General features: G+C 42.0%; 2 protein-coding genes and 1 non-coding gene across 14 annotated transcripts; 1 reads left to right on the top strand and 2 right to left on the bottom strand.

Moving 5' to 3' along the window:
- Positions 1-16004: 16004 nt before the first annotated feature.
- Positions 16005-39234, bottom strand: SDC1 (syndecan 1). Its single transcript, XM_033124929.1, has 6 exons — positions 39218-39234; positions 38349-38645; positions 20474-20555; positions 19027-19505; positions 18254-18389; positions 16005-18116 (listed from the first exon to the last, which is right to left on the bottom strand). The coding sequence occupies exons 2-6, from the start codon at positions 38412-38414 to the stop codon at positions 17947-17949; spliced, it is 933 nt and encodes a 310-aa protein (XP_032980820.1). The 5' UTR covers positions 38415-38645; positions 39218-39234; the 3' UTR covers positions 16005-17946.
- A 14995-nt stretch (positions 39235-54229) lies between these two features.
- On the bottom strand, positions 54230-142949 carry PUM2 (pumilio RNA binding family member 2). 12 transcript variants are annotated; one of them, XM_033124245.1, is made up of 21 exons: positions 142875-142947; positions 120998-121066; positions 113807-113915; positions 109903-110090; positions 109176-109345; positions 105757-106027; positions 105422-105515; positions 101340-101465; positions 97424-97566; positions 95699-95828; positions 88682-88825; positions 88303-88593; positions 83858-84094; positions 67314-67581; positions 65429-65558; positions 63748-63876; positions 61184-61321; positions 60425-60550; positions 60039-60160; positions 59300-59492; positions 54230-57218 (listed from the first exon to the last, which is right to left on the bottom strand). In XM_033124245.1, exons 2-21 carry the CDS (start codon positions 121046-121048, stop codon positions 57087-57089), a joined length of 3192 nt encoding a protein of 1063 aa, XP_032980136.1. In that variant the 5' UTR covers positions 121049-121066; positions 142875-142947; the 3' UTR covers positions 54230-57086. The 12 variants fall into 12 exon arrangements, with proteins under 12 accessions (XP_032980136.1, XP_032980141.1, XP_032980140.1 ...); XM_033124250.1 differs by lacking the exons at positions 83858-84094; positions 142875-142947 and adding exons at positions 119968-120092; positions 142558-142803; XM_033124241.1 differs by having other exon boundaries at positions 54275-57218; positions 63742-63876; positions 88303-88614; positions 142875-142949.
- Positions 78892-78965, top strand: TRNAI-AAU (transfer RNA isoleucine (anticodon AAU)). The gene has a single exon. It is a non-coding gene; the product is annotated as a tRNA-Ile (tRNA).
- Positions 142950-144179: the final 1230 nt, after the last annotated feature.

Below are 144179 nucleotides of genomic sequence, written 5' to 3'. Positions count from 1 at the left end.
AGCCTGGGGAAGGTGGGGGGCTGTGCCCACCTCTACGAACCCTGTGGGTTCTCCTGTTGGTCCCCACTTGACTGCGCCTGGCTTGAGTTGTCCCCCGCGTGGGGAATCTTACTCGTCATTGGCTGACCAGCCATCCTTTGGGGCCAAACAGGGAGACATGAGGTGCAAACACAAAGGTGAGGCAAGGTCCCTGAAAGGATCCCTCTCACAGACTCTCCTTTCTTTGGGGGCAGGTACAAGGAAACAGACGGGTAGGCTGCTGCGGGGCAACTGGGGGGGGGGAGGGGTAATTATTTATGCAATTGTTTTGGTTATTCTCAAGATTTTATGCAGGACCTTGCTCAGATACAAGTTTTGGAAAAATCTATCAGGGGACCATGTGGAGAATGCGCCAGCCTCTGAGCGAACAGCTTCCATCCTTCCATTGGCTGCCTGATCCGCCTTCTACACTGCTCCTGTTGTCCTGGCCCTGGGAAGACCAATCTGTGTGGACAGCAGCAATGGGTTCCTCCACCCTCCCACTGCTAGATGGACTCAGCCCATGGGGAGCCCCAGCAGGAAGTGGGGATAGAGAGGAGAGCGGAGTTCAAGGCATTAACTCCTCTCCCTCCCGGCAGGGTGACCCCAAGCTGGCTGTATCCCTTAGGGAAAGCCAACAGCACAGCCGGCTCCCCTCACTAGTTCTAGGGGTCTTTCTACCTCTTGTCCGCATTTTCGCAAACTCTTCTCGACTTACCCTAACTTCAGTGCACCTGGCTGATTGATTAAAGAGCGTGAGACTGGAGAGAGACGTACGTTAGGAGACCATTGCTGTTATCTTCATGAAGGAAGATGGAGCAGTGAATCAGGACAGTGAGAGGGAAGGAAGAGCTGAAAGAAACTGAGACATAGTTAGAAGCTAACACATGGAATGAAGAAGAGCACGAGGGAGGAAGCTCTGGGATGCATTACATCTCTGGCTTGGGTACCTGGAGGATGCAGCTTCTGAAAGAGGATATCCAGGGGCAGAGGCACATATTTGAATGGAAGTAATGAGTTGAGGTGGTGCCTGTAAGACATCCAGGTGGCTAATGCACAGGGGTACCCCAGCCTTCACACAGCCCTGATTTCTACCTGACCTTTAGCTATGACCCACCTACTTCTCCCAGAGGAGCCGTGATGTCAGGTACGGCCTGGGAGCTTTGGAGAACAGTCAATGTATCCATGGTGGCTGGTCTTTTCCTTCCCCTTCAGATGCAGGAGGAAGGATCTCAGATGCATGAACTTGGCCAAGAAGAGTGGTGGGGGTATGATAGGGCTCCCAGGTGAGGTCTGGAAAGACCCCGTCCCCAGAGGGGCCATGGGTTAGATAAAGCAGAGCAGCCAGCGATGATTGACAATGACCACAGATGGTTTGGCCCATCAGTCAGGCAAGCTGGACACGATGAGGTACCTCCATTTGGGAGTCATTTGGTTTAAATCTTCCTTTTAACCACCCATCTCTTGTGGCTTGCAGGAGGCAGGAGGTCAGATCCAGGCTTTCCTCCAGAATGGGTCCTGGTATTGGGGCAAAACCACATGCTGGGGGCAGGGGAGGAATAACCCCTTCAGATCTCTCGAGGACTCCATCTCTTTCATAACTGGACTGCCTTCTGATTATTACATTGTCCTTCCAAAACAAACACTTGATGGAATATTTCTCAATTGAGTCACTGTTCAGTTTGCCTTCTCCCAGGAAATCAAACACTCTGGTTTTACCTCTTCACTATTCTGACCACAGTCTTGTTTTACCCTCCCCTGGGACTGGCATTCGGCTTCTCTGCTCTCTCTCACCCATGGACCACCAGGAAGTTAAAGTCTTACCTTATATCCACTGCCGTTGAGGGGGCGACCGTTTGCACAACGCTGTTCTCCATTTGCCCACGATGAATTACCACATCTCCTTCTCCTGAGAGGCTGGCCTGCCTTCAAGCCCCCCGCCCCCACCTCTAGCTCCAGTCCACAGGTCTGGCATTCATTAATGTCTAGTCAAGGCTTGATGCAGCCACATTGCTTCACAAGCAGCCTAGCAGGCAGACAGCTAATGCTTTGGGCAACCCAGGTCTGACCAACTGGTTGGTCAAATCAGATGGTCACGCAGCTGACGGGAGCAGTTTGGTGATCTTCAGTTCATATAAGGAAGGGTGACACAAGCGTCCCTATAGTGTGTGGACTTACTCAGCCATTCTCACAGAACCCACTGAGGCCCCCAACAAGCCCTGAGTAGAGGCCCAGGACAGTTTCACACACAGGAGCCTTTAGGGCCTGGGGTTCAGTGTTGGATCCATGTTCCTAAGTGCCCTGAGGAGGGGGGAAGGGGCACCAGAACTGCCTTCCCATGGGAAGATCCGCTTTCTGTTGGGATTCCCCTGTTTTCTTCCTGAGCCTCCAGGCCACCAAGCTGCCTCTTTGACAGCTACTCAAAAGAGCAATGGGCTTAGGGGATACTGGACTTTGGTGCCCCAACGCAGTCACAGCCCAAAAGCAGCTGTGCTTCAGAAAGTATGACTCCCAGGGCTCATTCTGACTGTGCACGAGACACTTTCAAAGGTCAGGAGCCCCAAGGGTCATTTGAACAGGAAGGCCTCAGGTCACATCAAATGTTCCAGTTCACAAACCCTCCATTTAACCCCTTTTCAGGAAGTCATCAGTCTCGCTGGCAGGCTGGGGGAGGAGCATGGTATTGTAACTGTCCCAAGTCTGTGGCGCCCCGCTGTCTCTCTGGTCAGTGCACCTGGCTAAAGCACCAGCTCCCCGCACTGGGCTCCAGGGGCTGGCTGGACATCCACAGCGGCCCCCACAGCAGCACAGCACAGGGAGAAGAGCCCCTGGGCATGGGTACTACCTACCCTAAAATCACCAGAGGCTGGAGGGAAAAGTAAGGAGGGGCTGCCTGGCAACAGAGACCCTAAGACGCTGGTGTGAGAGCCAGGAGGGCCCCTGTGTTCAGGATGGCCTCACCCCCTTCTCTCTCTGTGCCCACCTGTCTCTCTCTCCCTCTGGGTCCTCTGTCCTCCTGCTGTGTCCCCAGGCAGTGGCCTGGACCTGAAGATCCCACCAGGCAGAAAAAATTCTTTGTCCAATAGATGGAGAACTCCTCAGTCTAGTCCAGCCTTCTCCCCACTGCTCACACCCCACCCCGCTCCCACTTGGGCTTGAAGAGAATCTGTGTGTCAGTGTGAGGGTGGGGAGTAAGAGACCAAGCTGAGTCCACTCAGCCTCAGCCCTCCGCTGGAAGGCTCCAAGAAACTCCTGGAAGTTTCTAGAGTCACAGACAGATCCTCTTGCACTCCAGGATCCAGTTCAGTGACCACCTCCACCTGGAAGCCCACCCTGTGAGTGCTGACAGGCTTAGAATCAGAGAGCAGCTGCTGAGAACATAATTAGGAAGAGCAGAAGCCAGAACCGCACATGGGATGAAAGGAGGGAGAGGGAGGAGAAGCCACAAAGTCATCCTGGGGCCCCTGCTCCCCAGGAGTCTGCTGCCTTTGGTGTGTGGCCCCAGCCCCTAAGGACCCCTCCTCCAGGTGGCCTCCCATGGCACTCAGGGAGCTGTGGGAAGAGGCAGCAGTGAAGGAAAGACTCTCCTGGACAGAAGAAAGGGACCATCCAGAAGGCTAAAGAGAAGCTGACCCCTAGCGCCCAAATTGGAGCCGCTGGGTGGATGGGGGCACACTAAGTGCTGTGTGAGCTCCCTGCCTCAGGGCACGCGCAGAGGGGACTCACCCTCACAGGAGGTCTTCCTCAAGCAGGGAGGGAGTCCTGAGAATCAGGGGTGAGGGAATGGCCCCTGACTCAATAGAGCCTGTGTCATCACAGACCCCCGAGGCCATTGTGCCCGTGGGGGGTGGCCTGTTCCGGCCACTGCGTGGGCTGCTGCAGGAGAAGTGCTTCTGGAGAGCCAGCCCCCACCTCAGCACGGCCCAGAGAGGCCGGGGTCCAGCCTGCCCCCACCCCAGCCCAGGTTCTGCCTGCCACCAACTCCCTTCCCCCTCAGGACCTTCGTTCCCTAGTTTCCAATGCTTTTGTGTATCTCTAGACTTCTCCCATGGGGAAATTCTACCCATCCTTCCAGGCCTGTGCGAGAGCCCCTCCCTGACACACACAGCCCTCAGCAGGCGTCTCCTTCCTTCCCTTGCTCCTGCAGAGCTTAGAGTCCAGCTGAGTGCCAAGTGCCAGAGATCTGATGTGTGTCTTCCCAGTGGGATTGTGGGGGCTCTAAGTGCAGGGTACCTATTCCAGAGGGAGCCGGGCTGGACTTCCTCTAGGTGCTCAGTGGGGACTCAGTGATTCCTCAGCTCCAGCCCTTCTGCTCCCCCGTCTCTCTCCACTAGCAGGCCTGGGAAACTGCACCCCATGCCACCTCCAAGAGCCACTGGAATCCCTACTGTGGGCTCAGCCCTGCCCTAGGCTTCACAGGCAGCAGCCCAGCTTCTTCGAGGCAACACAAACCTGGGGCCTGGTCTTAGCAACTGACCCTCCCAGGGACCTCTCACTAACTTGGCAGTCACTGGCCACTGTTCCTGTCCTTTCGAGGAACTAACTGCTGTTCTGTGAGTCAGTAACAGGACAAAGGAGAAGGCGGCCTCATGTGACAGCTATAGTCATAGAGGGAGGTACATCCGCTTCTGCTTCTCCAGGGGGGCATTCTCCTCTCGTGGAAAGGAGGTCCCAGTCACGACACGGGCTCGATGTACCTGCAGTCTAACCAAATGTGTTTCTAGACAACCCGCCTGAGCAGCAGGAAGAACAGTAGGCTGGAAACAAGGAGACCCAGTGAGTCTTGGTCCCCCCTCTGACTGGCAAATCTCTCTCCTTCTCTGAACTTCAATTTCGAGAGTGTGGCCTCAAGAACCCTAAGAATCCTCAGTTTTATGACGTCCAGAAATCCATGTATGTGGAGAAGTACTGAGGGGACAACCATGTCCTGAAGGATCCCTTCAGCCGCGTGTCCCCGTCAGCCTGGCTGCCCCACTGGCAAAGGGACCCTGCAGTCCTTCGAGGAAGCTTTGAAACCAGGCAGTTCTGGGCTCCAGTCCCAGCTCTGCCGCTCACTTGCACATTATATAACTTTCGGGCCTTGTTTTACTGACAAGGTGATCTGAGGCCCAGGAGAGAAGGAATAGGCAGAAGACGCAGGGCAGTCCCTGGGCTTGTTGGCTCACAGCTCTGTGTTCCCCCCACCTTCTTTCCCCAGAGGACCCTAAAGGGGTGGTGGTCAGGAGACAGCCAGGGTGCTGGGAGGGTGTTCAACTTTCAAGGCCTGAGATGAAGGTGACCATCTGTCATCGCCCACCTGGCAAGGCCTGCGCCTCCACGCAGGAGTGCCTGTGGCTACGCTGGTGACTCGCATGTTTGGTGGTGGGGTGGGGGCTGGGTGGGGCCACATGGCACCAGAGGGAAGCCCTGAGGGATTGCTGGACCGCCTCCTGGGTGGCGGCTGAGGCCTCTGGTCCTGTGCCTTTCATCTCCAGATGCCTGGGCCTCCCTCCCCACATGGTGCCCAGAAGGAGTGTGGGGATTTTCCTTCTGGAAAGGGCTGGCCTGTAGCAGAACTGTCAGCAGGAGGTGGGTGGTTAGAATCGGGTTCAGAGTGGGTTACACCTCCCACAACCCTTGAAGTGTGTGAGGATTTCTGCGTTCACCGCATTCCTCCCCACCCTCCAAGTCCCTCCCATCCTTTTCAGGAGCTGTTTGTTAACAGGGCTGGGGTGGCCCATGGGTGGGGGAAGGGCGGGGGGGTCATGGAAACCATAGTTGTGTGTCTACAAACGGGGCCCTCAGCCTCTGGCCGCTGGAGGGCATGCTCAGGGCCAAAGTGTGTGTCTGTGCACACTGGTCAGGGCATGAGGGCTGCACCTGCCTGAAGGAACTGTCCTCCCTTCTAACTACAATCGAGGCCGGGTCTACTTACCACACCATGTGCCCACAGGGCTGAATCTGCCCAGAGGCGGTTTCTAATGAGCATAGACATGCTCTTGTGTCCCGGATGCCCCATGGCTGTGCTGGGGTCACCCGTCCCTGGGCAGAATTTGGGTGGGGAGAAGGGTTCAGAAGGTGCACAACACGTGAAAACTCAGCTCACAAAGGAGCAGCCTCCCAGTGCCAGGACATCTGCTTTCCAATGTCTGACCCACCGTGTTGGCGACCGCTGGCATTTGCAGCCAGGATCCTGAGCGGTCTACCAGTCAGCACAGGGCCTGGGAGACTCATGGCTGCTTCTGCACCAGCCATGAACCATCTTGAGAAGCTCAAGAGAAATGCTGCCTGGTTGGAAGTGTCATCTGACCCTGTCTTGTCAGTGCCTCCCTCAAGAGAAGGACAGGTGTAGGCCCTGGAGCCCCCCCGCCCCCCCCCCATGGCCACCCAGATCCCCAGACACTAAAACCCACGGTCAGTTCTGACTAGAAGGCCAGACTGCATCAGGCCAAGCCCTGGTGGCCTCTGGGATCAGCCAAGTCTCTCCTTTGAAGTTTCAGACACTCTGTCCCCATGTATCCTGGGGTGGGGGAGGGGGTCACAGGAGAAGGGGACTCAGCGTTCCTTCCTTCACTCTCACCAATCCACTGCCCCGCACCACACACACACACACACACACACACACACACACAGGATTACGGAACATGGGAGACGGAGGACCTAGCCTGGTTGTACCTCTGACACATTGTAACCTTGACCAAAAGCTTCCATAGATTAAGTACTCACACAATCAGTGCTTTGGTTCAGTGTCACCAGGGACCCATGTTCAGTGACCCCATTGCTGTGTCTTTGCCCTCCTCCTTCAGCGCTCATTCTCCTCACCCAGGCCCAGGGAGCTGAGGGAAACACTTGGACAAGCTGACGAACAAGCACATGAACGGATAGAGTGCAAGGTCCTTCCTTCTCCACCATCACTTCCAGTCCCCTGATCCCCCCATTCTCCAGCTCACAGCCTGGCTGGAGCAGAGCCCAGGTGTTTTTCATTAAGGTTTTTATTGCGATTCTCAGGCTCTGGCTGAGGAAGGCTGCTGGAGCTACCTAATCCTCCACCCCACCCCCAGGCTGAGCCAGCATAGCCGTCAGGTGACGGAGGAGCCTGTCCTCTCCCACCACCAGCCCTTCTCAGGCAGCCTTTCACCCTAGCCAGGACGTCACCCAAGAGCCAGCTTCAGGCTCCGAGCCCATTCCTTCCCACCCATCATCCACACGGCAACAGCCAGAGCATCCTTCTGACAAACAAAGCCCATTATTCCATGCCCGTCTTTAAAATCCACCAAAGGCTGCCTGTATAATTCTTGTTCTTGTTTCCTTGAACAACTGGCTGTGATTTGTCATGCTTGCCAATTCCCATGGTGTAACTATTCCCACCGTGGCCAGTTTCAAACTACCAGCATGAGGTCACGGAACTCAGGGTACAATCGGCTCTCACAGCCCGGAGGAGAGGCTCCAGCTCACAAAGGCTTATTCCCCTCACCCTTGACCTAGGGTACAAAGCCCTGCTTTACTTGCCCAGGTTGTCACTCCAGCCTCATCTCTCACTGCTTTCCCACTCCCCAGCATAGACACTGCAACTGGATGGCAGCTGCGGGTCCCTGAGTACCCTGGCACTTGCCAAAAACGTCCCTCTCCTGTCGTGCATGGCCAGCTCCTTTGATAATACCTGATTCAGATGGCTCCTCCTCCAGGCCCTTCCTCTAACTCCCCAAGATGGGTTAGTGCCCTTCGTCTCTATCCCTAGTACTGCCTTGGACATCTATGTTATTTAATAATGTGTGTCTGTCCTTACCACAAAACTGTGGGCTGTGCAGAGGCAAGGGCTGTGTTCTGGGGTCTCTGGGTCCTGGCCCCTGGCCCAGCAGAGGCCCCAGTGATTGTGTTGAGGGAGGGAGACGTACAGAGTCACGTGCTCAGGGCCCAGGGCTCCAGGAGAAGAGCTACCCCAAGGGCTCCTCTCCCTCGTGGAGCCTTCCCCGGCAGAGCCCAGTGCCACGTTCTTGGCCAGCCTTCTAGGAGAGCTGCAGGACAAGAACTGGAGGCCCTGTCCATACTCACCTCCCTACTGGAAGAGGGGACAGCTCTGAGATCCTGAATCTGTGCTGTACAGGTGTCACCTCAGCCTGCCCTCTAACACAGAGGGGCACAGCGCTGGCCGGGGCTGGGGCAGAAGTGAGCTCCACCCTCTCCCAGTTGTTTGTATCCTCATGACCATGGTTTCCTGCAGGGCAGGTTATCATTATTGACTTTGGCGCCAGCACCCAGGTATTTCGGGGAAGCCACCCTTTCCCATGCCTGGGAATAGCTTCAGGGCTTGCTAGAGTTGTGCTGGCCTGGGAGAGCCTCCCCTGCCTCCTGTCCAGGTGGTCCTTTGTGACCAGAACAGGTGAGACAGGAAGCAGCAGTGGTCCAGGGGAGTGCCATGGGCTTCTGGGTGACAAAGACCTGGCTTTGCATGTCAGCATGGCCACTCAATAGCTGTATGAAGTAATGGCTTAGGCCTCTGTTTCCATATCTGTAAAATGGGGTGGTAATACCTGCCTCTCAGGGCTTTTGTGAACATAAGAGTAGCAGCCAATATTTATGGATTGCTTGCAAAGTGCCCACAACAATATGCAGGCTTTATGATGCAGTTTACTCACAATATCTTATGTAGTCCCCCCTCAGCCTTATGAGATAAGAGCTGTTAGCCCCATTTCACAGATGAGAACACTGAGGTTCTGAGGAGTCTACAGGCACACAGCAAGTAAAGTGGGGTCTAACTCCAAAGCTCCTGCTCCTGTCACTATGCAACTCTGTCCCTAAATCAGAGGGTAGGTGTATGTAGGGCCTGGCACATGCTAGGCAGGTAGCAGATGGTGGCTATTATTAGTAATTACCCCAAATCCTGCTGTTCAACAAGTATCGAGAGATGGAATTTTTAAAAATTTCTTTCAAAGTCCCATTCATTTTGACCTTAGCATAAATCTGAATATTAACGAATTCCACTTGGTGGATATTCCCAAAGCAGCACCTGTGTGCCATATCCTCCATTCTGCACAGAGAAGGAGTGGGACCCAGAAGCCTGGGGACCCTGGTTCCTCCTCAGCTGTGTCCTCAGCCCGCCCCTCCCCCATACCTCTCAACATGCGTGCTGAGGCCCAGTGCACCCCTATTTCCCTTTTAGGAGACTCTGGATCACTTCAGCCTAATGCTGACTGATGTGGGTCAATCGGCAACTATGTGATGAAATACTGGAATTTCTGAGACGTTTTAATGGTTTATGGGACCATAATATTTGCAGTGGGGGCCTGGGAACCATCCTTGACACCTCCCTCCTCCTCGGCACCCTTCCCCCCCCCCCATGCCCCACACAGTCAAGGGAGGAGGGGCACAAACTACCAGGCAGGTGGCATGAGGAGGGGCTCAGGCCCAACCATGTGGCTTATCAATATGAATCCCGTGTCACAACTTTTGGGGACGGCAGTGGGCAATGGTTTTTTCACTAACCCAAAAGTGCCCTAGACTATTACGCAAAAAATCAACCCACTGGCTGGTCCTGTCTGTCTTCCTTCCTGAATGTCTTCTCTGGCTCCCTTCCCCAAGGCCAAGGCCACTGCTTGCCCGGGCCATACACCCTCTCACCAAGACCCCTACTATTCCTCTCACACTGCAGCCACAGGCTTGTGTTGGAGACCAAAGCCACTCCCTGAAAATCATTAGCACACAAGGAACCCACGCCAATCCACGAGCAAAAGGCAAAAGGCCCATTAGGAAACTATGCAAAACAGCTCCCCTCTGAAAAAAGAAATACAAATGGCACAAACACGAAAAGCTTCCTCATCTTCACCTCACTGACAAATAAATAAATATCAAAACAACCAGGTGATGCCATCTCCATCCCCCACCATCATGGAGAAAAAGAAAACAGAACCATTTGGTGATAATGTGTGGTGCCAGGTGAGGGGTGGGCTCTGGGACTTCTGCACGCAGTGTGCCTGTGGTGACAGGGGTGGCAAATTGCTGGAACTTTTAGAGGGTGGTCGTAAAGAACATCCCCTTGCTGCCGAGCCCACTGTGAGCAAGGTGTCCCCGTGCTGACTCAGTCGCTGTGTCTGCCTCAGATGACGCTGTGTGATGGCTGTGTACTACCTTTACTGCACCATGTTTACCATAGCAAAAGCCCGGGCGGGAAGAACCCGGTCAGCGACCTTTACCTGGAAGACCAAACGCTCCACAGACATTAAGAAGACTGAGGTAGGACTGACGACACGTGCTGAAATGAAACTGGAAAGGGAGCTGCCATCCCTTTGGTGTAGTTCTTTAAAACCATAGACTTATCCTCACCAGGCTGTGCATGGAAAAAATTCCTGGACCCACACAACGAAGGCCTGTTAAATGGAACTGCCTTTGGCGAGAGAGGCAGGTGGGGAGGAGGAGGCTTTCTTTCACTTTTCATTGTGACTTTTCTGTTCTGCTTGTATTTCTCATCATAAGCAGAGTATTGTAAGTTTTAAAATGTCATCAGGAACTATCTGGGTGGTGGGAGTTGAGGCCAATTTCGTTTTCTTCTTTATACTTTGCTATATCACAAACAATCAAAATCAATGCTTTAAATGTCGCAAAACAAACAGAAACTTGCGCTGCCCGGGGGGTAAAGTCCATGTTCCTGAACTTGCACTGAGAGGTACTGTGACGCCAGCGGCTGGTTCCCCTCCGGTGTCCTGACCCCTGGGTCCCCACCACAGCTGACCCCACCCACCTTCCACCCTCCAAAGCCCCACGCGCTCTCTTGCCTCTGGGCCTTCGCTGTTCCATGCTGTCCCGTTTACCTGGGATACTCTGTCTGCCCGCTCCAAACACCCCTTAACTACCTCACTCATCCTTCAGCCTGATGCCAGGTGCCAGCGCAGTCCTTCCCCCAGTGGCTATCCTGTCCTGCCCAGCTGGCGCCCTGGCCAATGCTCCTATGCCATTAATGGCCTTTCCAGGGGTCATGCTTGAAGGTAAGGAAAGGGCCTGTTCACCGACAGCGTCCAGGACCCAGTGCTGCGCCTGGCACAGTCAGCTCCAGAAATGTCTGCTGACTGAACTGACAGATGACTCCTGAACTGAAGGAACCAACAGCCGGCACCCCAGGCTCACCCCCAAAGCAGGCCTGTGTGGGGTGGGGTTCCTGGGCCTGGCCCCAGACGGCGGGCCCCGGGCCTGTGGAGGCAATCTGGAGGGGCAGACAAAGCAACGCGGCCGCACCGCCCGCTCGGCTCCAAGGTGGCTTTCATTTCCTCTTCTGCGGGTGCCAAGGCCCTGAACAAATATTTTCCTGGAGTGGAGGAGAGGCTTAGCTCCCCGCCTGAAGTGCTGGAAACACCCCTTGGTCTGGCAGGTTCCAGGAACCAGAGGAAGAGCGGGGTCTGTCTGCAGCTGGGGGAGGAGGGATCATTAGGGCTGCCCCGGGCAGTGCCCACCCTCTTGGCCGGCTGGGGAGGGGGCCTGCTCCCTGGCCTGCCAGGCCTGGGAAGCAGCCGGCTTGCTCCACACAGCACACAGCGTGCAAGGCTTTTTGCCCTGGGCCCCTCTGCCCATAAATTAGAATCCTCTGGGATCCTGAAGAAAACATAGGCCATGTGGGCCTCCGTCATTTTTGCTGAAAAAGCTACAGTGGGGTTTAAAGGGACTAATTAGAATCTCAGAAGCCCTTTTATGGGCCCCCCCCTTAACTTTCTTATTGCGGAATATCGTACAGAGTACCCTCACCGTAAGTATATAACTTGATTTATTTACATATACATACATCCTTGTAATCACTACGTAACATCAAACCAGAGAACATCCCAGGGAACTTTTCAGAGGAGATTCTTTTGTATCCCTACCTCGTCAATACCACAGACCCAGCAGAGGTGCCCCTGGCTTCTATTACCGGTTCGTTTTCCCTGTTCCTGAGCTTTATGTTTGAAGTATGGGTCTTTTGTGTCTGGCTTCTTGCATTTAATGTAGTGCCTGTGAGTTTCATCTGTGCTGTATGCTTAGCAGTAGTTGGTCCTTTTTTTAATTGCCAAGTAGTATTCCATTGTATGAATGTACCACAATTTATCCATTCTCCTGTTGATGGACATTTGGGTTGTTTCCACATTTGGGCTGCGACACATGAAGGTGCCGTGAACATCCTCACGCACACCTTCCAGCGGACGCATGCTGTCATTCTGCCTGGGCAGGCAGATGTCCAGCTTCAGTAGATACGGCCACGTGAATGTCCAAAGTGTCCACATCAATCGGCATGCTTTCTAAGCACACAAGAGAACTCCTGTTGCACCTCCAACAATTGTCCTTCCCTAACGTCAGCCTCTCTGGTGGGGGTGTGGTGGTCTTGCACCGTTTATAAGCTTCTAAAGACTGCTTAACTTTCAGAGCAGGCAGCAACAATGAGCGTCCCAGATGCAGAGACTCCCATCTTTGCAGCGAGCCCGTGCCCCATGCTGGGTCGTAGCAAAGCGGCCACTCTCAGAAAGCACCCAAGGGTAGCAGGAAGCCAGTGTGGAAACAGACACCTGCGACGACATGGCGAGAGGGGCCAAGGAGTGACCCAGAAGTTACCAGGGCACAGAGGACTCAGTGACTCTCCCTAGAGAAGCTTTGAGCCCCCCTCCAAGCTGAGCAGGCGTGGGGCACAGCACTGCTGAGCACCTGACTTGGGGACACATCACACTCACACCCACACACCCTGAGTAGGTGCAAAGCTGGCGTGGTCCAAGGATAGGCACTGGACCGGGGTGCAGTGGTGCTGGGGAGCAGGAGGGAGAAAGCCAGGCAGGGCTAGCCGAGTCCCAAGCCCCTGCAGGCTCCCAGGCCAGGGCCCTTCCCCAGCTCCTGCTCATGCAGCTCCAGGAACCCAGAGATCACCTCTGCCCGCCTTTCTCTTCTGCCAGGCTCGAATTGGGGGCTGGGGGCCAGGATGAGGTTGACTGGAGAGAGGTAGGCAGGGCCTGTCCTCAGTGCCAGCACAGCCCTGCGCCCCTCTCTGCCGAGCAGTCCCCTGCAGACCCATTCAAAAGAAGCCTTCTCTCCCACATGCTGCTGTGGGCCCCCTACCGTCAGGGCCAAACCTGAGAAGACACATGAGACAGCCCTCCTCGAGGCCCAGCTCTGGGACTACTTGTCCTTCAGGCTCCACCCTTGACCGCCAGCTCAGAGGGAAGCCTCTCCACAGCACCTTATCCCTCAGGCTCCACTTGAGAAGTGTACCTGTGGGAGGGCAAGGTGCTGCCCAGTGAGGCGGGACATGCCTCACAGGTCCTGCCAGTTCTACCTCTTAGCAAGTCCTCAAAGCCAGTCGCTCTTCTCCATCCCTCACCATGCCAGCCACTTTACTGTCTTGGGCCTCCATTCCCCATTCCAGCTTACAGCCTGAGGCTCCAGGCTCTCCAGGGGCCCTCAGAGGTTACAAACAGAGAAACCAGACACTCTCATCACATTCCAGCCTCATCTTTTTCCACACCTGTTTTCAGTTCACATCCATCATGAAGCCTCGAGTCCCTCTTTTCGCCAAAGCTGTGCCTTCTGCCTGGAATGTCTTCCCCCCCTTGTCTGAGAGGCCGATTTGAATCTGTCCTTCAAGACCCAATGCAAGCACCATCCCTGGACACCTCCCTGACCCAGATGAGAAGCTGGGTGAGGTGCCCTTGTCCCCCCAGTAACCCACACTAAGTACTGTCATTGAAACCGCACTCACCTGTCCTTCTTCCCCGGACTGCAACCTCCCTGAGAGTGGGGCTGTGCATTGTCGCGCTGGATGTGAAAACAGCCGCTATCTGGAACAAAGCCCCAGAGGCAAGCAAGGCAGAAAGTGCAATTTAAAACAAAAGCTGGCTGCAAATTAAGAAGGCAACACAATCAAAGATGGCTCATTTGTTTAGAAAATAATTTGAATGAAGACTTAGTGGAACATTTAGTGAGTTCCCCATCCCCATACAACTTACGACACACAGAGGCCACCTGGGCATGATCCAAATGTGAGGGGAAAATGATATCATCATGCTCAATTGCTCCAGCCCAGGCATGGGGCGGAGGGAGTCTTGGAAAAGCAGAAAAGAGGGGAAGAGAAGGGATCAAGGTCATGGGAAGTGGGACAGCAAGCTGAGAACTGAAGAGAGATGGGCAGAGACATCCCTTGAGGCCAGGGTACCTGAGGGACTTGAAGATGTTTAAACTCCTTCACATTTCAGCTTCTTCACTGTTAGTCCCAAACACGCAGGAAAGCCTGTTTTATGGCACCACCCATTCTGGCGTGCCCTGGGGCAGCAGAGCAAGAGGAGAAAGTGGTGGGGCCAGGGGTGCAGTTTAACCTATTGGAATATGACAGGAGCAGGGGACCCAGAAGGCTGGGGTCTCAGAAATTTGCAGGAAAAGGGGACATTCTCCCCAGTCCTAGTGTCACTTTCAGTGTGTGCCCGGCCCACTGTGGGCTCAGGGGCCAGGCTGCCCACGTCCAAATCCCAGCCGCACTACTCACTGGCAGGCTATCTTGAGCAAGATACTTCCTCTCTATCTCGCAGGCTTTGTCTGTAAAGTGAGGTCATTAAAGGCCATGCTGTCTCATCCTGGTTGTCAGTAGTGGATGAAATAATCCAGGTGTCCTGTCTAGCAGTTTCTGGCCCATAGTGGGCTAAGTATTAATACCCATGTAGCCGTTTCTGCAACTGTGCAGCCCAGGGACTTGCAGGAAACAGGCATGTGGTGCATTCAGTGTTTGTTGAATGAATGATCGATCTGAGGATTTTGTCTCGGACTCCAAACGCTTTAAGTACAATGTGTCAGGGAAAGCAGCATTCTCCATTCTGCAAAGCCACTTGGGGCCACAGTCACTACCCCACCAGCAGGTGCAGCACTCAGGGAGGAATGGTGCCTCCCTCTCTGTGCCCCCAGGACCCACCTGGGGTATGGCTTCAGGGGCTGGCCTACACCCAAAGCCAGACTGTGGGTCAGGTACTAAGGGCCCCAAGTGGGGAGACCTGCCATGGAGAACCAGCTGAGGTGGGGGCACGGGGGGTCCGCAGCTTGTACAAGACTCTAAGGGGAACGCTGCTAGATGCCCTGGAAATACTGGGGTTCCTCTGGTGCACTGCCCTTTTTATTTTTTTTAAAGATTTTATTGGGGAAGAGGAACAGGACTTTATTGGGGAACAGTGTGTACTTCCAGGACTTTTTTTCCAAGTCAAGCTGTTGTCCTTTACAATCTTAGTTGTGGAGGGTGCCGTTCAGCTTCAAGTTGTTGTTCTTTCAGTCTTAGTTGTGGAGGGCGCAGCTCAGCTCCAGGTCTGGTTGCCGTGGCTAGTTGCAGGGGGTGCAGCCCACCATCCCTTGCAGGAGTCGAACCGGCAACTTTGTGATTGAGAGGACATGCTCCAACCAACTGAGCCATCTGGGAGCTCAGCGGCAGCTCAGCTCAAGGTGCCGTGTTCAATCTTAGTTGCAGGGGGCGCTGCCCACCATCCCTTGCAGGACTCCAGGAATCGAACTGGCAACCTTGTGGTTGAGAGCCCACTGGCCCATGTGGGAATCGAACCGGCAGCCTTCGGAGTTAGGAGCACGGAGCTCTAACTGCCTGAGCCACCGGGCCGGCCCCTGCACTGCCCTTTTTAAACCCCCCAAATTTCCACTGCAGTTTTTCGCTAATGTGCAGACTTTTTTAGACCTTTGGCACTTGAGACTGTTTGCTGGTGAGTTTTCAGAAGTCTCACAACAATGATCACTCAGAAGAGCTAGCAAACTTGAGTCAGTAGGAAGCCTCGTCCTTGAGGAAGGGAATGACCTAGGAGAATGAGGAGAGTCTGGGCAGGAGAGAGCGAAACAGAGAGCCCTGGGAGGAGGGGCAGTGAGGGCTGACACAGGGCTAGCGGGAGGTGGACACAGCCTCCCCGACAGCAGAGGGACCCGTGCTCTTCCGCTATTCTTCCCCAAGCCACTGCCCCGCCCAGGCTGTGACAGGGAAGGATATCACCAGGCCAAGAAGACACTCAACCACCACCACCACAGCCTAGAATGACAAGTACCGTTTATTAGCATTACACGAACGGGCCCAGCCACAGGCTCGGCGCCACCGAGGACCAGCAGAGATGAGCACGGTCACAGACCCCGCCCCACCCCCGAGTCATGTCCAGTCGTACACTCTGGGCAGGAAGTCCCAGTGTTGAACACAGGGCACAGGTTCCCTTTGTTAGGCGGTGCGTCTCTCTGCGTCACAGATGTCCCCCCCTTCTTGGAGCAGCCAACGCAGCAGCTGGAACGTTGTCAACTTAAATAAGCAAGTACAGGAGTTCCGAGAAGCCCGGGCTGGGGGCCTCTGGTCCTAGCAAAGGTGTGAGAGGAGGCCTGTCCAAGGTGTCTGAGAGGCAGGCCTTGGCCCCCTGCCTCAGTGGGGCCAGTGGCCTCGGGGCTGTCACAGTTCCTTTAACCATTTAGGAGACGGTGCTTTGAGCTTGGCAACACAGAAATTTACATCAGGCCTTACATAACCTGAGCTGAACCTACCGACCTCCAGAAGAATTTCAGCAAAGACAAAAAACAAACAAAGCAGAGGGACTCTAGCCCCAGAATCCCTCCCCACGGGAAAGACGAAGGCACAGAGCTTTTAGTTTCCCAATATTGGTGTTTGGAGAAAAGGCTGGTCACATCCACATGACCAGCACAGAGAGAAGCAAAGGCAGCAGAGTTCACATGACTACTTTATATTAAAGTTTATTACATTTGGAAAATCTACTGTACAGGGAAAAACCCATTGGATTAAGTAGTGTTTTGCCAAAAGCAAAAGACTATCACTCTTTGGAACATTCCTGATTCCAGCCCAGGGCGGGGCCACAGGAGCTAATCAAAGGTGAACCTGGTCCTTCGTGGAACAACTCAGTGCCAGGTATGCCCAGGACCCCTCTCGTCACCTTCCAGGAGAAAGTGTCCCCCGAGATGGTGTCAAAGGACGGGCTCGGTCTGTGGGCCGTTCTTTGGGCCACTGCCACCTCTCTCACCCCAGTCCTCTCTGTCCCCAGCCTGAGGTGCCAGGATGCAATTCTCACAAGGTCTCCTCAACATCACAGCAGCCCAGGCCATGGCCGTGGCCCCAAGTTCATGGACACAGGCATGACTGCTCAAAAGAAGTGACCGCCCACGGCAGCCAGGATCAGCCAGCCCACCAACGGGGCCACACCACGGACATACCATACCCTGTTGCACACGTGAGTGACAAACTCAAGAGACAACACATAAGCTAAGCCTCTGGTGGCTTCCAGATTTGGTTCTCCTAGTTAAAAAACAAAACAAAACAAAAACAAAAGTCTTCTTAACCCTGATACTGTCTCCTGACCGTAGATTACGGAAGCCAAGACGGGGGTAACCAAGTCAACTTACTTAACTTACCTCAAAAGTAATAATGTCTACGGGGCTATGAACAAAGAAACTAAAGGAAACATGTGCAAAAACAAGTTGATATCTAAATGAGACCTCCCCACAAAACAAAGTGAATTCGGATGGAGCCCAGAACTCCTCTCCCTGCCACTGAGCAGTAAGCACCCCGAAGACCGTCGGTCTCTACCAGTAAGTGCTCGAGAGGTGTCAGCCCTCAGCCCATGCGTCTCCAGCCACAGGGCCGTCCAGGTCCAACACAGTGGGGTCCCTTTTCTCTCCAGAGCTGGGCCGGGGAGGGGCTGTTCCAGGTTGAAGAAACTGAGTCAGAACGGTGAGATGCCAGGTGCTGGCTGTGATGAAAAGTCAGATGTAGAAAGCACTCGGGCCCCAGTCTCCAGGCAGAAGTCAGAGAAGCAGAGGAGAGCCCCCAGTGTGCCCCAGAAGTCCGCGGGGAGTGGGGTGGAGAGGCTGGGAGCGCTGGGGAGGTGGCATGGTGGCAGGGGAGGCAGGGCCGGCAGTTCTTCACGGAAGAGGCAAGTGGGGGCCTAGCAAATGGCAAGGGGAGGGGAAGGACTGCTCCCGTCAGGCGTAGAACTCTTCCTGTTTGCTAGGCTTCTGGTAGGCCCCACCATTGGCTTGTTTGGGCTCCTCCAAGGAGTAGCTGCCCTCATCCTTCTTCTTCATCCGGTATAGCATGAAGCCCACCAGGCACACGGCAAAGATGAGCCCCACGAGGCCTCCAGCAATGACCCCTGGGTGGGTGGACAGAGGCTGGCTCAGCTTGGCTATTCCTGGGGCTGAGCGGCCCCAGAAGTAGCCTTGGCTGTGGTCAGCCCCACACCACAGCTAAAGACAGACCCCCTCCCCACCCACCCGAGAGAAAACTCACCTCCCAGCACTTCCTTCCTCTCCAGGAGACCCTGGGAGGCCCCAGTCGCCCCGCGATCCACCGGGGGCTCATTCCGCTGGTCACGTTCCACAGCAGCCTCAGCTGTGCTCTCCGTGGACACATCAAAGGTAAAATCCTACGGGAGGGCGGGACCCATCAGACTGGACGGCACTGTCAGCAGCAGCATCCAGCTCCATGTCCAAACCTGGAAGTAGCTCAGGCCTCCCCGGTCACAGCTGCCACCGGCTCAGACACAGCCCAGCAGGCCTCTGGACCCCAAAGCCCGGCCCCTCTAGCCCCATCACACAGACCCTGGCTGGACTGTGGCAGAGATATCATGTCAAGTGATATAAAGCACATGTTTTTATGTGAAAATAAAGAGGCTCATGTTCGTGGAAAGTGAAATTACCACGCCACTGTAAGATAGACTACGGCTTGGTAGAACTTAGACACTTGCAGCAGGGACCTGCCCAAGTCTGGGAAGCCCTCTTTTTGGTGATCTTAAAGGACTCTTTTGTTCTGGTCTCGTATTTAGGTCGTCCCACCCTGGACTCGGTCCTGGAGGTGGGGAATGTGGGGCCTCAGGCCCCTGTCCCATCTGCACAGTGAGGGAAATGATGTGCTCACAGGACACAGGGTGCTGAGCGTGTCAGGTGACCAACCCGTGCCCCCACCCCAAGGCTCTGTGCTCGACCAGGCACCAGGGGCCACCTCACCCACAGGCCACCCAACGTCCCAGGAAACGCAGAGGACTACAGCGGGCAGACACTCACCTCCTCCCCAGAACCCTCTCCTGCTGGGAACTGGATGGCCGCTCCGTCCTCGGCAGCCTTCACAGTGGCAGAAGGACCTCTGTCCTCCACGCTGGGAATGCGAGGGTCAAGGTGGCCAGGCCTTGTGGGAGCTGAGGTCTCATGGCGGTCCGGCTGCATGGCCCTGTGGGAATGAGACGTGGCAGGTGCCTGGGCAGTGCTGGCTCTTGCTGTTGATGCCCGGTGGGTGGTGGGGTGTGGCGAGGTCTCAGGGGGCGGGTGGGTGGTATCCTTCTCCTGGGTGGTGAAGTCGTGCTCCTCCTTTGACAGGAACACCGCCTCTCCCTCCGCAGGCCCCTCTCCAGCCGGCGGGATGGAGGTGGAGACAGCGACGCTGTCAGTGCCGGTGGCCTCCAGAGCTGTGGGCACGACTGTCAGGAGCCCCAGGTCCTTCCAGGTGGAGAGGGTGGGCCGTGACAAGGTGATATCTTGCAGAGCACCTGCAAGGCCAGAAGCAGAGCTTGTTGGGGTGGGGGAGACCTCAGAACATCTAGACCAGCCAAGCTCAGGCTGTGAGGATGGCTTGGGTGAGGACCTATGGCTCCGGTTCCCAGGCCAGCATAGCAAACTCGTCCTCCCATGAGAAGCTCTGTCCCCCAGGTAGAGCCAGCTGAGGCTAAACTTGACTTTGGAAAATGGACAAGGAGAGTTGCCTTTGTATGGAGATAGCCCGGTCTCTGGAGCCATGAGATACCAAAGCCATGTGGGAAGAAACCTTTCCTGTACCTGCTGAAGCCTGCTCCATGGGTGGGGGCATCCTTGGGGACCTGAATGCCTTATCCCCAGTGCACAAACCTCTTGGGCTCCCTCCCGGCTACACCTGCTCTCTCCCCAGAAAGGTCCAGGCCCCCAAGAACAGAGGCTCATGTCCTACCTCCCAGCTCCTGGGCCCCTGCCTTTCCTCCTTCCCCCATGGATGGCCTCAGCCCTCTTCTGAGGTCCAGCTCAAAAGCCCCTCCTCTGGGAGGCCTCCTGACCACATCTAGCTAGGGACTTCGCTCCCCTGGGGAAAGGGAAAATGGGGAAGATAAGGGAACATTTGTAAAGATATACACCCCACCAGGCTCTGTGCTACCGTGTACAGTTCCTAACAATCTTATGAAGTCAAGATATTATTTCCATTTTACAGATGAGGAAACAGGCTTGGAGAAGTCAAATAAGCTTCCAAAGGTTGCCCAGTGAGTGAAGAGAGTAGTAAGTAGTCCACGGTCTGTAGCAGGTGGCCTGTGGAGCCTCCTGGAACCCACAGCAGTCATTCCCCACCCACACATGCTTTCTTCTCCTTGCAGGGCACATGCCATCCTCTTCCCCAGCATCGCTCTTTGGGCTCAGCCAGGGAGCTGCCTGACCGCCGGCCCCAGCCAACAGCCTGATGCCATGTCGGGGTGGGGCCCTCATCCCAGCTCACCTGCACCTGAGCCAGAGAAGTTGTCAGAGTCATCCCCAGAGCTATCCTGATCTTCGGGTGGCACATTTGTGGCAACAGTTTCCTGGGAGAAGATCAGAAAATGGTATGAGTGGAGGCTTGGTCAGGATCCTGCTATTCCAGGGTCCCCATCCTATACAGCTGAGTAAATGTCCCCCTGCCCCCCGCCTCCCCCCACACACAGCACAGGAAGGAAGCCGTCGTGGGTGGCTCAGGATGCTCAGCTCTGGGCAATCCTTTGGTCCTCTACACACCTCTTAATGCTATGATGACAAAGCCCTGTGTCCTTGACACAGAGATCCTGCCCGAGACACTGATACTGGCAACACAGGCGATGGCTCCCATGAGACCCCATCAGCCCACCTTACACTGAGAATCAGGTCTTGGGGCTACTGGCCAGGGAGCTTCGGGGTCCAAGACTGGGGCTTTCCAGAGCCCCCACGAACAATGCCACAGAGCCCTGGCTCCAGAAAGGCAGCCTCCAGGAATGCTGGGCACCAGGGGACCAAGGGACCTGTGGGGGGGGGGGCAGGGATGGGCACGGGCTGCGTCTCATCCACAGGAAGCACTGGGTCCAGGCCCACTTGGGGAAGGAAGGACGGGCATGCTCATCAGGCTGGGGACAGATGACACTCATCTAAAGGGAGCCTTGCACTAAGGAGGCGCTGACAAACGGGCCATGGGCCCAGAACAGGCCCCGTGTGCAAACAGCCACCCCGGGAATGCTGCCTGCCTGGCCCAGAGGCTTCAGGTACCACAGTGCCTGGGGCAGCGGCTGCATTGGCAAGACCAGGGAGTGGGGCCAGGAGGCAAGATACACCACACATAGCTGACTGGGCCTGCGCAGAAACACTGGCTCCAGGACAGCAGGTGGGGAAGAGAGGATCCAGCAGCCAGGTGGCAGGAAGAGGAGCTATGAGTATCCTGTTCAGCAACAAGACTTTGACCCAAACAGCCCTGTAATACAGTCTAACTTGAGAGGGCCTCAAGGTCACAGGCCAGAACAAAAAAAATGAGTAGAGAAGTAGGATAGCATAGTTCAGAGCTCACAGTCTTTAGCGATCCCCTAACCTCTGCCACTTACTAGTTGAATGGCCCTGGGTCATCACTAACCCTCCTGTGGCCTCAGTCTCCCCATCTGTGAAATGGGGCAATAGTATTATCTACATTCCAGGATTGTAAAAATACAATGAGTTCATACACATGAAGAACCTAACAGAGTCTGGCCCACAGTAAGCACCCCACCGACAGTGGGGGCTGCTAGAACTCAGGGAACAAGAGATGCTCAGCATGGAGAGGAGGATTCTGGGCCTGTCTGGGAGGAGGTACGATGGAGGTGGGTAGGGTTTCAGAAGAAGAGGGGGCAGGAGGTTCGCAGGAGATTCTGTGCACACTTGTCAGAAGGCAGGTCCCACCCGAGGCTGGGCTTCAGGGAACGGGGCTTCCTCAGCCCACGAAGACCCACCAGGTCCTGGCCACGGGCCACAGGCCACAGGCCACAGGGTCTCACTCTTGAGTGGAGCAGAACAGGGAGAGACAAGCCCTCTGGCCTCCAGAGGCTGCCTGGGGCAGAGCTGGACCAGGTTGGGGCTTTGCATCCGGGGCCTAGGTGAGAGGTAAGCTTCAGACACGTGTAGAAACTGAGAGGCTAGAAATACTACTGAGCTTCCTCTGAAAGGACAAAACTCAAACTGTACCTTCCCCCAACCCCTCCCCTCAAAATCCAGTAAAAGGGTTTGGGCCCCAGAAGGGCCTATCTGAGCCATCACGGCCCATCTACAAGGAACAGTCAGAGACCCTGACCTCCACCTGCACCTGCACCTGAGCCCACATCCTGTCTCTGCCATCCCCAGTGGTGCTTCAAATAGCTGTCCTGCCACCACAGAACTTAGAAGCGGGCTCCAGCCTCCCCAAGCCCATCCCCCCCGTTCAGTAACAAAGACTACTGCCTCCAGGCAGGTACAGAGTGGGCACTCCCCCCCCCAAATACTCCTACCCAGGCCCACGGCAGACTGCTCCCAACTGGGCAGCTTAGGGGAACAAGCATTCACGGGACCCCCCCACTCACCCACACTTACCAAGATCCTGCTTCACCTTTGTCTAAGGCCTCTGCCCACCCTCACTGTCCCGAGGAGTCCCTGGGGCTGAGCATGGGTCCCGACACACCAACTCCCTCCCTTTTAGAGAAAGCTGGTCATGGAGCAGAGGTCAGCGCTCCAGCCAGACCAGCCTCCACAGCACTGTACAGAGTGCCGAGTCTTCCCACAGCAGAAGCCAGAGCCACCAGTCCAGGCCCTAGGTCACAGATGAGGAAACTGAGGCCTGCACACAACTCAAGGCACTGGGGGTCCTGCCAAGCTTGGAGGCACCGCCCGAGATGCCAGATGCTGCAGAGAATGCCAGGGAGGCCCAGCCTCTCACCTACAGAGAAGCCCCAACAGGTTAGCAGTTTCCCAAGGGCAGGGCCTCTCTCGTGACTAGATAAGACTTTAGATCTGCCCAGTCCCTAAAAACAATTTGTTTCCTCAACTCTGCTCAGCTTATCCCTCCATGGATCTTGTGTACACAACAAGGTCTTAAGCAAACACTTTCTCCACTGAAACCAGCTCCCTGGCCTCCGGGCAGCCTCTCCCCTCTCAGGACTAGGTCTCCACTGAGGGGGATGGACTACAGTGACCTCCCCAACCCCTCCCTCCACCTCAACCTCCTGTGATGGCCTCAGCTCCCAGGGGAGGAAATTAGCAGAAACTGCTGAGTTTGAACTTGGATCACCAGCTGCCAGCTGACTCAGGTGTGGGGTGAGACATCCGGTTTCACCTAGCAGTCCTGTTGCTAAGAGTCTGTGGCCACATGTGAGGCTCTCCTCAGCGTTGCCTCTGACCCTGGTCCTTCCAAGAGGCCACTTGGCTGCGGCCGGGGCTTCTCTGGGACAGGGTGGCCCAGCTCGGAACCCCCCGCAAGCTGTGTGGGATAGGAAGGACAGGCAAGCCAGCCCACACCTTTCATGGGGCCCTTTAACCTCCCCAGTCACAGGAACGTCAGCTTTTCATACAACACATCAAAACCCGTGTGGTGAGTAAGGTCCCAACTTCCACATGTTCCGTCTGCTCAAAGTAAGGGCCAATTTGCTCCTTCCCCGCCCACAGTACAGACCCTTGAAAGCCCACTGGCCTAACAGGACAAAGCCAGGTTTGGCACCGGTAGGGGTTGGAGGTCATGGGGCAGACGCATGGGGGCTGGGGGCCAGGGAGTGTGACAGGAAGAGTCAGCCCATCTGTGTCTCAGCCACACTGGGCGCTTGGCCACACCCGGGGGCGCTGCGTGGGAAGGAAGAGAGAAGCCCTGGCATCAGGGCTGTAAGAGGATAGAGGGTATGCAAGGAGCGAGGCCTTCTCTGACACTGGAAACACTTCTCATTCCTACAGCTCACCTGCAGGGAAAGCAGGCAGGGTTGAGATTAGCATCTCCCACAGTTAAGGATCAAGGGCAGACAGGATAAGGGACTTGCCCAAGGCCACTGGGCAGCGGCAGTAAATGTCTGCAGACTTCCAGGCAGCACTTCTCACCTGCCATCTTGCTCCCCCTCCCCAGCCCCACGGACCACCTTCCCTTGCTGGCCCATCTGTTTTAAGGGAAACTTGCCTCAAGTTCCTCAACAAGTCCTAGGAAGCATTCCTGTCCTTGCCCCAGAGGCAGAGGGGCCCAGGTGCCTGCTAGCCCACGCTCAAGAGCCGGAGAGGGGATGACAAGGGGCACCAGGTCAGGGCTAGCAGGGGCTGAGTCTTCATCATGCAGCTGCCAGCCACACCCAAGAGCAGGTGGGGAGTCTGTGGGTAAGAAGGGCTGGCAGAGAAGCTTCAAGAAGGCAGCCTCAAGGCGAGTCCCGCCAGCTCTCACCCTACACTGGCCACGACGAGAGCCACCCCCTCGGGAACCTCCATCCGAGTAGAGCTTGGCCTGTCTGGCTGTGGGGCCCTGAGCTGTTTCAGCATCCCTCTAGAACATCTTGGGCATGAAGGCTCCTTGGCAGGGTCACAAAGCAGGACACCAAGTGGGCATCTCCGAGAGGTTCCAGGAAGGAGCTTCTAACTCCGGGCTGACCTCTCCCCCTCCCCCCACCACCCTACCAGCCACAGCTACCAGGTCCGAAGACCTGTGGTTTCCAACCAACATACTGAATCACTAACATGTCACCTGCTGCTCGACTCAAGTGAGGGATAAAACACAGATCCTTTAAAATGCATTACTGAGTTCATAGGACCATGTTGATTGAAAAAAATCTACACATGCTAAAAATATAATACTGTGTAAGGAGGTCACAGACTTTGATATTTAACAGGGTTCTCAACTGCAAAACTTGGGAGACCATCATCCAGGGGATTTGGGGAGTAAAGCAGGTAAGAAAAGGTCTGATCCTGGTGAGCTCCCAGGGCCGACAGCCAGGAACCCCACTTCAGGAGGATTCCAGAAGGGGGAGATGCTGAGGGTCACCCTACAGGGGACACTAAGGCTGGCCTTGAAGTCCCCAGGCAGGCTGAAGAAGACCCCACTGAGCCCTGAGTCACAAACACTGGCAGTGCTGGGGGCCTCAGTGGCGTGGCAGCCTTTGCAGCATCCAGTGGGAAAGAGGGTTTAGGTATCTGTTGGTCATAACTGTCCTCACCGTGAAGCTGGGGGAGCTTCTGAACTTCCAGAAGCACTGATCCCCTATTCCCAGCAGTGCAAGAAGCAGGAAACAAAGAAAAGCAAAATGCATCCGTCCTGCCTGCCTGGGGCCGAGCTCCTCCTCCAGGCAGCTGTCTTCCCCTTGGTTGGCCTGATGCAGTGACCTGGCTAAAACCGACAGGGGAGAGCGGGAGAGCTGCTGACTCTCTCTCTGGGGTGGGCCCTACTAGAAGCTGAGACAGGGCTGGGCCAGGGAGGGGAGCAGATTCCTCGGTGCCCACTTACAGGACCAGCTGCCTGTCCAGGGCTAGCAGGGGAAGAGAATGTTGCAAAACACGAAGCCCCACTCCTGAGGCCCACCAAATGCCCAGGTGCCCTGAGCCACTGCAGTCTGTGACTCTGCCTTCCCTCATCTGGGGGATCATCTGGACCCCCACCTTTAGCCCTGGTGAACATGGCCTAAGTACAGACCGCAAGGTCCAAGCAGGTCAAACCCAAAGTATCTTGGAGCAAGGGTCTCAGGAAAAGACCAGAGCGAGGGATGTCAGCGTGGAAAGAGCCCTGATCAGGTCGCTGCCCCAAGGTGAGGGCCAGCTCTATGCTGCCTTGCTCAGTGACCTGGGCAGCTCTCTGTCTCTCTCTGGACCTGTTTTCCACTTTGACTGGAAAACCCGAAACTCCCTCAGGGCTCTGACAGGTTAGGTGGAGATCTGGGAGCAGTGACCCCAATTCCTTATCGGTGAGGCCAGGGTGCTGTGGGGTGGTCAGGTGGCAGTGGACAGCCACGGCAGGGGAGGTGGGAGGGGCAGGGCCTCAGTAAACTGGGCTCCCTCCTGTCCCCTCACCCCCAGATATCATGGCGGCGGCAGATAAATCACTTCCTCTCTCAAGGCTTCCTTCCTAACTTGAGAGCTGCCCGAGCTTAGGCCCCTGAGGAGGCACAGATGTCCAGCTGTGGCTTCCAGACCCTGAAAGCTCCCCCTCTGCCAGCACTCCCAGGAGGGGGGCAGCACCAAGCCCCGGGGCAGCTTCAGCATTTCCGGCCTGACAGGCACAGTAATTTATCAGCTCAGTGTCTCTCTCTGAGAATCAAGTCGAGCTGGGACCTGCAGAGGGGCTGATGCCCCGGACTCAGCGTGGGAGGGGCCTGGGGACCGGGCAGGTAGGCCGAGAAGGGGCTTCTTCTGCCTTCCCCCTGAGAATGTGCATCCCTAAGGACACCAAGGAGGCCCCAACCCCCATCAGCACTTCTGCTAAGAGGGGCCTTCTGAGGGACATCCTGGGCACCTACTCCTCTACCTCAGCTGTCCCCACACTGCCCCATGTTGCCTGCTTGGGGTACCCCAAGAGGCTAGGGTTGTGTTGAGAGGAGAGGCTGGCAGCCAGTGCTAGCCCCGATAACCAAACCAGGTCAGAGCTGCCACCGGCACCCCCACAGCCACCCCTCCACAGAGCGGGCGCTGCCTCTAGCTCGCGAGCCAGGACTTGTCTCAGAGCAGGCCCAGCTGAGGGCTGGGTGTGGGGCAGGAGCTGGAAGACCAGTTCCTCTGCTTTTCCCCACCTGCCAGAACCTGGGCCGGGCTGGACAGGATTCCACTCAGTGTTGAGCAAGGCCTCCCAGCCGGGCCCAGCCAGCCTCTGTACCGGTGCTTCCCTGGAAGCCAGACAAGGAGTAGCTATTGGGAAAAATTGGTTGTAGCCTGGGCGCTCTGTTCCCAACTTACTGGGTGACCTTGGAAAAGACCTTGTCTCCAGTTGCCCATTGTATAACAGGGGCTTGGCCAAGTGGTGCCAAAGGGGCTCCTAGTTTCGTCTGTGGCTGGGGAGTCAAAGCCCACCCTCGAGGGGCAGCAAGATGTAGCGGCCACAGCAGGCTGCCACCTGAGGGGTGCCATGCCACAAACATGGTAATCAGCAGTGGGAGGGAATACTTGATCACAGTGACTTGGTGTCATTGCTCTCAGCTTCCCAAGTGGGCTATGGCCTCGGCAGGATGCTGGAGATACCCCCCATGAAGGTGACCCTGGGGATGGCAACCTACAGGAGCAGAGGGAGCAGCCAAAGCCTCCAGAGCTTTGTCCCTCCGCAGCCCTGGCTGTCCTAACAAGACAGCTAGGACCAGCAGCTCTGGGGAGGATCCCCCAGACAGCCCCTCATGAGGGTCCCTGGAACTGTTGCTCCCCAGCTGATTAATCCCCAGACTCCACCAGGCTTGGGGGCCTGACACCTCTAGCTTATGGGCTTACAGAGACACCCTCCCCCAGCTCTGGCTAAATAAAGCATTCTTAAGTTTCATGGAGGCAGAAACTTGTAGCTTTTGACAAACCTGCAGCCAGCCGGGGCTCCAGCTGTGTGCATATGGAGGGAGGGGCTGCACTGTATCACCCAGATCTCTCCTCTCAGTGCCCCTGCAGATACAGGAGTAACCCTTTAAAATGAAAACACCTTTGGGAAGACTAAGGAGTGCTAGTCACTCACAGTAGGCGTAAATCAGCTCTATATGGGGGAGGGGTGAATTCTGGAACTGGAGGACTAGGGGCGAGTAGGAGCTATGAAAGATGGGAAAGAATTGCAAAAGGATTCTGGAAGATGCCAAAAGCAAAAAAAAAAAAAAAAAATTTAAGTAACTTTTATTTATTTTTTTAAGTGTGTTTTTCCAGGCCCCATCAGCTCCAAGTCAAGTAGTTGTTTCAATCTAGTTGTGGAGGGCGCAGCTCACAATGGCCCATGTGGGGATCGAACCGGCAACCTTGTTGTTAAGAGCACCACCACCACGCTCTAACCAACTGAGCTAAACAGCTGCCCAAAAGCAAAATTTTTAACCTGTATCAGAATATGGTTGCCAGCCAACCCCATGCCCAAGAAAGAGACTAAGTTCCCTTCGCTCTAGCTTTGAGCCACAGATACACATGGCTTCTCCTCTCCCACATCCAGATGAATACTGGGCTAGTCTGGGAACCTGCTCTAAGATCAGGTACAATTCAGACCAAGTGAGCACTGAGGCTGCTGGAAGCTCAGACAGAGAGAAACACAGAAAGGGCAGAGTGTCCTTAAAGGGGTCTCACGGGGGTCCCAAGGCAGAATGGAGCTGGTGCTTTCTGGCCTGAGTAACAGAAACCAGAATTTTCTGTGAAGGCTGGGTCTGAACAAACTAGGCTTGCTCCCCAGATTACTGGTGGGACCCCAGCCCAAACGGAAGCAAAGCAGCACGAGCCCCTTCACTGTTAGCCTGTCCTTGTCCGGAGGCCTCTGGATGGCTGGAAGGTTCACATGGTCTCAAAGGCCCAGCTGAGCTTCCAGGACCTTGGCAGCATCTGCGCACAGCAGGTGTTAAGGCAGAGAAAGGAGGACCAGGTGTTGAGGCGGTTGAAAGGGGGACTATGGATGCAGTCCCAGTCTTAGGAGCTCAGAGCTACCTCAAAAAGGTTAAGTAGCCATAACACCTTGCCCACAGCTCAGAAACAGTCACGGGTGGAAGGAAGAACCTAAGGATCTAACCTGGGCTGGGGTTTACTTGAAAAACAGAAATACCTGAATTAGGCCTTAAGAGAAAACAGTAATCACAGCTAATATTTATTGAGTACTACGTGCCAGGTACTAGTCTACGCACTTAACTTGAATTAATTAACCTAATCTTTACAATAACCTTAGATTCTAGTGCCATAGCCATCTCACAGATGAGGAAATTGCGGCAAAGGGCACAAGTACTTTGTCCCAGGGTACACAGCCACTGAAATGCTAGAGAGATGGCTTGAGACCAGGCAGTCTTCCTCTAGAAGGCATGCTGTTAAGTATCGTGTTGCTGTAAAGACTGCAGTAAAGACCACCGGGGCTCAATCTCTTACCCTCAGGAAGAAAACTGGGAAAAGTGCAGAAAGGAGGACCCTAGGGGTGGGGCAAACCCAGTCTGCATTTTCAGAAAACACAGGCCAACATCCCCCACAGCCAAAGGTGCTGCTCAGCTGGCCTGAGCCCCCACCCAGGTGCCCTGGTGTCTGGGTTCACCGGGCCTCTTCCCACTGCCTGCCAGCCCAGCCCACACCTCCTTGGATCAGGAGCCAACCCCTAGCAGAGGTCAGATGGAGGCGAGCAAAGTCTGCCTGCCAGAGGAGGCTCATATTTCTGAGAAGGGGCAAAAGCCATGTTTGCAGACCCTGTTACATCAGCACTCTGGGGTAAAACCAGCTGGCCATTCACACAGAGGGACTACATGGCCAGGCCAGGTCAGACTGCACCCCTTCCCCAAGTCACAGCCACCAGGGGCTCTCCCCAGGGACTCCCCAAGCAAGTTCCCCTAGACTTGCTCCTCTGAGCCCAGGGAAGGAAGGAACTCCAAATCATGCCACATGTTATTTCACTGGATCTTTTTAAAAGCCTCTGAGGCAGGACATGAAAACCCACAACTTACAGATGAGGAAACTGGGACTTAGAGGCAAGTGAAAAAATGTGCCCGATTACAAAGGGAGGAAGTGATGGACCCTGGTAATGATCTTGAGTCAGCCGGACTCCATGTCCTATGCTCTTCCCAGCCCCCTACACAGCACCTCTCTCTGCTCCAGACCCAAGTGGGACTAACCAAGGCAGGCTAACTAACTAGCCTGCTCTGGGTCCTACCTCACCTGCCCAGCCCCAAGGCTTCAGGACCCCAGACTGGGCCCCAGTACTACCTCAAATGTCGGCAGACGCTAGATGGGGGTCTAGCAGAATGGTCTTGTTCCACAGGGGGTCAGAGAGAACGGGGGTGAGGTCAGGGGCTCTGCTCCTCGCACAATTCCCAGAGCCCAGGATGCCTCAGCCACTGCTTCAGACTCACCATGGAGACCTGGGGGCTGGCTTCCTGGCTTGAGCCCGCCGCAGGAAAACTGTGCACCTATGCTCATCACCCCTCCCACTCCCACCCAGACGGCCTGTGGGCGGTGGGAAGGGGAGGCATGAGCAGAGCCTAAAGATCTCGCTCAGCCCAAGTGGGCCCATTCTCCTGGCCGGGACCTCAGGTCTTGCTGCCCAGACCCTCACCACACCGCATTCTGGAAGAGATTTTGTCACCACGGACAGCAGTACCTCACCCCAGGGGTTCTCTCTGGGAGAAGCTGGAACGATGTCACAGGCTCCTGAAACACCCTGAAGCCTGGGGCCCTGCGAGCCCAAACCTGACTACATATCCATGCAGGACACTCCCTGGAGACAGGACACCAAGGCCCCAGATAGTCTCCTGGGCAGCGAGATGCTGAGAACCAGTGCCGCCTCTGTGTCCCTACCACGGAACTGACACAGTCAAGGCCCTAACCAGGTCAGCAAGGCCCTGACATCAGTGGTCACCATGGTGCTACTGGCAGTGCCACTCCTCAAGTCCTCTTGCGGCCTCCTGGTGCCCAGCACATGCTAAGTGCCAGGGGTGGACGAGCTCACCTTGGCTCTCCAGAAGTTCTCTCCCACTTCCCCATGTGCCTCCACCCGGGCCAGGCTCCAGAATCCTCAGCCTGCTAAGGGCCCCAAGGGCACCCAGCAAGAGCCAACGTGGCCACAGGAAGTACCAGGAGCCCCAAGTGGGAAAGAGAATGAATTCAGCATCACTGTGGTGGTACAGTATCAACACCTTTAGAGATCAACAGTACCCAAAAGTGGTCCCAGAACAGGACTGGAGCCTCTGTTGCTGCTGCTGCCCCTATTGGGGGGACCCCGCCCCCCACCTTCCCTAAGGCTTCCCATAGCCAGAAAATGCTCTGCCTTACAACCCGAGCTCCTGATTTGAAACTGCTATATTGTGGGACTGTGAGACAAACCCTTTCTCAGGCTGAAGGATCGTCAGTCCCCGCTGCCCCTCTGGTCTCTCTGCACAGACCACCCCTCCTGTTTGGTTCCAGTAATGGTCACCCTGTCTTATATGCACCCCTGGACCAGGCACGGACCCCTCTCCATCTACACAGGGCTGTGCACATAGCGGGTGCCAAGGCTCTGGGCTTTAGATCTGGTCAAGTCAGGTCTGGTTCACAGTCCCCGTGCTTGAGGCAGAGCTCTCCTGGGGCAGCAGGAGCAGAGGCAGGCCATGCCCAGACACCCACCAGTCCTGTGACACAGCCACAAGACTTCACCAGCCCCAGCTGCATGGTCTCACCTCGGCCCCTCAGCACCCTCTCCTCGTTTCAGATGGGCTCACTGAGGTCAAAAGAGGCCCATACACAAAGTCACTCAGCACTCAAGAGGAGGGCCAGGGCTGGAGGCCAGGCCCCCAAGCCCTAGCCGGCCTCACTGTGCTCCCCCCACACATTGGGCTCACGGTCAGGGCTGGCTGGATGAATCCCAGCGGAGGACCTGGCACCATGAGTCAGCTGATGAGCGGAGCGATAAACACGTTCGCCTTCCCCACTGCCCCAACCTGCCCGACGTGGCTCCCATTCCTGCTGATGAGCGGATCTGAGGCAAGTGGCCAGGATGCCTGGCTGTGTGCAGAGAATACCGCCTGGCCCACAACCCCAGCCAGACCTTGCCTAGGGGCCTCTGTCCACCTCTAGTTCCCACACCGAACTCCAAGTCCACCTCCAAGCAGCCTGCCCTGACTTCCACCCCCATAGATGACCCCTCCAGTAGCTGGTGCTACTTCAAGTCCCCAAAAGAATAATGATGGAGGACCACCAGCCCCCCTCCCGCCAAGTCCCCCAGGGCCACCTTCACCCTTCCCAGGACAACATCTCTCTAAAACCACATGGCTTCAGAGCTGAAGAAGGGAAAGGAGGCCCTTTGAGCAGATGGGGAACTGAGGTGCAGGGGGCAATGGCCTGCCCAAGCCACATAGTCGGGGGCCAAACTGGGACTCGGGTGTCCTGGCTGCTCTTTCCTGTAGGAGTAACTTCCACAGACTTCTAAAGCCAGGGACGGAGGAGTGTCAGGGCTACATTTAAAAAGGGAAAAGTCCACCAGAAAGAGAGGGAGGGAAAGAGAGATAAAGACAGCTTCCCGGTTTCTGCAGAGGAAGTTGTAGATAGGTGGTGACCAGGTTTCCCAAAAAACTCAGACTGAAGCCTAATGAGCAGAGAAAGCCCAATGGGGAAATCGAGTTGGGACATCCAGGCAAAGACCAGCCACAGCTGCAACCCATGCTTCTGGCCAGGGCCACCACCCCACACCTGCGTGTTCTCTCTCTCCCTCCGTCTGCCTCTCTCTCTGAAGAGTTCTTCCCAGGGCTAAAGGGCAGAGGAGGAGCAGCCTCCACATATAATTAGGCAGCCCACAGAGCCATAAATGCCAGGAGGAGAGAGACCCTCAAGGGGCTCCAGAGGCAGAAGGGGGGATGCATCTGGAAGCCTCTGTGCTTGAGCCAACAGGAAACATGACTGAGTCCAGCAGCAGGTCCAGCCACCAGACTTCCCTCTCCCGACCTGAGGGTCCCAAGCCCCAAGACTGCTTACTACACTCTCTTTCCCCCATAAGCCTGCCTCCAACACTTTTGGTCCCCACTAGACCCACAGGCTTCCAAAACCTGCACAGACTGACAAGGCAGCAGGACACTTTCCAGAGGAAGTTTAGGCTACACCATGCCACCCCCACTCTGGCTCCCATAGCACCAAGCCCAGGGGAGCTAATTCGGTGTCCCTGCCTGGGGCTTGGAAATGCATGGGACCTTCTAGTGCTGACTCCCCTCTCAATGCCAGCTTCCTGGGGCTAGACAGAAACAGTAACATCACACAGATAAACCCAGTCCTTCCCAGGGCTGTGCAGGGGCTTCCCTTATCCGGCGGAGTTGGAAGGTGCAGTTGCTGAAGTGACCCTGAGCGCAGGGTCTTGCGTCTCTGGCCTCACCTCTATAGCCTGCGTCCCAAACAAGCCGCCTGTGTGAAGGGACAGACACATGCCTGCTCTCCCTCGGCACTGTTGGGGCGCTCACTGAGTACTTGTGGCCCACTCAGAGACAGGTTCCAGAATGCACACTCCTATCCAAAGCCCAGCCTCTGCTGGAACAGCTGAAAGGGAAATGACACCGTGCTGAATGTGTTCCAGGGTGCAGGGTCCTGGCGCCAAAAGCCCTCTTTCCACAGACTCCCTTAATCCCATTCCTTCTCTCTAGACATACTTAGGCAGGCCCTGGGGGTGGGGGTGGCTTTCAACCCAAGACTCCAAAATTGGTTGTTGAAAAGAAGGAGAAAATAAGGAAATAGTTTGTTCTGTAAAACTACCAGGGTTGTGGACTAGAATTCATTTAATGACCAATTTCTCATGTGGCTGCTCCCGCAGCAGAACCTGGCATTGGAGGGGGCCAGAAGGTGGAAACCAGCACAGGAGCCAGAAGTCCTGGGTCTGGTAACCTGACTTGTACTCCCAGGCTTAAGAAAAGGATCGACTAATTCTGCACGTTTCCCCAGCGCCCATGAAGAGAGTTCAGGCTGGCTGCTGCCCTGGGGGTAAGAGTAAGGGTACCATTCAAACCTGGGGACAGTGTGCCCCTGTCAGGCCTCGCCCACCTGCACCAATGCACTCTGCTCGTGAGCCCACTGGTTCCTGACGGAGACTTCCTGGGAGGAGCTCTCGCCTGTCCATAAGGTGATCCCGACCCACGCCCAGGATGTTGCCTGAATCCTGGGTTTACCTAAAGGCACTGTTCAGGCCAGCTCAGCCCACCCCAACACCCACTGATTCAAAACACGCATGCCCATGGTTCTTCGGGATGGAACAGCAAATACCCAGGAGGGCCCTGCAGGCCTCAGCCAGCTCCATATGCTGGACTTCATGGGGTCAAGGGGAGACTTGACAGTCCATCAATTTATTCATGCCATGCACACCTGTGTGTGTACATGTACACACCCACGCACACACACATGCTGGTTCTGCCCCTTGGAGGGGCTCAGCTCTACAGGCTTCGTGCACAAATGGGGGCAATGATATAGATCGTAAAGTTTTGGGGTAAAGATTAAATAAGAATGTAGGAACAGTACCAAGCACTCAATGGTAGGCACTCAATTAAAGGTGCCTCTAATTCTATCAACAGCTAACTTTCCTTTGGCACTTTCATTACCAAACACTTTCACGCATTCATTATGCAATGAATATGCAAATGACAGACTGGAGACAGGGAGAACAGGTACGTTATCTGCTTTACACAGGACATCAAGACTTGGAAGTGAAGGAACTCGCCCAAGATAACGTAAATTAGTGGCAGAGTTGAGACTTGGTCCTGGGGCTGTACTTACCCTAAAGCTATTTCTGACCTGCCAAACAGTATGGGTGCACTAAGACAGGGCACCACAATCCAAATAAACATGGTGAACAGATGGAGACGGTACCCAAGCTAAGTATGAGCCCCTGGCCAATCAAGATTTACAGAGAGTTAGCCTGGCTGGGTCCAGGCTACCTGTGACTGGCAAGTCACTTACACCTCAAGCCAGGTAGAGGAACACAGGGTCATCAGGTGCTTCTACCCAGAGGTCATTCACATCTGTTCACGGAGGGAGCCCGCAAGCACTTCCCTCGACAGCCTCTTTGTTATTCTGGGTACTAGCAGGGACACCGCAGAGGTCCCAGCTGAGGTCTGTAAAGGCACAAGATCCACCTATCACAGATCGTGGTGGCCATCACCACAGGCAAGACCCTTACTCAGAGCTGAAAACTCTTGCCTTAGAAATAATTCTAACACATCTGCTTCGTTTCTTAGGACTGCTGGAGAAAAGTGCCAATTAACTGAATCGAAAAGCTGCTGGCTACACTTCGGCACACCCATGGAACTGCTGGCCGCTATCACACATGGATGGAAGAGGAAAAAGAACAAACCAGAATTCAAAATGTGGTAACCTGGGAGCACCGGGCACAGGGTCAAAGTGCTCTTTGGAGCTCAATAAACCCAGGAGACATATCGCAACCTAATGGGGTGACAGTGAGGACCCTGGCATCCAGAGAGTCAATTATGCTTAGTATTCTTCTGTTAATAAAGGAAGGGAAATAAGTATTTCACAGAGCCCTGCCCAAAATAAGGATATTTTGAGGGTAATATGGATTCTTAGCTCCCTGAAAAAAACCTGTATACTTCATTCCTAAGGGATTTCCGAATCCCAAATTCTGCTGCAGTAGAAGATTCTTCTATAAAATACTCCCAAATTAAAGCTTTTTCACTAATTCTTTCCAGGTCCCTCTCCCCTCTCATCCCTCTCCCCACTAATCTGGGTTAATGAGGTTTTATTGGAACCCACCATGAGCCACAGGTAGAGACTTAAACTGGCTCCACCCTCCCAGTGGAGCCGAAGCCAGGAGTGACATCACCTCTGGAAGGCTCCAGCTGAGGCAGAGGCAGTTAGCGCTGCCCCCGCCCCCACCCACTCAGTCAGGCCATCGGGAAATGTCTCTACTAGCCCCCATAATTAAGGCAAAAAGAGATTTTATGCCTTTCAAGAAAGAGAAGAGGAAAACAGCAAATAACTATCCCAGAACAAACCATTTTTCTTGTATGGCAGAAACAAAAGACCACAGGAAACACACACACACACACACACACACACAGAAACCTTTTTAGACAAACCTGTTCTCTTCTCTCTCGGGAGTGGTTCTGAGCAGCCTTCCCTGGCCCATTGAAAGTCAGGTGTTCAGGGGTCACGCCCCATCTCACCAGTCCCCAGGGATGGTTCTGACCCGCTTCCCACTGGGGCCGGAGAACCCGCGGAGAGCCAGATCTCCGCAAGCGGTGCACAGCCTCTCATTTTAGGCAAATCCCACTGCCTCGCTTCTTTTAGGAAGCTTTGTAGAGAGCTCTGGGAAGATATTTTATGCCATTTTATGCCCTCGCTTTTAACCAAACCTGGACATCCACTGCAAGAGGGAGAGGGCAGGGCTGGGAAAGAGAAAGGGAAAAAAAAAAAAAAAACACCTAAACTTTATAAAAGAAAAATGAAAACCTAGGCTCCAAGGCAGAGTATTACCCCAAAGCTTAGTGCTTTCAGGCTCAGCTCAACCCACCCCGTCCAGGAAGCCCTCCCACAACCTCAGCTCTAAGGAGCCTCCCTTCTTCCCTCCTTTCCCCCTTGAGACTCAACTGCCTCCTGCGCCCTGTGTCTTCATAATGTGTCAAAGTTTCTAGGTGAGGAAAAAAATGCCTCATACTGCAGCATCTGCCCCTTCCCAGCACACGGGAAACTCTGGGAAACGTCCACAGAGAATCTCAAATCCCATCAGCCTCCCCATGTTAACTGTTGCTCTGGGATTGGAGCTCAGAGGCATGCCAGCCTCCCCAAGGCAGGCAAACAAACCACCACCACCACTCCTCCGATTCGGGCTGGAAATAGGTGGAGCACTGCACCTCAGCATCCCTGCTGAGGCCCCATCTTGGGTCTGGAGAGAGTGGAGCAGCCAGGTAAGGCCAGGTGGGCAAGAGAAGTAAGCCAAGCACCTCCACTCTCTTCTCCAGAGTATTAAATATGATTCAAGGCACAAGCTAAGTTCTACAGAAGCCACAACCCTAAAGAGCAAAGGAGAAGACAGACGCCAACTTCTTAGACCTGAAAGCTAGGACTGCACTGGAGACCCAGCTCAGAAATCCTATCTGTCCCTACGACTCCCCAGATATGGCATCCCCCCACAACACACACACACACACACGCACACGCACGCACACGCACTCATCAGCAATTCAAGAGGCACCAGGGACCCTCTACTGGACATCCAAATGCTTTCAAGAACAGTCACCTGGGAAGCACCTCACCTGGGGTCAGACCCTGTAAAATACCCAACGCTCTCAATAACTGGGAGCTACTATTATTCTAGAGGGACACGCTTATAGAGGGTCAGAGTGGCTGAGCGACTTGTCCAGATGCCACATTACAAGTAGAGGTTCTACCCCCGGCCAGTGCTCCTTCTCTGCCCACGTGCCTCCCTGTGCCAGAGCCCGGGAAGTCGAGCGGTCCAGATGTGGTGGCGAGAAACCGCCACTTCCGGAAGGGGAAGAGCCCCTCGCTCCGAACCTCCCCTCTGCATCCCAGGGGATGGCCGACCCCGCCGGCGGAGAGGACCTCGGGACTCTAGCACCGGGTGTGGGGGCTGGAGGGTGGCCGTGGACACCCAGCGGCCAGCGCTGACACCTGGCGGCGGCACAGGTCCCAGCCCATGCCAGGGCCGGCACTGCGGGGCGGTTCCCAGGAATAGGTTACAGGGGCCGAGAACAAAGCGCCCCCATTGGGGAAGGCGGGCTAGCGAACCGCGGCCGGGGCGGGAGATCACTTTCTGGGGACCCTCGGGATGTTTTTTGTCGGCCAGGTCCCTCTATAGAAGAGACCCACCCCTCGCCAAAGGTGTTTGCTGGTGTCGTACCCAAAGGCTTCCCCCAGCCTCCGGCTCCATCCACATTTGTCCCTCTTTCTCCCAGCTCCACTGGGCGGGCCAAGCGACCCGCCTTCCCTCCGCGCGGCTTCAGCACAAAGCCGGGCCGGGGGAGGGGAATGGCCATTCCAGGTCCACTTGCGTGGAAGCCGCCCGCCCACCCGGCCATCCCCAGGACCGACACGCGCCCCTCCGCTGGCAGGACAACTTCAGCCCAGAAGTTGGGTTCCTGCGGCTCTCTAGCGTTCTGGGGCCAACTTCCCAGAACCTCCCGCTGCCAGCTCGGCCCGGCTCCCCTCCGACAGCCAACGGAAAGCCCGAGGGCCCCACCTCCGCCCGCCGGCCCCGTGTCCCCGCGCAGCTCCGGCCCCCGCTCCTTGGCAAATGCGCTCGCCCGCTCCCGCGCCGGCTCCGCTGCGCCCAAACTTGCCTTCGCCGAAGGGGCCGGGCGCCGGGGCACCGCGGGTCTGGTTTAAATTAGGGTCTATAGGCGGGGTGTTGTGGCCGCGGTCACTGCATCCTCCAGGGTCACGGGCGGGGAGCCCGGCCGCCGCGGTGCCCGGGGTGACGAGGTGGGAGCCAACGATCCCGGGAGCCGCCGCAGGCTAGCGGGCTCCGACGCAAGTGGAGCCGTTTTACATAATTGAACGCCGGACCCCGGCACAGGCTCCGCTCCGCCGGGCGCCCCAGCCCCCAGCCCGAAGCTGCTGGACCCGCGCTGCGCCCATCGACGGCAGAGGCATTGGGAAGGGGGCCTGGGTTTCGGGGTTCACTGTCGCCGGGCTAGCGCGGGAAGAAAAGTCCCCGGTTCCCCTCCCCCTCCACGTGCCGCCGCCGGCTTCAACTGGCCTGCAAGCCCCGGCTTCCCGCCGCCTCCCAGCCCAGCCCCAGCTGCACTCACCGGGAAGGCCGGCTGAAGGCGCAGCGCCAGCGCGCAGAGCCAGAGCCAGAACGCCGCGCGCCTCATGCTGCCTAGACCGGCGGTGGGGGCGCGGCGGGCTGCGCGGGTCTGGGCTGCGCGGACTGCGCGGGGCTCCGGGCCGGCTCCGGCGGGTGCGCTGCGCTTGGCTCCCTCCGGCGATGCCCAGCGCGCGGCTGTCCTGGGCAAGGGCTGTGGGGTCCGCCGGCTGCAGTCAGTTCTCTACTGCTGGATCCTCCCGGCTAAGCTCCCGCCTGCACCTCTCCCGCCGAGCTCCGCCTTATAATAAACCCACAAGCTCTTAGCCGTTGCAAAAACTAGCCCCCCACCCCCAGCTCGCCAGGTCTCGGGGCCAGCCCCAGTCCCCACCCCCCAGGACCCCGCCCCCTGAGCTACCCAGCCCGGCCCCTTGGATGGCCCCACCCCCGGCGCTCCGGCACCGCCCCCGCACTGCCGTGGCAGAGCTTTGCTGGTCTCCCGAGCCTTGGGCGGTTTAGGCAGTGATTCCTGGCGTTTCAGCTCCGCTGCTCCCGGGTGTGCGGTGGGGCGGGGGGTGACAGGGGCGCACTGCCCTCCGCCCTGCCCCAAAGCATTGAAGCGCGGTCCCGGAGTGGGGCGGGAAGGGAGGTGGTTGGTCCTCCACTGTGGGCTCCAGTCTGCAGCGCCCTCTGGGCGTGGACACCAAGCGCCCTCCAGGTGAGTTGGACTTCCAGATCCCCCACGGGAATACTTTCGGCGGCTGTACGGGTCCCGAGGTGATGGATCCTTAAACCGATGGATCCCTCCCCCCGCCTCCGGATGGGAATCTCTGCGCCCCACCTCCCTAACACAGGTTCCCACATGGCGCTCACGTTATGCCGGCACTCCACGAAGTGCTGGAAACCCCGGGCCTTACTTTAAACAGCTGGACACGCTCAGGAGAGGCTGTAAAAAAAGGAGTTTTCAGCGTCTTTCTGTGGAAGACAATGCCCTCTCTCTTCATCCTCTGAGCTAAAAGGAAAAATAAACGGCTTTGTTCCCAGGTGACCTCTTCTGGCCCTCAGATTTAAGAAGCACCCCTTAAGTTCCTGCTCCTTCATGATTCCATGAGAGACCCTGGACCTCAGTGTTTGCAGCACCAGTCAGGCATCATGCAAAAGGCTATGGAAGACCTGCGGGGGTAGAGCAAACAGCCTTGAAAGAAGAGGGGGAAAACCACCTGGCCCTACCTGCAATGAAGTAGGCAAGAGAGATGGTGCCAAACGACCTTCGGACCTAGAGACCAAAGATGGCGTCTTCCCCACCCATCCTCCAGAGGCAGAGAAGGACCCACCTCCGATGGCCTGAACTGGGAACCAAGGTCTCCTGAGGCTTCTTGACCTCTCTCAGACAGTCTCCAGTGTTTCTCTTTAAACGAATTAAGCATTCCTGGGTCCTGAGTTATGCAGGCAGGGGCAATTGGCTGTGGGCCCCTCCCCCACCCACCCCGTAGTCTCCTGTGTCCCCATGTCAAGCCACACTCCTCCATCAGGGCACTAAAGTGATGCCCCACAAACAGCCCTCAACTCTGGTTTTGCCCCTACTGAATACCTATTTGACCCAGGCAGCTCTCCCTTTTTGGGTCTCCGTTTTTCCTGATCTATGGGCGATGATAGATCCTTATCAGGGTTCTTGGGGCTTGATGTGGGGTCCCTGAGTGCCTTGGTTTATCAGATCGTCCAACAACATGGTAGTAGTAGACAGGGCCGCTCCGGACCTCAGGGAGTTCTGGCCGGTTAAAAAGTTCTGTGGTAAAAGGCCATGAGTGTGTGTCCCAGGGGCTGGCTCCACTGTCTGAAGTTCCTTTCAACCCTATATGGAGGAAAAATAGGTCAGTTTGGAATCTTGTCTTTTTCTACTGCACAAAACAAAATTGAAGTCAAAGAGGGTTTGATGGAGTCTTTTCATATGATAAAAATCAGTGCAGTGTTTCTTTCAGACTGAGTAAATGTGCCCCAGCTCAATGTGTATTTCTTTGGGCAGATTAGGAAGAGGAGGGGCCCAAAGGAGGACACTACACAGAGAAGGGAAGTAGAGCATCAGGGCTTGCCTTCACCCAGCTGACCTCTGGCTGCTTGCTTTTGCTCCCAGCCCAAATTCTGCAAGAAAGTCTCTTCCTCCTAGAAGCTTTCTTGGGGTTCCACTCTGCAGATCCTTACAGCCCCTTGGAATGGCACCAGGACATCAGCCCATATGCACTAATATGGCCAGTCCTGTCTGCATACATCACTTTCTTCCTTGGGACCCCCAGACTTTTAGATCTAACAAGTAAAGGGTTAATGTCTGGCTGAGCAGGGACCTCTAGACTCCCAACTGGGGCTCTAAGTCAGGGCCACTGTCCTGATTTATACGCCTAACACAGGTTATTTAATATTTTCAGTATTATCCCTGGTGAATCACTAACTGCCTTGAACGTTGCTTCCTTTTCCCAGAAGGCAGGGCCAGTGTCTCCTTCCCTCATTTTTCTTATTCTTCCTATGGACACACAGGGCTTCATTCCAGGAAAAATGCATGCCGTTGCCACTGGGGTGGCACCTGGAGGAGAGCAGGTGGAAGAGGCCAGCAGCCGTGTAGGCGGGGACCTTGGGCACAGGGTGCCCCTTTGATATTTAGGCACCTAAACTCCACAGGCATTCTCTAGGCTAGTCAACATCTATCAAAACTTAAAATACACTTATCCTTGAACTCAGGGATTCTGCTTCAGTGAATGTACTCTTCAAAAGTCTTTTCACCGGTGTCCAAAGAGGCATGGTTAAATGATAGTCAATGAAGTAAAAGTGAAATAAATGTGAGTATTCCAGTATGGTGGAATACTATGCAACACTTTTTTTAAATGAAGTAGATGGTTCAGTCCTGACATGCAATGTTTTTCAAAACACATTAGGTTAAAAAAAAAAAAAAGGCAGCAAGTTAAAGAGTGATCTACATATAGTATGGCCAAAAATTTCTTAAAACAAAAAATGTGTGTGATGTATATAGACTCTGTATGTACGTCATTAAAAAAAGCTCTAGAAGAGGAAAATAGGATGGGGAGGGACAATGAAGGAGAACTTTTAACTTTACTCTGTGTTCTTCAGTGTTAATAATGAGAATATATAACTTGCTTAATTTTTTACATTGGCAGTTCTTTTCTGAATCAGTAAAGATGCTTTTAACCTTAATTAATAGCTTCCCTTCAAACAGCTTAAATAATAGGACAATTATTGCATGTACCTGTCCCTGCATTACCCACCGTACCACCAAAACCTCCACTACACTGGAAGCCCCTCCCACTTTCCAGCTCTGCCATCCCCTGTGTGGCTCCACCCTCAGGTTGACGGCACTTGCCAGCATTGCTGCCTGCCATCACAGCTAACAGCCGTGTCCAAAACCAAGGCCACTTCTCCTAGTGTCTTAGGAGTAAGGAAATAGTTTCCTGAAGGACCCCCCTACACACACACACACACACACACACACACACACTTCTTTTCCCATCTCACTGATCTGAAGTGGGTCCTATGCCTTCATAAAGCCATCACTGGCCAGGGCATCTTGAGTACCAGTGTGGGTGTAGATTAAACTTCTAGGCGCTTCGATGTGAGGGAGCCACTGCTACACCCACTAAATATTTTGACTTCTTACGGAGTATCAGAGGCATATAAGGGCATTCTACTTCAAGATGATACAAAACACAACTTGTTCCCCCAACTTCTTCCCATCATGAAGCACTTTAAAAGATAGTTAATTGTTTTACGGTGAACCATTTCAAACACATGATAAAGAATACTGTTCCTCAAAAAATTAAAAATAGAATTACCATATGACCTAGCAGTTCCACTTCTGGATATATACCCAAAGGAACTGAAAACAGGGACTGGAACAGATATGTGTGCATCCATGTTCACAGCAGGATTCACAATAGGCAGAAGGTGGAAGCAACCAAGTGTCCATTGACAGATGAATGGATGACCAAAATGTGGTGTGTACATACCATGGGACATCATTCAGCCCTAAAAAGGAAGGAAATCCTGTCACGGGACAACACTGATAAACCTTGAAGATTTTACGCTAAGTGAAATAAACCCAATCACAAAAGGACAAATACTGTATGATTCCACTTATGTGAGGTCAGAGGAGTCAAACTCACAGAGACAGAAAGTAGAATGGTAGTTGCCAGGGACTGGAAGGAGGCATTAATGGATATGAATAGGGAGTTTTAGTTTGGGAAAATGAAAAAGTTCTGGATCTGGATGGTGGTGATAGTTGCACAATAATGGAAATGTACTTAATGGCACTGAACTACACGCTTAAATGGTTAAAATGGTAAATTTTATGCATAATTTACCCCCCAAACTGCAAAAAAACCCTCAGTTGCAATCCTAAAAAAAAGAAGATGTAATAAACACCTGTGCGACTACCACCTAGTTTATCAAAAGTTAACATGATGTCTCTTTTCTTTTTCTTCATTTTTAATGAAATATTACAGATTCAATTTTCTTTTCAATTTATGTTTTGAGATTCATCCATATTGATACATGTGGCTCTGGGTCATTTAACTTAATTGCTGTATTATAATTCAATGCATGCATAACCCACAGTTTATTAATCCCTGGACATTTGGTTGTTTCCAGTTTTTCAATATTACCCATAGTGCTGCTGTCAATTTTTGTACCTTTGTCCTTGAGTGCATGTGAGACTTTGTCTAGAAGTGGATAGAGCTCGTGGGTTATAGTATAAATATCTGTAGCTTTCTTAAGCATTGCTTTAAGCAATTTCTCTAAACAAATTGCTTTCCAAAGGACTTAACAGCAATTTACACTTGCAGTGGCTGTCGTGAGAGTTCCCATTTTTCTACAACCTCTATGTGACTTGGCATTTATTGGGCCTTTTATATTTTGCAAATCTGATGCAGGTAAAATGATATCTCACTGTCATTTGATTTTGAGTGTCCCTCCCATTATGAAACTTTTGCTGAAGCCTTTTGCAGCTGACTGCCTGGGCAGGCACTACTGGTTGCTTCCCAAATCTTTTCCCCTCCCCTTTTGCAGTAAAACAACTCCTAAATTTTGGCTGGGCTCGTGGCCACTTGAAATATAGATTACCTTTCCTCACAACTTTTCCAGTGTTGTGTAGCCACATGGTCAGGGTTTTGCCAATGGGCAGAGTTGAGCTGCAGAAGTGGTGTCTGTAACTTCAGGGAAGTGTCGTGCCCTTCTCCTTCCCTTTTTCTCTTCCCTCCTGGAGGAATACAGATGGAATGGCTGCAGCTGGAGCAGTCATCTTGGACCATGAAGTGAACTTGGGAACAGGCCATGCATAGCTGAGGACCAGGTTAGAAGGAATGTGGGTTCCTGGCTGTCATGCAGGGAGGGACTCATGCGGGATCTCTGGTCCCGCTCCCCACATAAGAACTCAGGATATGGTGAGGCCAAACAGGAACACCCACGGAGCCATAGATAGGGGAGTCACACCACCATACTCTCGCTCTGGCGGCTGGTTTGGAGACACAGGAAGCAGGAGCCACACTATCCGCAACCCGCTGTCCACTTCTCTCTGCCAACCAACCCCACTTGCTAGCTGCAATCTGCCATGCTAACTGCAATCCGTGCTTGCTAGCTCAGCAACCATCTTCTTGCTAGCCCCCATTTTCTGCTAACATAGACACAGCAGTTATATTAGTGGCCAATGGCTCACTGGTTACAGCTGACGGCCAACTAGCCACAGCTGATGGCCGTCCAGTCACAGTTGATGGCCATTTACTACCCGAGCCAGCACCTTTCCACGTGAGGCCAAGAGCCTGGAAACTGCACTCCTGGCTCTGTCCCCACACTGTCCCATGAAGCACCACAGCAGTCCAGACTGTGCACCCACATGTGCCTGATGGAGAAAGACTTCTATTTTGCTTCAGACACCGTTATCCTAGATTTTCTACCCCATGCCACCAAATCTATTTCTAACGATACACTGATCAATTCAGTCTTCTGCACATGACCAAGACAGAGCCAGGAGGACAGTTTTGCCTGGGGAGGAGGGAGAGAAGAATGTCTCTGAAGATGTCTCCAATAAGTACCTGCAGGAGGTGACCCAGCCAGTTTCCCAGTCCTGGACTGTGTGTTAAATTCTGGATTTGACTCAAGGGACCTAACAACCTCTGTGCCAAAAAACCAAGAAGGATCTTGTTTGAGACAGAAGGTGTTTCCAGATTCTGAAGCCCATGCCAGCGGTCTGTTCCTCTCATTTTCCTCGGGATGGCTCTTGTGGGGTGCAGGTAGGCAGCATGGCTCCAACCTCCATGGGGCTCCACAGGGAGCCTCTGCCCGCCTGCTGTGGGGCTGTGTTTGCATCCACTGTGAGACAGAACTAAGGTTCTAGGAAGTTTCTTTGTTTCTTTCAAGCAACTAATGTTTGTTCTCATAGATGTTGAGAACTATAACTACCAGTGTTCTGTTTTCACTTTTGTGCTCAGGAAGCTCTGAAACCACCGGAGATGGGGTTATGGCAAGTGTATTGGACTTTACATCCTGCTCTCAGTTCCCAGTCTCACACCTTGCCTCACCCCTGCACTCTGTCTATTTCTCAAGTACAGTTTCCCTCGTCTTCTTAGTTGCCTCTAATATTTACTAGAATGTCAGCAAGGGAGAGAGAATAAATGCATCCTTTGTAAATATGATTTACACATCCAAATCAGAGCATTTACTTCCCAAAGTGGTCCCCTTGGGAGACTGTGCTTATCACCTGATGCTGCCCATCACCCTAGGATAGCTTTTTTTTTTTTTTTTTTTTTGGAGGGTGGTTGAGTATAGTTCCGTCCTTTGATACTGTGTCCAGAGCTGCTGTGCTGCCCCACTCCGGGACACAATGCTCCCAGTGCCTTCCAGGTAAATTGTCCTTGGAATTGTGCTCTAGGAACTCACATCCGGTAGCACCCAGCCTGAATGGTGCCCCTGGAATTGGGCAATGCAGCAGTGTGACAGCTGCGGGGGGAACCTACCAGGACCAGCCCCTGCCTGGATGCTGGAGATACAAAAGGGAAAACATAAGGTTCTCATGTTCAAGGAGGTCACACTCTTTGGGGAGAAACAGATATAAACAATCACTATAAAACAAAGAAGTGTGTGCCACACCAGCCTGTTTACCTGCAGCTGGAGGAAACAACTAAGTTGGAATACACAGAAAAGATTCCAAAGATGAGAGCGGGGCTGGGGGCCTGGGGAGAAGCCATTAGAACCTTCTTTAGATGAAGAACAAGGGTTTTGGCAGTGTATTCATTTCCTGTGGCTCCTGTAACAAATTACTACAAATTTGGTGGTTTAAAATAACACAGATTTATTTTCTTACTGCTCCAAAGGCCAGAAGTCCCAAATCCATTTCACTGGGCAGAAATCAAGGTATCGGCAGGCCTGCTCACTCCGGACGCTCTGAGGAGAATCTGTTCCTCAACCTCTTCCAACTTCTGGTGGCTGCCAGCATTTCCTGGCTTGTGGCCACGTCACACTAGTTTTCAGATCGCTTTGTGCTCCATCTTCACCTTGCCCTCTCTTCCATGTAATAAAATGCCTCCCTCTTGGAATCTTATAGGGGATGGCACTTACGGCCCCCCTGGCGAACCCAGGATGATCTCCCCATCTAAAAACACTTCACTAAATCACATCTGCAGAGCTGCAAACACCCCTCTCTCCCGATGTTTTGCCATGGAAGGTTAACAGTCACATGTCCCAAGGATGTGGACTTGGCTCTTTAGGGGGCCATTATTCAGCCAACCCCAGGCTGGTAGAGCAGAGAGGCCAGTCTAAGGGGGGAACCCAGCAGAGAAGCAGCAAAGAGCTTCAGAAGGTTCAGAAACTGGAAGGAGTCTGCAGTGGCCCGGATGGGCCAGAGCACGGGCCCTCGGGCGAGAGCTGGGTCACATGAAGACAGCAGTGTGGCTTTGTGTGCCACTGACAGGCCAGGGCAAGAGAAGCCACTGACCTTTCAGAGCAGAGGCGGGACTCGATCAGGTTTGCACGTTAGAAAGATCCTCTCTGCCGCTGCAGGGAGGGAGGCTGCAGGTGGGTACATAGGGCAAGCCTATAGAGAGAGAGGACCACGCCGGCCTTGAGGGGGTGGCAGTGGAGATGAGGAGATGAGGAAGGGGCAGGACTGGAAAATGTGGAGGAGGTAAAATGCAGTAAGGCTCGGAGATGGATGAGGGAGAGGAACTGTGTGACTTTGAAAATCAGTGGTAGTATCTTTCCATCTGGTTTATGTTAATAGCTAGCGTCAGGGGGGCCAGATGTGCGGTGGCCACTGGGGCTGCGGCAGCACTTTGCACAAGTCATGCAGGGAACTCCCCCTGTGGTTCCTGACTCAGGTCTGGGTCACCTCTGAGCAGCCTTTGGTAGAGGCTTGGACAGGAAGCTCTCTTGAAGGCAGGTGTGCCCATGCCAGCCACACCCTACCTGGTGTAATCAGGTCGATTCACGCTGAGCCACTTCCTAGGGTGAGGCTGCTTTTTCCTGACCAGCCAGTCCCCACGACCCGCGGGCTGAGAAGCCCAGGGCTCGGTCTGACTCAGCCCGTGTCGGAGAGATGCTGTTGTGATGCTGTCAGAACAGGGGACGGGGAGGCTGCAGGCTGGGTCTCTCTCATCCTCTTCACTCTCTCAGCGAGCAACGGTGCGCAACTTCTTCCTGCAAATTCTTAGCACTACAGTGACCTTGAGCAAGTAACTTAACTCTCTGCTTCGATTTGTTCCTCTATGAATTGGGGAAACACCAGTACCTACCTCAGAGAGTTGTTGTGAGGATTAAAAGAGATAAGCACTCGGAAGGGCCAGCACGGTGCCACCTGGCACACAGGTAAATGCTGCCTGCACATTAATGCGGCTGAAGGTGTGACGGTGGAACTGGGAGAGGCAGATAGACTTGGCTTTGAACCTCAGCTTTACAGCTAGCTCTCTCCCCATTCGACCTGGGGCAATTTCCTTAAGCATTCTGGACTCAGACTGTTGTGAAGAAGAAATGAAATAGTGCAACAACACTTAGCACTTTATCTGGCACCAGACCAGGTAAATAGAAATAATCATTAGAGAAGTTAAGCACGCTGAATTTCCCCAGAGGAGACTCTGGGGTGGGCTCTGAAGGGATTCCTGAGCTCACAGCAGCCAAGCTGTAGAGGGCATGGTGTCATGTAGGTGCAGGTGCCCTGTGTGTAGCTCGAACACACACACACACACACACACACACACACACACACACACACACACACACACACTGGTGAATCTCACCTGGAGGTTACATACACAAATTCACTCCACAGCTAGAAGGTGACTCTGATTCTATTACAGAGAATGTATTAGGCAGAGGTTGCAAACTGATAGCCCCCAGGGACGCATTTGGATTGTGATTTCCATAAGGGAAATGCACATAAGAATCCAGATTTCCGATTTTCTAGCAAAATAAGAAGAGCTAATAATGCTGGACCCACAGCCCTTCATGGCAAGGATCAGCTGAAGCCACAAGTCACGAAATGTGTGCATTTCTAGCTCATCCCCACCTCTTGGGCCCTAAGGGGTTGGGGGATGGTCTGAGTTCCAGAGCCCCTGCAGTCAGCTGTTATGTATGCTGGGTCTGACATCAGACTGGATTTGAACTATGGCCCTGCCTTCCCGGACAAGCCATACAACCTCTCTAAGCCTCAGTTTCTTCATCTGTAAAATGGGTATACTAAAAGTACCTTCCTCATACAGTTGTCAGGAGGGTAAAATGAGGTAATGTAAGCAAAGCACTTAGTGAGCATTCTGTACTTTCCAGTCAGTGCTTATTTCTTCAGGTACCAGCCCATGATTTCGGGACCAAAGCTGACCTCTATGGAGACTGGAAGGGACTGTCCTTAAGTTGCACAGCTTACCTTCCTCAGGTCTCACCCCTACCAGCTGAAAATCCCTGGGGACCACACTGTGGGAACCAGAACTCTGTCCCTGGATCTGATGTTTCCACGTGTGTATGTCATCAGTACCCAGTCTCCCAATGAACATTCTTCTTAGGCCTAATCAGGGAAAACACCTATTGTTGACCGGGAAACCCTGTGAGCTCTCATGGGTACCACGCCTGGTTATTTTCTCATCCTCCTTTTGGAATGGTGGTATGGAGTGTTAGTGAAGCTCAAAAAGAATTTTTCTAAATGTCAGTTACCAGGCTGTGGGGGCACTGGAGGAGACAGACAGATATTCAGGCAGATACTCATTCAAAACACTGGACCCTCTAGGAGCCAGGCAGTCAGGCAGGGCAAGTTCAGAGGATGCCCCTGAGAAGGTGGCAGCCTCAAATGACAGTCGGGCTTGTCTAGGTAGAGCGGAAAGGGAAGGGCCCTAAGGGCAGAGGACACCACAGGAGCAAAGTGGGAGATGATGGAAAGTGCCGGCTGTATTGGAAACCAGAAAATGGGGCTGTGTGGGAAAGGTGGGCTGGGTGGGGTCATGAAGGCTGTGAACACCAACGATGGGTGGTGGTCCTGCACCCACAGTGGTGGCAGCCCTCTCTGAGGAGAAGACAATTTTCCTGAACTTCTGGCCTGGCCAGGAAGGCCAGGACCACTCGCACGTCGGACAGCCTGCTTTGCTGAGGAGATGGGCTAGGAAGGAGGGCCTAAGCCTCCTACCACAGGGTCTCTTACTTTACACATCTCGTTGATCATTCAGTCCTTCAGTTGGTCATTCATCAAACCCTTCCTCGGGAAATAGGCTTTGCTGTTGCTTTACAAAGTTCATACTTGTTTGTCATATGAAATTCAAAAAGTACCAAAGCAAATAACATAAAACGTGAAAGTTCTTTTCCCTTAGCCCACTCCTCAAGGGTAACCACTGCTAAAAGTTTGTTATGGAGCCTTCCAGATGTTTTTCCTATGCATACAAAGTTTCACGTGTGTTAATATTTAACAATACATATATCTTGGGCATATTTCCAAATCAACATACAGAGATCCATTTCATTTTTAAAAATACAAGTAATACAAGAATATATTTGTGCTATTAAAAATTCAAACAAGACAGAGGTAAATGGAGGAAAATTTAAAAGTTCCCTCCCCCCGTTCTTTCCTATCTCTTCCCCCCTCTACTCCTCTCCCTCGTTTGGTGAGGTTTATTCAGACCTTTTTCTTATGCATTTATACACATAAATGGTACTTACACAAACATATGCTTGTGTGTCTGTGTCTTTTAAATCTTCTGCACCTTGCCTTTTTGACTTCACACTATGTCTTAGTAGAAATGTCAGCGTCTATAACCAGACTCAGACTTGTTGACTGTTGTTGAGATGCCACGGTTTGGCTATTCCTTGATTTATTGCACCATTCCCCCTCTGATGGGGGTTGTGTTTAAGTACGTTGCTATCACACACAATGCGGCCGAACATTCTCACGGAGACTTCACGCAGCGTACAAATCTTTCTGGGGATGGAAGTGGACTGGCTGCATTGGTGGAGAGTCTGAGAACTCTGCTAAATTGGTCTCCCAAAGGTGGGGCTTCCACGTGGGCTTTTAATATTGCGTTGAGTGCCCATTCCCAGTCTGGTCCTGGCACAGCTCGCGGCTGATGGGGGAGGCAGCCCAGTCACGCAGTTTTACGGTCCTATAAAGGGGAGGTTCAGGAGCCAGGAGACTCTGGCACTGGGATTAGGGGTAAGGGGCAGAGCAGGCTTTCTGAAGAGGTGACACCCAGGCAGAAACCCCAGCTACTGAGCAGCAGTTTGACTGGCGGAGGAGCAAGTGGGAAAGGCTGCTCCAGGTAGAGGAGGGCTCTGCTAGCCCAGGTGTGACAGGGGAGGGCCATCTGTACCCTTGTGAGTAATGATGTCCTCTTAGTGCTTAGGACACGGGTGAGAGCCATGGCAGATGGCAAAGGGCCTTCAATGCCAAGGTGGTCACTGAGAGTGTCAAGCAGATGCCTGAACAAACATACACACACACACAGTCTGATCCAGGACAGTGGAAGAAAGGGGACAGGTGCTCGTTCAGAACTCACGTCTACTAAGAGCCCACCATGAACCAGACGCTGTGTAAAGAGGGGTTTTCTTTCCTCCCCACCCCTTTTTCTAATGACAGACTCTTTTTTAGTTTGGGTTTACAGGAAAATTGAGGAGACAGTACAGCGCTCCCATGTGCTCTCCTTCCCTCCCGCCTCCTGCCTCTGTTAATATCTTGCACTGGGCGGTGCATCTGTTACAAATCATGAACCCCCACTATTATTATTAAGTAAAGTCCATAGTTACCATTCGGGTTCACTCATTGTGTTGTACGGTTCTATGGGTTTGGACAAATGTCTGTCATGTATCCACCTTTACAGTATCATACAGAATAGTTTCACTGCCCTAAAAACAGAGATGTCATGTACAGCATGGCGACTATAGTTAACAATACTGTATTGTGTATTTGAAATTTAAGAGATCTTAAAACTTCTCATCAAAATTTTTTTTGTAACTCGGTGTGATGATGGATATTAACTAGACATATTGTAGTGATCATTTTGCTGTACATAGCAAATCATGCTGCACACCTGAAACTAATAGAATGTCAGTTGTATCTCAATAAAAAAATTCTTTCACTCCCCTCTGCTCCACCTATGTTACCCTTCTTTCCATAAACTCTGTCCGGTCATGACCCAGGTTCTGGGTACTCGGGAAACACATGGTCCTGAACTTGAAGGGAACCTCCTACTCAGCTGCATGGGCACCAACACTGCTCCTGAAATGCTTTCTGAGGTGGGAAAGCACACGTGATCCCAAGCAGCCCTCGACTTGCCTAGCAGTCAGATGGCCATGTCCAGGAGTTACTTACTGGACAGCATTCCGTAGCTGCAGACTCTGACGGTGGGTTCCTGTTGTTGGGGTCGAGTTGGGTGAGACCTCTGGGTTTCTGATCTCTAAATACCTACTGCTTTGTGGAGGCTTTGGTAGTGCAGGTAGATGCTGAGAGGAAATGGTTAGGCCAACAGGCCCAAATGTTCTCAATTCAGCCCTTTCCTTGCTATAAGCCAAACTGGCAGAAATGAGGAGTGATGGCTGTAGCTTTCCCCCAGGAGGACCTCACACCATGCACCAGATGGATGGACCCACAGAGTGCTTTTCTTCACCTGGCTACTGGTAGCACTATGGCTCACCCCCAAAGCAGACACCTATCAATGATCCAGGGTGGCTCTTTAATCAAGCACTCTGCAAAACATCGATTTGTTGGCAGACCTCTCCTTTTTCTAAAGCAGAAGCACAGAAAAGAGGGCTTGCAAAATGCTCAGTGAAAATGATGCAAGGTCTGGGTGTGAGGAATGGCAGAGACCGACTGATGATCCTGGACCAGAGCCTATGACTTCCACAAAATCTCAGCCGCTTCTTGAGTTTCGTGTGTGTGTTATCTCCACCACATCATTTTTGGTTTCCTTGCCCTGTCTCCATTCTGGGAGCCGTACACCTCAAGGCAAAGCTATTACTTGTGTCAGTACCAAGAAAAAAATATTAAAATGCTTCAAGTTACATAATTGTATCTTCAACAGTTTTTCTACTTAGTGGAAATTTATCTGCACTTTAATCAAGAGCTCATTTGCAGAAAAATAAATGAGCTCTAAATGTTCTGAGGCTGTTATGTGGGCAAACTTAAAGAACAAAAACCTTCAGTTAACTGTGGCAGGCGTCGCTGAATACTCACTGCCCCTGCATGTCACATAATAGGCGCTTAATCCTATTTCAGGAGATGGGTATCACTTCCCTTACCTACACCATGAGGAAACTAAGGCTTCAAAGATGTAACTGTTTGCCTAACGACGTAAAAACTTTAAGGGTTTGGAACCTGGGCAATTTAATTCCCGAGTCCAAACTGACCCATCACACTCTGATGCTCAAGAAAATTTGATTTATTAATCTAGCCAACTTCTTTCTTAAACTACCAAATAGAATACCTACAGGGCAATTTCATTTAAGTTCCTGTAAATATTTAGGAAAAAAAACTCTGACTGGAACATAAAAGCAAGAAATTGTCTACAGGATCTGAAGGTAAGGAAGCTCATTAAAAATTGATCTCAATTTAAGCTTCCTGTATGACCTATCCTGGAGTTAGGTTCTTGGCATCAGGTACCCCTCAGATCCAACGTTCTATGGGGTCGTATTACTCCTCCTTTACAGGTAGGGAACTTCAAGGCCTACAGGGTTCAATTCGCCAACACCATACAGCCCACATCCCTCAGGGTCCAACCTAGGCTCCACTGCCGCCCTCCTTCCCTCCAGCAATGCTCTTTCCTGGCACACTGCAGCCCGGTAGGGGCACGTAGGAAGGGGCACGGTGCCACAGCACTCTAGGCATCCTCACCTGTGTCCACAGATGAATTTACTGCACGTCCGGAGCACCCAAACCCTCAGGTATGTTAAGTCCGGTCCTTTTAAGTTAGGTAAGGTAGACAGTGAACACTGCTCCTCAGGGGTTCCGCTACCCTCCCCCAACTCCCCACCAGCCATCACCTTTATCTTTCTGAGAAACCACTGTCATGAGAGCAAATATTAATAGAACAAATACCATCCAGGTGGCTTCAGGAAACGGCTGTCTTTAGGTTGGTAAGTGAGATCGGGAGGATGTGGTATTTCCTTTCGAGGACCTTTTATTTTCATCACGATAAAGTAGGGTAGGTCAACTCCAGAAGCGCTGCTTTCAGCTCAGAATTAGAACCAAACCAAGGTAAAATTAAAATTGGGGATAAACTGTGTATGACGAAAATTCCTTTTCCCATTTAGTTTTACGTAATTTCCATTTTGGATCCTATCACATGATCTGTATGGCTTTTAAATAGCTCTAGAAAGGATAGTAAAGTAGAAACAGTATTAGCACTGGTTGCGAATTAGGTTCTAGGTTTTTTTTTTTTTTTTATTGGGGAATGCTGGGAACAGTGATTCTCCAGGGCCCATCAGCTTCAATCTAATTGTGAAGGGCATAGCTCAGCTCCAAGTCCAGTTGCCATTTTCAGTCTTTAGTTGCAAGAGGCACAGTCCACCATCCCATGCAGGAATTGAACCATTAGCCTTGTTGAGAGCTCACGCTCTAAACAACGGAGCCATCCGGCTGTCCCTCTGGCAGCTCATTGTCTTCAATCTAGTTGTGGAGGGCGCAGCTCACTGGCCATGTGGGAATCGAACCGGCAACCCTGTTGTTCAGAGTTGGTGCTCTAACCAACTGAGCCATCTGGCTGCCCCGCCCAGGTATCTTTTTATATATTCTCAATTCTTAAAACCAGTGAGGACTTTTACACTGCACTATCCTATGGTAAAGCTGAAGTCTGCTTTCAGTTCCACCACGAGCTCAGATGAGGTTCACACCAAAGCAGACAAGGTTTATGAGGAAAGCTTGAAATCCATGCCTGAACCCAGGCTGTACTTTCTTTAGACAACACAATCTCCCGCAATGCATGTGGAAAGGAAACAAACACCTATGGGTAAAGGTAAATGATTTAACTTGATCTTCAAAGCCTTGAAGAAATCATTTTATCAGTAAGGAAACAAGCTAAGTTTCATCCTATGAAGTGTGTAATCCCTCTACGTATTTAGACAGAGATACTGAAATTAATGAAAAGACAGGATTGGGCAGCTGGATGGCTCAGTTGGTTAGAGCGTGAACTCAGCTCTTAACCAGGTTGCTCGTTCAATTCCCGCATGGGATAGTGGGCTGTGCCCCCTGCAGCTAAAGATTGAAAACGGCAACTGGACTTGGAGCTGATGGACCCAGGAAAAATACACTGTTTCCCAAGATTCCACCAAAAAAAAAAAAAAAAAAAGGATTAATACCATCAGACTGATCAGTGGCCCCAGACTAGTGTCCATAAGTCGGAGTAAACGTCAATGGGCAACCTGAATTATAACTGAGGTACAAAGGGGTATTTATCTAGAGAAAAACACAAGACCAGGTTTATTTCATACAATGTTATTCACACATTTTTCATTTTCTAATTTATACATAATATACAAAGAAGTGAAGATAACATTATTTCATATGAACCAATACGAGCCAGGACTTAGACAAACTGGTCCAGAAACAATCCATGTCAAAAGGAGACTCAAGAGTAAAGCCAAAGTGGTTCTGCCCAATTTCTTTATTCTGAAATGCCATTTTCTAATTTTATCAAAACACCATGCCAACTTATTAAATGGTGGAATCAGGTGGGCACCAAAAATCGCAGACCATAAAATTTCTACAGTAATGTATCTTTTCCAGACTAGACCCCAAAGTATTGGGAAATTGGGTTGTCAACATTAGGACATATGGGACCCATGAGGACCCCAAGAAGAGGACTCACTTTCCCAATGTGCTAGTTTCTAGGACTTTCTAAATTTGCAAAGATAATTGCCTGTGCCAACAGAGGATAAAGATAAAGGAAAACCAGGAATTCAATTGTGCAAATCCAGGAAAGTCACTACCAATCTCCAACAAGGACAACTCTGATCTTAAAACCATGAGCTGATAATGGGAACAAAAGTTCAACCCGGGGCCAAGAAACTCTGAGGCTAGCCAAACAAAGTCGGGAAAGGTAGAAGAGAGCAGCATTGTGTGGGGTGAGGTGGGGAGAACTGCCACTGTGACATGCGGATGCACCAGTGTGATTATGAGAAGGGACAGTGACAAGTGGCTGGATTTAATGGCCTCAAGATGGAATGCTGGGTTAGAAAACTAGAATAACTCAACATTAAATGTGAGAAAGTATGCCTGGCACCCCAAACTTTATGCCATCATTTTCAGGTTCATGATACGAACAGCTAAGTGATAAAACTTTTATATTCAATATTGTGCTCAGAAGATTACTTTTCTTCTGCAGACTAATAAAAAACCCCTTACATGTTCGATCTAAACAGATAGCATGGTTCATTAGTTTTCAGCACTAAACATAAGTGGGTCAACATAAATGTTTTATACAAAATACTGACTTCAACAAAATACAAAGCACTTTCTTTATCTTTCAGAAACTGAATATACAAAGCAAGTTTTTTTCCAAAATATTTTCATAGGCAAAGGATTAAAAACGATTTTAATTATACACATATGGTCACAATTTTGCCTTAAAAAGATTGTTGGGAAATGTACATAAGGCCGCTTGTAAATGTACATCATGTCACTGTTATGTCTTATGTCCAGAGAAAAAAATGTTATCATACAGATTTGCTCTTACTTGGGAGTAGGCTATCCAAAAATACAGTACTCTTCTGTACAAAGAAAAAAGTCACATCACATTTAGTAAGATGGAAAAAGCATTGGCCTCCATGGTAACCAAATATCTCAGTCCAATACTTTCTATTGTGCACAATACCCTGACTTCTTGCAAGTGATCCAAATCCTAGCATGTCCATATTGACAGAGTCAACTGTGTTATAAAACAAAATGTTTCTCACATAATAAAAAGAAAGCTGGTTCATACTTCTGAAACCATAGAAAGATAAAAAATTTTTTAAAAAAATCACTCTTGATTTGGAGAAATAAATTTACATTATACAACACTATATGCCAGGTCAAAGAGGGCAGGGACGTAAATGTACACTAAAATGCAAATGTTTCCCAAAGAGATAAAACAAATTCCATTTACAGCATGATGGTTTACAAATGTACACCTGTACAACCAAGGAAAGCATCACTACTAAATTAGCAAGGCTTTTATAATAAACATTGAAACAAGATTTGCTTTCAAAGTGAAAACTTACAGCTATTACTACACACACAATGCATATATTTATAAGAAGCAAAAAAAGCTATCTGAATATGTAATCATGCCTAAATGTTGAGCTATCAAATTCACTTTTCAGTGGCCCCCTTTTCACCTCTATCTGGTTCCTACTTTCTGAATCTACTATGAAAAAGCAAAATAAAGCTCAACACTTACTTCCTCAACATGTCCTTGTAATTCTATAAGCAAAACAATATACAAATTTCCACTCTTTCTCATTGCAAACCAAACTGAAAAGTTAAAACGGAGCTTAACTTTCCGTTTAGTGCACATAAATGGATGGAAGTGTCACCATGATTGTTTTTTCTACCTCTTACAACAATTACATATGTAAGTATATACAATACTTCTGTACAGTGTGTATTAAAATCACATCCATTGCGAATAACCTAAGTTTTTTTCATCTCAAATCATTTAATTCTTGTCTTACTTGCCAAGTTTTATATGCATGATAGTTTGTGAATTACCAAAATACAACTTAACTTTCTTTTTAAAATGTTAATAATATTCATGTAGTTGATTGTTAACCTGTTATAAAAGGCTTCACACAAAGGACCGAAAAAAAAAAAAGAAGACTATATTTCTATATACATCTCTATAAACCTGTTGTGCTATGGGGTCTGTAGACCTACCAGACTGCAAGCCAGTTTATTAAAAGAATACTGTACTTTTTCCTTTAAAAACTATTTTTGTGACTTTACAAGGTAAAAATTTACAAAATATGTGACAGCTTTTTTTGACACAGTTACATCATATACAGGCATTCTGTGCTTTGCCAGCAATCCAATCTGATAGGTCTCCACTAAGGGTGGAATATAATTTATAATTCACCACCCCACCCCCCAAATATACACAAGAACCTTAAAAAATTTACAAATGGATGAATAAAGTCAATAAATAGTTTTGCTTTAAAAAAAATTTTGAATATTCATAGCTGAGTTGTGTTTTGATAATTCACAAAAGAAACGTGTTTTTCACATGATTGTATCGTCTTTCTTCTTTTTCCTTTACAGCATTCCATTTGGTGGTCCTCCAATAGGTCCTAGATCTGGGCTATTTTTCAAATAATATTTTTCCAACTTCGCCAGTATATGCTTTCCATATGTGTATTTGCGCAAAGTAGTAATGTGAGGTCGAATCTGAAAAATAAACAATCTGCTTAGGAAATCTTAAGTTATTTTTGTTTCTGTTTTCTTAGAAAGCATCTTCAAATCTCAGTGATTTACGCAAATAATCAAATTCAAATCCAAAGAAAGTTGTTTGCAAAAGCAGTTCTGTTCCAAACAATCTCTCCAGACTTCTCTCAAAATTGTTCAATGAATAAACAAACCACTACTCGTAAACTACTACACATGCAAACAGTAGAGGGGCTCCAAACATAGCACGAAAGCTATCACTAGTGAGCTATTAAATTTTTGTAAAGTTGGGCTGGCCCGGTGGCTCAGGTGGTTAGAGCGCCGTGCTCCTAACACCGAGGTCACCGGTTTGATTCCCACATGATTCGATTCCCACATGGGTCAGTGAGCTGTGCCCTCTACAGTTAAGATTGTGAACTGCCGGAGGTTGGCATGAGCTGCTACCGTGTGCTGCCAGGAGATTTTATAACTTAAGATAGTTGAACAAAAATTCAATACAAACTGAAGCAAAAAACATGAACAAGTAATCAGATGTGTGATGGATAATACATTTAAGATCTCCCTAATAGTTTTTAAAATGTAAATCAAAAGAATCGTACCATTATCTTCCCATTCAGACTGGCAAAGATTTTATAAATAATGGTAACTGGTAGTTACGAGATAACAGTAAAATAAAACAGGCACTCTTTTTATATACTGACTAAATAGATGTGCAAACCTGTATAAGGTTTTATAAGAGCAATTTGGCAGTATATATTAAAATATGAAATGTTTATATACTTTGCAGCACCAGCAATTCCACATTTAAAAATTGAACCTACAAAAACAATTATGCAGCAGTGGCCGGTTTGGCTCAGTGGTTGGAGTGCAGTGCTGAGAACACTGGGGTCGCTGGTTCGATTTCCACATAGGCCAGTGAGCTGCACCCTCCACTAGACTGAAAAACAACAGCTTGAGCTTGGAGCTGAGCCGCCGGTGGGCGGCTGGTTTGCTCAGTGGTTAGAGCACAGTGCTCATAACACCAAGGTCGCCAGTTCGATTCCCACATGGGCCAGAGAGCTGCGCCCTCCACAGCTAGATTGGGGACAATGACTTGGCATGGAGCTGATGGGCCCTGGCAAAGCACACTGTTCCCTAATATTCCCCCAATAAAAATTAAAAAGCAACAAAATTATGCAAAGACATTCATATAAAGCACTATTGATAATATAAAACAATTAGAAATAATACAAATGTCATAAATACGACATTGGTTGAATAAATAATGTAGCTAAAAATAAGATTAAAAATTCTCTGTAAATGTATATCTTTAGGCAGAAATACTGAATTCTGAAAATGGTAGAAAAATAATAAATCTCATTGAAGAATTTTAAAAATCAGAAGGCCAAAAATACTTCTATGATCTTAAAAGATCACTTTCTCTTTATATAAGGAGAGGTCCAAAGAGGTTATGTGCTTTGTCCCATTTCTTAAATGAATAATTTAAAAAAAGATTGAGTATTTAAATATTATTTCCTCAAGTGTTCTTTTTAACATTAAGTTTTCCTGTGGAAATTAATGATTTCTTAAAGAATCATTAGATTCTAGGAGGAGGATAGCGTGAAAAACAGCTTAACTGATTAAAAAAACCAATTAAATCAACATACATTCACTTTTTGGAAAATGTATTAGGTTAGTGAGAAAATCTAATTAGATTTTAAAATCAATGTTCAACCCATGTAATATGCAAATCCAGTATACCTAACTAAGATGGGGAGGGAAGAACAATTTAAACATAGATAAATGTCAAACGCAACAATACATTAAAAGGACCATACATAACGATGAAGTGGGGTTCATTCCAAAAAAATAAATAAAAAAGCAGATAGATGAGAAATGAATGTGATTTCATTGAGATTACCTTAAGAATTTAATAAAAGGGTACACCACACCTACATTTGCCAAACGTTACCACTGATTTTAGATTCCCTCCCCCCAGGTTGTAACTCACACGAGGAAATTAAAGCATAGGGAAATTAAATATGCAGGCAGCCTAAAGTCACGCCAATTGAATCATCTGTTTTAAGTGCAACAAAATGTATTACCTTGTGCATGATTATCTTTCTCTGAGCAGGTTCAGCCATATCAATCATCTTCTGAACCACATAGTTGGCGTACTGGTCCTTCATCATGGTGTATAAGGCACTGTGAGGACCGTCATTCTGGCAGCAAACTTCATCGATCAGTAAAGCTCTCTCAGCACGGGAGGCATGAGTAACACACTTTTCTACTACATTGCTAAAAATTAAAGTACATACACAAAAAATCATATTGCTATTTTCTTCTTCACAGCAAAATCTTGGCTTTTCAAAGAACTTGCTCAACACACCGGAAGACAGCAGAATCAATATGAGGTTCTCTTGTAATTTTCTTACAATTAATTTAAAAACAAATTAGTATCGTAGAACCCATATTGGACATCCACAAGCTTAATTACAGGCCTCTTAAAATTATAATTAAAATCACAATTTAAAAAAGGAAAAACTAGGTCATCAATTAGGTCTGAGACTTTCACAAACATACACTAAATAAATTAAACTTGCATTTACTCACAGCTCTAGGGGACAAACAATTCTCTAAATACAGATTTCAAAAACAATATATGGGCAAACCAATTTGTCATGTAGACTCTTTAAGAATAAAAGCAACATTCTGTATGTGCTTTTTGACTCTACTAAAGAAAAGATCGTATTCCAATGTTATATTATATGCATTTCTGTGCTTCCTAATAATAGCCAAAGAGTTGAAAGAATTGACCCTTGGAATTAGAAAGTATCCCAATACCTGGCAAATTTGTGTTGACTCAGGGCTAGGACTTTTCCTCTGATTTCAGAAACAATTTTGCTCTTGTCTTCAGGTCGACCATGTTCCAGTACATGCTGAATAACGTAATTGCCATACTGATCCTAAGTACAGATATTTAAAAATTACTTTTCTTAAGTCATTCCTTAACAACAATGACTATTCTTTATCAAAAGATGTTAATCATTTTTGTAAAATCGAGTGGTGTTGTCAGGAGAATACACTAGTCTTCTGTCTCACTGTGTGTCTCTACAATGTGTTAATTTAAGGAAATTTTATTTCCTAAAAATTCAAATTGAAATAAAAAAAAAAACAGAACATTTTCAAAATTATATGTATAAACATTTCAAATATTAGGGCGTTTATACCTGGACCAACTGCTCTGTGTGTTGGTGGAGTTCTTCTAAGATAGGTACGGTCTGCTCCGCAGTGCAGTGCTCAAGGATGCGCTGGATCACTCTGCAGCCGTAAGGATGAGTTGAGAGTACAAACACCTTAAAACAATTGCGAGAATTTAATTTCCATTCTCGGACATTTTGGGAAAGCTCTATGAGGGAGACAGGGTTTTGATGATATGCTCAATTAATTTAAAACAGAAGGGTGGGGACTCACAGTTAGTATGACCACCACCACCTCACTGGCAAAGAGGAGGCAGTGGGGGACTCCATTTAGGAGCTAACATATTTTAATTAAAAGGAACCTAACAAGAAGATGGAGGCCTGTTCTAATGAGAAGAAACGGGCTGTGCGGTGGGGTAATGCACACTGTAATTAAGATTAATTACTATGTATTAGTTACTAATTACTATTTATTTTCTTTTATTATACAGCCTTAAGTCTTCCTCCTCTCTCTCCCCCAGGAAATTTGGAAAACACTGGGTTTACAAACAGAAGTTTCTTTACTTCTTAAAATAACTCAATTAAACTTGTATTTCTACACTTTGAGCTTCAAAAAAATTAAGCTATTGACTCACTATAAAACAGGCAGAAATTAATGCACATTCGCTATTTTCTCTATTTTTGTATGAAAGTAATGGGTATTATGTTGTGACTTATGAAAAATGTGTTGACACGCAAACTCTAAAATAATGCTCTTATAACTAGTTAGAAGCCAAAAATCAAGCTTACTTGTCCTTTGAAAGCATCGATGATAAATTGTAGTGATTGTGGCTGAACACATTCAATACACTTTTGTACAACATGGTTCCCATTCTGATCTTTCACACATTTGAGTACATGACCATCTAGCTCCTTCACCATCTCACTCTGCAAAAGAGAAGACGATATTTAAACAATTGCCTCATCAAACAATGTAACAGGACTAAAAATCCTGAGATGGGAACAAAAGTATACTAAAAGTTTTGTTTGCAACTTTTTATATATCGAAGTTTAAAATCCCCCCAAAGTGTAATTAGTAGAAGCCAGTGAAGGTGAGAATTACTAAAGCAAGATTATAATGTAAACTATACTGGCTGAAATATAACCTAGTGATGAATCTGCCATATCTAAACTACTCTATCTTCACTGTGTATATCTTCCACTCAACTTTCTCAGCTGACAACTAATATAACTCATTCAGCACTTTTTCTCTACTTAATACCTCTCCTCCCCACAAATAATTATTTTTAATGACTGCATGAGTCTATCAAGTAAGGAATTAATGAGCACTTATGGGATATGTGATTTTCACATATTATCTCAATTATGGGAAGAAATTATTGTTGGACACATTTCTTTTTAATGATCTTAAAGAATTTGCTTCAATATAGCTTTTATTTATCATTTGATGCCTTCTTCAGGAATAGATTCTCGGGAAATTTTAGGTTTTTGCTCATTTAATGGGCAAAAATGACCCCTTTCAATTTATATTTGATTACTAAGGTTAAACTTATTTATAGTAAAGTTTACTTACTGTTATTTTTTTAGCTAATGCTCTTAATATTTTTTCTTATAAATTTATAAGAATTTGGGCCAGCCTGGTGGCCCATGCTCCTAATGCCAAGGTCTCAGGTTCCATTCCCACATGGGCCAGGGAGCTGCGCCCTCTACAGCTAAGATTGTGAACAACAGCTCTCCCTGGAGCTGGGCTGCCGTGAGCAGCCAGAGGTTGACGTGAGCTGCCCTGGGCTACTGTGTGCTGCCTTGAGCGGCCAGCAGCCAGCGTGAGTGGCTGGCAGCCAAGAGCTGCCAACCAATGACTGGCGACGTGGCGGGGGGAGGGAGAGGGGGCGGGCAAGACTGATAATACCAGCATGGGCCAGGGAGCTGTGTCCTACACAACTAGACTGAGAAACAACGGCTTGAACTGGAGTGGGGGTGGAGGCGAAAGAAAGGGGGGGGGGGAGGAATTTATAAGAATTTGTTAAATCAACACCTTAATCCTTTGGGATAAATATAGATAGCCACTCAAAAATCTGTGTACCTAATAGTGCTATAGAAATAGTACTGTGAAGAAAGGAATACACAATAGTGCAAAGGTATTCACATTTAAAATCTCTCTCAACTAAAGAACTCTCAACTATATTCTAACAATTGTAGAGGAATCCTGCTAAGTCAAGATACAACAGATGTTTAGTTATAAACTAAATATGAACTAAATTACAAAATAAAATGTACTTAAGAATCCAGAGAATGTAATACCTTTATTCATTAACTGGTTCATCTAAGACTTACTCCCAGTGCCTTATATTTTCAAATATTAAATACATTTAAAATACCTTGAAAGTATCTGTATCAGTTTGAGACTTAGGGCAGGGAAGTTCTAAGCTTCTACATAACCTAATTTATTGATTTTTCTCCATTGTATAATAATACATCTTCATTCTAAAACTCAGGATTACCTCTAGGGAAATGGTATTTTCTCATAGATTTTGAACGGTCTGATTAATGCATACACGCACACATCCATCTATCCATATTATTGTTTTTAACTCTGGAATTTACTTTATTGTATGTATGTGGGCTGAGAGTAAAAGCTGATCGCTTTCCAAAATTACTAATCAAGAATATCTTTTAAGAAGTAATTACTTCCTTACTCTTATGTTTTGTTGTAATACTTAAACCAATTATATACAAGATGGTATCTGTTTGGGGTTACGAATTTCATTTTAAGAGTTCATTTAAACTCATACGAGTGATGCTTCAGTTTATTTTAAAAATCTGTATCAGCATTTATCCTCATCCCCTACTCTCCTTAGTATTTTATTCACTTCAAATAATTAAAAAAATTATTTTGATCTGTTATATGAAAAATTCCCATGAGTATGTGATTTGAATTGCATTAATTCTTTTTTAACTTAACATAATTAGACTTTTCCATTTAAGAACATGGTATATTTCCCATTTAATTTATATGTATTCTTTTTTCTCTCAAAGATCTATAAATCTCATTAAGAGCATTCTTAGGTTACTTTTCCTGTTGAGCAAGATTTTTAAAAACTTTATATGTTTTTAACTGGCACAGAAATGTAATCGATTTTTAAAATTTCATTCTTATGATAGAAATATAAGTACCATCCAAATAAATATTGGCAATAGTAAAATGTATTCCTGATGTGATAGAAGACCATATAAGCAAGTGATAGCAAAAACAAACATTTAACATTTTACTCTTACGATTACTGTAAGACAAAAAAATAAAGTAATTTAAAAATTCAATAAAATACAAAAATTTTGTCTTAACTTACAATTACCTGCTGGTCAGATGAAATAGACTCTAATGCTTTCTGAATAACACGGCAGCCATACATCTGCAAGGCTAAGGGTAGAACATGACCACGAATACGGGTAGCCAGGGCTAATTTTTGATCCAAACTCCCAAACTAACAGAGAAGAAAATGATATTAATAAAAAGTGACCATAATTTTACTTTGTTAAATTTGAGTAACCCACTGTTTGCAGCCTACTGAAAAATATCACCTTTGGTAATTACACAGGGAGGAGACACTTAGTTAAAAGCTAATTAAGATACAGACAGAGATGCTTGAAATGATAGCTGTATTACTCTTTGGGGGGCTAAGTCATACTATTAAGATAATGAACTTCTGAGCCATACAAACTATGTAATTCTCAACTATATTCTGACATAACAAGCTGCAAAACAGATGTTTAATTATAAACTAAAAATCAGGTAAATTACAAAATAATGACACCAAACAAATCCAAATAAAGACTATACTATTATTTATTGCTTCACCTAAGACTCCCAATGCTTTATATTTTCAGATATTAATCGTGAATAATATTAACCTTTCCATTAAAAGTAGGCCCATATATTTTTAAAAATATTTTTTACAAATGTTTTTGTGATTCATAAGGTATATAAATGTTGAATCACTGTTGTATACCTGAAAGTATACTGTATGTCAACTATACTTTAAAAACTTTTTGTGATAAATATATACCATAAAATACGTCATTTTAACCATTTTTAAGTGTCTAATTCAGTGGCATTAATTGTATTTACACTACTGTGCCATCATCAAACACAATGTTTCTAAATCTCTTCTTCCACTGCCCCAAATGCATTAAAAACCGTAACTCCCTATTCCCTTTCCCCCATACCCCAGTAAACTCTAATCTACTTTCTGTCGCCCTGAATTTGCTTATTCTAGATATTTCCTATAAGTGGAGCCTGGTATTTGTCCTTTTGTATCTGGTTTATTTTACTTAAGATTCATCCATGTTGTAGCATGTATCAGAACTTCTTTCTTGCGGCTGAATAACAAGTCTATTATATGCATATACAACATGTTATTTGTTCATCTGCTGGACATTTGGGTTGTTTTCTACTTTTTGGCTATTCTGCATAATGCTGAAATGAACACGTGGTGCTTGAATCCATTTTCAGTTCTTCTGGGAATATACCTTGGAGCAGAATTGCTGGATTGTATGGTAATTTCATATTTAGTTTTTTGAGGAACTGCCAAACTGTTATTCACAGCAGCTATACCATTATACATTCCCACCAACAATGTATATGGGTTCCAACTTCTTCACATCTCTACCAACATTTGTTATTTTCCATTTTTTTATTATAGTCATCCCAGTAGATGTAAAATAGAACCTCACTGGGGTTTTGATTTGTGTTTCCCTAATAACTAAGGATGTTGAGCTTCTTTTCATGTGCTTATTGGCCATTTGTGTATCTTCTATGGAAAAATGTCTATTCAAGTACTTTTGCTGTTATCTTTTGTTAAGTTTTAGTTGTTCTTTAAATTTTGTAGATATAAAATCTTTTATCAGATATATGATTTACACATATTTTCTCCCAAGCTCATATATTTTTATGTGAAAATGATTCTTACCCAACTTTCAGAGTTTTTCTAAGCATTAAGCATATAGTTGGATATGCAAACATGTATGGATGCTTACCTCAAAAAACTTCTGTATAACATAGTTGCCAAAAACATCTGTCATTAATTGATATGCTGCTTGTAGAATTTCATTAAATACCATCTGTCGTTCAGCTGGAGTAGCTCTCTCTAGCTTTTGTTGTATGAACCTATGTGGGAAAATATTTATATGCCACGACAGTACATTGGAAATAAGCTTCTGCAAAATCTGTATCTGACGTGAGTATTGCATACCTCCAACCCTACATATATACCCACGAATAAAATTATTTCCAGAAATAGTACTAACACATTTTATACTGTGGACAGCCAATGTAAAACAAAAAGAACAAAAGTTATGAAGCATTTCTTTTCTAACATCTTAACTTAAAATAACTACTAATTAGACTGGCAAAAAAATCTGGACATAGATGTTTAATTCTTAAGTTAGTTCTGGTTGCATTATAATTAATGAAAAAGAAAATTACAGTTTACTGGTTATTCAAGAGAGAATCTTAAAAGCAGCAAGAGAAAAGCAGTTAGTTAACCGCAAGAGAGCTCCCATAAGACTGTCAGCTGATTTCCCAACAGAAACTTTGCAGGCCAGAAGGGACTGACTGGCACGAAAAATTCAAAGTGATGAAAAGCAAGGACCTACACCCAAGATAAGGCTACCTAGCAGGCTATCATTTAGAATTGAAGGAGACAAAGAGGTCCCAGACCAAAAAAAAAAAAAAGCTAAAGGAGTTCACCACAACCAAACCAGTACTACAAGAAATGTTGAAGGGATTTCTTTAAGAAGAAGGAGGGAAGTAGGGTGGGGGTTGGGAGGTGGGCGGCAGGAACATAAGTAGAAAAAGGCAATAACTATATCTATCAATAATCACTTTAAATGTAAATGGATTAAATGCTCAAATCAAAAGACACAGGGTAGCTGAATGGATGAGAAAACAAGACCCGCACATATGTCTACAAGGGACCCATTTCAGATAGAAAGACACACACAGACTGAAAGTAAAGGGATGAAAAAAGATATTTCATGTGAATGGACATGAAAAAAAGCTGGGGTGGCAATATAATTCATGTCTTTTTCATAATATACAAACAATATTACTAAATATCTTTTTAGAATAAAATAAATTCTTAGAAATAAAATTCATCAAACGCAAATAAATTTCTAATATCCTAGCCCTCGTGAGTGATACAAGGATCACTTGCTACTCTTAAGAAATTTTTATCTATAGGGAGATAAAATTTATATGCAACTATCTAATCAAAGACTATTTTTTTTAAATTTCAGGTTTATCTTTAAACTATAAAAAGAGAAAATATCTCAATTTGATAAATGTGTTAGAATTCTATTACTACTTTCCTTCCCGTGCTGTATTCTGACAAAACTAATTCCCATATACCTCAAGCATTACAGTACATGTATTGTATTTCATGAACAAAGCCATCAAATTTTTCTATAACACAAGTGAATATTTCAATTTAAGCTAAGTCACATTGAATGTAAATCTATAAAGAAAAACAAAAGCATTTAACGTTTTTTAATTTTTGTTTTTAAATAACGAGGGATGCTTAAAGTCCAGAAACAAATTTCACAGTATTTTCAGAAAATTTAAAGAAGTTAAATGTATTCAATGTAATAGAAATAATCCAATAAAAAGGCACTGCTGTATTTTCATTATAAAAAGTTCTCATCAGAGAAAACCAGAAAATCTGAAAAAATAAATTTAAATCTGTATTTTTATCACTTATCCTAATATGAAAGGAAAAATATAATCCATATTGTGTATTTATTTTTTAAAAGCTTCCAACTTCTATGCACATCAAATGATTCTAGTCAAGAGAAATTTAGGGTCTTACCAGCAGCAATTTTCAAAACAAAAATGCAGTGGAAAGTAGCAAAAATCATCACTTACCTAGAACCATGCTGGTCTTGAGAAAACTCAACTATGTGTCCAATCAAGTCTCTAAGTTGAAGGTTTGGGAAACGGTTGTTTCTGAAATCTTCCAATAATCTACTTCGGCCAGAAGGCATAATATCAGACCTATTATACCGAAGCCGAGAAGGAGGAAAGAGCTGGCTGCTGGAGCTAAAGAGACTGGAAGTGCTTGAAGCACTTCGGTATTTTGCTTCTGCTCCAGGCGCTGCAGAAATATATCGACCACTACCATTTGTCAGTCCTCCTACAACAAAGCAGTCGTGGTCAGCAAATTTTTTTGACAAAATCATTCCTCAAATAAGATTTAATAAACTAAAAATTCAATCAGTAAACAAATATTCACGCACTAATTCCTATATGTTATAACGGGAAATTAAAATTGGAGGGGAAATCTCACACATTTACTTAACGTTATGTGTGGCTATGGGATAAGGGGCAAAAAAGAGACTAGAAAACATGAGGAAAGTATACCTGCATTTGTTCTTGGCAGTTTAGTTTACAACACAATTATAACATGTAATATCATACATGAAACCTGTATTTATTCTTAGCATAGTTTAAAAGATAATTATAACTAGTGTCATAAATACTAATATCAATACCAGAATACTGAAACCAAACAAAACTTTCAGTTACATTAAGAAGTTACAAATAGCTAGCAAACTCAGATTTTAAGCCAATGAAACAGTTTGACTATTTACTCCTAGTGTTAATGAACACTGAGGGCTAAATCTGTACTTTTTTGGAATATACAAAAAATGCCTTAAGTCATATATATACATCTATGTAAAAAAAAAAATCATTTCTTAGTTAACATACTGATTATTTTTTGAAGTTAAAAAACCCTACAATATTAGATAATACAAGTTACATACTGTTTTAAAATGTTTTATTTAAAATATACTCTCCATAAGATATTATTTTACAGATAAATGGTAGTAATGAATAGCATTTATTATTCCTAGAGCTTTAATATTGATCATTTAAGACAAATAAATAAAAATCTTCTTTAACTTATATCCCATTCCAAACAATATTAAAGGGTAGTCAATAGAAACAAAAATAAATACAAGCAAGAAATTGTTCTTACTACAAATAATCATTTAAAAGTACTTGACAGTGTCCTTTTAAAAAAGAAAATGTATAGAAAACTGCAAAATGCAGATTTAGTTGTTCAGATAAACAAAATCCACCATCAGCTTTATGCTACTGTATGCTGTCTCTATGTAAAGTAGTGCTGCATATACAGTCCAGGTATACAGGACACACTGTCAGTGCAAAGTTATACAGAGGTGTTGAAGACCAAAAAGAGTTACAGGTACAAGGAGCAGGAAGTGTTATAATCCTGGAGTGAACTGGTTAGGACATTCCTCTTTTACTTTCAGTCCCCACTGCCCTAGCTTTATTTTCTTCATTGAATTTCCCATCATCCAATAGATTACACATATTTACACGAATCCTCAGCACCTTTTCCAACGTAAGCACCATAAAATTACATTCACGGCAGAAACCTGGTGCCTAATACCATGTCTGACAGACAGTAAGTACACAATAAATAAATATTCAGAATATTTTATGTAACATCAACAGCCTGAGGGCCAGTTCTGCAATATGTTTCCTTACAACTGTGTAATTTAACGAGCCATTTTATACACCAAAATCACTAACATCAAATTCTCATGTTCATTCAAGTCCTACATAAGTCAGTGCTCACGTATGAACTATCTAAAAGTGAAAGAACTCAGTGTCTTAATACTCTCTCGATTTCCTCACTATTAACCTACTAGTCCCTATTTACGTATACAATTCTATTAATTGTTCACAACAAAAACTGATCACTAGCCTTTCAAGTCGCTAATAGTTCTTTAATCTTTTTGTAGGATTGGGGTGCTTTGCTTATCATTGCAATTCAGTTTTACAAACAATTACATTTTCCAGTTCAAAAGTCACTTTGATGGTACCCTTTACACTAAAAACCTGCAGCATCCTGCTAGAGTGCATCCTCTAAATTCTTCAGCCTAGTTTTCATGTCATTATTCCAAACCTATTTCTCACACAGATGTCCTAGCTGTACCCTAATCGTTCACTTCTCCCTCTCTTATTACTAGCTCTGTACCATTGCTTGCCATTACCTCAAACATAAGACCTAATTCTACTTATTTATCCTTAAGGCACTGAAAATTTTCAACACCAAATTCAAAATACATACTTACCTCAAGAAATGACTATGCCAATTTTATTTGGTACCATCCAAGTAGTTCTATCAATATCCAACAGAAGTTTCTCCCATGTCTTGACAGTCTTTAATTACATCCTATTAGCTTCTATTGTTAGGTTGGTGCAAAAGTAATTGCAGTTTTTGCAATTATTTTTTTTTAAACCGCAATTACTTTTGCACCAACCTAATATTAACACCAACTCCTGATGCACTCTGACAACTCAATATGTTAAACTACCTTGTGTTTAAAAAAAGAAATCTCGAAATTTCAGTTCTAGAAGGCTAATTAGTATTTTCAGTTACAAAAAAACTTCATTTAGGGCAGAATATCTTCCTTTACTTTCCTTACAAATTAAGAAGCATTTAAAACCCAATTTAATTTGGTCGCCTAAACACTGAAAACCTGGCATCCAAAATCTACTTGGGGACTCCGGGACATTCTACAAAACAATTGGCCTATAATCTTCAAAAACACTGAGGTCATTTGATAATATCATATTATTGTTAACTTCCTGACTTTAATAATTGTGATTATATAAAAGCATGCCCTTGTTTTCAGGAAACATACACTGATGTATTTATGACTAAGGGACATTATGTCTGCGACTTCCTTTTAAAAGTATTAGGGGAAAAAATGGGTGTAAGGGTAGAGGAAGAGAGAAGAGGGAAAAAAATGATAAAGCAAATGTAGTAAAACAACATTTAGAGTACATAGGTAAAGAGTATGCTAGAAGTTTTTGGATCAGTGTTACAACTTCCCTAGAAGTCTGAAATTATTCCAAAATTTGTTAAAGACAAACATACAAAAAGGTAATATATATTCATACCACTACTAGTCTAAAAACAGATGCATTCTGAACCAAATGTGTTAAAGGCATAATAGTCCTTTCATCAGTGACATCCCTCTATCATTTACCACTTTTTAATCACTATCTGAGTAAGAATGTATGGGACACAAAGATCTGTACTACGATTTCACCAATGAAGTCACTATGGCCCTCAAGTGCTGTGACATGCAGCTAGTCAGCCAGGAGAGTCTGAGGCCAATACTGCTGCTGTTTACACACTACAGTGGTACTTCGGTTTTCGAACGTCTACGCTGACAAACATTGCAGTTTATGAACTTGATCTATGGTATCATTAGATAGTAAAATTTATGCTAAATTTGCAGTTTTAGGGGTTGATTTTAAAGGTCTGGAATGGACTAATCCATTTTGCATTATTTTCTATGGGGAAACTAACGTTTTCGAATGTTTCAGAACTCGAACGGTCTTCCGGAACAGATTACGTTAGAAAACCGAGGTACCATCTACGTATTTTTAAATAGGTATCTTTCAAGTTCATTCATGACAGTGAAGGGAAGGCAAACACCTCACAAGTATCCTAGTAGAAATAATATGATTTTGTAAATTTTCATTAATTTCCTGGAGAAGTCTATTGCTTTAGAATCCTTCCCTACTAAGTATCAGAAATCAACTATTTTAAAATACTAGGGAAAAAAACACAGGGGAGAAAAACAATGTAACAACTGAAACAACCACAAAATAAATGAACCTGGTTAGTCTTTACTTTTCATTATTCTCCACCCACCTAGTATATGGAATAGTAGTAGCTCCTCAATGTGTCTATCAGATTTGTGTATTCTTTTAAAAGTACAGATTTCTGAATCTTATATGAGACCTACTGACTTACCCTCAGTGCATAATTTTTATTTTAAAAAAATCCAATGTATTCTGGTAGAAAAATCTGAAGGCTAATGAATTATAATCAAGATAATTTAAGATTTCATTTTATAGCAGGTTGTTAACTACTATTCTCAAGTAAAATTCATAATCCAAGTAGATTTTGGGTCCTGAGAAGAATACAACTACATATAGGCTATTAGGCAGAGTCTGTTTCAGAAGGTTCTAGGAAGGTCGAGAAATGATAATATGAGGGGCGGCCGGTTGGTTAAGTTGGTTAAAGTGCAGTGCTCATTAATACCAAGGTCGCCAGTTCGATTCCCACATGGGCCAGTGAGCTGCACCCTCCACAACTAGATTGAAAACAACGACTTGATTTGGAGCTGATGGGGCCTAGAAAAACACACAGCTCCCCAATATTCCCCAATTAAAAAAAGAGAGAAATAATATAATGGAAGACGACTAGTTAGTTGGGAGTAGGCAGAGATCCACTTAGTACTTTTAGTTTAGTATTTTTTCTCTGATCAGTTTTCAGAAGTATACGGAATATTTAGAGTAGACTCTTAACAGCCTTGGATAACATGACTTATTAGTACATTTATCTGCATGTTGCTAGACTTTGTCGGAAAGACTTCAGGGCAGTGCTTCTCAACATGCACACTAATTACGTGGGGATATTGATTTCACATTTCTGATATTAAAAGCTATAATTTTTCAAAGGACAACATTGGTCAGACCATTGTCCTGAGTTCTGTCATCTCATTTTAAATAGGTTTTATGTGTTCAACATAATCAGTTTTGCCTACTGTATGAAGTCCACTTAATGACTTAGTACTCAAAGTTGATACTACACACTAGCTGCTGAGGATACATGGCACGTATTCTTTTGTAGAAAAACAAAGAGGTAACCTAGTACCTGCTCATTAATACAGTCTCATTGCCTTCCTGTACACAGGAACTGTTTTAAATAGGCAGCTACCGTTTATTGAGCATTCTTTATCGGACAAGGAGATAGTAAACCCTGCATAAAATTCAGTACTATGCTGAACTGTCTCCCCAAGTCTGTCTTTTGTTTTAAACCACTCAGCTGTGGTAATTTGCCACAGCAGCCCTAGGAAACTAATGTAGATTTTGGTACTGACAGTGGAGAGCTACTGTAACAAATATGTAAAAATGTGGAAGTGACTTTGGAATTGGGAAATGGGTAGAGGTTACGAGAATTCTGAGGTGCGTAACAGAAAAAGCCTAGATTGCCCTGAAGAGATACTTGGTAGAAACGTGGATATATGGATATTACAAAGGCAGTTCTGGTGAGGACCCAGACAGACTGAGGAGCACGAAAAAGAAAGCTTCTATTGTCTTAGAGAATACACGCATCACCATGATCAATGCTGGTAGAAATGAGTGCCAAAGCTACTCCAATTGAGGTCTCTGAAGGAAATGAGAAATGTTTTTGAAACTGGAGGAAAGGCAATCCTTGTTATAAAGTGGCAGAAAACCTAGCTGCAATGTGTTATGTTGGGTGGAAAGCAGAACTTGTATGGGATAAACTGGGGTATTCAGATGAGATTTCCAAGCAAAGTGTTAAAGGTGTGGGCTGATTCTCCTAGTTCCTTACGGTAACGTAAGAGAGAAAAGAATCCGAAGAAAGAACTGTTTAGCCAAACAAAAAAACACTTGAAGATCTGAAAAAGTCTTGGCTTACCCAGATAGAGTTCTCAGCAAACAGAGCCAATGAACGTGGCTGGATATCTCCCTGACATTAATGGAAGACCACCGTTTTTGAGAATTTTATTATCAACAGAAAACACTGCCAGCCTGGACTGAAAGGGATGGAACGGGACAAAATGAAGAATGACTCTGAGGAGAAGGCCACACACACAGAGGCCGGGGGGTGGGGGTGGTGGTGGTGGTGGTGGCTACTACTGCCCCAGCAGATCCAGAGGACAGAGTATTTGGCCAGAAGTGATTATTCTCAGGTCCTGAACCCAAATGAAATTTCCCCGCTGGGTTTTAGACTTGCTCGGGACTAGTAACCCCTTTATTTCTTCCAATTTCTCCCTTTTGGAAGGGGAATGTCTATCCGATGGCTGTCCCACTACTGTACATGGAGAGGAATTTTGACCCAGGACAGGCCATACACAGTCTCACCTGGTTTAGAATGAGATTTGGGACTTTCAGTTGATGTAGAATGGATTGAGGCTCTTGGGGATGCTGGGATGGGGTGAATGTATTTTGCATGTGGGCTAAACATGAATTTTGGGAGACCAGAGGAAAGATTATATGCTGGGTTGAACTGTATTTCCACAAAAGGTATGTTCAAGTCTTAACTCTTGGTTCCTGTGAATTTGACTTTATTTGGAAATAGGGCCTTTGCAGATGTAATCAAGTAAAAATGAAGTCACACTGGATTAGGTTGGGCTCTCATTTAACTGGTGTCCTTATAAGAGAAAAATCAGGACAGAGACACACAAGAAGAATGCCATGTAATGGAAGAGGTGGAGACCGGAGTGATGCGTCTACAAGCCAAAGACTGCCCTCTATGGCTTTCACAGGGAGCATGGCCCTGGCCAACACCTGGATTTCACTTCTGGCCTTCGGAACTGTGCAACAACCAATTTCTTGTTTTAAACCACTTAGTTGTAATAATTTATTACAGCAGTCTCCAAAACTAATACATATACTATTCCCTGAACAACCCTATGAGACAAAGATACCTCCATTTTACTTATGAAACAATAGGCTTAGAGAAGCTAAAAACCTTATTCAAGGATGCACAGTTAATAATTAGACTGAGGTTTTTCCTTTTTCTTTTTTACTATTATGTCTGAATAATTCACTTCAAGCTTTCAGTTATACTGTTGTAACTCATGAAGAGCATTTAATGCTATATGCCATTCTTAAATCGGGGATATGCTTGAGGTTACATGGGGAATAAACTACGTAAAGTTTCTCTGATTATGAACTATGTATTTGCCACATAAAGACACAAAATTTTTATTGGGGAAAGAAATGAGTTAAAAAAACCAATGTGATCCTAGTTAAAAGTATAAGCTTTCTACATGATTTTAATAGGATAATATAAAAAGCAAAAAGCATAAACATGTCAAGTGTGCTATCTTAACTTTGCACATTTTATGACAATATGTAAACTGCAAACCTGCAAACCAAAATAAAAATGTTTCCATTTCTATTGCTCGTAATTTTTTTCTAAAAGCAATTAAGTAATCTTACTTTTTAGCCTTTTACAAAATATACAGGTGGGCTGGCCCACTGGCTCAGGTGGTTGGAGCCATGCTAACGCCGATGTCGCAGGTTCGATTCCCACGTGGGCCAGTGAACTGTGCCCTCTATAGCTAAGACTGTAACAACGGTTCTCCCTGGAGCTGGGCTATGTGAGCAGCCGGAGGTTGGCATGAACTGCCGTGGGCTGCCACGAGTGGCCGGTGAACAGTGTGAGTGGCCAGTAGCCAGCATGAGTGGCCGTGGGCTGCAGTGTGCTGCCATGAGTGGCCGCCAGCAGCTGACCTACAACTAGCAACCTGGGACGGGGGGTGGGGGGCGGAGCGCAAGGCTCATAATACCAGCATGGACCAGGGAGCTGTGTCCTACACAACTAAACAGAGAAACAACGGCTTGAACTGGAGTGTGTGTAAGAGGGGGTGGGGGAGCAGGCGGAAAAAAAATATACAGGGAAGGGGAGACCGTTTGTACAGAAGATATTTAATAATCTTCCCTCATTCATCAAAGAGCATTGAAACAGACTGAGATTTTAACATATGCAGTATAGTTCTAAGGCAAGTATTATATCATTTCTATGACTAACTCACATTGCCAATTTCTATTATTCCATCAAAAAGGTTGAGTTTTTATATGGCCTCAAAAATCGCCTGAAATCTTTTATCTTTAGTGAAAACTAACTACCTCTGTGATTACGGAACATGAAGACACTTTAAAAACTACCAACCCCCCAAAAAGGAGTTAAGTAGTCAGCTGAACTTTACTGGCTGCCTAATATGAAAACATGGGCACAAGTATTTCCCTGCATGTATCAAATCACCCTTTCAGATTTGACCTGAATTCCTTTCTTTGGTTAATACTTTTAGTGACAGTTAATAATCAGACTATGTCTGCATTTCCTTTTGAATATTCCTGAGATTTCATGGCCAGCTGTCTTTCTTGATTGGGGTGAAAGGAAACGGTAGGAGCTGAGATTTTTCTCTTAAATCATTATTACTAAGAAGGATTTTCTGCAATCTTAAGGTTTGGTTCATAAATGATGAATACTGAGAATGACGTGGATCCTAGATAAACATTTTAGGCACATTCCTTTTCTCCCCTGATGGGGTGGTTATGGCGGGGGGCAGAGGGCTGAACGGGGAAGGTGCTGTGAGAGCAGCACTTCAACCAGGAAAACATACCCTCCACCTCCAAACTCCCCCAAACAAAGCACACACATACAAAAATAAAAACTCCACACTGACTGTCATAAAACTTTTCAAAGTACAATATTCTAACGAGTATGATCCTAACACAATGATCAAGAACACATGGGAAGAGTCAAATAATGCTTTAATGTAGAAATCTATGTAGGAGGTAAAGTAACTTTTTGAACAAGAAAGTAGCCATTGTCCAAGAATATATTCATCAATAAAGGATAAAGAAACAAAACCACTTAAATTCATTTATACAAAATTTGTTGAGCTCTTAAAGCGGTGGAGAAAGGTCTGGGTTTTCTTGCTTTAATGTAGTGGGGACAATAAACCCAGAAGCAACTCCATGTAATCCAGTCTGTGGTAAATTTGGTACAAGAAAACCGTGAAGGAAAAAGAATTGTAATGGAAAGAATCACTGTATTTTCAGAAAATGAAATTATCAAATAAAGTGCAATAAGGCAATAGCATCACAATCAGTATATTGTAACTGCTGATTTACTTGTCTGTATTCACCACAAAACTACAAACTTGATGGTGGGGAGGAATGGTGGTTTTTTCCCTCAACAATGGATCTCCTGTCAAGCAGAGAGTCTGCCATGTAAGTAATTCAATATTGGTTGAATAAATTTATAAGCAAAAATTCTGATCAGACACAAAAATTCTGAAATGGAGACCAATAAAACTACACACAAAAGATAAACATAAAATAAGGATTAGTATCAATAAACAGAGGGTGCCAAAAAAATGTATACACATTTTAAGAAAGGAAAAAACTATATTAAAATGTTAATACTCAATATATACCAATAGCAAAAGATGAATACAAGTCACGTCTGACTTCTGCAATTACAAAAGGTGCTCAAAGTGGTTACCATCAGCATGATTTTAATAGCTTTTTTCTTTCTTAAAATGTGTATACATTTTTTGGCACCCTCTGTATATTAAGCTTATTATACTATGCTATTTTTAAAAACATAAAAAAGGTCTTTATCTGATCAGTTTTAATTTAAAAATTAGTAATAAAATATTTTAAGAGACGCTTGAGGTAAAAGATATTTAATTTGGATTAAAGATCAATTGTTAGCAAGTGATAAACCATTAAGATGCCAATATATTGACATCAGATAGACATGAGACAGAAATAAAAAGCATTCTTCGAGAGGTAGTATTACATCTTAGAACAAGCCAGATGGACCTGGCCTCAATATTTTTGTTCCTTAGTAACTTCATGACTATACGCAAGTTACTTAATTTAAGAATAAAAATTGTGTTTGTGGGCGTCTGTGTGTATGTATGTAATACAAAAGAGGAGTCAAAGTTCATTTCTCCCGTTTGGATATTCAATAGCTCCAGTCCAACTTACTGAGAAGACCACCCTTCCCAAATATACAAGAGTGGCACCTTGGCCACAAATCAGGTAACTAAATGAGTAGGTCTATTTCTGGAAATTTTATTCTATTCCACTGGTCTGTTTACCTATCCTTGTGCCAATACCACAATTTGAATTACTGTAGCTTTATACTAAGTTATTACGTTCTCTGACTATATAATACCTTCAAGACTGTGTTGACCATTTTTAGCTGTTTTTCCATTTACTGTTCAAATCAGCCTGTCAATATCTTTAAAAAGCCTAAAAAAAATTCTTATTGAGATTTTGCTAAATCCAGAAGAAAGTTGGTATCTTTATAGTACTGAGTCTTTCAACCCACCATCATGGTATGTCTATTTGTCTTCTTTAACCTGTCAGTGTTCTATATTTTATAGCTCACAGTGTAAAGATCTTGCCCTTCCTCCACTGGACTTATTTCTGGGTACATTATAAAAAAAAAAAAGTCTTGCATATGTTGAAAATGTTCTCAACATGTAAGATACAAGTCAATTTTGAATGTCACCCCATGAGAAACATGCTGCTTTCATTTTTAAAGGTTATTTCACTAAAGCTGCAGATCTCTCATGAAACATCTGCTTATATTTTAGGAGCTACTTGGTTCTACGTTTACTTAATATACATTACTTACTGTAACAATAGTGCAATGATGTAAATTCTAGGTGAATTCTTGGTAGATTAAAAGAATTTTTAAGGCACATTATTTATTATCTCACTAAGACAACGCTAGAAAAACAACTGAGTGAGGAGCTGAAATATAAATGTGAAAGGTAGGGACAATGAATAAAAGGGAAAGCTATAAAATGACAGAAGTAATGATATACAAAATTAGTCAGAAAAATTAAAGGAAGAACAAGCTTTAATTTACAAAATATGCATCAAGGGAAAAAAGCTTTAAAAACATACAAAAAAAGATCAGACTGTTCTATTTTCTGTCTTTCATCCTATAAGCTTTTCCTCAAAAATTTAAAATATTCGATGGCAAGCAAGAGTTCAGGTCAATGGAAGTAAAGTAGGTAGGAAGAAAAAAAAACAACGCGTTAGGGAAATGATGAGGGACAAGGTCAAAGGCTCCTATGAACACATAAGGGATCCAGAATTGAGAGTTAAAAGCGTTAACTAGAATAAATTATGAATTATTTCTTTCCAAGGTGTGTCTATGTGGGTGCTACTAGAAATTTCAGTGAGCTAATACTTTTTCTGCTTTGAAAAGTTTGTATCTGGCTGCTAAATGTTAATAGAATCTTTTAATGTCAATAGAATCCCACAATCTTTGTGACAAGCAAAAACTGTTGCCACACATTTCCAAATTGTTCACCACCTCATACTAGGTATTTTAAACAAGCACCACAAGTGATTCTGAACTACTGAATCAGATTATCAAGTATTTTCTAGTCTTGAGATTAGTTTAACTGAATTAACTGGTGAAAACATTCTCCGTCATTAGAACCACAAAATCACAGATATCATTAAAGAATGACATAAGAGTGAAACTATAAGAGTGAAAATTAATCATTGTGACCCCAAAGTAGAACTAAGATCAATAAATTTGTGTACAAGCCAAAACATAAAACAAATCCTTCCATACAAGTAATAATTTTAGAAATTCTTCACAACATATTTCATATTCATCAATAAATGACTTAGACACAACAAAGGGTTGAAGCAGAGCTTAAATTTACACCACCACGAAAACCTGTAATAATATTCTGTTGAAGGCTGGATATGCTGTCCTGTAGACAGTCCCTGAGACACCTGTCTTATGATTAACACCTTCTGATTTCATGGAGTAGATAATATATCTGGACTTTAAAAATGTCTAGACAGGGGTGGCTGGTTAGCTCAGTTGGTTAGAGTGTGGTGTTAATAACACCAAGGTAGCCGGTTCGATTCCTGCATCGGCCACTGTGAGCTGTGCCTTCCTTAAAAAAGAAAAAAGAATCTGGACAAGAACTTTTCTATAAATCTCAAGAATAACAAATTGAGAAACGGATCTGGAAGTCTGGTAATCTTAAATACAACTTTAAAAAACATAACCTACGCCATTGTGAGATAAACAGTTTCTGAGAGGCTGATTAGAATACTGCTATTACACACTTTGTAAAATTGTTCAGTTCGTTACAGAATAGCAGCAACAGAAAAAGCAAGGACAGTATCAGGAGTCAGAACTGTGTTCTAGCCTCAATTCTGCCACTTACTCGTTTTGGCAAGTCTCTTGGGCTCATACGACCTATAATTTTCTCATCTTTAACGGGCATATCACTCAGCCAGTCTACATTAACAATTAGGATGAAATGAAATGATGAACATGAAGGTGCTTTAGAAACTATCAAATGCTATTTAGTTATAGGGAACTTATTACTTAAAGGATAATAGTACTTTCAATGAAAGCTTCAAAAAATTATACAGTTTTCTGCTCCAAGGAACATATATGAAACTCAGAAAAACTGGACGTATAGCCTTACAACCAATTTGACCATACTTGTTTTGATTCTTAAACATTTCATTCTAAGAGAAGCAGCTGACTAAATCTGCCAAAGGTCAGCAATTTTAACACATGTAACTACTACTTAACAGGAAAAAGTGATCCTAAAACTTCCTGTTATCCTGCCTATACTTAATTTAAAACTTGCTGTGATTTGGAGAGAAAAAAATATCGAATCCATAGCAAGCTAAAGTACTATTTGATTCCTGAATAAATGACATTCATGAATGCTCAGCACTGATAGCCAACTTTCAATAAACTAATTTCCCTAAGTTCAAAGCTTACATTACTTTTTAGTAACCTTTTAAGAAAAAAAACAGTTCAAAATTGAAAAGGTACGAGGGAAAAATCCGTTAGTTTGATATGTCCTAAGTTAAAAATACAGAATACTGCTTTATACACAGTTAAGTTCCATATCTAATTACTATGAGCATAAAGAGCAGTGTAAATCAGAAATCACTAATGTATTTTAAAGGTTTACTAAAAGAAGAAAAAGAAAGGAAACAATGAAAGAAAGAGTTAGTTAGCTGCAGGTAGAAGAATAAAATAATTCTGGAAATATTTAGTATTCTTTCACAGGGAGCGAAGTATCCTGAAATAAGATGCTGACTTCTATCAGAGAGAACGATTAAAGAAACAACTGCAGGTGGAAGATATTTTTCCATCTCTACAGATCAATATAACATGAGAAAATAATTCACTTAGAATTCAATGACGAACCTGATGCTCAAAATCTGACACTGTTCTTTGCATTTCAAGACAAAAACCATTAAAGCCCTTTCCTTGTTCTTTTCACACCTGTTTCTCTTACCCACAGTAATTTAAGTGCTGCTTTTGAAGAGTTGAAGTCAACATGGCAGCCAATCTGCAGGGGCTCTCCAAATGGACAGAAAAATTTTACAATTAAAAAAAAGGTATAAAATTGATGTCTCTCAGACTGCAATGAAATGAAACATATCAACTATCCTAAAATCCATCAATTTACAGGTAACAATGATTTTAAAAACATGAGTCACCTTTAGAAGTTGCTAAGGGCATCAATTCAGTCTCACAGAACATAAAGGAAAGAAATCAAGCCATTATCCTAACTTCTATATGAACTATGTTTCAAGGTAACCTCACAATTGATGAGCAAAAGTTCTTTTTTATAGAAAAGTTCCAGCTAATAAATTCAAAAGGAATGACAGAAGAGTATCATCACCGCTCTGCAGCCTCTGAAGAAATATTTAGGCACTGACCTGTCTGACAACCTTACAATGGAGACAACCAGAAACATGTCTCCTGATAAGGTGCAACAGAAAGTACAGAGCCACATCTTGCTGAAAACAACAAACCAAACACCAACCAGACCAAGCTTCTAGATTTTAATTCCATTTTACAGAAAACACAGAAAACAGAGGAACGTGTTAAACATTACCATGCAGAAGCAATAAGCAAAATCAAGAATGTGGGAAATTCAACAGGACAAAGTTTCTTCAACAAATACATGGAAAGAAAAAAAAAAGACGAAGGGGAAATGGTTTCCTATTAAAAGATATTATCAAACAAATGCCATGTATGGACTTTATTTGGACCTTGATTCAAACAACTCAACTGTGAAAAGACATTTGAGTCAAACAGGTAAATTAATGAGAAATCATTAATTTTAAAAGGTATGATAATATTGTGGTTATAATTGCTTTTAAAAAAGGCATCTCTTTTAGACATTTCATACAAGAAAATGCAAGAATAAAATTATTTTTTATGTTCCTGACTTCAATAGTAACAAGAAAGTTACTATCTTGTTACTTAAAAGTAAGATGATCACAAATCCTAACAAAAAAATTATAGTTTAAAAAAATTAAAAAATCAAAACCTATCAACTGAAACATTTCTTTAATTAAAAAGGGACTACTACTCATTCTTCTAAAAATATTTATGTTAATCAAATAACTATCTTAAAAGTGAAACATCTTTTTTTGAAAGCCAGAAGCAAGCAATGTTGCTATTAGGCTTTTTCTGCGAATCAAATAAGTAGTATGAGCAAAGGGAAAACTGGTAGGGGAAAAAAAAAAAGTTAATATATTTTATCCAATACTTCAGAATGTAGATATCAAGGCCTATCAATAACGACGATTACATATCTTAAATCTCACAAGAAAATAAGTTGGAACTAATTCCAACGAAACTGAGAACTTATGATATTATACTCCTCTGTGAGCTCAGTAAAATTTTTTTTAAATGGATATGCAAATTCATTTCCACAGGTATTTTATAAATCATTAACCTTGATAACTTGATTCAGAAAGAAATCTACTTCAAGGATATACAATTTAAAACATTTTTTTAGATAAGAGCATGAATCTTGCATCATGATTGAATCATAGGAAAGCAAAGGATTATTTCCATGAACACTATACAAAGAGCAAATTTATGAAATTTACTAAATTATTTTCAACTCAGCCGGATCTATGCCTTGTCACTAACACTGCCAGTTATACTACAATTGAAGCTAAAGGAAACTAGAGCTCACAAAAGAAAATAAGCTACAGAGAATTCCAACCAGAGATGCACTGACATACCAGGTTTCAAGCTGAAGCTAAACTAAAGAGTTTAACTGTGGGTACAAAGGTATCAGGACAATGTAGAACTGCTGGCCCAAGTGATGATTATTTCTCATAACTGACTAGAATTCCTTCCTTAAGTATCTACACAGCTGGATTCTTCATAGTCTAAAACTACATATATATATATATGTATGTATACATATATATATACACACACACACATATATAGTCATTTATAATCCAATTTCTAAGCAATATATGTAGAATAATCAATGCCATTTATACAGGCTCTGAAGCACGACAAAAGCAGTAACAGTTGACAGGAATCTGATCTCAAACTTACCTATGAAAAAAATGACAAGACATGACAAATATAATCTTAACAAATAAAACATAAAACTATTGTGAAAGGTCTATTCTTAGGTTTGTTATGTTTCAAATTTCTGTGTCCATTTCAACGTTTCAGAGGCATGTTGTCTTATATAGGGGTGGTGGAAGTAGGTCTGAACAGAAACAATAGAAATCAGGAACTGAGTGGCTCCTGCACTGAGAAAAGACGATCAATGAAGGAAGGTGTTAGACTAAAAACTGCTAAGTTTACACAAATACTGCTGCAAAGCAGATCATAGGACCCCACCTGAATAAATTAATTGGTTATATATATTCAATATACCTAAAAGAGGAAAGGCCCAGAATTTGGGGTGGAGGACCAGTCGTTATAAAAGGAATCTAGCCCACTTTGCAATGACATAATTCTAAATGACAATTACTACAAAAGATACCTTTGTTACATGGACATTTACTGAATATTGAGGTTTAGGGAAATAAAGCTATACCCTTATGATGGGGGGAGGGGAGGTCAAACAGAATTACTAACTTGTATCTGCTTACAATAGTAACATTACTTTTTAAACAGCAAGCTGATTTAAATCTTTCCAAGCACACAGAAATCAGCAACAGAATCCCATTCTTTGAGTTTTAGTTGAGGTAACTAGAATTACAAAAATCTAAAATCTAATTTTAATGAAACACTTTCAGGGATTCATACACAGCCTCTGGTATCCAAAAAACCTTCAAAATATACTGTTAACTACATGAATGCTCTCCGCAGAGCGAAAAAGATAATCACTAATTCAAAAATCTTAGGGTGTGGGCAATTTTAATATTCAGATATAAACAAAAGTTTTTAAATGCTCCAACGTCAAGGGTACAAGCCTAAACCATTTTTTTTCTTAAACAGCATATTTGAAAATAAAATATATGGACCAAACCCTTAAGATCCTCTAACTCACAAACATACTAAATTTATAATCTTTTGATAAATTGGGCAGGCATTCAAAGGCCAAAGCTAACACCATTGTACTAAACTAAATTATTTAAAGTTAGATAAATATGTGATTAATGTTTCCCTTTTGATGTGGAAAAACTTTTGATAGTGCAATTTCTTTCACTATCATGTATAGTTGACTTTTCAGATGATCTAAAACATACACAAATCAAAAGCACAGACAAGAAAAAACACACCGCTGTATTTCATAAAAGGAACATAAGATACAATAGGGGTCTTTACCTTACTGTATGTACATTAGACCCTCACTTTAAATTTTCACAACAGTAGAACTTTTTCAAAAGGCTAATATCTAAAAGCAAAAGCAATTTGGCATGTTTTATCCAACATTAAATATTTTACATATATTATAAACACACACACAAACACACTTACATGTACACATACAAATAAAAAGGGTTTTGGTTGTTTTTTTTACCTAAATGCAAACTGGATGAGGATCCATGTGATGAAAGTGATGGCGGTGGCGTAAGTGAATGTCCTGGAGTTTGGCTTGGCAGAGGCATGCCTATTGGACTTGGAGAGGAGGAAAATCCCAGACTATTGTAAAATGGTTGCCCTATGGCTGCTAGGCTGCTACTAGATCTTTTGTACAAGTCAGAGCTAGTAGATAGAGACTCTCTCCTTGTGGCACTACTACTTGCAGAACTGCCAACTGAAGAAGAAATAAAAAAAACCCTAATTACACACAGTGTTAACTGAATAAAACCTATCCCCAACTCTTGCTGGGAAATAACAGAAGTGATCACAATAATTATTTTTAGAAACATTATGGAGAAGATAATTACTGTGATAACTATATATACTAACTTACTAATCATAAAAGGGTATAAATGCACCCCAATAAAGTAACCAAATACTTAACAGAGCAGTCATATGTTCATTATTCCACACATATTTACCACTGACACATATGATTACTGTGCTTTAATACCCTGGTATGATTTATAAACCCTGGAATCATAAGTTGTCTGCTTTATGATATGCTAGAGAGAAAATTCCAATAAGGTTAAATTTTGGTAGTGTCCTAATCTCTGGAACCAGTTTCTTAGACTTCAACTCTATGCCAAGAAAAGATTATATAGATAAATAGGATATTAATAAGTTTTCCTCACCCTTCACATTTGGCTTCTACCTTGTGTTCAAACCATACAGTAGTACTTTTAAGTCCATATTGGCCCGAATATTAGTCAGTTGTGAAATACATAGATGGCAGCTTATTCCTCAGTACTTTTCACACTATACATCCTTTTTATCCTTCAACAACTAAATTACAAAATATATGTGAAAAACACACGCAACTTTCTTTTAGAAAATAGCTCTCATTACTATTATCACACCAAAAGCAAGCTTTCACTTACCCCTCAGGGTCTTCCATTCCTAAGATTTTTATTACTGGCCTCATTAGACCCTTACTCAAGTGAAGACTGATCGGCCTTTTTTTTTTTAAGATTATAATTATTGTATATCACATCCCTTATTGTACTACATACTGAATTATTTTTACTTCATTCCAAATTCAACTATTAACCTTCTAGTCCCTTTTTTCTTTTGTACTCCACAAAACCATATACGAATAATAGAATCACATTACCATGTAGCTATGCATGCATGCTCAGAAGAGCAATCCAAGATCTGGCTGTTAACACACATCTGGATAATCAAATTCTTTACCAAGTGTTTGATAGAGTTGTCCCAAACTCCCAATTCTGAAGTCTCATTTAGAGTTCATATTTCCAAGTACACTTCTTCCCTATTTCTAAACACTGCCTTTTAATACCAAATGACTTTTACATCTAAGGGAATTTCATATTAGTTTTCTTAACCTGCCACATTTTTAAGGACATGTTGTATATTCGGACCAATATGGTGATTTGTTTCAAAAGAATTTTAAATTTCTATTAGGTCTTGGTTTTCTAATTGCAAGTCAATTTTAAGTAGGCCATAGGGTATGGATTAGAGAGAAAAATTAAGCAGAGCACATGATGGGTAGACCAAGTTAAGCTTATAATATAGATAGGAAACTTAATCGCATTGGTTTTTTGCCAAATTCAAAATTCTATAAAGGAAAAATACCAGGCTCACGCTACTGTATTAGGCAAAGTATTGTAACACTATTCAACCTTTTATACCAGCCAGTGCAGTTTTTGAAAGACTGATCATTTTTTTTGGAAAATTTTTCATCTTAAGAAATCCTATAATAGGGAAATACTAGGTAACTATATGCATTTTAATAGCAAAAACAAATATAAACACTAATGTAGTAAATAGCTCCTCTTGTGTTGGTTCTGGCAAAATTGTCAATGTATGCGACATTAACTACGCTAATTTAAAAGGACACTGTCAAAGTGAGTTTCTGAGACATGGCTACATTTTAAAGTCCTATTTATTAAAGATATAATTTAACTGACAGAGAAAAAGACAACAACTCTGGAATGAGAGCAGTAGCACTATCATTTCCCTGGCAAATAAACCATAGTTTTCACACATGCAATGTTATTTTCCTCCAAAAAAAGGGAAAAGCCAAGCCAAACATTTAAAAATAATTCAGAAATAGCTTTACTTTTAACATAAACAAACTGGCTCCTTAAATTTTACTATATGCCTAAATTATTTGCAACAGTATGACTATGAAATATGAAACGAAGTCTATCTAAAATAACTAAGAAGCTAGACAGACAATGGAGTCACTAATCATTTGTCAACTGTGTATAAAATGTTAAATTACAAACTTTTAATTGTAACAGCACTTTCTAAATAATGGGGTCACCACGACAGGATGACTTAATTACTATATACAATGGCTAAGCTTCCTAGTGCACTGTGTTATAAATTAGGGTATTTAACACTGTTAAGCATTGATAATTTCATCATATAGGTGAGAGGATGACTGTGTATGTAACTGTGTGTGTAAATGTGCACATCACCACAGTACACTTAGATTTCTTATAGGCACGGAACTGCCAGAATGTGAAGCGGCAATGGCAGATTTGTTGAAAGAGTACATATGTGTAGCACTTGAATGAATTCTCACAAAATGTCCAAGAGGAGGTAGAAGATGATCGACTATTTACTGGTATTCAGGGCTGGCAACTGTTAATATCCTCTGAAGCGAGGTGAAACAGAGGTACCCCAGACTGGAAATCAGAATTGAGTAAGCAATGCTTCTAAATAAGGGAGGCATGAAGAAGATGAGTTTTGGGGAAAGAGGCATGTACAGGGGACATTTGTAGAAGACAAAATGTTCATGCCAATCACTTCCTGAATGCGGGGAAAAGCTCTTCGAAACTGAGACAAATGGGAATTTCAAAGAATTGGATAAGGGGGCCTAGAAATCTACACCAGATCATCAGTGACATATTTTATTAGAAAAGAGAACACAAGGTTTATCAAAGCTTTTTTTCACCCCCCTGGATAATTTAGGGTCTATAATCTATAGTTTGGAAACTATTTACACAAAGCTTTTTTTTTTTAAGTTATATGTTCTTTGATTTTTTTCAGCATATTTAGGATTTGGGGAAAATGCTTGTTAATAGTGTTAGAAACAAAAAATGAGTCTTATGGGAATTCTTGGGCTGGAGATAAAAATACTAAACTCCGAAAGAAATGGGAAAAATACAAGTAGGAAAATTAAATAAAAAGACTGAACAGTCTCCATGTTCACTAGATTTTCCCTTAGAAGTTTTGTGCCCATTCTTTAGGTAATTTTGGTAGGCAAGTATGGTATTTCCCTATTGCATTTAATTGTAACAAAAAAGCATTCTCCATCTAAAGTTTATAGCTATTCTAGACCATTCCTCTTATAAATATTAAATGTTTAGAAGACATTTCCTTAGAAAACTAGCAAGCATATTAATAATAACACATGTTAATTTTGCCATTTTCCACACCAGAAAATAACTTAATGTGGTAGGAAAATAGATGAGAAGCAGATATTAAAGATTCCAGGACATTACAGAAATAGAAAATCTCTTGAGGTCGTCCATTCAGAGATTTTCTAGCCCTGCCCTTCATGAAGAAAAGGCTGCCAATTGTACCAAAGAACGAGGGTAACCGTTTTTCCCCTAATGTTTCCTGACTGCTGTGAAAACCTCAGAGAATGATAATACAAGCTGTTGTCAACAGTGGCCTCCTCTGATTTCACTTAGTTCTTCCTCAGTTACAAAGTCAGTTTGTGTGGGTACATTATTTATTTTGTGAAGCTGTTTAACATTTGGATTACTTTATTATATATAAAACTAGGATATGGGGAAAAAACATCCTTTTAAATCAATCTTTAATGATAAAGGCTAAATTACTTAATCTAAATTAAAGATAAGCATGCTGGTAGTTTCTTAGGGGCTCTGTTTAGAACATTTCATTATATTTTATTTTTATATATTATATCAAATAAAAAAGACCATAATGAACCACTAGCATTTAGTAAGAATAAATCCTCTGATAAGTACATAAATTATGATTTTAAAACACCAGAAATTTAAGATGGCAAAAATATTTACTTCCTCAAACATTAATATCATGTAGAGAATAAGGAAGAGCTAGTAATTAGCATAAAATATATTGCTCCAAACAAACCTTACTAAAACAAAAATTACAATACAATTCTTAAAGCCAGGAGAAAATGTGTATTTGAGAAAAGGATAGGCTGCTTGAAATGAGTTCAATATTCATAGATGTTTAAAGGTTTGTGGGAGGCAACAATTATTCTTCTACAAAATTAAACCAGTAAGCCAGTATTTTAATCCTGTCCTTTCTACACTATTTATTATTGCCTATCTTAATATTAAAAACATACATATATATATATATATATATACCTCATTTCCACTTAGCAGAATACACTTATCTTAAAAAGAAACTTACCTGATGAACCAAATCCACTGAGGGCTGAGCCTATAGCAGCACCCAAAGAGCTACTGCTTCCAAAGCCAAGAGATGTACTTCCAGGTTGGCCAGGTCCGTGAGAAAATAAAGAACTGCTCTGGGAGCTATTAGTCAAAGATGTGCTCCCGTAAAATGAATTAGACTGCAGATTACTGCTTGGCTGCTGCTGCTGCTGTTGCTGCTGTGGTGGCTGAGTGCCAATTGGCCGAAATAGACCATTTGTGCTGCCTGTAAGACTATTTGCAGTTCCTCCTGCTGCTGCTGCTGCTGCTGCAAAATAAATTTCAGATACTTCTTAAAAGTACTCAGAAAATGATTCTCTATCTTTAAAATATCTCAAATACCAGTTACAACTTACCAGCTTGTGCTGCTGCTGAACTAATTAAAACAGGTGTTGGAGCCATTAATCGAACTGGAGCTCCTAGGCCAGTTCTTGCTCCGGGGCCAACCACTAAGGCACCAGTCTGATCGTAATAGGCAGTTGGAGCTAGTACTTGATAGCCTGGATAATATTAAAATACATGTTTACTAAGGAAAACATTTATTATAGAAAGTACGCAGTTTATTTTCCCCTGCATTTGTGTTTTTATCAATCAGAAAACACAGCTGTTGTATACTATTAATATAAAACCCGTAAATATTAATAGTTACCATATGAAAAGCAAACACATTTGAGAAGGGATTACGAAACATATGAAAAGGTAATAGAGCGTAAATTTTAAGATACGCCTTTCACTATGGACCACAAAACGGCGAGGCAACTTCCCTGATAAACACATTATAAGCTAACAAGAGCTGGTATTAAGAAAACATTTCCATTTAGTCAGTTCTGAGAGAAGGATGGATAGAAAGACTAAGGGAAGTAAGATAGAACATTACAAAGAAATGTTTATTATGCAATTTTAGTTAAGTTCTAAACCAAGTGACTCATTAACTGCATTCCCTTAGATTTTCATTTGTAGGTATCCCTTTAAAAACTTGAATCATTATATCAAACAGATACCATAAAATCATAAAGTCTATTTATAAAGGTTTTCAAGCTCGAGTTTGAATAAAAATCATGCAGACATTTTTTTTTATAGCTCTGAACACAAGTCAAGTGACAATCTGCATTATTCTGAACTATAGGAGAGTGTTTAGCTCTTGGCAGTCTTTCTCAGTGGGGATTCCTCATCTGAACCACAGAACAGTAAATGACTATTTTGAACAGTAAAGTGACTATTTTGCCAATTCTCCCAAGGATGGTACATAATGAGTACCACCGCAGATTCATGGGAGAGAAGTTAACTACATATAGTGGGACACTTTAAGGCAATAGGGCTTAGTTCTCTCCCAGAATTCAGGTTGGAAAAGGCTGCCTTAAACAGTTAACAAGGATTCAGGCTAAATAGTCTAATCATTTCCAAAAAATGTGCTGGCAACCTTCGATGCTTTTAAGTTTAAACGCTAAGACCAACACTTTCATGTGCAAAGGTTTTTAATTAAATACAGTAATTGTTTTACAATTAGCTTTATTTTAATGGACATAAAGTAGGAGGACCAGCCAAATGAAGAGATGCATAGGGCAAAATCTAGGAGGGAATGCAGAGCTTCCAAGCCCTTGCCTCATGGAAGGAACTCATGGAGTGATAAATTTGAGATGATTATTAGGTATCCAACTGGATGTGTCAAATAGGATATACAACTCTGAAGTTTAGGAGAGAGGTCCAGGTTGGAGTTACAAATCTGGGAATTGTCACCATAAAGATGGTTGACAGGATGAAGTCACTAAGAAAATAAAAAAGGAGTCTATGAACTGAGGGTGCTTACTTCACATTAAGAAGTTGGAGCGAGGAGGATCCAGGGAAGAGACTTAGAAGGAATAGCCAGTAAAGAAGAAAGAAAATTGGAACAATGTGGTCTCTTGAAGATCAAATAAAAAAGAAATTCAGTAAAGACTGAGTGATCAACAATGTCAAATGCTGCTAAAAACCATTAGGAGTTGAGAACCGACCAATGGAGTTAGCAACACGGGAAGTCATTCCAGTAAGAGACGAAAGCATAACTGGCAAGTTCAGTAAAGAATGGAAGAACCACAAACAAGTATAGACAATGCTTTTGAGGAGTTTTGTTGCAAAAGGGACCAGAGGGAAGCTAGAGAAAAGGGTTATTGAGAGTAATTTTTTTCTTAACCAGAAAATGTACTAGCAGAGCATGAGTTTCGTGTTTAAAAATTTACTATGAAACAGAGTACAAAAAAGTAAAGTATAATGACTATAAGTATAACCACCATCCAAGTCAAGACATAGAAAACTGCCCGTACTCCACCTCTATGTTCCTGCTCTACCACAATCTTCTTTTCCTTAGAGTTACACACTATTTCACTACCCATAAATGCCTCCTTCTAAAAATCATTTGGTTTGGATTATTTAAAATGTTTTATGTATGCTTCATGCATGTGGTTGTATGTAGGTTTTTCTAGTTTCCAGTTCTATTACTATACAGGACCTTACTGGATGGACACCAAAATGCATCTGTTCAATATTTACGAGGTGTGGTCAAAAAATATGGTGAATGTTTAAAAGTTATTACAGTACAAGGCACACTGCCATTAATCCCTCTCGCTTAGAACACACTTATGCCATCATTCTTGCCACTTTCTGAAGCAGTTCTGGAAGTTCTTTCGTGTCTTTAGCTGCCCTGTTGTGGCTGCTTCGATGTCCTAAATCAATTCAAAATGTTTACCTTACGTGGTCATTCTGACTTTGGGAAAGAGCCAGAAGTTGCATGGTACCAGATCTGGTGAAAATGGTGTATAAGGACATACTGTAATGTTTTTGACAGAAGTTGCTATACCAGAAGCAATGTGTGACACAGAACATTGTCACAATGGAGGATAAAGACACTCACGAAAAAGGACTTCCAGCACTACTTCAGAAAGTGGCAAGTGTGGGATAAGTGTGTTTGAAGTGAGGGGAAGTATTTTGAGGGGGATTAATGGCAATGTCTTTTACTGTAATAAATATTTTCTTAAACATTCACCATATTTTTCAATCACACCTTGTACACTGTTCCGTTTGGGGCCACTGCCAACAGTACTGCTATAAACATTTTTGTACATGCACCCTGGAGCATATGTGTACATATTTCCCTAATCTAACATATGTATCTACACATGGTTAACACCCTGAGTCATTGGGTATGCATATTATTTTCAACTTCGGTAAATAATGCCAAATTGCTTCCAAAGTGGTTGTGCAAATTTACACTCTTACCACCTTGGTATTAGAGTTCCCACTGCTCCATGACTAATAATACTTGATGTTGTCAGACTTAAAAATTTGGTCAATCTGGAAGATTTGCGTTAGTATTTGTTGTGGTTTTAATTTTCTTTCTCCATAACTAAGGAGGTTGAGCATCTTTTCATATGTTAACTGGGCATTTGGATTTCCTCTTACGAAGCAACTGTTCAAGTCTCTCACCCATTTTCCTATTGAACTGCCTTTTCTAATTGATTGATTTATAATTCTTTATGTATTCTGGGTCCAAGTCTTTCACTGTTTTAATGTACTGTAAGTATCTTCTTCTGCTCCTAGCCTGCCCTTCAACCCTCTTTATGGCAACTTCTGAGGTAATGGGGTCAAATTTATTATTTCCTTTACTTTCACTAACACAATTTCATTGTATTATCTTCTGATAGTTTTAAAAATTCCACTTTTCACATTTAAGTCTAAAGGCCAAATGGAGTTGATTATAGAACACAGGGTAGGGCAGGGTTCAATTTCATTTTGTTTCCCAAACAACAAACTTTTTTGGTATTTTCGATACGCGGGTGGGAATCATGTATGCTGGAAGGCTGACTTAAGTTACACTCGGACTTTTGAGTGGACAGATGGTCACACACCTAATCCCTGTGTTGTTCAAGAGTAAACTAACTGTATTTCATTTTATTTATAAAACAAGTCGTTCTTTCCTACTGCTTTGTACTGTTTCCTTTGCTATTAATTAGGTGTCCATTTCTTCTGGGAATCTTACTTTTAGGGGTCTATTCCGTTGCACTGGTATGTTTATCTCCGTGCAGTAATTTAAGTATAGCTTTAAAGCAAGTATTATTACTCTAAATCAGAACAGAGGAAGTCCTTCCACTTATTTTTTCTTTAAGAATGTTTTGGCTAATTTCGGTCCTTTGCGGTTTCATTCAATTTTATTATGAGCTGTCAAAATAACACAGAAAGAATCTTTTACGATTTTTTTATTGTGAATGCATTGAAACTACAAGTTAATACGGGGAGAACTGACATGTTCAAAATACTGAGTTGTCCAACGGTATCTGTTTATTTAGAAGTACTTTAATATCTAAACAAAGCTGTTTCCCACAGAAATTATGCAAACTGTCGGTTAGATTTATTCCTAGATATTTGCTACTACTGTAAATAATATTTAAAATCTTTCATTTTCAAACATTATGCTGTTAACAGGTTTTTAAATTAACTTTTATATCCAAAAACCTTAACAAAAATATTAATTCTAATATTTATTTGCAGACTCACTGGTGAAAAGCAATGAGAAAGGTAGGAAAGCCAGGAGTTTGTAAAATACCACAGAAGTGATAGTAGAGAGGAGTTGCAGAGAGGTGAATATAGTCAATAGGGTGAAATACAACAAAGAATTGAGAAAAATAAGGACAGGGGAGAGGAGCTCATAATCGTGACTGAGTTAATATTAGAGCTACGGTAAAGGAATCATGGCAGGGCTTAAAAGAAGTGTGGGGTAGAATGAAAGTTTTGACAAGCAGTCTAAGAGAGGAGCACAGCAGAGAAAGTTTTTTAGGATGAGGCAGATCAGGAGTGTCTGCAGGGAAGGAGATGGCAGAGGAAAAAAGACTGAATATACAACTCTAAAAAACAACAGATGGTATATAGGATCAAGCAGAAGGATTAAAAGTCTATAATCAATATAGTATGAGGACCAGGGATTTGATGGATGAGAGCTAAAGAATAAAAGGTGAAAAGTTAAGGACTATATAAGACTTGAAACATCAAGTTCCTCAAATTAGTGTTTCTATTAGTACATTAAGCTTTAGAACTATGAAACAATTTGAACAGGAAAGTGAGAATTATTTCATCATAGTCCTGGGCAGAATGAAGTAAAGAAGACATTAGAGCAAGTTTTAGAGTGAGGGAATCATATGGACATTCAACAAGTCACTTAGGCATAAAAGTTACTAATTCTAGTAAGGCCTGTTTTAAGAGAATAGTTTTTAAACATTTATATTTATAAAGGGACTAAAGGTTGTGGCTCAGAAGGTTACGTAAAATAATCTGTTTTTTCTCGAGAAGTCGCACCTGTTTTTAATATCATTCTAAACATATAGTCAATTGTTTTTAGACAAATATAGTATAAAGGTGGCTTTCTTTTAGGATCACCAGCATAGAGTTCACTATTGAATAAAACAACAAAAGAAGCAATAAAGAGTTCTTAGAATGGGAAGAAGTGAATACAGAAATAAATTTTGAGAAGACCAAAGTTGATAAAATTAATAGCAAAATACCTTGATGTTTTTAGTTAAGAACATGAACTGAATATAAAGAAAGGGAGCAAAGGCATTTATAAGAAATGAGTAACAGGACCAGCATGAAGAGCCTAAAAAGGTTAGCAATAGTTACGGACAGAAGCAAATACAACATAGGCCAGAAGCACTCTCTGAAATCAAGGTCCTACTTGAATCTATTATGGCAGGACTGTTGTACTCCAGAACTCTTCTCCCTTTTCGACCTGTAGCTAAAACCCAACAGGAGCCCAGAGAAGTCTTAGCAGTGGCTTTCATAAACGCCTGGCTCAGTTCTTTTTAGCCCTGTCTCCATGTCCCTCCATGTGCCTACAACTTCAGCTTCACGGTCCAATTCTTAAAGGGCTGCTTTTGTCAGGGCATCTAATCCACAAGGGCTCCAGAATAGTAGCTTGAGTGAAGCCAGTACATATAGCTGGGGTAAAAAAAGAAAATAATGAGAATGCCCCCTTTCTATTATGGTTTGTACTTCAGAAACAGCAGTATTAACATATTCTCTTTATCCAGTAGACAAGATGACAGACCCACACCTTAGAATTTCATAGAAAACAAAATCAATGTAATTGGTATAGAAATCCTTAAAACACAGAGAAGTATTTACCAGCACTTAACACATAAAAGAAACCCTCAATCATGTAAGTCAGGATTTTTCTCAAAACATTCAAAACATTTCCTAAATGATCTAAATAGAGTATTTAACTACAATTAAATGGAAACTGGACCTCACATTTCAGTAGAGTCTTCAGGAGTGGAGTGAATGAAGGAGTAGAACAGGAAGTGATGCATTATCTACTGATATTCAAATGTAGTCTTTAAATCTCACTTTAAAAACCTAACAAGTGGAGCCGGCCCACTGCTCAGGCTCTTAACTCCGGAGGTTGCCGGTTCAATTCCCACATGGGCCAGTGGGCTCTCAACCACAAGGTTGCCAATTCAATTCCTCGAGTCCCACAAGGGATGGTGGGCTCTGCCCCCTGCAACTAAGATTGAACATGGCACCTTCAGCTGAGCTGCCGCTGAGCTCCTGAATGGCTCAGTTGGCTGGAGAGCATCCTCTCAACCACAAGGTTGCCAGTTCGATTCCTTGACTCCCGCAAGGGATGGTGGGCTGCGCCCCCTGCAACTAGCAACGGCAACTGGACCTGGAGCTGAGCTGCGCCCTCCACAACTAAGACTGAACGGACAACAACTTGACTTGGGGGAAAAAAAAAAGTCCTGGAAGTACACACTATTCCCCAATAAAATCTTTAAAAAAATAAATAAAAAAATAAAAGTTGTACTGTGGCAATGGGTAGATTTTTAAATTTTCTCTGTATTAGGCTTTCACAGGCATATTATAGTAGACACTGTTGCTATTAAGTTATAAATACAATAGTTTGAAATACTAAAAATGGGCTAAACAAGACTGAACAATGTTCAAAGTGGAAAAGGTTAGATACAAACTTCTCAATATTAACTAATATTCTTATAAGGCAGGAATGGCAAATAAGTTTCGTCTTACATGCCATCTCAAACCAACTGGTTTTATTTCTTGAAAGAGACTGCATTGAGAATTCTGGGCTACATTCAGCTGGAAAGATGCTATAGTTTATGCCATAAAGAGAGAAAAAAAATGGCTGAGTTGAAAATTCTAATACATATTTTCCATCCCTGTCAATAAGTCTCACAAACAGTATTAATTTCAACTCTCACATCTGAAATCTAAATAATTTATTGCAAGGCAGGTTTAAGGAGATTTCTCTTGATTTTTTTTTCACTCTTCAGTGTGACAGTCTATATTTAACATTTCAAACCTATTCAAATTTCTACAGTTAACCAACTATATACCTGGCATGCCGGTAGCAAGACCCTGACCAAAAGCCAAAGTTGGATTTGCTGCTGCAAGTGACTCTGCTTGTTGCCCTTGCTGGCCCTGGTTAGGAGTAAGAGGGCGCTGACCTGTTCCAGCACGGAGAACCTAGAAAAGACAAACACTTTCCTTAAAAAATGAGATTACAAAATAACAAATAAATTCATCTTGGACAACTTTGGATATTCTTTGAACATATTTACATGCAATGAAATGTTGATTTAGCATGAAAAAATACAAAATACTTAACATAAAAAACAGAATCACTGGCTCTTGATATCTTAGAACAATCTATTAAGCAACATGGCAGTTCCAAAAGGTCTTTGGGAAAAATTATTTCTAGTATTTATTTATGTTCTTTAACTTACCAAAGTAGTATTTTAAAAAAGGATTTTATTGTATGTGTGAGGTAAAACCGCAAAATCTTAGATGAAGACAAAAAATTTAGGTGCTTTTATTTTCTAAGGCTGAAAACTGAAACACAGGAAGCTTAAGGAAGTAACTATGATTATTTAGTTAGTCTGTTAGGAGATTATGGTACAGAGTGAAAACTTCTAAGTGAACCGTGTTTTCAGAATTCAGAAGCTTTAACAAAAGTCAGTAAAAGCTGCTTTTTAGGGTAAAACCTTAAGGTGAAAAAACACACAAGATTACATCAAAACAAGGTGAAAACTTTTAAGGCTGGCCAAGTTTTACTACTCTGTAACACACAGCTGTTGTAGTGGTTATATACAAGTATAATGTACATTAACTTCACAAAGATAAATATTCAGGATAAATATTCAAGACAAGGGGAGTCATTGTAGGACCGTCCTATAAGAAAGCACCACACATGGGTATTATTCAAGTAGTGGGATATTTTTATGTTTGCCCGAAGAAGATAAAAAATTTATATTAAAAAAATAATTTATTAAATGATGCTGTGGTAATAATCTATAAGGACTATTAATAATCTAATAATCATCTGAGCCAAAGGATAGCTTTATTAGAACATCAATATAGTATTAAACTATATTAAAGGAAATTTAGAACAAAATTAAACTGCCAAGTAAGTAACACTATACTTCTCATTAAGTTGCTTCTTTGGAACTTAATTATTTATCAATCGATTTTTCAACTGATAAATGATTGAAAATTTGACAACCAGATTTTCAATCGTTTATCAATAGTTTTGACATTTATCAAAATAGTTCTAGAAAAGTAGCTGAAACTTTAAAAAAAAATCTTTGTCATCTTTTTTTAGCATTTTGTTTTAAGAAATTAAATCTAATCTTTAGTGAAAATATTTCATCTTTTGTGCTTAAAAAATACCCACTAATCTCCTTTTTCTGGTCAGAAATATACTCATATTTAAAGCAGTAATTTAAATATCCAGAAGAAAACTGAAGTGACAATTACTTTGATAGGAACGTTATTAGCACACTGTAAGAAATGATGAAAAAAAATTAAAAATTGCTAAAGATTCCAAGGCAGTTTCAAGAACAGAAATGTAGACATGGAGTACACCCAAATCTTTAAATTCACATACTAACGATTAGGAAAAAAACAACCACATAATTAATACTTATGTAAACTATATATGCTAGATACTGTGTTACATATTGAAGAAAATAAAAAGAGAAAAGACACAGAGCTTGAAAGCAAAGAGCTCACAGAATTTCAAAGATGCCTCAGGTATTAACTGAATGAAGGTGGGCCTATACCTGTTGTTGTCCAGGCTGAGCTTGTGAGGCAGCTTGCTGATTTGCTGTGTTATTTGCCGCAGCTGCAGCTTGTTGCTGAAATAAATTGGCTGGATACACGCCCCAAGGAACACCATAATACTGAGGTGGAACCACTGCCGGACCTAAACCCCACACCCCACCCCCCCAAAAAAGAGAAAGAAAAAAGAAAAAAGTCACTACATTTTAGAGATAAATGAGGCCAGTTATCACTAAATCATAAAAAGGGACAGTGCATAAGTCTTAGAGCAGATGTCCTTAAATCCTTTATCCACTTACACTTGCTATATGTATATGCCCTTTCTAACATTTTCCTATTCTGTTTAGGAGAAAAGGTATTATTAAATGAAGAGTGAATATTCAGGAGCAGCAGCAGTGGCCTTAATGGAGACATATGAAGCTAAACTCAAGAGGACCAATGAACTGACAGGACACTCGACTAAATTCCATTCCACATTTACTGAATGCCAGCTTATGGATTTGATGTACTGACAAACATAATATGTTCAGAAAACATCAGACATCATAAAACTGTTAAGATTCCCTATTCATCACTTCTCTTAAAAAAGTATTTTCTGGCTGGCCCGGTGGCTCAGGCGGTTAGAGCTCCATGCTCCTAACTCCGAAGGCTGCCGGTTCGATTCCCACACTGGGCCAGTGGGCTCTCAACCACAAGGTTGCCAGTTCAATTCCTCAAGTCCCGCAAGGGATGGTGGGCAGCACCCCCTGCAACTAAAATTGAACACAGCACCTTGAGGTGAGCTGCCGCTGAGCTCCCGGATGGCTCAGTTGGTTGGAGCGTGTCCTCTCAACCTCTCAACCACAAGGTTGCCAGTTCGACTCCCACAAGGGATGGTGGGCTGCGCTGCCTGCAACTAGCAACGGCAACTGGGCCTGGAGCTGAGCTGCGCCCTCCACAACTAAGACTGAAAGGACAACAACTTGACTTGGGAAAAAAAAAGTCCTGGAAGTACACACTGTTCCCCAATAAAGTCCTGTTCCCCTTTCCCTATAAAATCTTAAAAAAAAAAAAAAGTATTTTCTGACTATTGAAAGGAATTACAAAAATAAACCACTTTTATCTTTTGATTTGCAACCTATAAAACTAGGCAACATTCTGGTACCAAGCTTGCCACGAGTACATTTGAATTAGAAGCTATGAATTTTAAAATATTCTTTATATTTGAAACAGACTTAGTCACAATTCTCACAAGGCAACTGAAAATCACACAAAAACAAATGAAACATCAGTGTTTATGTGGCTAGGAAAAATGGGACCAGTGAGTCAAGACAAGAAAGCTCTCGGTGATGTGAGCATAGAGGAACACAGACATAAGAAAGCAAACCAGGAAACAGGGAATTGTTCTTGCTCTATTTTATTTCATTCAAGATAATGTTTAATTTCTGCAGCGTAAACAGCATCATCTACAATAAGCCCACCATTAAACTAATGAGTAAGATATCATGATTCCGGACTGATGTAATAAACATGTCTTAAAATTCCACTGATATGGAATTTAGTATATCTAATTTATGTATTTTTTAAAAATCAAATTCTTGGTTTCATTTTGTTTTGGAAGAAAATAAAGCCCAGTATAACTGACTGAATCACAAATGTTAAAAACTTTAGAAAGTTTAAAGGTAAAATATATTTCTAAAGATAGTTTAAACACAACCTACAATAAGGATTGTTAACATATGAAAAAGGATTATGAAGGAAGGATACAATGTCAAACAAAACAAGAGTGAGACATCTACCTAGAAGCCCTCTGTCCAAAACAGTAGCCAGAAGCCGTTAATCGCTATTAAGAGCTTGTGGCTATTTAATCGAGAGTCTGAATTGAGATGTGCTGTTAAGTATATAATATACACAGGAGGCTGAACACAGCATGAAAAAGAGACTGTAAAATATCTATCAATAATTTTTAAAACACTGATTACATATTGAAATGATAATACTTCAGATATGTCGTGCTGAATCAAACATACTGAAATTAATTTTATCTTTTTTTACTTCTATAACGTGGCTACAAGAAAAAATTTAGCTACCTGGCTCACATTACCATATTTTGCTGTGTATAATGTGCACTTTTGCCCCAATTTGTGAGGGAAAAATAAGGATGCAAATTATACATCGGTAGTACTAATTCTGTATCTATGTTTTTAATTCTTTTATTTACGCTTATGAGTTAAAAGTGTACCTCTAGAAATCAATAACGATATCCGTATGCAAAATAATATCCTGGAATATGATAATCGGTTTTGTTGAACTTAACGACAAACTTGCAACGAGGTGTTCTTGGCCTTCTGTGATGTGTATAGTAAATCTGTTACCGGTACATAAAATTTCTTGTACCTTGTATCTGTTCTTGTGTTCTGTAATTATTTGTTACATTAAATTTCTTGCACCATAATATGTTAAAAAAATGCTAAAATTCCTTTATATTATACAAAACACAAGTTCCTAAATGTAAACAAATAAAAATTTGAATTAAAAAATTAAAAGATTTTTCCCCCCTGAAAGTTTGGGCTAAAAATGTGGGTATGCATTTACACATGGCAAAATACGATATATTTCTGCTGGATAGCACTGGTCTTAGAAAGTGGAAGTCCAGAATGCCTAGAATGCTCATCTCAAAACTAATGACCAAAACTAAAGTTGCTTCTTTTAGTTCCATAGGGCAATGATTGTCTTCTTTGTATGATTTACCAGCACTTGACACACATCCTGTAATAGCACCAGGAAATCTCACATCCTTATGGAATCACATGCAGATATATATCAAAAACTATTGAATGTGACAGATTAGTTTCAGTCTGCTGAGATAGCAAACAAGAATTTGAAATTAACATTTTTTTCACTTCTTAAACTCCTGATTATTAAAAAAAAAAATGTCTCCAAACTCCTAGAAAAAGACTGCTCGATAGCCATGATAATAAATAACTACCAGAAGTGGACTTAAAATTGTCTAAGTGATCAGTGACAATTCACTTCAGTAAACTTATCTCTGCAAGTAAAAAAATCAGTGACCAACCAGAGTTATGAAAGTCAGCCAATCAGCAGACTCACTCCAGTGAACACACTTCCGTGGCTGACATCACCTTGCCTCTGTCTTGGTATCCAGCGTAAACCATGCCTAAGACTAATTCATTCCTGTCTCTGTAATCAACTCAACCTAAAACCACCTTCCCCTCAAAACCCTACGGAAAATCGGCAAACTCAGCAAATTGCTTTGCTCAGTAAGACTGTGCCTGACCAGCACTCACCTCTCCCTTACTTAAATGATACATACAGTTTCAATTTTTAAAAAATCCCCCCTGCCGCTGCAGTATTTACTATGATACAATTGACATGTAACACTGAATAGTTTTGGTGTTTGTTTCAGTTTTTGAGTGGTGGTTTCAGGGTTTCACAGTTTTTATTAAATTCGAATTCCACCCCATCTTTTTGTCTCTTGGCTTCTTGCACATTTTAACCTAAATAAACTTTACTGTTACAGGCTCATTATTTCTAGGTTGCTGAAGCTCTTTACCTTACACTCTCCCTGACCTGGGTGTTTACAACCTACCCCCGGTTAATTTTTTGAGAAATTACTTTGCATTGCCTCTGTGGGTAATGGGACCAGTCACAAAAATGAGAATTGATGTTTGCAGTGTAAAATTTCTGAAACTGAAAAACTAAAATGTAAACCAATTATGTACAGGAAAAAAAGTTATCAGGCTTAGGCTTCTCTTACAGAATTACAGTTGAAAAATAAACTAACTCTGGAAATTTCAGCTTATTCTGGATGTTTCAGTAGTCTTAGGAACTTCAAATTGTCCAAATAGACAAAAATAAAGCTTACATCAAAATTAAAACTAAATCCATAATAAGCAACAAAGACGAACAGTAAGTTACCTGCTAATGTTGCTGCTGCAGCCAATCCTGCTGCAGTGTATGGATCAGTCCCTGGAGGAGCAGCACTAATAATATATGGATTTGGCACAAATGCAGCTGGAGCAAGGCCTGCTGAGAACACACCAGCTGTATTTAAAAAGGTGAGAAATAATGAGTGAAAATGTAAAGCATGATTTTCTTCATTAGATAAAAACATTTCTACTCTGAATTTGGGGTGGAGGAGAGTGTGTATAATGATTTAAATACTTATTAACTGAGTGATCTTGGGCATGTAACACAACCTGACGATAAGGTTCTTCGTTTATGAAATAGATGGATCATACAGGATTATTGTGAAAATTAAATGGAACACTGAATATGAAATGACTGCATAGTGCTAGCATCTAACAGGCTCACGATAACTGTTTAGAGCCTCAACTATTATTGTTCAATAGCAGTTTTCCCCTCAATCTTTATTAAGCCACACTATGAGCTAGGGATGCAACAGTGAAGAAGACAGGTATGATCCACCCTCACACATCCATCTAGTGAGAAAAACAAACAGGTAAATTGGCAATTAGAATATACTATAATAAGTGCTATGGGCATGAGAGGGGGGCATCTAATGAGCTTTTAAGGGGCAGGTAGGATGGAGTGGGATTGTAGTGTATGATAAAACTGGAGCTATCATCAGAACAAAGACCCACAAAGAGCTTCCTGGATTTTACCCTGAAAACAATAGGAAAACAATGAAGTTTTAAAAGCAAAGAAGTAAATTTAAGCCTAGCTCTGAGTCTAATATATGCCAGTTAAGGATTCAGTAAAGGCTAAGAAAGATTTAAAAAATATTCATTTGCAGTACTTATTGGAGAAGAGATTGCTGGTACTGAGGAATCACTGTGTAGACCTTTTACCATTAGGTAGTAAAATATTATTTTGAAAATGTGCCGCTAAAATTGCCTCTTCTGGAAAATAACCTAGACAGGTATAAGGTAAAGAAATAATGAAAAAGAACATGTTTGAAGGTAAAGAAACTCAAAAAGATTCAAATCTAAAAGATGCCGAAGGGGAGGATATGGGTATAAAAGCAAGTAAACATAAACTTTTAAAAAGGTAAAAGGAGCATTTACCTTAAAGTCAAGATTCAGAAACTCACTCCTAACTATTTATAGTGGCTTTCAAATATAATGACTGACCCACAATATGAAACATTTCACACTGACTTAGTAGTATCCACAGACACACATACATACCACAAAAATCTCAACAACAAAAAATATTTATCCTTGGAAATTTCAATGCACTCTATTTTCTATTTAATTTTTCTCTTCATTTTCTATAATCTATTTAATTTTAAAAAATAGTGGCCACAACATCACAACACTGATTTCATGCCCAGGTACAACATGGCCTTTTGGAAAATCTGCTTTTAATAAAAGCAATAAGATTTAGACAGAGGGCTCAATAAAACCCTGTACTATTTAAAATATCATTTGCTCAGAGTTACATTCTTAAAATATTTCCTAGGTTAAAGGTTTCAAGAGTCTCCTCTAGCTCCTCTCTCATGAACCCCAAAAGCAAATGATGCATTGGTATTCATGTTTTGCTCATGCCACTACCAAATCTTAAAGCCAAGACATATTTTTTTGGTAATTTGTATTTTTATGATTAAAAAAGATTGCCTTTAAAAACTCAAATACTATTGAAGGGTATAAAATGGAAAGCCAAAGTCCTCATGTAACTTTTACCGACAATTGGTTTATATCCTTCTAATTTTTTTTTCAATTTTAGAAATGATTTGAATATAGCTCTCTCCAGACTTACATTATAAAGCAGATATGAAGTAAGGTTTCAAATATTTGAAAAACAAAGAATTAATCTGACCTAATGGATATATATTGAAACTTCTGCCAAAAAAAAAAATGGAGAAACATGTATTTTAAGCTCACCTGATTCACTTAGAAATATTAGACACCAAATAATATGCTTGTGTGTGTATATATAAACTATATACACACATACATACATGATTGCATGCATATGTACAAATGTTTGCATGTGTTTACATATGCACTTATGTGTAAATACATATATCCATCTAAAATTTTAAATGCATTTTCTCTCTCTCTCTCTCTCTCTCTCTCTCACATTTTATATTCTGGACTACAATAGTTTTCATACGCTTTTTTCACTTGCCAACTAACCATAGTTCCCTTTCTATGTCAACAGTTCCCTATCCAGCCTATTCTTTTTAATGGCTGCACAGTACCTATCCTACTATACAGAAGGAACATGATTTAACTAGTTTACTATGGATATACTATATTTAACTGGTTCACAATTGTTTGTTATAAATAATGCTGCTATTCAAGTACACAGGTCTCTATACTGTCATCATATCCTTATGAAAATTCACTTAAATGGGCAAATATTTTTAAATTCTTGACTCACATTTCCATATTATCCTCCAGGAAAGTTGTATCAATTTATACTCCTATCACAAGTATGAGAATGCTACTCACACTCCTGCCAAAATGAAATGTTATCAACTTTTTAAACAACTGCCAATCTGAGATAAAATCAAGTCTTTTTTTATTCCAAGAACACAATAATTCAATTATTAAAAAATATTCATAAAATTTAATATATGCTAATCCAGAGCTTTCATAGATACCAATTTAAAGATATAACGAAAAATAGGGGCACATTTAAAAATGATAGCAAAAAACAAAATACCTAAAAACTTATCAAGAAATATGCGAACCTGTATGAGAAAAATTTGAAAGCTCCCATAAACAACACAAAAGCAAACTAGAACAAAAGTAAATGTACACTTATCTTGGATAAGAATATTTAGTGTCATAAAGATGTTGATTTTCCCTAAGTTAATTTAAAATTTTAACCTGATCATCTGGAGATAAAATAAGCAGATTCTGAAGTTCATAAGTAAGAACAAATATTTTAAAACTCCAAAAAGGAAGAGGATTAATGGGTGTACTAGCCTGCCACATGCTAAAACATACCATGAGGCCTCAGGAAATAAAAAGTGTTGTACTGGCCCATGAATAAACAGGAATCAGTACATTTCTAAGAATGAGAAGCAGTAAGTATAGGGATAAAAGAGGCTGGAGGAAAAGAGGAAAGAAACGGGTCCAAAGTGCATGCTGGTATTAGAAGTCATCTAGAAACATGTGGTCATTTTTGATTAAAACCAAAAATAAAATGTAAGACCTAGGAAGCCCCTTGGATTGACACAGAACAATACAAAGTTAAGGGAAGAGAACCAACTTAGCATATTCCCCCTTCCACAGATTCTGACATTGAGAGTATTCACAACTTTTCCAACCAGGAAATAAATCAAGGTTAGCCAAAAATAATAGGCATAAAAATAGTTAATAAATCTATACATGTGATAAAATGACATAAAACTATACATACACATTTATCAATGTCATATTCCTGGTTTTGGTACTGTACAGTAATTTATGTAAGATGTAGCCATTTAGGGACAACTGAGTGGGGAACCTTTGTACTCTCTATGCAACTTCATGTGGATCTATAATTATTTCAAAACAAAAAGTTAAAAAACAAACAAAAAGCCCAACACAGACAACATATACAAATGCGTGAATTCTAGCAGTAACAAACATGTAATTGTAATAATGCACATTAAAGACTAAAGGTCAAAGACCAAATAATGAAGTACGGAAGAAAATATTTTAAGAAATTTTCTAGGGATACCTATTTTTAAACCATTTTTAAAATAAACATTCTGACCTGATAATGGACACAAATAACTACATTTGAATTTCCACTTGTTTGACTCTCTAGACTTCACAATGTGAAAAAAGCTTAGGTGCTGACAGCTTTCATCAAGCTGCAGATTTTCATTTAACCAAGGATACAAGTAATAATCAGAAACAGTTCTTCCCCAGTAAATCTTTACTCTTGTCATGTAATCTATTAATCTTTGATCTCAATGAGATGTTTCGAGAAGTAATGAAATACCATTCAGTAAAAGAAAAATAAAACATCTAAACACTTTAACAAGATTTTCCAACAGTGTAATCCAAAGGGTAACTTACAAATTTACAAAGACTCACCTATATGTGGCTGCTGAGCTGCGGCCAACGCATACTGCTGCTGCTGAGCTGCAGTTAACTGCTGAACTGTAAGTGCATTAGTCCTCTGGAAGAGCTATTAGGGAAAATATTTAATACAAATATTAGTCTCAAAGCGTTTCATCTCTATTTAGAAAACTTGGAATAGAACATTTTAAACTTATTTGAATCATTTTCTCAGCTACAAGGAATTTTATTCAATAGAACATTAAATATTCAAGAATACCCTTATTATTCATGCCAATGCCTCATAGCACGTCAGGCAACAACAGTATACAGTTAAGAGTAGCTTCTTTAAAAAGAGGAGCACGTTTTACCTGCTGCTGGGAATTGTAGTCAAAAAGGCCTACAGTAGCTCCTGAAGAGTCCATTGGTACCTGATTACCAGGATAGTCAAACTGTAAGGAATCCAGACCAACTTGTTCCATGGCATCCAGATTCTGAGTTTCAGGATTTGGAAATTCTTCAACAAGTGGTTTATTAGCTGTAGGATTAGGAAGAGGCCCCAAACTTTCTGGGGGATTAGTATTGGGGCCCAGGCGCTCAACTACTTCAGTTGGAGAGGCTTGACGACTTCCAGGAGTACGACTATATAAAGAAAACAAAGGCATTATGAGTAAAAGTAGCAAGTAAGGCAAAAGCTGAAATGGGAAAGTAGGAAAATCATGGAAAACAAATGGTTGTAAAATACAGAGAACAAATTAGGCATTCCAGGTCACCAACCATTTCCCTTTATAACATTTTTTTCCCTTTCTAATCTAAACCCCTCTTAAGACTTGACATGGTTTCATTTTTTTAAAAATATTATTAATGAATGTTCTCCCTAATGTGAATAGCATAAAGATATAATTCAATTTTATAGGTAAGAAAATTGGCCAATATCACAACGTAGGCCTAGACTACCCGAAACTTTTTTCTCCAATTACAGACAAAATGAATCACAAGTATGAACAGCAGACTGTATGCGACAAATATGGGAAGGCTCAACATCAAAACCCACCTATCCTACTCCTGTCCTGCCCACCAACACATAATTGTTTTGTGATATCCTGCTTAACAATATTTCAGAAAAAAACTGGCTACAAAAGATCACTATGGATTACGACTTAAGGGTATAAAAATGCAGGACACACCAGAAAAAGGCAGTGCACTAAGACAAAAAGCTAACTCCTGTCTCTGAATACGATTTCGAGCAAATCACTTCATCTTCCAGGTCTCAGTTTCCATACTGAAGAGACTAAAGAGATGACCTGTGGTTCCAGTAACAAGAACAACAACAAAAACCTGTTTGTGAAAACCCTCTATGACAGCTCTCCAAAAACCATCTTTATGATACCAAATTGTTCCAGTTTAAGGAAATCATCATAAAGAAATGAAAATGTGTAACGTTTATCAAAAATTAAGTATGCACATAAATGAAAAGTGTAATTTTATATATTAAAAAGTAACATTTTCTACCAACTAGCCTCCTTAATTTTCCCCCAAATTTATTAATATTGGACTAAATTTTAAGCATTGATACTTTTTTTAATCAACACCCCTCATGGTCTAAACTTTATTTTTACTTTATTTCTAGACATAATCCTCATTTAGTCTCTTTTCTTCTACAGAAATAGTTTATCTTTTCCCTTACAAGAAATAAGTTTATTCTGAAAAACCATGAGTTCTTATTATATTCATGTTTAAATGTATTAAATAAATGGCAATTATTTATTAATTGCCCAAAAATAAGACCTAGCCGGAAATCAGATCCAAGGCGTCTTTTGGAGCAAAAATTAATGTAAGACCTGGTCTTATTTTACTATAAGTAAAATATTTTACTTATAAGTAAATACTATACTTAAATACTATAAGTAAAATACTGTAAGTAAAAATATTTTACTGTAAGTAAAATTTACTATAACTACTTATTTTACTTTGCTCCAAAAGACGCCTTGGATCTGATTGTCCGTTTAGGTCTTATTTTCGGGGAAACATGGTACTTTGCCCAGCTTTCAATGACAGCTGTTATACCTATGTAACTCTGCCCCTAACTTCAGGTACTTCATATTGGGTTAATTTGCTAACACACACAGAGCATTTTATAAAGCTATTACTTAATAATCAAAAATGTTTCCCATTTATGTGAAATTATACTTTATTAAAGTCAACCATTGTCCTTACAACATTACAAAAAATTTCAAACCCTTCTCCCCTTTATCTATGCCTAATTTTTCATGTGAATATTCCACAGGTTTGTTTTTCATTCAGAATATATGGGAAGAAAAAAATAAAACTAAAAGGATGCTCTGTAAAATCAACCAATTAAAAAAGACATCTTGCTATACAGTTCTTTCGTTCCTTTCAGTTCCACTCCAGTAATGTATATATTGATGATTTATCAGTGAATGTACATTTTAATGAGGCACTAGCATAGGGACCACATAGCCATAGCTATTAGTCTGAAATGTACAATACTGTATCAAAAATAATGCATAAACAATTTAAATACATACTCCAAACTTAAAAAAATAAAATTAGAATGCTAATTTTATTGAGAAGTATAGGCTTTCATACAAAACAACACTAATACAGCAAAAAGTAGAGGACACAATAGAAAAAAGTCATTGTGCTATCAGTGGTGTTCTTTTCTTGCTATAGTTAATGGTGTATTAACACTTCAATTATAAATGTATACACTGAAGGCTTTATAATCAACTCAGTTTTAAATGCATGCCCTTAACTAAAACTTAGATTAGGCAACAGAAGAGTAAAATCAGGATACGGTTCTAAAACAAATTGACTAGCATTAAATTTATTTCTTGTCAAAAGAGGTTTACTGGTTTTGGATGCTTTTTTGCACTTAGAACAGATACAAATGACACTTGAAGAAGTTCTCTGCCTTGGATAACTAAAGGCAATAAACATAAATGTATACCACCCATATGTACCTACACTCAGTGAATTGAGACTCCATGGTTCACAAGATCTGAAAGAAACAGCTCCTTTTCAAGTACAGGCCCCAAAGCATCTGACTGCTGAAGTATGAAGTATAGGAAATCAGTATGAAGAAACAACTCCCTAATATTTAAACAAATGTGCACTGCAAAATCTAAGACCAAAGGCTAGAATAAACACTTATTTAATTGCCATAAAAAGACAACTAAAAAAATACAACTTATAGAATTCTGAGCTTCAAGTTAACTTTCTCAAGTCTTTAATATGTTCCCCTCTTCCTAATTTCAGGAGTATAAAGTATTGGCACAAATTCATATAAGTCATAGATCCTAAGAGCTACTTATGTTTCCTCATTTCCAAGATAAAGAGTTAAATATGGGGTAGGAGATACAATACAGGAATAGAAAGAAGAGGAAACACCACAGAAAGGTGCTCAAAAGCAACCTCAAGAAGTTTACCAAGAAAAATCAGATTAAACCTAACATTCACTGAATTTTAGCAGGGAGGAAAAAATAAAATTTAGACTACCGTATTAGCAGAAAGATAACAGCAGCTTCTAACATTACTCCTTCAATGGAATGTACTGTTTGAGAGAATGTTTTGATGAATTATTTTTTTCAATGGCTCATAATCATTAATATTCCTTATGAAAAAATTAAGTCTTTCTCCAGATTAACACAAGGTACAAAGGGAAATAAAATAAACCAAAATTGGAAAATTGTCTAAATCAGTCACATCAGCTAGTCGCAATAATCCCTAAAGAGATATGCTTTTCTTCTTGAGAAAGTTAAAATCTTACTTAAAATCTTTGCAATCGGCATCCATTCCATTTGGCAAACCTCTGCCATTTATTTTAGAATCATCATCATCTCCTTGTTTAAGATCTCTGTTTTGGTCCTCCTCAAATGGAGAAGCCTTGCCTTTTTGATCTCCTTTCTCAGGTCCATCTGTTTCAGCATCTCTAGTGCCCTGAGGAAAAAGAATCTGTTTGATTCTGAATATTTAATAGAACACACAAAAAAAGGCACCATAAGGTGACCTAAAACTACACTATAGTGCATGTAAACAATAAAAGCATTGAATCTTATTTTAATTTCGTAGTCAACTATTAATAATTTATCAAATTGAGTACAAACCAGTGATTTATAACAGAAGGGCTAAGGCAACCTTAACTATAGCGGTGCTGGAAAAGCAGTAACACCACAAATGAGATTAAAATTCCACTTAATGCATAGATGATTTTGTTCAGTTACTTTCAGATCAAGTACTACCATAAGTAAGCAATTTTAATCTTGCAAATTAGGTATTTTAATTAATATGGTTTGATTCATGTAACATGGTTAAGAGTATAAATATTCCCAGTGGTTCTACTGTTTCACATATTCAAGTGGCCAAGAGAAGATAAGAGTACCAATAGCTACACAATTTCCTTTAGCTTTAGAAAGGGCCAGAAAAATAAAATGACTTAAAGATAACCAAATAACCACTGAGCAATTATTAAAAATTTCTTCATTCAAAATACTTACAAAAGTTCCCTTCCTAAATCGAGAATCCAATTTATCAGCTGGAGAAGAACTTAGCACATATTCTACCATGCTCACACCAAGGCCTCCACTTTCTGATCGCGGAGACAGTATTGCATTTACTTCACTGTTTCCATGAAAACCCTGTCCAGATCTTCTCTGTACCATAATAGGCTGGGACATTGAATGGTCTGTTTGGAAGAAAGAACACAATTACATATTTGTACTTTTAAACTAACCAAATGTACTTATACAAATTAATGTACTAAATTAAGAAAAATTAGTAATTGTTTTATTTAGAATGTTATAATCTTTATGAAAAGCTCTTCATTCTGTTGAGACTCACTGGCCTGGGCCATTTCTTGAGAATACAGACAGAAAGAGCCATTTGGTAAACAAACAAAAAAAAAAACGTAAAAGCCTTGTGAAGGGTTTTTTTTTCAATGACAACCACAAAAAGTCAATGGAGAAACCAAACATTAGGGCTCAGTGGCCTACAAGCATCTTAATTGAAAAGTTCAAGTTCTTCAAATTGATGGTTGTCAGATGAGAGGGGGCAGTGGGATGGGTGAAAAAAGTGAAGGGATTAAGATGTACAAATTGCCAGTTATAAACATAGTTACGGGGATGTAACATACAGCACAGGGAACATAGTCAATATTGACTACGTATGCACAGTGTCAGATGGGTAATAGACATTGGGATGATCACTTCGTAAGTCATATAAATGCATAATCACTCTGTTGTAACCTGAAACTACTAGTGTATGTCAACTGTAATTGAAAACTTTTTTTTAAATAATTAAGTTCTTTTGGTGATATATAATAATTCAAAACAAAAACCTTACAGGGATAAAATCCAGAAGAATAAAGGTAACTCCTCCTAAACTGGCAGAGGCAATTCTCAAGCTCAGTTATGTACTGGACAGATGCAGAACACATGGCTGTACGGCTACAAACTCAAATAAGTTTGGAAAAAACAGTAATATCACAGAATTCTATTCTCAGTGTAAAAACTAAGTATCACCTAAAGAATATCTTTTAAGGGGCGGCCGGATGGCTCAGTTGGTTAGAGCCTGAGCTCTGAGTAACAGGGTTGTCGGTTCGATTCCCACATTGGCCAGTGAGCTGCACCCTGCACAACTAGATTGAAGACAACGAGCTGCCGGAGGGGCAGCCAAATGGCTGTTTGTTAGAGCGAATGCACTTGACAACAAGGTTGCCAGTTCGACTCCTGCATGTGATGGTGGGCTGCGCCCCCCGCAACTAGATTGAAAACGGTGACTGGACTTGGAGCTGAGCTGTGATCTCCACAACTAAGACTGAAGGACAATAACTTGACTTGGAGCTGATGGGTCCTGGGAAAAACACACTGTTCCCCAATAAAGTCCTGGAAATATGCACTGCTCCCCTTCCCCAATAAAATCTTAAAAAGAAAAAAAAAAAAAAGAATATCTTTTAAAATGCCGTGTAGATGAAAAGTTTTCCATTTATTTTGTTTAACAAAAAATTATTCATCTGGTACCTTTACAACATATTTTTGTGGGGGGGAAAACGGTGTATTTAAGATCTGGGAGCAAATGGAATACAAATATAATGAGACACCTGAAGCAACATTCATATAGATTTGCCAAAAAGTTTTTTTAAAGGAACCAATAAGCTGTCAGCTACCTGTGGCTTATGTTGTGAACACGTACAACAGTCAATATTAGGTCTAGTCCTTCAACGGCTGAACTACCACAGAGGTACTCAGTCATCATTTTATTAATGTAATAATTTGTAAATGATTGCTACTTTTATTAAACCATATTAAAACATTTCTATTTCAGTACCTTTATCCATGAAATTTGTCATCACATTTTTTATTCGATCATTCACCCATTCATCTAGTTCAAATATTGGTTTACTGTCTATCATATGCAAGAACAAGACAGTCTCTGCCCTCAGAGAGATTATAAGTTTAATAAGAAGGCAATCATAATAAAGTATAAGTGCTTCAATAAAAATAATCCATTATAGTAGAAGAATAGAACAAAAGGGGTAGGAATCCTTCCTAGTCTCAGAGTGAATCCCAAAGGGAAGGGTAAGAGTTAAAGTGAGCAAAAGTTAGGTGGGGGTAGAAAGAGCCTTTCAGTTAGAGAAACCAGTAGGTTCAAAGGCCTGGACGTGCCAGGAAAACACATGAAATTAACAATCACAAGTAGTTCAGTTGAGCTGAGAAGGAAATATGTGTATGATAATCTCCTGTAGTCATGGAAAGAATCTTTCTTAGAATGACAATTCCTTTAGACCGGGAATGTGTTACTCGTATTTGTACATGCTTACATTCAATAAATGTTCAGCAAAAAAAATAATTACATTCATTATCATGTCTCTTACTAAAAACTAATCACCTTAAAAATTTTATCCATACAACTAAAAGTTGGGAGAAGTGGTACAAGGAATTAATTAAAATTATAAATTTTATAATTAAGAAGAAATATCAGGAATATATAAATATGTTACTTAAGTATTTTATTGCGGGAAGTAGCTGTCCTCAAAATATAACATACCAAAAATATTTCCCTACCACCCATTTTGAATATAATCTCCATTACCATGTTGTACTAAAGATGCTTTAAAATGCTTTAAAAAATATTTGGTTCTGGTAAATAAAGTAATTCACCATGTAATCTCCGGGGAAAAAAAATCAAAGTATGTCTATCAACCAAGTTCAAGCACATGTGATTTTTAACAGAGAAAGTGCCTTTAGAGGGGAAAATGTATTTATCCCAGTCCAAATAACTGAATAATTTAAATTATGAGTCCAAGTTAGCATAGGTTATAATTAACATCTAGAAAAAAAGAATTCCTTGAGGTCAAGAATCACATCTTATTTATCTTTGTTTACAGAACACATTATCATATTGGTTGAACTCAAAAAAACTCCACATTGTTGTAAGGAAATTTTAGTCTAAATTAGTAGTTACCAAAGCTTTCAATCTTTTTCAATTTTGAATGTAAAAAGTATTAATTGTTAAATCGGCTAGTATTTTCTAACTTTTTGGCAATTATTTTAGTTTAATAACAAAATTTAAAATTATAAGGGACTTTAAAATCTTTTAATGATTTGGAGAATAAGAAAATACCTAGTAATTTATACTCAAAAATATAAGATTAATTTGATAATTATCATCCAGAAATGTTTTTATGTTACTTTGGTCATTTTGTATAGCTTTAGCAAGCTGCATGAAACTAAGTCATAAAAAGAGAAAAGTAAAATATAAAATATATGTTGACAGTTCCAGGTGTATATAGCTCTCAAATTTTACTAATCAGAAGTAGTAAAAAATACAGCAAGTACTATTTTAAGAATATAAGTATGCTCTTTAATTTACCAATAAATACGGTCACTCCTTTGAGTTATACTCATATACCAGTTCCTTTTCTCTTAAAAGTTTCTTGAACCTAAGTCTCTCTGCACTACTTATAGATATCAAAAACAAAGTCTGCCCTCTCTCTGGGAATTCTACCTTAATAAGGGAGTTTACTTCCTTTCTGGGTGTGGCTAATGGCTAATTAAATTAGACTGAGCTCCAACTAGATAAAATCAATCACCGTCCTCCAATACAATTTAAGATCGAAAATTCCTATCATTAATGTGTATTCTATTTTAAGGGAAATTCAGGATTTTATAATCCGAGTTTTAACTTCAAAAAAACTTCTTAAAAAAATCTTACCATGACAAACACTTCTAATCAATAACTGAACCATTAGATAAGGGTTAACTTACATCCAAAAAAATGTGCATTATAATGACGGACGAAATCTTCACAAGTTTTCTCCAACTACTGCCTGGGGGTAGGTAGGCAGGGTTTAAAAAAATTTCAAGTAAATTCATAATTCTCATGCATACACCAAAAACTTACGAGAAGTTCCCCATGCAGTCTCTCTCCACTCATCATCCCCAAGAAATATGCCTTTTTGTCCATCTTTTGTTGAATCATCAGGTTCCCAAAACTTTTTGGTAGGCAAAAGCTATTTGGGAGGGAAAAAAAATATTACATTTAAATTTTATTCTAATTACAAAGAATATGCAGAGGAAAGCAAACTTACCACCAATATATACTAGTTATCAGTGCTAATAAAAATTCAGCGTGATTTATTTCTTATTTGTCTCATTAATAAAAATAACTCTCTACCTATGTTTGAGTACTGGCTCTAATAATTCTAGACCTGAACATTAAATCAAAGTCCACTTCTGACTTTCCTAAATTTTTCGAAATAAATATTGTTGAATGTCCTGGGATTTGCTTTGTAAATATTTTCAAAAGACTTTAGTACTAAATTTCTAACAATACAGATAATACAACAAAATATCTATACAATGATAAAAGAATTTCCTTTACTTCCAAGTACTGCCCTTGGATCACCTTCTATCCTACAGCTTCCTTGATGGAAAATGTATTTTCATTCTGCACTTAATCAATGGAAGTGAACTTCACAACTTTTCCTAGGTTCAGAATACTAGCCATGTATCAGAGGAAGCTACAGGAGACACATAGAAAAGACCCTCAAATACTTTTGAGATAACAACCTCAAAGCCCTGTGCTCTATCTTATATTGCAACATACACAGCACATAACAATTGTATTGATACAATCATTCACTAATTACTCAAAGGATACATTTGGCCAATTCTTAAAGATACTTTTAATATTCATCCAGGTCTCTCCTCTCTACTTTCTCTGACACTCAGAGGGTGTGGACTAGGGTATGTTCATTTGAAAAGAATACACTGGTTTTCTGAGATGTGCATTTGGCATTTTAAATAAGCATTTGTAAGACACCCTTCCCTCTCAGCCCAGTCTTTCAGTGCTCATAATTAAACCTATATATATGTCTGTTACTACACACTAAATTATCTGTGTTTGCTTCCTTAAGGGCATGGTGACCGTATCTTCAGCGAGTTCAGAAACATACAAATTGGGTCTGAGAGATTAAGATTGTGTGTGCTGGGGCTTGAAAGTATGAGTGGAAGGCACCACTTGAGAAAATGTACAGTGTGCAGAGCAGGGTGTGAGGTGGAGGACAGATGCAGGAGGTCAAAGCTGATGCTGACAGAGCTAACTAGGTCAGATTATGAGGAATCTTAAAGACATGCTAAAGAAATTACATGTTACACTGAAGCAAAAGGGAATCAAGAGAGGCTGGCAAGAGTGACACTGTGTTTTAGAAAACAACTCAAGTTGTAAATTGTAAGAATAATGGATATTCTAGACTAGAGACAAGAGACCAATTTAGGAGAATTACAACTGGATGAAGATGACAAAAATTTAAACAATACTGGCAGAAAAAAACAAAATAAAATGGATCCGAGAGACATTTAAAAGAGTGAATAGAGTATGAATACAAATGGCGGGGTTGATAAAAAGGATAAAACTTTAAAATTTCAGTAACAAGGTAAATGGCAATACTGACCAAAACGGGGGGGGGGGGGGGGGGGAATTCAATTTTGGCACATTCCTATCTACAGATCTTTTTTTATTTTTAATTTTAAAGGAAACTAAATTCTACTGTTTTAAAAAAGAAAAGTTTTTGCATCAGATCTTCCTGGGCTGCAAATAATATGTATTTAAAGTACAGACATTTTAAAAAATAATGTGCTCTAACAAAGATTCCAGTAATCCAATCTCTGTTCCTTCTATTTTAAAAAAAAGTAAATATGCAAACAAAAAACAAAGCTGACAATATAATACTAAAACGCTGTACTTGATATATTTAAATAATTGAACATTTATTCATAGTAAGACCCAAGTTAATTCCTTAAAAATACTGTATAAATAAGCTACTTCAGGAAGAATATGACAAATGGCCAGAGAATAAAGAAATGCTTTTATCCCATACTTGATGGAAAAAATGTTTCAATATCAAAATAAGAAAACAATTAAGGAATCAAAAATAATTACAACAACTTAATAGAAGCATTTATCACAGTCACAAAAACAGCTAAAACTAACTAATCTTCTGAGGTATTAGGAATACCAGAATCTCTTTAAAGAGACTATTCCAAAGTCTTTTGGGATAAGGTTCCCTGTAGTGCTTTAATCATAGATCACTGTTTTAAAATGCAAACTGCACAACTGGGGGGGTGAAAGGTGGGGGACTGGGGGGGTGAAATCTATGTCAAGCACTAATCCAGTGTGCGCACTTTCTGTCAAGCACTGTGCTACGAATATCTCTTCATTTTGCAAACATTTGTAAGTCATCACGCACAGGAAAACAGGTTAGCAGTTAACAAAATGAACACTTCTAGCAAAGGCCTTTACCAACATTCTAGTAGCTTTCTGTGACAATTTTGACACTGATTTCAAATATTTCTAGAGAAACTACTAGCTTGTGACCAAGAATAACTTAAAAGGACTAAATATGGGGAAAGGCAACAATTCAGGATAACAGTTTAAAAAAAAAGGATTAAGTGGTACACTGGCTGAAACTGCAATAAAAATAGAGATTTGCCCCTGGAGACTCTTTTACTCTAGTAGAAGTGGGGAAGCATATTACAGAAGACAAGGGCGAAGAGATCATGAAGATCTGTCAATATATTACCCAAAGCACTTCCTATCGGTCCCCTAATTCACAAGAGCTCTAAACCAAGGTCAGGTAACTCAGTATTTCTTGTCAGTCTGCTCCTCCATTCTTCCTTCCAAAGAAATGACTGGGTGGATATGATACACAAATTCATCCCCCAATGGTCGGTCCACCATTTTATTAGTTCTTTCCTTAAAGAAGCACTTATGTCTTGCCCTCTCCATTTCCAAAGAAATCAGTCAACATCCTAGCATGCTGCCTCAAAATTAATAAAATTGCTGCTAGAATTTACATTATAAGGTACACTTAAACTTCAGATTTTTCTACTAAATTATTATGTAAAATCACCAAACCAACCAAATCAACATAATCCTAAGAATTACAAGGATTTAAAAGCTATAAGTCTACATTATGATGTTTTAAATTAAGGTGTTCATACAACATCCAAACTGGGATGTTTGAAAAAGGAGGTGCTATTAATAATTATGCCATGAAGATAAAGATGTATCTGGACTGTCAGGGCACATTAGAATGCAAGGTGACTGTACGATGAAAGTTCAAGTTCATAAAATACAGGCATAGATAATAAATAACCAAGTGTGGCAAGAACAAAAGACACAAGGTAACTTCCTAAAATCCCAGAATGGTGCTTTTCCACACTTTCATCTTTTCTGTTAATAAAAGATATCAACACTTAAGTTTTTTTCAAATCATACCACTTTTCCAACTCTTTTTTCCTATATCTTTTAATATCACCAGCAAATATCAGATGTTGTCACTTCCATTAGGAAGCAGTATTGTAAATAGTCAAGGCACTTATGAGTTCAAATTGCCATTCAAGCTCTATTATAAGGCCTTCGACCAGTTAATCAACTGTTCTGAGCTTCAGTTTCCTCATTGGTAAAGTAAGGAAAATAATAAAGCTACTACCAAAGAGTTTCTATAAGGCTAGAATGAAATAACATTAAGTAAAGTGCTCAGAACAGCATCTAGCACATAGTGACACATAGGTATTAGGTATCTTCACTATCAAAAACTTTGAATCCTTTAATATGACAAAATGTGAATAACACACTGGCCAGCAACATTTAACTGGCTGATTATTTTAAAGGAGTATGACATCATTCATTACAAAACCCTTGTCTATAGCTGTTTGCCTTCTTGAGTCCATCTGAGTGTCCTAGGGGGACCATAAGACCCCACTCCTTATAAAGAACAGCTGCCTAATATAGTCACATTTTGTATAAGGAAACAGAATCAGAGCTTAAATTGTCCAAGGTTACATATATAGTTAGTAAACAGCAGCATTAAAATTTAAACATATATCTGTTTAATTTTTAGGTCTCTTTCCATTTAACTACCCTAGAAGATGGTTCTTTTCGATCATAGTCCAATTCATCAATATTTCTGAAAATTTCCAGTATCAGGCCACCATTATATAATGAAAAAATAAGAGGTATTAAAGTTTAAGATATTATCATGATATTCAGACCATATACTGTGGGTATTCACTATAGTGGATAAAGTTTAAGATAGAATTAAGGTGGGGATTTATGCAGACAAAACTATGATCAGCTATTTAAACACTATTTGAAACAGCTGGTTTCCATTCCACTTATCCCTAACAGCTAAGTTTGAGTTAGAGCATTGGAGATATGTATGTCACTCATACAAAAGGTTATTCTTATTACTATTTTCAAAGAAGTCAGTCTTACTCAACATCATATAGCATTAGTGACGGAAATGAGAGAAAACAATCTCCTTACTTCCCTACCAAATGTCTCCCATTTCACCACACTACCTGGGATCTTATTTTCTTTAATGTCTTTTTAAAATATTACTGTATCAGAAAAGGAGGGAACATTGTTTGTAATTCTATGCTATGGAAATACTCCCCAAATAAAACACATTAACTCAGTGATTTATAATTAAATTCTGGGTTCCCTAAAGAATTTCAGGTAGGGGCCTCTTTCCCCTTATATAAAAAATAACAAAAACTGAGTTTTTATACATACAGATATACATGTGATATGTATGTTAATAAAATAGGTTACGTGCCTCTGCAATGTGGTTTGAAAAACACTATACTAATGAAGCTGAATTCAACCTCCTATGGATTAGCTTTGCTCTTGTTAAGCCACATGACAATGCAAATCGGTGGGTCTTTTGACAAAAATGTTATGAAAAAAAAAGGAAAGGATGAATTTATGAATGGATGAATTCAAATCTTTTTCTATTTCTGGCTAAACAACTAGAAGAGACTGCCCTTCTGATGATGGGTCAGTAAAGCTATCATGGTCTACAAAAAGCAATACACATGAATTCAGTGTTTTGTACATTAGAGATTTATTAACAACTTAAGACATAAGGAAAACTTCATTTTTAAAGAAAAAGTCAAGAACAGGCCAATCCATTTAAAAAAGATGTCATATTAAAAAAATAAACAAGCAATTTTAAAAAACTCAGCCAGAAACTCAAGGCTGCTTTAATTTATTAAAATGAATGAATTCTGGGATAAAACAAAAACAAAAAAAAAACCTCACCTGTCAGGAAAGGAGGAGAAGACTGGTGAGAGAGAGACAGGCAAAGAAGGAAATCCCAGAAGGTTCCCTGCTGCCTGTGAGATGAGGAAAGATAGAAAGGCTTGTGGGAGAGAGAACCCAGAGACAGAAACCTGAGTAGGTTTTTTAGCTATCTCTTAGAGGTAACAGAATTAGTTGGTCAACTGTTAAGAAAAAAACTTAATTAGTAAGTAACAGCTTACTTAAAAATACATTTTTACTAGATGAAGGTCACAGAAGCACTGGCCTGTGCCTATCTGCCAAAAAAGCAGGCAGTCTAAACCCTAGCCACTTTTACTCTGCATTTCTGACATTTCCATTAAGAACGCCTACATTTAAGCTTAGATCATTTAACATACTATTCATTCCAGCTTCTCTCTTTTCAAAAAACCTCAAATATCCCTCCTCCACTCCCAAATAACTAAACTCTTTCTATTACTGTTTCTGATCACATTTAACTGTGAAAATGTTTTTGGATTTATCCAATATTGTTTAGAAAGGGAGGAGGAAAAGAGCAAATTTGTAAATATACACACAATGTAGATTTGGGAAGTGAAGTGTTGGGGGGGTGTCTAAATAGAATTAAAGTAAGGGTGTGACTTTAAGATTTGCTCTTAAAAAAATAAAGTTCAAGTTTGTCATAGACTAGGCTGAAATACAGTTTGAACCTGCTTTTAAGACGTGCTATTCTGCTTTCTGAAGACCAAAAAAAATAAGTAGCAGGGAGAAAACAGAAGTCCTTTTCAGCTGCTTCTTTTTATTCACTCACAGGGTAAATAATGCCTAAGCAGCCACTGCATCGCAGTGAACCTGTAGTTTTCTTTAAATAAAAAATTATTCTCTCTCTCAAATTTTTCTTAGGGCCCAAAATTTTACCTTATGCACTGAACTTACAAGTTTACCTTGGCAACACTTAATGCTTAAGCACCTTAACTCACCCTTAAATCAGTCCTCTGAATATGACAAACTCTTTGGAAAACGCTGTTCTGGAGAAAGGGAGGGTTAGCTAGCTGCAGGGTGCCCTCTTGTGGCCCAAAGGAGTGACTGGACTCTTTTTCTGCATCTGAAGAGCACAGCATTGGATGGAGTGAGTCTCGTGAAGGTCTCTAATCTACCAAAGTAAAATAATCTCCAGGAGCAAGCAATTAATTACACATCTTAGGTCTGTTCACCATTATTTTCTTTTATCAAAGTCCGTACTATAGTACTAAAGAACATGAAAAAATAAAGGTGTGACCACGAGGGTTTTCATAATCAATTAAAATTTTCTAAATATTCATTAGGTATATGGAAAACTAAGTATTTTTGATGCCTTAAATTATATAATGGTGAGGTTAAATGGAATGCCCCAGTGAGTCTTGATTAACAGGACTGATAAAATGCATTCAAAATATTTAGAGTGCCCACTGTGTGCTAGTCATCCAAAGCTACCAGTCTACTGAGACTAATATAAAACAATAAATTGTAAGCAGTACTATGATAAAGTATACATAAAGATCTATAAGAAGTCAGATGAGGAACTATAATTCTACTGTGGATAGCAATGGGACGGTAAACATTTTTTTTGTAGTCTTATAGAGGATTAGAAGTTTTTAAAGCAAACAGTGAACAAGGAGAGATTTTTGGAAGAGAGAATAGTGAACAACTGTGTGGTTAAAGTGAACATAGCGGACATATATAAACAGGAGGACCAGAATCAAGGAAGGCTATTTTCTGAGCAAAGTAATTAAGATTCATTACCAAAATATAACACATTCTCTAACCAAGTCAATCAAATCAACAAGACACAAATAATCTCACTAAAATAAAACCTAAAAATCAAACCTACATTAATTGTATAATTTGAGTTTTAAAAAACCCACATCATTTGGAAGACATACCACTACTTTCAAGATTTATGATTAAAAAAAGTCTCAATGGCTCAAATAATCACAGAGGAATACATTCTTGGTATTCATAAATATTTACCTCTCCCATTCCCCGAGATTCTAATGCAAGAGCTTGAAAATCATGATTCATTTCATCCACAGATCAAACCTGTTAAAAAAGAAAACCAAAAATTAATAGAAAGAAAAATTTAAACATAGACTACATTACGATTTTTTTATTATACTGAAGCTATTAATGATGTTACCAGGAGCTGAGATGGGCCAAAAACAAATTTCTCTACGAAGACCGGTTTTCTTAAACAGAGTACATGACAGCAATCTATGTTAAACTTTGTGGGAAAAACTGGGGTTCAAGGATTCTTGGGTTATTATTCTGTGTGCCAAAAAGAACCCTGCTAGTTTCCTGAGCCAAAGAACAGACGGAAAGTCAATAGTGAAAGCAAGCTGAAAAACTAACATGTAGTTAGTTATCTTGTATTTTAATGTTGCAGTTCCTATTACAAATTTATTATTTTGCATTACTTCTTTAAGATTTTTCAAAACTTCTCAGCACTTCATTATTTCTAGATCTTATACCAATGATAAAAAATTTCACTGCAAATATTTAAGTGGTTATCCAGTTCTACCTCAAAGCAACATGTAAATTAATCAACTGTGAGAGTAATTATAATATTCAGAGGTTACCTTAAGAATAATTCCTTTCCCTTCTCCTCAAACTAAAGCATGTATTTTTATTTCTCCATTTCTGACACTTTAAGTTGCCTTTTATCTTTCATGTGACAATGTGTTCTTGAGTCTGAGGCCCTTTGCTCCTAGTTTTAAGTACCACTGGAGAAAACCATTCAAGCCTGAAGCAAATTCACAGGCTTCAGAGTTTTGGGCCTTAAAATATAATCCTATTATTTTCCCCAGTCAGTTCTCTCTAAAAGTCCATAGTATTTTGACATTACAAAGCACTTCTTCGTTCTTGTAATACTGTTCTCTGTTGACACTTTGCCCCTTATAATTCTCCTTTTTAACTTTCCTACGTGTCTAGTTGAATCTTCCAAGATTTCTTCAGACTGCTATTGGTCTCAACTCTTAAATAAACGTTAGTATTCCATCCAAGGTACTCTTTTTTCTACCCTTTGTCCTGAGCAAGTTCATCCACTCTCGTTGCTTTGAGAAGTATGTGTGTATGCTTAGGACCCTCACACCCAATACTCTTATTTATAAACCAAATCTCTCTCCTCTTCAAAATGTCCAATTATCTTCTTCCTCCCATCCTTGGCAGCACCACGGGAAATTCCAACTTTACTCTTCTTTCTTCTCTGCGTCTAACTTAATTCTTTCCTTTCTTACACCAATACCCAATCACTAAGGTCAACGTCCTACCCCACTGAAGACTAGCCATTTTTCCAGCTGTCTGGTTGTTCAGACCACCATCATCTCTTACCTAAAACACTGTAATCCTCTCCTGTCTTCCCATCCAAAATGTAATTAGTCAGCTTTCTGAATAGTACTCTGATCACGTGACTCCCATATTTTAATCCTTAAAGATAAAGCTCAAACCCTTAAATGTGGGGCTCACCAGGGGACAGTATTGGATTCAAATTATAGATAGTTCTAGCAGCCTGTAATTCTGTCCAGGTTACTCTGGACAAGTAACCTAAACTGTTTTTTCCTCAATCTCCTCATTGGAAAATAACGGCAGCAGCTGCCACATGGCTTGTTATGAAAATTGAATTAGATAACATAAAACACAACAGTACCAGGTACATAAGCATTCAAGACAGATTATTAAAAGCTATTCAATATTTTTATCAAATGGTACTTGAACTAGCTGTCAATATGCAAAAAAAAAAATTGAACCTCAACACATACCTTATACATTAATTAAAAATGGATCATATACCTAAATGTAACACCTAACATTATAAAACTTCTAGAAAAATAGAGAAAAGCTATGTGACCTTGTGTTTGGTAATGAGTTTTTAGATCAGTATCAAAAGCAAAACTGTAAAAATTTGACTTCATCAATAAAAACATGCTCTATAAAAAACAAAAGAATGAAAAGACAAACCACAGACTAGGAGAAAAATATTTTCTAATCATATGTCCAATACAGGACTTGTATCCAGAATATGTTAAAAACTTAAAGAGAACAACCCAATTTAAAAATGGGCAAGATATGAACAGATACATCAAACATACATGGACAGCAAATAAGCTATTCTTTTCTCTTGCTAGAAAAGCTGGATTCATTAACAGTTCTCACAAAGTTAACATTTCATTCATCCTTCCATTAATTCAGTAAGCTTTTACTGGTCATCTTCAATGTGTATGATTTTGTACAGAAAAAAATGAGTTAAAATATGATCACTGTTTTCAAAGAGTTTAAATGAGTCTGATATGTTTCCTGGTAATTGGAGGAGTAGCTCCAATCAGACCAAACCCTCCTACAAATAAGGATAAACTCCAGACAAAATAAATAAAAATAAAACAATAAACAAACAACTGAACGCAATGGACAGCTAAAAAGCAAACTGGAGGATAGCCTACACTTAGAAGAGAGGACTGGCACAGATTTTTAAAATGGTTTTTTTGGCTAAGAACAGGCCTGGGGGTAGAGGTGAGGTGCCAAAATTCCTATAGAGACCCCAGTCTTAAAAGGCTTGAAGAACCAAAGGACAGAGTTTGGTGCAAGCAGAACTGCTGGAAAATGAGGAGGGAAGTCTCAAAAAGGAGGCAACCAAATTCTGCTCAGAGTTTTAGACAATCCCTGAACTATATACATGTGTAGGACGACTCCAAGTAGCTCAATTAAGGCTATAAAAGAACTAAGCAAAATGTCTGCTGCTGACTCACCACAGAGGTCAAAAGAATTTATAGAGTCCCATGAAAACAAAAGTCCAATATTCTCCATAAGAATAAAATAAAATCTAGAGTATCTTCAAACATAAACAATCTGGAACACAATCCAAGATTATTATACATATGTAGAAATGGAAAACTCAATTAATAAAGACCAACCCCAAGATGATCCAGAAGTTAGAATTAGCAAAGATCTTAAAACAACTATTATAACTGTGATCATAGATGAAAGAAAAAATATGCTAATGAATGAAAGTATACAAAATTTCAGCAAAGCAAAACTGTAAAAATAACCAAATGGAAATTCTGAAACTGAAAAATCTATTTAAAAAATTTTCACTGGATACACTTGGCAGATTGGAGATAGTGAATTTGAAGACAGATCAACAGATTTCCAATCTGAAGAAAAAGAAGAGAGAAAGGAGTGGAAAAATTATTTGAATAAACAACAGCCAGAAATTCCCCAAAATTTGATGAAAGCAAAATTTGCAGATGACAATCAGTGAACCCCAGGCAAGACAAATAGGGAAAAGAAAATAACTCATACCCACGCACATCATAATAAAAAACACTGAAAACTGAAGTTAAAAAGAAAATCGTGAACACAGCTAGAGGAAAAACAACATTACATAAAGAGAGAAAATGATATGAATCACCACTGACTTCCCACTCACTAGAAACAATGGGGACCAGAATATAGAGGACTAGACCTTAAAGTGCTGAAAGAAGAAAAAAATGCCCAACTAGAATTTTATCTGATGGAAATATTCTTCAAGAATAAAGGCTAAAACCAAGACATTTTTAGATAAAAAGAAAATGGGCTACAACAGACTTCCACCTCAAGAAATGCTTTAAAAGAATTCCTCAGGCCAAAGGGAAATGATACCAGATGGAAATTCAGATCATCAGGAAGGAATGAAGAGCACCAAAAATAGAAGTATGTGCATAAGTACAAAGGACTATTTTTTCCTCTTAATTTCTTTCAAATTACATATGCACATTTAAATTAAGAATTTCAACATTGTATACTGGGTTTTATAACACATGTAGATGAACCAATTTACAGGCACATTCAATACCTACTATATAATATCTCTATACCATCATGACACTGAATTTTAAAGCAAAACCCAGTTTGAGATCAAAACATTTTTTATCACACAACACATACACATATACGTGGATAAAATTTTATGTACATGTATTTTCAATATTTATATACCCCCCTCATATCAAAAGAAGGAATTATGGTCCTAGTGTGTCCTACCACTTCATAGCCACAGAAAGTTCTCAATCTTAATGTGACACAATTCATACTAATGTCTTAGTAGTCTACTTTAACCATCTTTGATTTCTAAATGTTTCTTCAAAATTCCCTAAATTTGGACAAAGTCCATTCCTTTTTCTGTAAGTACTTCATAAGATTTCATATTGCCCTAGACTCTAGGCTCATATTTTTTTAGATTTACATTTGTGATCTCACTTTCTCTTAAGTCTGACATTTTATTGCCCTTATATTTTATAGATCTCCCATTCCATTACAGCCTCAACTTCTTCCAAACATTAACTGTTTTCCAAATCTAATGGCCAATCATCTGAAAGCTTCAGGATACTGCTAACATGTTATCAGGAATCGCCTAATATTCATTCAGCCTTCTAATTTCCTATGAATGCTACAAATTTAAATCCTACCAGCGTGACAATGTATCCACATAATTCTGACTTCATAATTCAATTTATAAACATATGCTAAGTGATATTAACCCATGAAGTCTGGGCTCAATGTACAAAGATCATATCAATTAGTAACTTTATAAAAATCTTCAATGTAACATCATACTTATCTATATCCTGAGAACAGGTTGTTCTTAAGATAATTGCTCTATTATGGCCAAAAACATAAGGATTTTATTATTTAGGATGGAAGTGGCTCAAGATGTATTATTATTCTGCTATGCTAAAGAAAGCATAATGGACAAATTTTGTATGTATGTGGTAGAATAGACATGTGACTTAGATTCAGAATATATATAGAGTTGACGGTTTTACTTTTTGCAAGTTGTCTAAATCCTAAATCTTAATTTACTTACCTGTTGTGAAGTTAAGTGAGAAAATGTATCCAGAAGTGCTTTGTGAGCTATTAATAAAAAGTGCTCACCAAATACTAGTTATTAAGAGCATCATTACAGACTACTCTAGAAAGAACGGGTACTTTCTAAGGCTCTTGGGGTTCTCAGTGTTTGTCTCTTTTGTGTCTGCTTTTGTCATTATTTCCGCCTCCTGCCTTGCTCAGGTTGAGTATCACTTGACTTGATCTTTACCAGCACCACTGCTATTAGGTTGGTGCAAAAGTAATTGCGGTTTAAAAGGTTAAAAACAATGGCAAAAACCGCAATTACTTTCACACCAAACTAAGACCTTTCTAATCAGGTTGCTTTTAATGTGCAGTAACCTGTAGCCTCAGGTATCCACGCACAGGAGAACAGTCTCTAAGTAGAAAACTACCTCTGTACATTCTAAAATTAGAATCCTTTCTTAGGAAAGCAATTTGGCATCATATGAATATATATAGATGTATATATCTCTTGAATCAGTCTCCCCAACTTTGGGAATCAATCCAAAGAATAAAACCTAACTACAAAAAAGCTTTATGTACAAAGATGTTTGCAGTAGTGTTGCTTGCAGATCCTGAAATTGTAAACTGCACAACTGCCCCACAATAGCAAAGTGATACAACACATTTACAAAATGGAGTACTACGTAGCTATTAAAAATATTTGAGTTTGTAATACGAAAATGCTTATATAGCGATGTTAAGATTGAAAGGAAATAAACCAAAAGCCATATAGTCCTTAAATGATCAGAATACACACATTTTTTTCATTTAATCTGTAGTTTATTACCTTTCCATAATAAATCTGTATAATCTATGAATGGAAGGAGGGAGATTTTTCTTAATTAAAAAAAGGAAACAGTGGTAGACTTAAGAAATGTTCTCAAGAGTAAAGCACTGGCATTTTACTGAAGCCCTTTTATTGCTTCCAGGTTTTCATCTGTGTGGTCCAAACAGATGAGGTCATAAAGAACCTCTGGATAAATGTGAGAGGTATCTTAGCTCTATGGATCAATTCTCACGTTTGTGGTCATCATGCCCCAGTGCAGGGTCAACAAATTTTTTTCTGTAAAGAGCTAGACAGTACACATTTTAGACTTTGTGAGTCTCTGTTGCAACTTTTCAACTATGCCTTTTTAGCATAAAAGCAGCCACAGACAGTATCAAAATGAACGAGCAGGGATATGTCCTAATAAAACTTTATAAACAACAGTGAAAGTTGAATGTCATAAATTTTTCATGTGTCACAAAATTATTCCTCTTTTGATTCCCCCCCCAGCCATTTAAAAACCTAAAACCAATCCTAGACAGTGGGCGGAACAAAAACAGGTGGTGGGCCAGAGCTGGCCTGTGGGCCATAGTTTGCAGACCTCTGCTCTAGTGCATTTACTGTCTTGATTGCTCCACAAACAAACAAACAAACAAACGAAAACAAACTCAAATGTAGACAATCCACTTTCAAATATGATGAAACCAAAAAAGCACCAGGGCTTTGCTTCCAACTTTTTCATTTATACTATCCACACACATACTTTTTTATGATGAATATGGATTTCAGATTCACATTTAAACGGTGATTTTATTATTTTCTTTAAATGACCAAGTACATTACAGAGGAAAGACTTTAATACAAACAAAAAAACACAACACAGGGAGACTCAAGCTCAGGCTTAGGTTAGGGTGTTACCATTTATTTCAAACATAAGGAAGAAAATGGAGGAAAAGTGGGCAAAACAATGAGACTGAAAGAAAATAAACTGTTTCAATTCTCCTGCAATAACCTCCATATGAGCAATAACAAAGTAAAAGGGCAGGGTCCCACATATGCCACTAAGTGGGAATCTAAAACTTTTACAAAATGCCAATCTATGTCCAATGCAGCTACAAATGTTGGTATCATCTGAAAGCAAGGGAAACCTAAGAATTTGGTCATGAATTCAACAACCTTACCCAACCAACTTCAGATCTTAGGGAGAAAAAGAACAATCTTTTCTTCTAACAAGCAACAGACTACCTAGCACCAGTTACATAATACTCAAGTGACTATGTTTACTAGAAGAAAATATACCCAGGAATTACATTATACAGTAGTACCTCGGTTTTCAAACATCTCCGTTGACGAACATTTCAGTTTACGAACACTGTAAATCCGGAAGTAAATGCTTCGGTTTTCAAACACGCCTCTGAAGTCCAGTGCAAGATCCTGAGGCCTCGCTGTCGGCTGTTTCGAACGTTTCAGAACTCGAACGGTCTTCCGGAACGGATTACGTTCAAAAACCCAGGCACCACTGTACACAGTATGGCTTGAGGCAGAGAGTCTGCAATTTTTGTCTGCCTTATTCAGCCATGAAACTTCCCAATATTATTTCCTTTAAAAAACAATTTGAATTTGCTAATATAGAAGATAACGTAATAGAACCTTTTCTATGGCCAAGACCCTGTGTAATCTTAAGGTAAATTTCAATTAAAAAGCTATTTTTTGAGGTTATGGTTGTTTCCTAGTTTTTTGAAGTTACAGTTGTTTCTCAGCAAAAAAAACACAATGTTTTATTAAATTCTAAAATCTAACAGTACAGGCATACTTCATTTTATTGCACTTCCCTTTATTGGGCTTCACAGATGTTCTATTTTCTACAAATTGAAGGCAAGACCCTCTACCAACAAAAAGATCACTCACTACTTGCTTTATTGTGATACTTGCTTTGTATTGCAGTAGTCTGGAACCAAACCTAAAATATCTCCAAGGTGTATGGCTGTAATAACTAATTTTTCTGTAAGAAGCATTATTACTAATTATGTGAGAAAAACAGGTAAAGCACGTCAAATAACTTGGTTAAGTCCTATGAGTTTTCATGTGTACTAATGTGTAATTGAAAAGATTTACAGTTTGTGTGACGAACCAAGAATATACATTAGTAAGTACATGTATATCATTAAGAGTACTAACTTTTCTCAGAGAGCATCTGATCCAATCCCTCACTGTATGCCTACCATAAACAGGAAGCTAAATCAGGGAGAAACCCACTTAGAGCCATAACAAATGGTATTCAAAGCACTTTCTACCCACCATATGACACTAATCGTGTTCTCATATAATTAGTTTTATTTTAAGGCCATAGAAATTAAACTCTAAGGTCAGAGGGGCTAGTAACTTTCTTAGCCATCTAAATGCTCCATATTGAATGAAAAAAATTACATCTTATGAAATGTAAATTCAGATTAAGTTGACTAATCTCTGTATAGTGTGACTATTTACAAATGTCTTCATACATATTGGTATGAGTACATGATGCTCATTTTGAGACAAATGAACAAAGCTTTTGCTCAGACTTTGTACCCCTTGAAGACATTTACCAACATCATATGGTGAGAACAACTTCCCACTGGCACTTCTTCTCCAAATTAGTGCTCCAATACCATGAGCCTGTTTGCTACCTCGTGCATCAATTACAAAAACAACGAAATTACCAGAAAATGTAATTCACATAAATATAAGTCAGTACAAAGAGTAACTTAAGCTGCTTATAAATCATCCTTGGTAGCCATCCTCCTTGGACTGTTTTTAATGAACATAATCATTGAGCATTAGCAGTATTCACTACAAACAAACAGGTGCTAAAGTCCTAAAGAATACCTTCGTCTCGTCAGCAATTAAGTCACTTTTGCAAATCTGCCAACAAAATTAATTTGTTTAGCAATGCCTTTTCTTACCCATATGACAAAGGTAAACCTAAATCCAGGTGTTAGTATTTATAGTAGACCATTAGCCTTCAAAGATTTAACATTAGAAGTTTCTACTAATCACCATCAACACCTAGTAATTTATTTTTCTGGGGGCGTGAACTGAGTCACACTTTTACCAGGGGTGTTGGACAAGTCACTTAGCTAGTGGTTGAGCCAAAATCCACATCAACACTTTTTGATAATTGCTACTTGTTTGTCCAAGCACTTCACGGGGGGAAGTATGCATGCTTGTTTTACTAGCATAAAGAACAGCATTACTGACTCAACTATATTAAGGAAAAGTCAAGGTTTATGTTTTGAATGAAATTTGGCAAAATTCAGTGTTATCAGTATACACACTCCCAGAAACTAGAACTCTTCAAAGACCTGGCTCAAATCTTCTAAGATTTGATTAGGTTATTTCAGCACCAGCATTTAAAGAATAAATAAAAATTTAGCAAATACTTCTGTGCAAGACTACTTTAGTTCTTTGAAGATAAATCTCAGGGATATTCTCAAAGAAGCAAAAAAGGATAAATACACATATACTTACACATATGCAAATATAATGCAAGATATTTTTTTCTTTAAAATTTTCTCAAAGGAGATCACCATATATTTTGAGTCCTTACAAAGTCTCTTGTATTACAAGTCATTCTCTCAATTGATTTACTTTGATAAATACCACTTAGGGAAATTTCCTTATTTCAAAAAACAAAATACTTCCTAGAGAAGATCTACACACTACACAATCTCAATGTCAGTTTTTGATGCTTTTAGATTATCACCTGAGAGAAGATCAAATAACTTAGATGAAAACAAAGATGGCATGCTTATAAAACGGTTCGATACAGTGGCTCTAATGAGTCAAAGATACATATGAATGACAAAGATATATTATATAAGCCCCCAAAAGCAGTGTTTCTAAATTAACATTATTTTGTTATTTACTATGCTATCATCCTACAAGTGCAAGCAGACATTATATTTCCCATGATGTAATGTAGTATGAAACAGCACCCACCACCTATGAAAAATTATTGTCTCAAAAAAAACCCCACACACTAAATTTCAATCTATCTAATAAAGCTGCTAGATCTAGATAATACTGGTTAATCAGAAATATGATAGAAGAACAAAATCAACAGATGACACAAGAAAAGTAATCACCCAATCCAGCATATGGGGGAAAATCATCTCTTCTCACTGTTATGTACATGAAATTTTAAAAGGAGAGAACTATACAGAGGCTTAAATGTCAAAATACTGTGTAAACCTAGTTTGAACCCTGATTCTAACAAACCAACTATAGAAAATACTTTTTCTGAGAAAATCAGGGAACTCTAAATACAGAATGGGTATTAAATATTAAGGAATTTTGTTAGCTGTGATAATAGCAAGAGAATTGTACTTTTAAATAAGTCCTCATCAATAAGAGAGACGCTTCAACTAGTACCGTTTCCCCAAAAATAAGACCTGGCCAGACAATCAGCTCTAATGTGTCTTTTGGAGCAAAAATTAATATAAGACCTGGTATTATATTAATTATATATATTAATTATATTATAGTTATTATATGAATTATATTACATTACATTGTACACCGTCTTACAGTATAGTAAAATAAGACCAGGTAGGGCCGGCCCAGTGGTTGGAGCGCCATGCTCCTAACGCCGAAGTTGCCGGTTCGATTCCCACATGGGCCAGCGAGCTGAGCCCTCTATAGCTAAGATTGTGAATAACAGCTCCAGCCGGAGGTTGGCATGAGCTGCTGTGGGCTGCTGTGTGCTGCCACGGGCTACCGTGTGCTGCCATGAGTGGCCGGCTGCCAGCGTGAGCAGCCAGCAGCGGCAAGAGCTGCTGTGAGCGGCTGACCGACGACCCGCGACCTCAGCTGGGGGGAAGCGCAAGGCTCATATACATGGGCCAGGGAACTGTGTCCTACACAACTAGACTGAGAAACAACGGCTTGAACCAGAGTGTGTGTGTGTGTGTGGGAGGTGGAAAAAAGGGGGAAAAAAATAAGACTGGGTCTTATATTAATTTTTGCTACAAAAGACGCATTAGAGCTGATGGTCCGGCTTGGTCTTATTTTCGGGGAAACATGGTATGTTATGTGGGATTTGCTTTGAAATATTACTTTAAAAAGCAAAATATGGGGATAAGAATATTTCATACATTGTTGAACAGGGATGATATCCAAGGGTGCAGTGTACCCTTCTGCATTTGGAAATGTCCTTAAAAGCTTAATAAAGTACATATAACAATACGACAGAAAACCATGTGAAGCCATGTATTTAAGTTGGGCCTTAAAGGAGAGGTACAATTTGGACAAACCTTTTTTCCCCAAAACAAAACATGTATATACTGCAGCTTGTAAGGGGGTTATTCTCCACAAGGTTAACCTACTTAGGGTCCAAGCTATTGTATACACTTAATGTCACTTACTTCCTCAATCATTATTTTTGACTATACGGAAATTTCCCCCTAAAAACTGATTTCCAAATGAGTACAAACCTCTTTAGACGAATTTTTATCAGACTCCACCCCCAAAGAGAACAAGAGCACTCAATTTTATGCCAGAGATCATACTAGGCACATTATATCTAAGTCTCACTACAATCCAGCAAAGTATGTATTGTATTCATACTTTACAAGTAAATTGTGGCCAATTTCCCTACCCTAACAGCCAAAGCTACTAATATGGTAGAGGATTCAATACAATAACACTCCAGAAGTTCCAAGCTCCTTTCCAAATCAACCAAGCAGAAACTATCAGTCAGCTGATATGTTAATTATACAGCTCTCTAAAAGCTCTTTCCCCCAACCTTCCTTTTGCTTACAGTTTCAGTTAGCTCCCTGACAGCCCTTGCCATTTATCTCTTCGTGTGCAAATCCTATAAATCCCTCAAAGTTTAGCTCAAATGCCACTTTCTTCACTGAAACCTACCCCAAGCAATCTTTTTCTTAATTCCATGGCATTTAATTGATATTTCTCAACATATTCATAACACTGTCTATGATATGACCCTTAGACTTTAAAACTTCTCTAAATCAGAATTAGAAGAGAAAAAACACGTAATGGAACTTTGCCACTGTTCAATGAAACGTTAACAGTTATGAGAGAGAGACCAAAAAGGATACTGTAAGAGGTAAACTGATAAAATTATCAACTATGCACCCATCAAAAACCAAGAGATGAATGTATTTAAGCATATGTAAGAAGTAAAACAGCAAGGTAAAAAACAGTCTGTTTCTATCCCACTTCTCAACAGGATACAAACATACATATCCATGCATACATGGAAAACAATCAGAAAGAGTGACACTTAACTGTCAAGGTGGTCACCTTTGGGGGGAAAAGCATGCATGATTTTTATTTTACACTTCGTAGTTCTTTACTCCTTGAATATTCCCCACTCATTACTTACATTTTTGAAACTATTTAAAATATATATATGAATATTTTTCAGCAATAAGAATGGAATCTGCTGTACAACTGAAACTAATAATATTGTATGTCAACTGTAACTAAAAAAGAATGAAATCTTGCCATTTGCAACAACATGGTTGGACCTAGAGGGTATTATGCTAAGTGAAATACGTCAAATAAAGACAAATACCGTATGATCTCACTTATATATGGAATCTAAAAAAAACCCAAATAAATGAACGAAGAAAACAAAACAGAAACAGATCCATATAGAGAACAAGCTGATGGTGGCCAAAGGGCAGGGGATGGGAGATAGGAATTAAAAAAAAAAAAAAAGTACATATGTGTTAAAAAAAATCACTAAATACATTATATAGTTATAGTCAAGTTAGTTTGGAAATCAATGGCCTTATACATGGTAGAACACACATATTTCATAAATTCACCTATACATAAACTATGTATCATGACTTATAACCTAGGCATCACTTAAAATAGAAATATTCTCACTCTAGTCTTATTTGTGAACTTCTAAGGGTTTTTAAGGCATTATAAAGCACTTTACATGTGGATTCAATACCTATTACAGTTAAGTGTCCCTAGCCACACCATCATAACACTTTGGGTTTTAAAAATGCAAAATCCAATTTGTAGATACAAATATTCTCTCATCACCTTATTTAAAGGAATTGCACTTATGTCCTTAGCACTTAGTTTTCTAACCATTTCATCTAAGTGAGTTCTGTCCTACTCTTTGATATATTTCGGAAGTGTAAAAAAATGGAGCCAACCAAATCATACATTTGACAGTATACTGTGATAAAACATGACTTATATATTTCTAATTTTCATAGTATTTCATAAAATTGTTCTTTGCTTTGCAAGTATTCTCTGACAACAGGTTAGGGAATAAGAGGTGAATTGGTTTTAAAAAATTTGCCATTCATTACTCCTCCTACTACCCAATACTATCGCTGATCTGAATTCAGAAAATCCCAATGAAAGCCACATTATCCCAGTTCTGTGTTGCATTAACAGTAATGTTAGCTACTAAGGGAAGCTAACTCTAAGTTTGGTGCCCTGAAGGTTTAACCACCTGGAGTAAAGCACACATTAAGATTTGGAACAGATCAGACTTATATGCTTTTCTTAGTACATATAGCGAGGACCTGTTAACTGAGTCCCAGAAGACTAAGTGTGCTAACATTTTGGAAAAGTTTCATGTACCCCTGAGGGATACGAGCACCACTATTGTAAGGTCACTGGTTCTCAAACCCCACAGTGCATCAGAATCTAGACAGAAACTTTTAAAACTACAAATACTCAGACCCCATCTATCCAAGGCGTGGAATTAGTCTGGGCAGGGAAATAGGCATAGATTTTTATTAGTATTTTTTTTTTAAATATTTTATTAGGGAAGGGGAACAGGACTTTATTGGGGAACAGTGTGTACTTCCAGGACTTTTTTCCAAGTCAAGTTGTTGTCCTTTCAGTCTTAGTTGTGGAGGGCGCAGCTCAGCTCCAGGTCCAATTGCTGTTGCTAGTTGCAGGGGGCGCAGCCTACCATCCCTTGCAGGAGTCGAACCGGCAACCTTGTGGTTGAGAAGATGCACTCCAACCAACTGAGCCATCCAGAAGCTCAGTGGCAGCTCAGCTCAAGGTGCCGTGTTCAATCTTAGTTGCAGGAGGCGGAGCCCACCATCCCATGCAGGAGTTGAGGAATCGAACTGGCAACCTTGTGGTTGAGAGCCCACTGACCCATGTGGGAATCGAACCGGCAGCCTTTGGAGTTAGGAGCATGGAGCTCTAACCACCTGAGCCACCAGGCCGGCCCCTATTAGCATTTTTAAAGCTCTTCAGGTGATGCCTCCCTGTGCAGACTGGACTGAGACCCTTATAAATTACCACAGCACCTACAGCTAAGGAATATATCCACAAACACCCTAATGGATTTTCAACTAAGAAGTTGTGTATCATTCATCACAGTGTAATCATGGTATAACAGAAACCAGAATCAAAAACCTAGAATATATATAGTTCATGTTTGTTCCTAACTAGCTGAATGAAAACTCAATCCACTTGAACTCTCTGATCCTGTTTCTCCATTTGCAACTGAGAATAACAATGCCTCCTGCATAGGGTTATTTTGAATACTAAATGAGATACTATACGAAATTGAAACATAAAAGCATTAATTACCCATCATAATGAATGAACACATTTTTCTCTGTTTAAAAATCAATATAAAACCCTTCACTCAGGAATTTCTCTTCTGGGACTTTACCTTGCATAAACAACTGCACCAACGTGATAAAATGAACTGTATGTTATTTACTGCAGGATTGCTTGCTTATAGCAGCTAAAAAAGGGAAACTGAACCCAAATTCAACAACAGAAAAATGGCTTGGCAAAATATACTAAATATTACATATACTAAATATTACAAGTTATTAAAATTAAACATGTATGTACTAACATAGTAACAGGTACATATTAAATAAAAATATCAAGTTGCCTAAGATGTACCATATGATCCCATTTTTATTTTTTTAAAAAGAGTATGAAAAAAATCACCTAACTTTGGTAGGAAAGAAGGTACTGTTGTCTTTCTTTTTGTATTTCTCTGTGTATTAAGGACTGTTGAAGGTAGCAAAATAAATTTAATTTTTTAAAGGGTCCTATATTAATACAGTTTAAATGCATTACTGTTGAGAGATTTTATCACAGAATCCAGTACAAGAGATTTTGTGTTATCTTTGGTTCGTATTAGTACTAGGTTGAATGCTCAACAATTGAAAATTTGTCTCAAATGGCTATCTAGTAATTTTCAATTGTTACACATTATCAATTATAATCAACATACCACCAAGGAGAAATAACTAAAGTGTTGATTACGTTGTAACAGAACTAAATAAAGTCATCTGGATGCATGATATGACACAAGGGAGGAGATATTAAACATCATTTTAGGCAGCAGGTGTTAAAGCAGTTTTAAAAGGACATTTTCTTTGTAATTTTCCAAAGTGTGTTCCTTAATCACCAACTCAGTATTCTTCGAAATAAGAGGTTTCTCATTAAATACATTTAAGATATGCTGCTCCCCAGCAACCACTTGTTCTTTTGCAAGCACAGCACATGGTCATTCTGGAGTTCGTTCTCTCTGTCCTTAGCATAGTAAATGCTCTGAGAAGTCAGACCCACTTACCTTTAACCCAGTACTACCATAACTTTCTTCTGTAAATATGTTAACACAAAAGATATTTTGAAAATCAGTATTTCAAGTCATTTCCAAGAAAACAAAGAAAAATGAATGCATGAGTTATGTAACATATTTCAATGTTCTTAACTTGCATCTAAGAAAAACCATAACATGACAGTTAAGTTTTTAAATATTTAGTTTATTATCATTATCATGAACAGTCTAAGAAAAATATATGAACTGTACAAATCTTTGAATTAAGCAAGAGAAATCTTTTAGGTGATGAATACAAATTGTGGTTTTTGAAGTTCTTCAAATATTCAAGAACAAGCCTTGAACTGGTGATCATGTTTCCTTTAAGTGAGATGAGATGACCAAACCAATTTCCTAAAGATACTGAAATTTTAAAAAAATTCTAAGTTGTTTAGAAAACAAAAAAAACCAAACACCTATAATGTCTGAATTGAAACTAAATCTGTATTAGTTTCAAGGCGTGTTAAGTTACATACCCAAAGAAGTGTCTGTGGTACAAATATTCTTGAATATAATTTAAATGAAATTTGTATGTATTTAAATAAAAAAATTTGGAAGAAGGCACACTAAGTATCTCATAGGAAATATAAACAATAAAACAAAAATATTTGGAAAATGATGCAAATATTGAATAACAAAAATAGTAACTAAATTCAAAGTTTAATTTCTGAAGATACAAAAATAAAAGGTATACAGTAAATTACATACAATTCTCATTATCCATAGAAACGAATCATACCAATTCCTTGGAGGTAACCTTATTTCTAGTAGTAAGCTTTAAAAGAAATGTCTTATATGGAGTATTACAGAGGACACAGAATTGTGTCCTCTCATTTTTTCTAGTCAGTCCCTCAAACAAGGTCATGTACCTAATTCCTAACACAACCCAGGGAAAACAATTCCACAGTAATTCTGTAAGGGTGCCAGGACAATATAGTCTAAATCTTCCCAAATTATAATCTTGGATTTCCAAAGTCTTTTAGGATTGTCCAAATTAGATAAACCCCTTAATCTGGTGGACCCTTACCTATCTCTCCAGTCATATTTCTTCAATTCTCCTCCGATCCCCACTTTAAGCTCTGCTATCCCCATCAGATCACTACAACATACTAATCTCTCTGGCTGAATACCATTTCATCCATCTCTTGTCTAAATAACTTTTCTAAGTCTTTTTAAACTTTACCTTTTGTAGAAAGCCTTTCCTGAGCCCTGCAGTGTCTACCTATGTGAATCCACAGCACTTCTGTAACAGCACCACTGGGCACTTGGTGTATTGCACGGCAATCACAAGTTGAATCACCTTCCTCTCCACTTGCCTACAAACTTCTGAAGAACAAGGGATCAATTAGCACCATCTAAGGACAGTCTGGCACACGATGGGCCTACAAATCTCAAAAAATGTGGGCAAATTTCTGGTAGCCCAGCTTCATTAAAAGATACAATTTAAAATATCCACAATAACAAACAGACTGAATGTTCACCAAATATTACTCCACGAATATCTTCTCAACCAGACTTGTAATATTAGCAAACAATGCTATCTTTGGCAAGATTCTAGAGAACTCCATTTCTGCTAGTGTGAAGAGCCACATAATTTAGAGGTTAAATGAAGGCACCTAAAAAATTTCCTTTGTTGAAAAGCAATCAATTACTTTTCATCAAGTAATCAACTGCAAGGAGATCCAAGAAAAAATATGTAGGCATAACTTGGAGTTATCATTCTTTCTAAACTTCCAATATTAATTCTGTTTATATGTTGAATTGGTTTTAAAGATTCAGGTTTTACCATTAAAAAACTTAATGTTTTGCATTTAATCATCTTGAAAGTGCTGATAAAATACTGTGTAGATATGTTAATAAATGACCTGGTCACCAAAACGAAAGATGTTAAGTAGCTCTTTATCTGTATATAATTCCTTCAGGTACTTAATAAATCATACAATACATTCCATATTTTTCTCTACCTACAATTTGCCTCATTTGACTGCCTAACGAAGACATATATTTAGTTAGGGTCATGTTGCCTCTACCACTCATTTACCTTCTTTAATATCTGAATGAAAACCAGTTACATCTTATACAGTCAAGTTAAGACTATCTCTCACTGATCACGAGAACTTTCAGAAATAGTGCCTAAAATCAGAGACCGCCACTTTGAAATCTAGAACTTGCTACTCTTGTCATAAGATGTCCACAAAGAACTATCCTCAAACTAGGTTCTCTACATACTCATTTTTCAGGAATAAGAGGGAAAAAATGTAAAAAAGCCCCCCCCACAAACACACACCATTTTTTTTTTTTTATGTACTCTGGCAGTCACTTGCAGCTTTTATTCTGCTAGGCAGGTATTGAATAAGTGGTTTTGTAGTGTCATTTTATAGTCAATTTCACCAAATCCCTTCCAGGAAGCATTTTTGTAGTCCAATATACATTTTATCCTAGGTAGGTGATAATGATTGCCTTTTTTTTCCTGTCCAATTTGCAATCAAAGTATTCTGACACACCAACTACCTCTTCTCCCTTCTCCTTTCACACCTCTTCCCTGTTTTTCTACTTGACAGCTACAGTGAAATCCTGGCATATGCACAGAAGTTATACACATCTGGATGTTTTCCAGTACTCTAAAATCTTTTATCTGTCCATGACAAAATAGTAAGAGAGTAAGAAGTGAAAATCTGACATGTGAACTGAAAACAGGTGGGATTACAGTGGCTAAATTTGCAGAGGTGGAATATATTAAAGAAACTATGACATAAACTGTCAACATGCTTGAATAACCAATCCTTTTTAATTCTCTTAAGCACTTTTAAGAAATATAAAAAGAAGCCATACAAGGGTAAAATATAACTTTTCATTAAAAAGTCACCAAAAGATAAAATTTACCACAATTTCATTAAGAATTAAAACGACTCTCTGGAAGGTAACTGATTAGGCAAATCTTGAATTTTTCATTTATAAAGAAGCTGCATCTTTTGAGTTACTGGAAGAAAACGCCACTCAGGAAAAGAAAATACCGGGGGTGCCAAAAAAATGTATACATGACTTGTATTCATCTTTTGTTATCAGTATATATTGAGTATTACAATTTTAATAGTTTTTTTCTTTCTTAAAATGTGTATACAAAGGCCGGCCCGGTGGCTCAGGCGGTTGGAGCTCCATGCTCCTAACTCCGAAGGCTGCCGCTTTGATTCCCACATGGGCCGGTGGGCTCTCAACCACAAGGTTGCCAGTTCGATTCCTCGACTCCCTGCAAGGGATGGTGGGCAGTGCCTCCTGCAACTAGAGAACGGCAACTGGACCTGGAGCTGAGCTGCGCCCTCCACAACTAAGACTGAAAGGACAACAACTTGAAGCTGAACGGCACCCTCCGCAACTAAGACTGACATACTGTTCCCCCAATAAAGTCCTGTTCCCCTTCCCCAATAAAAAAAAGAAAAAAAATGTGTATACATTTTAACCTTTTAAACTTATGTCTCTCAACAAACTGCTACCTGAAACTCTGAGGAAAAAAGCATTTTTCATGCATCCACCTATGTAATAAGGCTATAGTGCTTCACTAGAAAAGCTTGAAAATAATATTTATCGGCAAATTCACATTTTCCACTACAAAAGCAGTAAATTTTAAATAAAAAATGTCTATTATATTGCTAAACAAAAATCACTACTAAAATTATTAGCATCTAAGTGATAGTCTGAGGAAACCATTTCCCAAAATCAGAATTCAGAAGTGAGAGAGAGACACAGGAGTCAGACTGATGGCAATCCAAATAGCTACTTTATTACTGATAAAGCTACCCTGGAAAGCATAATTTAGACTCAGGCCAACAGAGCTTACCACCACACCCCGTAATTATCCTAACCCAGTCACAGGTAGCACTGGGTAGCCATACTCCTCCTCCGGAAAGGGCAGAGTCTATCCCTGGTGGCCTCAAGAAGCAGCAGAACAAAGTGCTTTCTGCAGGGGGCAGACTCCCAAAGAGAAAAAGAAGAAAAGGGCTGAGCCATTCTCGATCAGTTCCTCTTACAAATTCATCAAAGGCAAGAGTGAGGAGATGGAACAATTGGAGCAAGTAGGACTATTTTTATGCCTTCTTAAAAAAACATCAAGAAACCTGTCACAAACCAATTTAGTCAGTTATAAGTACAATTTTTATCTTAATCACACCTGTCAGTAAAATGGCCTCAAACTGTGAATGCAAGCCAAAGCCACATGAGACACATTCGGCTGTTTAAAATACCATGTTCTAAGAAAACTTAAAAAAATACAGAATACTCTCTTAGAAACCCATCAAGTTTAAAGGTCGTTGAATTAGGAAGTACGCAGAACTTGAGTTCAGGCGATAGGAACCAACATACACTTAAAATTTTGAAGATCCTATCAGTGTCTATAAAAAGGAGGCAGTCTGGTCACTGAGAAGATTGGCTTTGGATTCATACCTGGCCCAAATCTGTGATCATAATTACTTCTGCCAGTTAGGATAAGTACCTGCACAGGAAGACAAATTGTCTCACCACCAGAAAAGATTTACAAACAAGTACTGAAGATCTAAGAGAACCAAAATCCTAATATCAGTGTTATGTTAAGACTGCACTGTTTGGTTTATACACTTGTAATGCCTAAAAAAATTGGCCTATTAAAGTGACAACCTTGTAAGTCCAATTTAAGTATGACAGTAATTTAGACTTCTTTTTAAAAGTTGAAATCTTACAAAGTATTGGAACATCTAAGAGAACTTTGGACTCAAATTAAGAAAACTATTAAAATTACACATAACTTTTGTTTGAAGATGTTCAGGTTAATAGGAAATCTAACTCGAAGATAAAATAGCTAGACTTGTGAAATAAGAAAAATGAACTTAAAAAATACTCAACTTTAAGAACCAGGATTCCCATCTGTAAGTTTTTTTTTAATTAAAAGTAAATGTTTTTTGCGTACAAAAACCACACTTGAGGACACCAAAAAGACAGTTCTAAATAACTTAATTTCACCAAAAATTGGACTTCCAAAGACATTTTTGTAGTAAGGAAAATGCCAAGAACTATTTGATGACTGTGCAGATAAAGCAAATAATTTTTAAAAAGCAGGATATCGAAAGACTAAGAACAGAAGCTTAGTCAATTAAAAATATGTATGTTTACTTTTAACAGGATTCCTTCCAGAATTCCTTAAATCATCCTCCAATATTCTACGGTCACATGGTTTAGTCACCTATTAAACGAGAATCTCAGCAGTAAACAAGTTTTTGAAGCAGTAAACAAGTTTTTAAAATCGTTAGGTAACTCCCTTTATTAAAACTGTTTTATTGACATACTTTTACATGCATTACATTTCTCTTAAGCATTTAAAAACATTTTTGTCTAAGAAAGATTTCTCTAAAAACCTTTATAAAGAAAATCTGTCTCCAGTTTTAACAAGTTAAAAATCTCACAAAGTACTAAGTCCTGATTTTAACTGATATGACTGTTTTATTACAGCTAATATGTCCGCAATACCCCCCCCCCAATGTTTAAATATTTGTTAGAATGAAAAGCTAAGTTAAGAACAGTGGGTTTTCTCTAGCTATGTTCTTCTCAGAAGTAGCACTAACTTTTTACAAGCGTGTTTGGGCATAAAACTTGAAAACAATTTGTTTTCCCAAAATGTAGCCCAATTCAGACACAAAACTATTGCTAAAATGTTTGAAGCCTCTAATCTTTTCTTTGACTTTAATTTACATATTTTTGAGTACCGAAATCTGTTCCAATAACGAAAAAACAACACAACATTCCTTACTTATGGCACCTAACAAGTCGAACCCAAGTCGCTGTTCCTTTCATACCCACACCTGTCTACCGCAAGCTTTTCCTGGACACACTCAGGCCCGCGAGAATTCCCACGCTTGTTTTCATAAACCCACTTCTTCCTCTTCGCCCACTTCCAACTCGCACGCTTCTCTGGATCCACCCGGCTTCTCCCCCCTTTCGGACCCAAGGGCTGGGCGGACGGACAGCTCGGAGACTAACCCCAAGCGCGCCTAAACCCAAGAGCCGCGAGAATGTGGCGTGGGGGAGGGAAGGAAGCGGGAAAGCCGAGAGCCCCCCACGCCGGGAGCACACCCCCTTCCGGCACCCCTCCCCCTGCATTGTGCGAGCGGGCCCCAGGCCGCAGCGGCCCCGGGCAGCCCGCAGGCCCCGTCCGCCCTCCCACCCGCGGGCTACTCCCGCCGAGGCCGCCACACAAAGCTCGAGGAGCCAGCCCCTGCGGCGCCGGAGGACGGGGATAGGGAGCAAGCGCGGACGACTTACGGGGCTGCTGCGGCCGCGCTGCCTCAGCCGGGAACACCGACCGTTGGGCACACGGCGGCGTCGCTCTTAGACGTCCTCCCCTCCTCCGCCTTCGGTGGCGGCAATATCTTCTTTCTCCACCTACCTCCCTCCCCCCCACCCCACCTCCTCCTTCTCCTCCCCCTCCTCCTCCGAACCACCGAAGCACCGAGGGTGAGACACAGAGACTCACAACAACATGGCTGCCGCCGCCGCCACCCCTCCCCTCCCCTCCCCCCCGCCCACCGGGCGCGCGCAGTGCACTCCGGGAGAAAGGGGAGGAGGGGGCAAGTGCTCACCGACGTGCGGCTCCTCTCAGTGGCTTCCGACGCTTCTCCCGCGCTCCCGGCGCCGGCCGGCGGGAGCTCTGCGCGTGCGCACGCTCTCCGCGCTCGCGCGTTTCGGCCGTTCCTCCGGCGTGTGCTCCCCCTCCTACACCTTGGGGGCTCGCAGCAGGTTCTCGGCTCGGCGGCTGCCCCTGGCGGGAGCGCGCGCCAGACAAGGGCGGCGCAGGCGTGGTGTTTCCGAGTGCTGCTTTTGGCTGTCTTCCCGCGTGGGGCCTCGACTTCCGAATTCGCATCCCCCCCACCCCCGCTTCCTTCTGGGTGGCTCATTGTTCTCCCCCAACTGCGATGTACTGCTCGCCTTCTGCTTCCGGGGTGCTGGTACCCACAGAAGCCTGATGGTAATCCAGGCCTTTAGGTTTCCCCCTTACCCTCTCCTGGCGGCAAGACGATGGAGACGCATTTTGGGTGGAAAAGGGAACTCCTTACATCGACTGTCATCCTACTAGTCGTTGCCTCCTGACAAGTAGAGCCAACTCAGCAAATTGCCGGCCCGCGACGCTTGGCCTGGGCCAAGGGTAAACACAAAGGAAACTCGGGTCTTTCCTGCTGATTCTCACTCGTGACTGATTTTCATTACTCGCAGCCTGCCCTGGCCAAGCACACTCCCCTCCGTAGTTGGAGACTCCGCGCCGGTGTTGCCGGCCCGGCCGGGCTCCGTGGCTTTGGTAGTGGCCATTCCAGGCAGGAGACCCAATTCGTGGCCTCTCCCTGTCACACAGCTGTAATGTGGTAGGGCACCGGCACTGTATCCAACTTGTTTTCTTTTCCATGGTTTGCACAACTCCCGGCTCTCCTGACATTCTGTACTTAGGAAACAGAGTGCCTTGTTTAGCTTTGCTTATCTTTCCGGGCGACTGTAAGCTCCACGAGGACCTCCAGGGACCGTTTATTGTCTTGGGCATGCTGTGTTCCCCAGTGCCTAGACCTTCGTCCGGTGTTTAACAATTGTGTTGAATGCATGAACTCCTCAGTGTTTAATTATTACCAAAAAGCGTATGACATTGAAATCTATCTCAAGCTTTTACCTCTGGCCTAAATTTAAGGCTTTTAGATATTTCCACTTGAATAGTCTTCCTGGCACCGAGCATGTTAAAAACTGAACCCATCGCCCACCCCCCAACTCTTGCATTATCTCAATAGTTGGTGGTGCCACCACCTATTCAGTGCCCCCAGATTAGTCCTTTGAACCATCCTTGTCTCTTCCTCTTATACCCCTCTCTCCACCAAGGCAACTTGCGAAGCCTTGCAGATTTTTAC

This window comes from Rhinolophus ferrumequinum, chromosome 13 (genome assembly GCF_004115265.2).
Source record: "Rhinolophus ferrumequinum isolate MPI-CBG mRhiFer1 chromosome 13, mRhiFer1_v1.p, whole genome shotgun sequence".
Lineage (NCBI taxonomy): Eukaryota > Metazoa > Chordata > Mammalia > Chiroptera > Rhinolophidae > Rhinolophus > Rhinolophus ferrumequinum.
This window is presented reverse-complemented; position numbering and strand designations above follow the sequence as displayed.

Excerpts from the sequence above, each read along its gene's own strand:
- SDC1 (XM_033124929.1), bottom strand. The coding sequence starts at position 38,414 with ATGAGGCGCGCGGCGTTCTGGCTCTGGCTCTGCGCGCTGGCGCTGCGC. Across the intron at positions 19,506-20,473 it reads CTTCTCTGGCTCAGGTGCAG|GTGCTCTGCAAGATATCACC; the intron begins GTGAGCTGGGAT and ends CTGGCCTTGCAG. Across the intron at positions 18,117-18,253 it reads GAGGAAGGAAGTGCTGGGAG|GGGTCATTGCTGGAGGCCTC; the intron begins GTGAGTTTTCTC and ends CCACCCACCCAG.
- PUM2 (XM_033124241.1), bottom strand. The coding sequence starts at position 121,048 with ATGAATCATGATTTTCAAGCTCTTGCATTAGAATCTCGGGGAATGGGA. Across the intron at positions 63,877-65,428 it reads TTATACAGAAGTTTTTTGAG|TTTGGGAGTTTGGATCAAAA; the intron begins GTAAGCATCCAT and ends CTTCTCTGTTAG. Across the intron at positions 59,493-60,038 it reads AGTCAACACAAATTTGCCAG|CAATGTAGTAGAAAAGTGTG; the intron begins GTATTGGGATAC and ends TTTAATTTTTAG.